General features: G+C 32.6%; 8 protein-coding genes, 2 long non-coding RNA genes and 2 pseudogenes across 14 annotated transcripts; 5 read left to right on the forward strand and 7 right to left on the reverse strand.

Annotated features, from left to right (window-relative positions):
- Positions 1-7,993: 7,993 nt before the first annotated feature.
- On the forward strand, positions 7,994-13,635 carry LOC112732614 (aquaporin NIP6-1-like; annotated as a pseudogene).
- An 82-nt stretch (positions 13,636-13,717) lies between these two features.
- Positions 13,718-14,851, reverse strand: LOC112737126 (uncharacterized). Its single transcript, XM_025786898.2, has 2 exons — positions 14,561-14,851; positions 13,718-14,446 (listed from the first exon to the last, which is right to left on the reverse strand). The coding sequence occupies exon 2, from the start codon at positions 14,376-14,378 to the stop codon at positions 13,995-13,997; it is 384 nt and encodes a 127-aa protein (XP_025642683.1). The 5' UTR covers positions 14,379-14,446; positions 14,561-14,851; the 3' UTR covers positions 13,718-13,994.
- Positions 14,852-16,108: 1,257 nt separating this feature from the next.
- Positions 16,109-26,523, reverse strand: LOC112737127 (uncharacterized). 3 transcript variants are annotated; one of them, XM_025786900.3, is made up of 11 exons: positions 26,184-26,521; positions 24,476-26,057; positions 22,766-24,133; positions 22,271-22,578; positions 19,984-21,656; positions 19,338-19,773; positions 19,046-19,211; positions 18,599-18,702; positions 18,242-18,333; positions 18,071-18,167; positions 16,109-16,705 (listed from the first exon to the last, which is right to left on the reverse strand). In XM_025786900.3, the coding sequence occupies exons 1-10, from the start codon at positions 26,414-26,416 to the stop codon at positions 18,091-18,093; spliced, it is 6,039 nt and encodes a 2,012-aa protein (XP_025642685.1). In that variant the 5' UTR covers positions 26,417-26,521; the 3' UTR covers positions 16,109-16,705; positions 18,071-18,090. The 3 variants fall into 3 exon arrangements, 2 of the variants coding, with proteins under 2 accessions (XP_025642685.1, XP_025642687.1); XM_025786902.3 differs by having other exon boundaries at positions 24,476-26,062; positions 26,184-26,476; XR_003168878.3 differs by lacking the exons at positions 16,109-16,705; positions 18,071-18,167; positions 18,242-18,333; positions 18,599-18,702; positions 19,046-19,211 and having other exon boundaries at positions 19,444-19,773; positions 19,984-20,125; positions 20,226-21,656; positions 26,184-26,523.
- Positions 26,524-39,032: 12,509 nt separating this feature from the next.
- On the forward strand, positions 39,033-41,712 carry LOC112737131 (uncharacterized). Its single transcript, XM_025786907.3, has 6 exons — positions 39,033-39,543; positions 40,018-40,217; positions 40,399-40,539; positions 40,639-40,719; positions 41,163-41,287; positions 41,387-41,712. The coding sequence occupies exons 1-6, from the start codon at positions 39,321-39,323 to the stop codon at positions 41,433-41,435; spliced, it is 819 nt and encodes a 272-aa protein (XP_025642692.1). The 5' UTR covers positions 39,033-39,320; the 3' UTR covers positions 41,436-41,712.
- A 92-nt stretch (positions 41,713-41,804) lies between these two features.
- Positions 41,805-45,142, reverse strand: LOC112737129 (type III polyketide synthase B). 2 transcript variants are annotated; one of them, XM_025786903.3, is made up of 2 exons: positions 43,333-43,632; positions 41,805-42,956 (listed from the first exon to the last, which is right to left on the reverse strand). In XM_025786903.3, the coding sequence occupies exons 1-2, from the start codon at positions 43,511-43,513 to the stop codon at positions 41,962-41,964; spliced, it is 1,176 nt and encodes a 391-aa protein (XP_025642688.1). In that variant the 5' UTR covers positions 43,514-43,632; the 3' UTR covers positions 41,805-41,961. The 2 variants fall into 2 exon arrangements, with proteins under 2 accessions (XP_025642688.1, XP_025642689.1); XM_025786904.3 differs by lacking the exon at positions 43,333-43,632 and adding an exon at positions 44,999-45,142 and having other exon boundaries at positions 41,820-42,956.
- Positions 45,143-48,538: 3,396 nt separating this feature from the next.
- Positions 48,539-49,411, forward strand: LOC112737130 (uncharacterized protein At4g19900). The gene has a single exon (XM_025786905.2). The coding sequence runs from the start codon at positions 48,539-48,541 to the stop codon at positions 49,409-49,411; it is 873 nt and encodes a 290-aa protein (XP_025642690.1).
- Positions 49,412-50,859: 1,448 nt separating this feature from the next.
- LOC140177842 (uncharacterized) lies at positions 50,860-52,730 on the reverse strand. Its single transcript, XR_011869336.1, has 2 exons — positions 52,333-52,730; positions 50,860-51,560 (listed from the first exon to the last, which is right to left on the reverse strand). It is a non-coding gene; the product is annotated as an uncharacterized lncRNA (long non-coding RNA).
- Positions 51,331-55,853, forward strand: LOC112737133 (uncharacterized). Its single transcript, XR_003168880.3, has 2 exons — positions 51,331-51,540; positions 54,855-55,853. It is a non-coding gene; the product is annotated as an uncharacterized lncRNA (long non-coding RNA).
- A 1,181-nt stretch (positions 55,854-57,034) lies between these two features.
- LOC140177433 (uncharacterized) lies at positions 57,035-63,772 on the reverse strand. Its single transcript, XM_072210536.1, has 5 exons — positions 62,294-63,772; positions 62,029-62,188; positions 60,915-61,164; positions 59,164-60,815; positions 57,035-57,120 (listed from the first exon to the last, which is right to left on the reverse strand). Exons 1-5 carry the CDS (start codon positions 63,770-63,772, stop codon positions 57,035-57,037), a joined length of 3,627 nt encoding a protein of 1,208 aa, XP_072066637.1.
- Positions 63,773-73,568: 9,796 nt separating this feature from the next.
- LOC140177843 (uncharacterized) lies at positions 73,569-81,632 on the reverse strand. 2 transcript variants are annotated; one of them, XR_011869337.1, is made up of 4 exons: positions 80,873-81,632; positions 78,799-78,934; positions 75,881-76,430; positions 73,569-74,273 (listed from the first exon to the last, which is right to left on the reverse strand). XR_011869337.1 is itself a non-coding variant. In XM_072211174.1 (3 exons), the coding sequence occupies exons 1-3, from the start codon at positions 81,102-81,104 to the stop codon at positions 74,249-74,251; spliced, it is 393 nt and encodes a 130-aa protein (XP_072067275.1). In that variant the 5' UTR covers positions 81,105-81,632; the 3' UTR covers positions 73,569-74,248. The 2 variants fall into 2 exon arrangements, 1 of the variants encoding a protein (XP_072067275.1); XM_072211174.1 differs by lacking the exon at positions 75,881-76,430.
- On the forward strand, positions 79,184-80,137 carry LOC112732616 (aquaporin TIP4-2-like; annotated as a pseudogene).
- A 3,952-nt stretch (positions 81,633-85,584) lies between the features above and the next one.
- LOC112732617 (pterocarpan synthase 1-like) lies at positions 85,585-86,028 on the reverse strand. The gene has a single exon (XM_025781379.1). It carries the CDS (start codon positions 86,026-86,028, stop codon positions 85,585-85,587), a length of 444 nt encoding a protein of 147 aa, XP_025637164.1.
- Between the last annotated feature and the right edge of the window lie 20,985 nt (positions 86,029-107,013).

The following is a 107,013-nucleotide window of genomic DNA, read 5'->3' on the forward strand; positions in this document are numbered from 1 at the left end:
GGTATAATTAAAAACATCCTTTAATTAGATATACGTAGTAATATAGGTTGCCTTCATTTCAATGCATGTTTGTCTCTTTCTTTTTTCACACCAATTATAATATGTTAAAAAATATAAGTCTTATTGATTATGATAAAAATATTTTTTAAAAATATTAATTATAATAAATGTTAAATAAGATAAATTCTTATCGGTTTTGTTTTTCTTACTAGTATTACCGATTTAATAAATGTCGTTCATAATAAGAGAGTTGAGCTACTTAACAAATTAATTTAAGACTATAAATAGTATAAATAAGTTTAGATTATTTATTAGAAAGTGATCGCTACTTTTATAAAATAATTCGCTGGAAATTAACAACACGATATAATTTTATTTCTATAATTGATAGAGCTCTACTATCCTATAACTATCATATAGATATTCAAAAAAGTTCATAATAAAAAGATGGATCATAATCATCGCAACATCAAATATCTACCAAATATCCAAATTGGTGTACCTAGAAACTGAAATAGTGGCAATTATTAATTATAACGAGAAAACATATTATAGATTAATCTTCATTTTTTATTTAACTTGACTCTTGAAAATAAAAAATTTCGTATATTATTTCTTATATAGCTAATTGATAAATAAACGAACTCTCTCTCTCTATATGCATGAATTAATTCTTGTAAGATAATCTATTTATTCTACCTAACTACTTTAATTTTAGTATTTATTTAGTTTTTCATAAGAGTAATTAATCAACAATTTAATTGTTTTCGATGATTTAAAATCTAGTGTTGTTATTGCTAACTGTTGACATATAATAAAGAACCAGCATATTTAATGTATAGGCATTTTAAATTGAAATGACTTTTATTCTATGATAAGAATTCTAAAGTCTAAAATTATTGTCATTAATTAAATTTTGGTACTAGTAAAGTGAAATTCAAAATTATTTTATATAAGATAAATGATAAAAATAAAATGAAAATTTTATATTTATTTGATAATAAATTAAATATAAGATAGAATAATTTATGAAACATTCAATTTATTATCATTTTTCTTCATATAATGTTTAGAAGAAAAAGATATTATGATAAAAAAAAATATAATTGTAAAAAATTAATTAAAACAATGAAAAAAAATAAAAAAGTAGTTATGTCTTTTAGTAATGTTTAATTAAGTATTTCAAAATATAATATATCGGCTTATATATCACTTACTTAAATAAAATTATGTCTCTTTTGTCCTTATCTGAATATCCGTATTTATAAACAAAAGTGAATATCTGTGCTTATAAACAAAAGCACTTTTATTTAAAAGATAAAGTGTTTACCGTTTTAATTAATTTTTTACTATATTTTATGTGGAAAGATGAGAGTAAAATAATAAGCTTTTTTCACTTATGAATAGTACGAGAAAGTATAATTAACCCATTAAACACTGTGTACTAAACAAGTGACGAAATGCATTTATTAGTGACCATTAAAGTCGGTTGAAAGTTAGCTGTATGGTTGAATATTCATAACACATTCAATGAAAGGTAATGCCATTTGCTTTGGGAGGAAACTGCTACACATGTACTTTAACAATGTCTTTTTCTTTCTTTGTATAATATGTAGTCAGAAACAGGATCTGTTTATACACCGTAATAATAAAATAGTGTACGATATTGATTTTTACTTTTTTTTTTTTTTTTATCTTATCCTAGTACCACAATTATTTCCTCCAAATTCCTAGTACCACAATTATTTCCTCCAAATTTTTCTTTTATCCTATCAAATTGGTATAAAAACATCATTTACTTAGATATAGATAGTAATATAAGTTGCCTTCATTTTAATATTTGTCTTCTTCTTTTTTCATGTGAACTGATCAATTATAATATGTTAAAAAATATAAATTTTATTGATTATGATAAAAATATTTTTTAAAAATAAAAAGTACTTTTTATAATATAAAAAATAAAAATATTAATTCATCATGTATAATTTATACTTTTTTTTTTAAATCTAGTTAAATTTTTTATTGTAGATTTAATGCATTCGTTTTTTTTTCTTTTCATATTCTTTATATATATATATATATATCACCAAAAAATATTATTTATATGTATCATATTTACATGGCCCTTAGATAAAGTAAAGTAACCATATATATATCTCCTACTGTATAATTTTGTTTCCAAATTTGCCACCATAATTGTTCTATATGTAAAGCTAGGACATAATATATTTGGTAAAAAATTGACCGCTTAAGCACAATAAAATAAACAACGAATTGATAATACACACGTGATAGTGATGAATAATAATGCATGCAAGTGCAACTATTGAATTGGGTCTCTACATTTGATCTGTCATCAACATGTAGATTTGATACTTTATACCCACCAAAAATAGACAACATAACGTGAGAAATCGTACGGAACAATGCTGAATCATGTGTGTCATGGTGTACACATGAACCAAGTACGCTATTCTACACGGTACAGTAAAGAATAATCAGTTTAAACCGTTGGATTGAATATTTACTGTGCTTTAGGAACGTTGATCGTGAAATGGCGGCGCATGCATCGTTGACGACCGATCAAAATATATAAATTACATAAGCTTTGTCACTTGCTATAACAATCAAGTTAGAATTTTATTTTTATTATTTTAATTATTAGAAGTAATTTAATCATTTTATTTATTTTTATTTTAAATTAAATAAAATACTAAAATATAATATCATTTTATATATCTTATACTAAATATAATACAAAAATTTAATTAAATTTTTAAGTTTCAGTTCCTGTCTTTCAATTTCAACATTTCTTTAGGTTTTAAATGAATGAGTGGTGACTATTTAGAACTATGCAAATGCAATCCAGAGAGTGAGAGAAAGTCCTATGAGTCATAATTACTAATTATACAAATATAAAAGGTATCAGAGAACCAGATGAAAAGAAGAACGAAGTAGAAGAAGATGTTAGAGTGTTGCGAGAGTCATAGAGAATTCCAAAATTTGAGAGAGAGAGAGTTCTAGAAATTACGGTTACAGAAGTGAAGCCTAAACTGAGCTGTGATCTGCTATTTATACATAGTGAGGGCTGTAACAAACTGATGCCAGCTCACTATATTCCTAGCTACATTCCTAACTGATTTACAGCTCAGATAACAAAATTCAGATAACAGAATTAGTGCCAAGCCACTAACTACTAACTCCCTATACGCTACTCCTAACATCCTCCCTTAACCTGAGGGGTGCTGCTTCCCTGGTATAGTCTCATTGAAATCCTCCCTTGAACTTACAGGAGGTCTTGGTGTGTCTGTGGCAACCCGAAGCTTTGGCCTGAGACTGTGGAAAGCTGCCTGCGACAGTGGCTTAGTCAGTATATCCGCAAGCTGGTCTTGTGAGGGTATGTGAACTACATGAGCTAGTTGCTGCACTACTCTGTTTCGTACAAAGTGAAGATCTATCTCAAAATGTTTTGATCGACTGTGGAGAACTGGATTTCGGGTCATCAGTACTGTGCTTTGGTTGTCACAGAACATTGTGGGTGCTGGGCCAGGTGGTAAGCGCATCTCTAATAGTAACTTTTGCAGCCAAATTGTGTCTATCATAGCATCAGCTAATGCCTGAAATTCAGCCTCTGTGCTGGACCTTGAGACTGTTCGCTGCTTCCTACTTGATCAGGTAACTAAATTCGTGCCAAGGAAAACACAGTATCCTGATACCGACTTGCGATCATCAGTGTCTGTGGCCCAGTCAGAATCACTGAAAGCCATGATTCTTAAGGTGTCGCTCTTGTGGATCTGTAACCTAGGTCAATTGTCCCGGCCAGGTAGCGAAGAATCCGCTTAACTGCTTTTCAGTGCATATCTGATGGAGCATGCATGTATTGGGACACCTTGCTGACAGAATAAGCAATCTCAGGTCTGGTAATGGTAGCATACTGAAGCCCCCCTACCACAGATCTGTATAATGAGGGATTTTCGAAGGGAGATCCCATGCTTGCTGTGAGCTTGGGATTGCTGAGCATAGGAGTCGGCACTGGTTTGGCATCTGGCATGTTGGCTCTTCCTAGAAGCTCTTTGATGTATTTGGACTATTTGAGAAGAAGGGAATCCGGCGAGTCCCTGACCACTTCAACCCCGAGAAAGAAGCTCATTTCTCCTAGATCTTTGAGGGTGAATACCGCATGCAGCTGTTGAATTAAGCTTTCAATTTCAGTGGCGCTGGTGCCCGTGACGAGAATGTCATCTACATAGGCCAGGAGATAAGTGGTGGACATCGAGCAGGAACGCACAAAGAGACATGGATCCGAGGTTGTACTGGTGAACCCAAAGTTGAATAAGGTGCTGCTGAGCTTGAGGTACCAGGCTCGTGGGGCTTGTTTCAGCCCATAGAGTGCCTTCTCTAGTTTACATACCACACTAGACCCGTGCTCATAGCCTTCTGGCTGCGCCATATAGACCGTCTCATGCAAGTCCCCATTGAGGAACACATTGTTAAAGTCAAACTGTCGGACCTTCCAGCCCTTTGTCATGGCAACTGCGAGAACTGTCCTTATGGTAGCAGGTTTAGCTACTCGGCTGAACACCTGATCATAGTCCAATCCTTCTCTCTGATGAAAATCCTTTGCAACCAACCTGGCCTTGTACTTTTGCACCTTTCCATCAGCCTGCCGTTTGACCCGAAACACCCATTTGCACCCAATTGTTTTTATGTCAGCAGTCTCAGGGACCAATCGCCAGGTATTATTCTTCATCAACGCACCAAATTCCTCATCCATAGCAGCCTTCCAGTGTGGTGAGGATAGTGCTTGAGCAACCGTGGCAGGTTCAGTCTCAGTGAGGTCCAGTAAAGAACCCTGGAGTTGAAGATGATACACTTTTGGCTTGAAGATACCTGCGCGTGACCTAGTGATCATGAGGTGCGTCCGAGTGGGTGCTGACTGATCATTTGTCTCAGTTAACCCTGCATCAGAACAAGAGGGAAACACAGCAGTAGAAGAGCAAATATCTGTATTATTAGATAATGAACAAGAATCAACATCAGTAGTATTGGTTGTGTGCTCTAAGGTGGGAGAGTTGGAAGGGGGAGTTGGTGAGGGTGCACTAGCTGCTGGGTTGGAACAGGGTGGGTGTGAAGGAAGGGGAATGGTGCTGGGTTGAGGCTGCTGCGCTGTGAGCTGAAGGGCAGGGGCTGTTGGGTGTGGAGCAGGTCTAAAGAACTGGGTCGATGTGGTGTGGGGCTGATGTGGTACAGCACAGGTAGGGATTTGGTCATTGGTAAAGTTTGAAAATAGGACAGGGAAGGGGAATTCAGTCTCATCAAATATCACATGTCTAGAGATCAGGATTTTACCGGCTTGGGTTAGACACTTGTATCCTTTGTGGAAGGGTGAGTAGCCAAGGAATAGGCACTTTGAGGTCTTAAAGGCAAACTTGTGGGGCTGATAGTGTCTTAGCTGGGGATAGCAGGAGCAGCCAAAGGTCTTAAGAGCTGTATAGTCAGGTAGTTGCTTGTTTATAAGCTCATATGGTGATTTTTGGTGAGTAACAGGTGAGGGCAGTCGGTTTATGATGTGAGTGGCTGTAAGAAAGGCTTCATCCCAAAATTTTAGCGGCATTGAGGCTTGGGATAGGAGAGTGAGACCCATCTCTGTTATATGTCTATGTTTCCGTTCAGCGCTCCCGTTTTGCTCATGAGTATAGGGACAACTCATTCTATGTGCAATACCATGTTGCATTAGTGTCTTTGTGAAGGCATGAGAGGTGTACTCCTTTCCATTATCTGTCTGTAGTGTTTTGATTTTACAACCTGTTTTATTTTCAAAGAGCAATTTATATTGCAAAATGCTTGATGTGCTTGAGCCTTGTTATGCAAAAGATAAATGCATGAGTACTTTGTTGCTGCATCAATGAAAACAATATAATATCTGTATCCTGAACTGCCGATCATGGGGATGGTCCCCAAATATCTGAGAATACTAGTTCTAGAGGCTGAGAGTAAGTTGTTGTTGAATCAGAAAAAGGTAAATTGTGGTGTTTTCCATGATAGCATGCACTACAGAGATTTTTTATGATTGAAAGAGGACCATTTTTATTGAATTCATTACTAGCAATATTACACAATTTCATTACTTTGTGTACAATGTGTGTGGCTGGATGTCCTAACTTTCTATGTCAAACATAAAAAAATTCAGACACTGGTTTTACTCTAGAAGTACCCTCAACTGGTCCTAAGTTGCTTGCAGGCTTTTCAGTCATAATATTCACATTAGTTGGACAGACTTCAGTGGTGTAAGTAGCATGAGTCTTGTCAGCAGAAACAGCATCAGTTTTCATGAATTTTTTCATTCCTGATTCTGACTCTGAAGTAGAGTTGTGTATGGTGTTGTAGTTGGTAGAGGCTAAATGATTGAGTTTATGTGCAGTAGGCTTATTGATGTGGTTCGTGGTACTAGGTTTTGGTGTAGGATTATTTTGAGTGGCTTTGGCCATGACTCCAATATCATCAGATTGATATAACCCTTGCCTAAGAGAGCCTTTGAGAAGCGTCTCCCTAGTCTCCTGGGATTTCACAAAGCAGTCAAATGGCCAGAATTCAAAGAAGACTTGGTTGTCAAAGGCAAATTTGGCTACACTAATGAGATTTTTGGAGATTGAAGGAACATGAAGTAGATTGAGCAGTTTAAAGTAGGAATGAGAATTTGAGGCTGAAATTAGAGCAGTTTTACCAATACTAGAGATGTTCATACCTTGGCCATTACCTGTGAATACTTGATTTGTGCCCTCATACTCTGAGCCTGTGATCAGATTGTTTCCATCGAAGGTCAGGTGGTGAGAAGCCCCCGTATCTAGGTACCAGGCCTTGTCTGTTAATGGAGTGGAAGGTGGTGCTACAGCTAGTAGTGCCGTAGCCTGCGGCGGTGGCTGGGGTTGATGAAATGCAGTTGAAGGAGGTGCCGGATGTGTGACTGTGGCTGCAGCATTTGGATTTTGATAGTTTTTATTGAAGCGATGATAGCACTCCCACATCGTGTGACCAGGCCGTCCACAGAGCTGGCACACCACTCTGTTATGTTGAAAACCAGATCTACCACCTCTATAGGACCCTCTACCTCTGAATCTTCCTCTGGATTGAAAGGGTTGACCTCTACCTTGATTGTAGCTATTGGTGTAGGATTGTGAGTTGTTGTATTGGCTGTTGTACGACATAGGTGACTGATCTTTATGCTGATAGTGTTGAGATCTTACTTGTGAGTGACTTTCTCCTCCTTGAGTTAGGTTGACCTGGATTGTGCCAAGTTCTATTTTCTTGAACCTCTCGACTAGTTCTTCTTGTCTTAGGAGTTGAGCTTCAACTTCGCTTTCAGTGACACTTTCAGCTCTAGCTGAGATCATCATGATAAACGTGCTATAGTCTTCGTTGAGTCCCTGAGTCATTGCATCCACAAATTCTTCATTGGAAAGTGGTGATCCTAGGGTAGAGAGAGCGTTTGTGATTTTCTTGAGTCTAGACATATATTCGGTTGCAGATCCTTGTAGTTTCACTGTTTTGAGTTGTGCCTTTAGTTGTTTCACCTTCGACTTCAACCTTTTTGCAAAATACTCCTCTAGGTTATTCCAGATTTCACACGCATACTCACAGTTTGTTACCTGACTCAAAAAGGTTGGATCAATCGATGCAAAGAACCACAAAATCAGAAATTGATCGTCTTGCTCCCATTCCAGAAATTCTTGCGTTTCATTATCTGCAATTCTGTCTTCTTCAGAGGCGTATCGGCATGGAATTTTCTTCTGGTTCAGGTGAACCTTGAGACCTTTGGATTTGATGAACGCAAGGGCTTGGCGCTTCCATGGAGCGAAATTATTCTCATCTAGCTTCAAGGCTACAGTGTTGATAGATGTGCGAACTGCGTTGTTTGTTGTTGTTGCGGAGGCTGCTGCGGAAGTGACGGTGACACTGGTGTCAGCCATGGATCAGAACCGGATGCTCTGATACCATGAAAGGTATCAGAGAACTAGATGAAAAGAAGAACGAAGTAGAAGAAGATGTTAGAGTGTTGTGAGAGTCATAGAGAATTCCAGAATTTGAGAGAGAGAGAGTTCTAGAAATTACGGTTACAGAAGTGAAGCCTAAACTGAGCTGTGATCTGCTATTTATACATAGTGAGGGTTGTAACAAACTGATGCCAGCTCACCATATTCCTAGCTACATTCCTAACTGATTTACAGTTCAGATAACAGAATTCAAATAACAGAATTGGTGCCAAGCTACTAACTACTAACTGCCTATACGCTACTCCTAACAAAGTAATATGACCAAAGGCACACACTCGCATTTAATGGTAGATATGGCTCAAAAAGCCATGATTGATGTTTTAATGTCTAAAACCCGACAAATATTATTCTTAGAGTAAAAGTTTATTCCTTTTTTATTTAAATGAGTAATATAATATTTTATTCATGTTCCTAAGCTATTTATAATTTGAAAATAAGAAGCAAATACTTTTCTTTTTCTACTCTGATTTTTAGTCCCATTTCAATATTTTTAAATACCTTTTTTTTATATTTTAAAATAACATATATGCATATAAATTTTAAACAAATTAAATTAAAAGAATAAAATGATCTTTATTATTTATTTTATTTCTTTTATATATTCACTTTTTATACTTATTCTTACTCTTTATTAAAGTTAATAATAAAAAGATTAATTAATTAATATTTTTCAATTCAAAACAAAAGAATTTTAAAATGAAATAGAAGGAAAATAAAAAAATATATAAAAAAAACATAACTCTTTATGAAAAAATAAAAAATATATATATATATATATATATATAAAAACATATATAAAATACGAAGACTTAAGTCTATATATATATAGTTATCAGAACCGAACTGATAATTAATCCGGTCATATGATTAAGTCACTAGGTCATTGATTCAACCGATGGGTCATTGATTTATCCGGTTGACTCGATTATAATTAAATAAAAATATAAAATTATAAAAATAAAATTAAAATTAAAAGTTAAATATATGTTTTCAAAAAATATATTAATGACAATCAAATATCAATTCTTAGATATAATTTATAGTATAAAAACAGATAATAAATTAGTCACTAGTACAAAATAATTTCTTAATTTAAATGAATAGGAAAAAATAAAAAATAACACAATCAATATCAATATGTTTGTATATTATGTGTTATTACTTGTGTTAGTATCTATGTCAATCTATATTTAAAAAAATAAAAATAAATAAAAATTTATTCTAAGTTTATTATATATTTAATTTTTTTCACATACATTAATAAAAATCAAGGTGGCATAGTGGAAAGAGGAGGTGTCATAGTCCAGTTCTGATAACTATATAAGCATACCACCTCCCTCCTCTCCATACATTCACAGCGCTCTTCATACATTCACAGCCCTCACTACCTCCCTCCTCTCCATACATTTACAGCGCTAACCACCTCCCTCCTTTCATAATAAAGAATTGCAAGTGTTTGCCATTTTTTCCTTTTGCCAAAAAGGTAATACGCACCTACTAAGCCACATCTCTAATTATCTCCCAACTCCTTTTATTACTAATTTTTCTTGTAACTGTTTCTTCACTTAACTAATTTCAAATTTGTATGATTAGATAGCAGCAGAGTTCGTTGGCACATTTATGCTGATGTTCGCCGGAACAGCGGCGGCAATAACGAACAAGAAGACCAATGGATTGAAAAGTCTATTGGGCTGCGCTGTCGTCACCGGCCTTTGGGTGACGGTGATCATCCTGTGCACCGGACACATATCCGGTGCTCATCTGAACCCCGCTGTCACCATAGCATTTGCTGCCTTAAAGCACTTCCCTTGGAAGAAGGTAAGAACTCAGTGATCTATCTATATATGGAATGCATGTGAATGTTATATGGCATGCATGCAGGTGCCAATGTATATTGGAGCACAGATATTGGCATCAGTGTGTGTGCCGCATTTGCACTGAAGGGAGTGTATCATCGATTCATGGGGGGTGGAGTGACGGTTTCTTCAGGAGAATATGGCCAAGCTTTTGCTTTACAATTCATCATCATCTTCAATCTCATGTTTGTTGTCACTGCTTTCGCCACTGACACTATATGTTATATTATGTTTATAATATTTAATGTGCTAATTGCCAATAATTTCTTGCTTAATTAAGTAATAATATTAATGAAGTTGTTCATGGTGATAAATGTTGGACAGTTCGCGAGAATGGCGGTGGGAGCCACTGTAACGTTCAACATCCTCATAGCTGGGTATGTCTTTCTATTAAAGTAAATTTGTTCTTTAAGATGGACTTGACTAAATTCTTTATAAGGGGCTATATAATTTTCATGTCTCAATATATATGGTTCCCATTATCAATAATAATAATAATAATAATAATAATAATAATAATAATAATAATAATAATAATAATAATAATAATAATAATAATAATAATAATAATAATAATAATAATAATAATAATAATAATAATACGTTGAGATAAGAAGGAAAAATATGTCTTTATAAGTACTGAAAATGAAAGACATGATCTTTCTATTATTCATTCCTTCACGTTATGGATATTCTCACCATATGATCTTGGTTTAGAAGAATTTTTGTTGGATTGATTAATTATTACGTGTATATATATATGTCCTACTAGACCAATTTGTAATCACAAATAATTGCACAAATGTAATAAATAAATAAAAAGATAGACTAAGAAAAATACTAAATACTTATGGTCATGGTTCTATGTATTGTTTTTTTAAACTAATTAATAAGGTGATATTATTTAATTATTCTTTTTAAATCTTGATATATATAATTCTCTTAAAAAATAATACATGTTGATTGTTAAGAAAATGTTTAAGTCAAAATAATATTTATTATACAAAAAAAAGTTATGCACGTAGTAATTAAGATTGATGAAAATCTAATTTTTAATAAAATACTATATCTATACACACAAAAACGTAAAAAAATTTCATTATCTAAATAGTTAAACATAAATTAATTATTATAACAATATTATTAATTACAGGCCAGCATAAGGGGGATCAATGAACCCAGTAAGAATATTAGGTCTAGCAATTGCAGCAAACAATTACAAAGCAATTTGAATTTATTTGACAGCTCAAATTCTTGGTGCACTTGGTGGTGCCGGTACTTATTGTGTTATAAAGTTTCCTAATGATGATGAAAACTCTGAACTCTAAGCTCTTTCAAGTTCTATTACATTATATTACTTGAACTGCTTTTTTTTTTTCGTTTTTTTCGTTATATATATATGAATCACTTTTATTAATATATTGAGATAATTATATTGGTGAACTTTAATATTAGAGTATTCTATTTATACTTTTTTATTTATTTTTTTTTATTTATTTATTTCACAATAATATGAAAGATTTTTATATATGTGAGTGTACTTTATTGATACATTAATATGTCAATAATTATCTAATGTCCAAATAATGAATTAAATATATGAAAGGCTGTGATATAAATAAAAATTCTTGTTGTGAGGATGGTAACATGTACCCCTGTTGCTCCGTTAACCCAAGGAAGGTTCGAAATGTTGTTTCTGACCTCTGGTGGCATGGTTGTGTTTTAGCTAGTTATAGAATGGAAAAGGCTTGAGCATTAATTGCTTAGATTGTGTGGATTGGGCCAAAATAATGGAGTTCTTTTTTAACATTGGTGTGTAACCTTTTTTTTGTCCAACAAGAGAAACTTTAAGATTCATTGAATTGGATAATATATGTTCTCTTGGTACATCAATTAGGTAGTATTTACATTTACATTACACCCTGCTGAGAACAAAAACCAACTCAGGGTTGTTCCAGCAGGTGAACAATGAAAAATTCCAAAGGGATTACAGGGAGGCATAAATAAGCCCGTTCTCATTCGTTAGCCTTTCTGCTACCATCAACACTACTTGATGAGCTGTCCTGAACACTATGAGACGATGAACACCTACCTAATGAACTCCCTTCTGACCTCAATGGCTTGCTGCATTTCCTTTTTCCGGACGATAAATCCTGCAAAACCCGAAATTCAAGCACAAAACACCACTTGAATACAGTACTTGTTCAATAACAGCCATTAGTTAATAGTTACCATATTGAGAAAACAACGCTAACCTGATCTGCAGAAGATCCAGGAGTCTTCAACTCAAGGTCTGTGGTGACATCATTTGAAGCCTCACTTTTTTCTGCTTTGCTCTCCCTATCCCTGGGTGGTTTGTTTCTGGTGTCATGTTTACTTGACAAATGGGACCGAGTATCTGGATGAGGCGGTGGAGATACATACTGGGCAGATTGTTTCAGGTAATGAATGCATCAAATCTTAAAGTTTCTCTTGTTGGAGAAAAGAGATTGGCAGGTCTTGTTGCTGTAGGAGGAAATTTACCACTGGTTAATCCCAATAGCAAGAGAATGAGACTCCATCTATTTCAAAACGTTTAAGGGAATAATTTATATAATTGTAAAATGGTGACCTATGGTCATAAAAAGGACCAACTGAACAAGCAAAGGAATGGTGGGTCATAAAGCCAAAGACACACTTGTTCAGACCTCTTGCAGGGTTGTGAGCTCTTAGTTATACAAAAAATTATGAATATATAATAAGCCTAATTTTGGATGATATATATATATATTATAATAAGGTAAATCAAGATAGGCCTAAGTATTGGTGGTTGTGCTTGTGTGTTACCCTTTCTAATTCACTATTCAAAATTTCTTGGGAGTATAAAGCCTCAATCTTGAAGTTAACTGAAGAGTCCCTTTTTTGACCTCCAAGTATGTGATTGTTCTCATCCTTCTCATCCTTGGAAGATGCAACCATTGTACAAAGCAAAACCCTGTTGGTAGGACACAACAGAAGTTACAATCAAAGAATATATGCCAAATCCAACCATCAGAAGCAAACTAAAAGTCCAATCACCTCTTATAATATAAACCTCAGATTACATGCACTGGTGTGCTTATGAGTGAGTGACAAAAAAGAAAAAAATGGGGTGGTTCTACACAAAGAAGAAAAAGCACAAGAGTGTAGAATGGAAGCAGGAAGGCACTGTTTCTTTTTCTCCAACTCTCCATTTGCTCATGCTACTTGGCATTGTCATTAGCTTGTTATGGCTTTCCCATTTCAGGGATTTCATTTTCAACCAGTAGAATAACAAGCTGCAATGTCTCCTTTGAATGCAGCCATTTTGCACATGATGTTGCTTTTGTTGATTTATTATCGTAAATGGTTTGAAGTTTGAACCACTCACTCTTGACCCCAGAAAATTCTTATGTTACTATACTACACAAACTAGAATTCTAGCTTTGGATTCAACTTTTGTTGGGAATTTTCTCTTGTTTACATGCAGTTTTCATATATGCTACTGAGTTAATTTATTCCATGAACTTGTGGAAGGTTGGAAAATGAACTCCATGTAAAAGAACATTGTTTGTATGAAGGGAGGTTTAACTACCTAACAAGTCAATGCTTTGTTCTTGCTTTTTGTTCCTGTAATCTTGTTGGATCAATAAGTTCAAGTGAGAAGTTTTGCAAATTCATAGAATGACTGAAGTAAGTCTCACTCTATGATCTCAGATTATTTTATTGCATCCTTTTATCACTTTAAAGTTTTTTCAACTTAAAAGAAGTAAACCCATGTTACTATGTTAGGAAGGACAAACAATATGAATATTTTGGGAATTGAAAACTCTAATTTTCTTTATCACCAATCACTCAGTGTTCTTCATAATAATTTCCAATAACTTCAGACTGAACTAGTGAAGAATATACATACAAAAGCACCTTCTACACTATTCATATAACAAAACAATATACAATCTCCTAAAATAACAAGCATCTAAAGTAGGAGTTCCAAATCAAACTAACCAACCAACCAAGATAGTTGGTTCAAGTAATATATGTATGCTTGATTCCCCTTGAATTGTCTTTAAGTGGTTTGGACTTAAAATCAAACAAACCAGTTATCACGAAAGATGGATTGATATTGCATCAATATAAGCAACACAACAATCAAGGCAGCCACACCCCATGGCGAGCTCCCCTCCGAGGATCCCTGGGTGGTTCTCCGGCGTCTGTCCCAACCGGAGAACCACTCAGTGTTTTCCATTGATGACAACCAACGAACTATGAGTATAAGCACAACTGGAGTGGCAAATAGTAACCACCCCAATTGCACTTGAGCACTTTCAACTACTTCTTCATATGAAAAGTACCATGAAACTCCAAGGAAGATTAGGATCAGTGCTAGGATCATCAGAACAGGATATGGCAGGGGACTCAGAGTGAACCCATCAAAAACAGAGGATCCTCTGTTTCTATCACCATAAGCCATTGAAATTTTTATGACCCTTTTGAGTATATTACAATTCAGAACTTGAAAAAGTTAACAGCTTGCAAAATCTGCATCAAATATTAGAGGATGTTAGCAGTTGATGGCACTTATTTATTTATTTAACATCTTTTACCAGCAGAAGAACCAAATATATGAGTTTTGTGATTTGGTAGGTTACTTACTTTTTGAGCTGAATTTGTGCTCTATGATACTCCAATCTTCACTGTCTGATCTTTGGAGCCAGAAATGCTATTTGTGTTTGTCTTTAGCAGAAAACTTAGTTGGTACTTCATATAAATATTAGGAAGGAAATTAGTATTCTAAATAAAGTTATTAACTTTTGTTGTACAAATAATATTACTCCTAAGTTCTTAGGAGTATGGAACTAAATGATTATTTTATTCAATACATGGGAGATTGTAAAGAGGTACAGCATGCAAAACAACGGTGATAAGGTTGATGTGGGTATGGTACTAACCATATATTAAATAAATCAGTGTTACTGATTTATTGAATTGATTTTGACTTGGTCGGTTTGAAATTTGAATATCAATGTTTTTAATTATGAGAGTTGCCCCTGCCTCTAGCTGAAATGAAGACACGTTTCAAGTCACATGAAATTGACATGGACAAAAATGACAATAGCATGTATTAAGAGGTTAGTTGAATAGTTCACTTGGTTAAGATATTTACTTTTTTGTGGGGGTCACAGCATCCCATGAAATCATCACTTTCTTTTTTCCTTCCCTCTTTTTCTTTAGTGGAGATCCCTTCTATGCCACGTTAATTTTTTATAGTATTAATAAGAAAGTAAAGAAAAGAAAGGTGGGATAAATTAAGCAGTTACATTGATTTCAGAAGTTCAACCTGTTTAAATCACTCTTAATTTTTCACTACCCAAGGTGACTTTACTTATTAACTTTTTAAAACCAAAATTTAAAAAATCGAACCGAACCGATAAAATTAAATATTCAAAATTTAAAAAATTGGTAAAATAACATATTTATATATAAAATATATATTTAAAAAAATAATTTTGTGTTGTATTTTTTTAAATCAGTTAACAGTTAAAAATTAAATTAGTTCGACTAATTTATCAATTCTTATCAATCTTTTCAATTTTTAGTCGATTTGAAAACAACCACTCTTTATCTGAATTAGATCAATTTAGTAAATCTTATTAAACCGACTAGTTCGATCCGATTCTCAGAATCATGTTTAAAACATGATAAAACAGCACTAGAACAATGTTACTTTCTTCTTTGACCTAATTTTGATCTCTGTCAAATGTCTTCAGTTAAATGCTTATATGGCTCTAGAATGACTCAAATGGCTACAACAGAAGATAATGGAGCTAGTGTGGGGACAAATGAGCCACTTGTTAGATTATAAGTCATGTTAACTCTTATGAACCAATGCTTTTCTCCTTTTCATCTTCATGTGCATGTCTACACAAAATATAACAACACTAAAGATGTGCTATCCTCATCACATTAACCTTCCAACATTTTGAAACAAGACAGCACACCATTTTGATCACATGGCTCTCCACATCAACCTCTTTGTGTTGCTCTCACTGTTGCAATTTTGTTATGATTGACTCTACATAAAAATATCTGAGATCATATGGAGAACTTCACTCCCTTCAAATTATTGCATGATCTCCATAACTCTTTCAACTCATCAAATCATCACTACCAAAATGCTAAATGAATCAAGAAAGTTCAATCTTGTAAAATAGAATCATTTATATTAGTATACTACAATGTTACTTGACCCAATACCATATAACAATTAACAACACAATAAATAAGGAAAATTTTACAGTTGCTATATTATCTGTGGTGAATGGTGATAGATAACATTGAACTTTTGTTCTTAGTTTTTCCTATGAAGCAATGAAACATTCTCATAAATGACACACTGTGCAATATCTTATACAGTGCCATGGAACATAGAACCACAAGAACACATCATCTTCTGATCTTGATTCATACCCTCACCAAGCTGCAAGTTCTTGTATAAACACTAATAGTAACAGTAGCAGGGATGCTTACATCCACAGTAGTAATGTGGCTTGGCATAAACCTTCCTCCTAGGAGTTCCCATTAGTGACACCAAAATTAGGATCAGTACTGCAAGTATTGCTGCGACGACCGGTGACCAATTTATTGGTTCTACAACAACCACCTCTGGTTCCCTTGTGAAGAGCCATGGTATGCACAGAAGAATCAAGGCCACCACCAACATCAGCACAACATTTGAGGTGTGAGAATCATAAGGCCTGGGTTTACAGTAATAGTAACCCATTAAGGGGCTTTGATGATCTGAGAAAATTGGAAAAGGTTTATGGAAGATAATAAGAGAATCACAATGATCAAGTCAACAAAGAACACTACACAATAGAAAGGAAAAGAGGCTCTGCCGACTGAGTTTTAATAGAACAAATGGGAATCTCAACAACAAACTTATCATACACAAAAATTATTGCTCACCACACAACTTTATATATTGGGCTATTATCATATGCCTTGTAAATGACGATATTATCATCACTTAATGCACCAAACTGTGGGCTCAATTATGGCATGTGTCAACATCAAAAGAAAAAAAAAAGCATGGCATTTAAGATGTGTCTTAAAAGGGTCTAGAACTTGATACAATAAAATTTCAATTCACCGTTAAATAACATATAGAAATTTCAACACCATATTTTCCACCGTAATTTCAATTCATCATATCTTGCAGGCATTTGGAATGAATCAATTGTGTTTCACCCCACAACTAATCCATTTCCAACACTTGTTTTGAAGCATAGAAAAACAAGTGCAACTAAGAATAACTCATCTTGTATTTGACACTAACCCAAAGGTCATAAATCACTAACTACACACTCCACAGTCCGACCTTATCATTTATTTTTTGACTCATGATTGCTTATTTTTTTCGTTCCTTTTATGGTAGGTAAAATGTCTAATTTTCCTGTATACTTTATATTGGAATAGCAAGAAAATAATTCTAACTTTTGGGGTTCTTTGCTTTCAGTGAATTGACAAAATAAGCATCAAGACAAGTTTGGATATTAAAAGCCAAAGATATTTAGCTAGGTGTCCCCTACATATAATGTTACACGTAAGCTCCCTCTAAACAACAGAACAACAAAGAAGTACATATACAACCAAAGTAAGTCGATTTCAATACATTTAAATTGTTAATGCTTTCAGTAGAATGATTGCATAAGCACAGAATTTAGAGCATTTATTTTAAGGCTTTAAGCTACCTTCATACTAATAATAAAATGAGAAAAAACAAAGGCAAAAAAAATTGCAAGTATGACATATATAAATATATAATGGCCCATATACTAAAACAACTTTTACATTTGAATTGAAGTCAATGGTACAGTTCCTTTAGGTAATATTATAACAATGACAATGCAACTGTCTATAAAAGAATGGCCTATTGATTGGAAAAAAAGGCCTCTACTGTATGTTAGGTATTGAAGATCGGTTTTGCAACATGTTCAATTAATAATAATAATAATAATAATAATAATAATAATAATAATAATAAGTGGAGCACACTTGGCTTTCCATGAATATCAACCTCACATAACTGTCATAGTAAGTAATCAATCTTAGTGGAAAGAGTTTCAACGTGGAACAACAGAATGAGCTGGCACAAAAATTTACCACCAAAGGAATTTCCCAAGTTAAACTTTTCCCTCATATTTGAAATTGAGTTTGTAATCATGTTGTAGACTTGCTAGGGTATTTCTGCAAGGTCCCTCTGCAAATGGGAAAAAGAAATTAGAATCCTTCTTTAATTCATATCCTCAAATTTGTTCGTTCTGGAGTACTTACCCCCAAAAATAGTATGAAGATATTGAAGATCATCAACTGAACAAATATCTATCAAAGCATAGATACCGGGTCTTAGAGCTTCATCAATTTCTCTGCAAATAATGATCCAATCACCCACATTAGCTAATGTAATGGTTATGAACAGTGGCTGCAGTCATGAAAATCAGCTCCTCAACCTACTAATTATCATCTCTTGATACTTTCTAACTGTTTTTATTTTGATATGGATGAAGTTTAACGTAAGTAAAAAAAAAAAAATAGAAAGGGGGAATTAGTTGTGATAGGAATTGTAATATTGCAAGTAGTAAATCTGATATTTTAAAAAAATGGACAAACGAATGAAAACTTCTATACAACCTTCTGATGCCACCTCTTTTTGGACCATAACCTGTGTAAACCCATATATAGTTGGATAAGAACAGAGAACATTGCCGGCCGAATATATCTTTTTGCTGTCTTATCTGCATCATGATTATAAAAACAAAATGGGTAAGCAAAAGGAGAATAACAAGTATAAAGTTTAAAATAATGGAAATAAACAAAATGTTATGTTAATGTCCAAAGTTTATTATTTCTATATTCCTTTCCTTCTGCAACCAAAAATAATATAATTTCATTCAAATTAGTAGTTTAGTTAGATTTCTCATATCATGATCAATGTGAAGCTACAAAGGAAATCAAACAATTTCAGAATCAGAAAAGACCACTAAATTCACAGTCATCTTCTTAATGAACTAGTTCAATGTATTGAAACACACGACATGTTAATTATTAAGCAGGCGACACTAATTTGATGCCACGCACCTCTTCAAATACCCTTCGCAGAAAACAAGCACATTTCACTCCCTCATCAATTTCCCATGAAAAGCAACCTTTGTTTACTGTTGATTCATTATCCACTACTGTCTCCAAACAATTAAGAAGAACAGCAACAGAAGCTTCAAGATGGGCAACACACTGCTTGCACTCACTGGAAAGATTATTAAATAAATGAATAAATAATCAGATGGATATGAGTGATTTCCATTGGAAAATTTGCCATCTCTATCCGTGTTCCACTTTGGTCACAGAATTAAAAATAAATAATGAGACATACCTCAGGCGATGCCTAATTGTGGTACACAATAGCTGACAACAGGCAACAAATAGGTGAATCGTAAACTGCCGATCTACATGAGAGAAGTTCACTCCCTCTACTTGCTGAGGAATTTGGTCTTCCAAAATCACTGAGGAATCTGGTTGACCGGAAGCTTTAGAAATTTTGAGCTGATTGAAATCCTGAAAGATTACACCTGGAATATGTAACAAGTGACCTACATGCCACACATCCATGGGAAATACAGCATGTTTCCTTGAAACTGTAACGAGCACTTCAACACACATAAGTATGGCTGGACCTGGATCCAGGTTGCTGGCAACTGTTCCAGATGTCGCATAAAAAATAAGCGGGCTCTTCAAATGCACAATAATGTTGAAAAGAGCAGGTACTAAGCCCTGACAGTGTCTTTTAATCAGCTTCAAGCCTTTCCGACCTTGAAAGGGGAAAAAATGTCAGACCATGATGATAATTATGCAAGCACAGAATATGCTGAATAGCAATAAATACAAAGTATAATCAGTGTCAATGTGATAAACCCAGTATTCGATACCTGAAGTTTTACTTTTACTGAAGGATAATTCAAAACACTAATTACAGAATGAAATTAAAATTTTACTTTGCCCTCACTGGATGTTTTTATTACCTGAAACAAATTCAAGAATCATATCAAAGAAATCAATTCCAGCTGCAACAAGTGACGAACATTTTCCACCATTTTTACTGGTTTCTAAGTCATAGATCATGGAACATTCTTCTCGTACTCCAACCAGAGCTCTCTCAATGTCCTGTATAGTAGATAAAAGATGCAACTCTGATGGGCTCATAATATATGATTTGAATGATGTGCGAAGCCTAGTTTTAAATTCATCCAAGTAAAAGCAGTACATTTCACTAGAAGAATATGCTTCAGATGATGCTTTATGAAGTGTCTTGGTGCTTGACTGTCTTTCATGAAACGTTAGCGTTGCCCTTTTTCCTTGCAGCAATATGGTCTTCCCAATTGCCCTCATAAGAATCTGTACCAATTTTGTACGAACATTTCTAGATGAGGTTGGTTCCATGAAGGAGAAAAAACTGGCTAATTCTCTCAGATAGCTCAGAACACCATCTAACAATAGAAAAGCCGATTCTTGTGGAACTTCGACCATCTCAGTAAATTCTAACAACAGGACTTGTGAAATTTCAATGAAAGTAGGTACAAAACTTGAAAGCAAAGAAGAATTGCCTTCCATCACATTTAGCCTCAAAAGAAATGAGGAGGCAATTAAAAGTTGCCTAAGTAAAAATGCTACTTCAGGATGACTACCTTTTAGAAAGCTTTGTAACAAAGGCTTATTCAAAACACTGGCAACATAGCTTTTACTTTCTGAGTTCAACATCTTTCCAATATCACTAACAATATTAGAGACATTATCAATTGCTGATGAAGTGGAACAAGTCGTGCCTTTAGATTCATCTTGTGTACCAGATAAGTTATCAGCCTTGGAAACTGAGCTTTCAAGTGAACAATGTTTTGTACCCAACAAAAATTTGTTGACTGGTTTCTCAAAACTTTTGTCACAAAAACTTTCTGGGAGTTGATTATTGTGGACAAGCAATTTGCTTACAAGAAAATCAACAAGCTCCACAAGATCTTTCCACAACAATATTTTAGGTTCACTACTACTTGCATCTGTTTGGCCCATGCCAGATGTGAGTCCCCCAAAAATTCCAATATAGCAAGAAATTCCAGAAGACAATCTATTTATATCCGCATAAGGAAGATTCATTCGCTCATTGGCCCAAGTAACATCCTTCTGCAAAACAACCAAGCTTTGTGTCTGCTCTTTCAAATTCTTACAAATAAGGGTTAAGCATTTCAATGCCTCAAGCTTGGCGGAATCTAGATGCTGAGAAGATGGAAGCAAAGAATCATTTTCATTGCTAGAATCATTGGAGATCTCTTCACAAAGATCCCCAGCTTCTTTATCAATGGAAACTCCATGAATAATTTGATATTTTATTATCCCCGCCAATATGTACGATGTGTGATCCATTAAAGAACAGATCAGAGATTTAAATAGAATAGAATTTTCTGCTGAGAAGGCTTCTTTAATTCCAACAATCACAGATAATGACTTTGAAAGCCACAAAACAGGAAATGAACCTTCAGAAATAATTGAGTCTGTTGACGATTGGATAGTGTCTGTCTTCTCACAAAATCCCATTATTACATGCCTTAAGGCCTTCCTGCAAACTACAAATAATCTCAAATACTTACAAAAATAATCCTGGTGCCCTGAGCTCCAAAAATATACTAAGGCACTGACAAGAAGCCTGCATAGTTAAGTAGAGAGGAACAGAATTAAACAAATAAACAATATAAAAATGTTTCACAATTTATTCACTGGAGAACACCCTGCAGCAAGCAACTAAAAGAACATGTATAAGACATCTATATCACAGTCATCGTACCTATTTGGATTTCTTTTTCTTCAGTAGGGAGCAGAAACACAAACAAATTTGAAAACTTGTGTGTAAAAAAGAGAAGAGAGTTTTGGAAAAATAACAGTTCCCTTGCATATGGTTGCACTACTTTTACATTAATATTTCTAGTTTTGAAATGCTATCTGTATAGGATCAAGTGATCAAAGTGAAAAGGGCTATAACATCATATTCATTTAATACACTATTTATGTCTTTAAGGCTAGGAGTTTCCATTTACAATACTGAGAAAAGTATTTTTTTTTTCTCTCTTTTTTTCCTTTTTTCTTTGGCATTTTGTTCCCCTTTAGTTTCCATGTATTGGACTGTTGGACGATATCTGTCTGTCAGCCCTACTCATACTTTTTCTCATTTCTTTACATTCTACAGCACAATTTTTTCTTTTATTTGCATGTCCACACACAAAGCACACAATAAGGAAGCAACCAACAGAGAGATGAGTGTACCTTTCAAGGTTGAAAACACAAGTCACAAGGCATGAAAATGAACTTGCATTTATATACGGCATTGAACACAATAGATTGAGCAAATGGTGGCAAACTGTGAAACTTTTGTTGGTAATAGATTTGGTCTTTTCTTCTATGCTGATATCTTCATCACGAACCACAGCCGACTTGTCAATAGCACTCAAATACTCAAGCCAATTAGGTGATCTCTGAAGATTGAGATCAGTATTTGCAAAATTACTAAATAACGGCTGTACAGCTTTCTCTAAGGCATGGCAAAATATTGAAGCCAGATTCCTGTGGATAAACTAAAAAGGAAGTAGGAAATGAATACCTAGAAATGTAAATGTTGCTAAGGAATTAAAACAGGAAAACAAATCAGTTTAGATAAAGCAGGACTGAGCTGAAATAAACACTTCCACGGATTAATAGGAACTATTTACTAGTTTACTTGTGTGCATTTGTGTGAGTTGAAGTATAACCAAATCATCTTACTTTCTGTTCATATAAAAGTGAATCACTTAGAAGTTGGGACGATATTTGTGAGAAAAGATCTCTTGCATGCCTGGCTCCTGAAAACTGCTTGTTACACTCATTGATCTTTTGCAGTGCTGACTCCTGCAAACTGCTTCTTTCACAGCGAAGAGAAGTATGAAGTAAATGTGATAAGAACTTTTTCAAATGCTTCTTGGAAGCATGATTGCCCCATATATCAACATTTTTGCAAAGACTCAACCAAATGGCTGTTGGCAATGAATTTTTGTTGGCAACATAAACTCCTCGATTCCATCTGTTGCTTTGTGTACCCAGGAAAATTACATCCTCACAAGCTACATCATCAGATTCAAAGACTGGGGATTGATATACACATGATAAGTTTTCCATCATAAGATCAGTAAGTCCAGCTGCCTCTTCCTTCAATGCTGTGATTCGGGATCTGTAACGTTTCTTCCGCAAATACTTGAGCAGTTCAATATTCCTATCCAAATCAACAAGCCTCTGAAGAATCATTGATTGAAATACATATGTAAGAGGACAAGAATCATCTGAACCATACTTGTGATATATGTCTGAAATATATTGCAAAACAACAAGGAGGGAAGCAGAAGGCTGAGCAATCCAAGTAAAATAGCCAGTGTCTATCTCATCAATCCTCTCCATCAACTCAAAGGCGGAATATGCTGTGACATCCCCCACCTCAGCAGAAACTTTCTTTGATAAACCAGGTGGCATAAGGCTAATTGCCTGCCTAAGTAAGATTCGGCAGGACACAAACAACTGAAAGAAGAACACAAGGGCCCATTGGCTGAACCTACCAAACTTCTTCAAAATCTTTCCCTTTCCAACCACCCCATCAACAGTTCCTCCCAAGACAGATGAAAGGAAATTGCAGATGGAATCTCCTTGCTGTCCAACAAGAGTACTCAAGTGTGAACGCAATGTTGACACTAATTCTTTTACAGCCACTCCAACAAGATTGCTGTTACCCTCAGTAACCATCACTGAATCAAGCACTAAACAATACAAACTGGACAGGCCTCCACCCAAAAGTTTCACTTGCAGATTAAAAATTTGCAATTTTTCAGCATCAACCAATGGAGAGAAATCCTTCATCCAATTAAGTGATTCTGATATATCTTCTGTTATCTGTCTAATACATCCAGTCACTTGCCCTTCTGGAATAGCTTCAACAGCCTTATAAACTGCATGGACAAACTTCTGTGAAGATAACAGCTTCTCAACTGATTCATAATGAACTTCATTAGACAGAATTGTCAACCTAGAAGAACATTCCTCAGTATTACCCTCACCAGATATAATAAGCCTTATTGCTTTGCACAATGTTACAATTGCAATTCTCACCTACATCATGTCAAATATGTAAACACAAGCCTGAAGTCCATCTAAGGGAAACAATAGAAGCAGACAAAGCAAGACATAAGCTGATTAAAACCTTGAATATATCATTTTTTAAGAGACTTCTCCTCATTTAAACCAGCTATTCCCACCCCCTCTACCAGAAGAATAACCTTAGAATTAGACACACACAAAGTAAAATACATGAACTTATGTAGTTGCTTTTGAATAATGAAAACCACCAACCAAGAGGGCAGCATAACCCATGCAAAGCCTAAAAATTGTGAGCTACTGTACTGAGGGAAAAAAAATTTATGATTGGGCAGCAATCAGAGTTATGACACAGACCTGGCGTAGTTGACTGTAGAGGTTAATTATTTGGCAACCCAGAGCAGGTATACTCGAAGATAATGAACATTGGTCAAAGACATTCACCATGTTGCAATTGATGGAAGAGTATGACAACATAATGCACCATAAATTCACCAACTCTTCTCCAACAACCTCATATTCAATCTCCAGAAGATATCCCATAGAAACTATTATCTCATTAGCTGATAAAGTATATATTTCCATCTCCTTCCTGTTGGTTGTATCATAGTTTGACAGGCTGAGAATGTTAGTGGAAGTATTCATCAGGGAATTAAATATAATCTTGAAGAAATTAAGACAGGCTCCTCCAGAAGTGTCCTCTGTTCTCACATACACCTTCTCTTGCATAAAACTAGCAAGCAAATTACTGATAGATTTGAGTACACCATGAAGATCCACCAACTGGAGTTTCCTATCAACTTCACTTTTGAGACAAGTATTGATCTCAAGCAAAAACGGCTCCATGATTAGTACAAAAAAGTTAAGAAGTGAATTTTGAGTGTCCGCACCAATGTTATTTGAGCTGCTATTTTCTCCAGGTACGGGTTGCCTTGAATTATTCATTTTCTCCATTGTCTTGTTCACTTCATACATCACTGAAGTTCCTTTGAATTTTCTTGCCGAATTAACAAATGAGTGAAATAACAAACCTACACTACCCATTGCCATAGCATTCTTTCTGGTTATAATTTTGTTTAGTACATCAAATAAATGTCTAGGATAACTCTGAATAGCTGGTTTTGAATCATTTGATGCATCATCACATGAAGCAACATAGTTTTGTAAACCGTGTAAGCTTAAAAATTCATCCACAAGCACCGGGTGAAATAGTCCATGGGAAAGAACTTCTTCCACCACCTTCATTGCTCTTTCCGTCCAAATGGGACTCCTTCCATTAACCCGAAGATGCAACTCACCGGAAACATGCAACAGCAGCTCGAGGAGTTCATCCACAAACTCACGAAATCTACTTTGCCTAACTGGATGGACCTTCAAAAACTTGGAGAATGGCTGAAGCACCAACCACAGAAACCGTAGTGCAAAATCACCCATATTGCTTCCATCAAGGTTCTTGTCATACATTCGCAATAAAAGCTCAAGCACTGCCTTCCCTGTCGAAATCCACAAGCCCAAATTTTCATTTGACAACCCTCCATGGGATGAAAACACCAACGAAACACAATCAAGAGCAGCATCATAAAGCTTCAACCTTTCATCGGATATTAAAGTTTCTCCTGAACAATCAGACAACTCCTCAAGGAGTGAGAGAGCATTTCTGGCAATAAGCTCTACTGGCCGCAGGAGATTCTTTGACATGTTCAAAGTTACATGAAACTTCAAAGACTCCTGCAAGCAGAACTTGAATATCTCCCAACAACGGATGTCAATATAAGCATCAAACCCATCAGCATGAGGCTTCTTATCTGAAGGAAACAACAGTGATTGTATCCAATCATTGAGGAAACATAGTAGTCTTGGTAGTTTTATGGTTTCAGAGTCATCACCATCACCATCACCAACTCTTGAATTCACAAAATTGAACGCTGATTCTACCTTACTGCACTAACACACACACACACACACTCATTAATTAAAAAGAGAAAAAGGCCTCAGTATCCATTCGAAAACGTGTGTCATAATAAAATAGAAAAAGCAATAACAAAAGCGAGAAGGAGAGAATAACCTGCGAAGGTGAAGGCTTTTGTCTTGAATGCAGTTTATGAATTGGAGATTTTTCCATGGAGGCGCAAACTCCACGGGTTTGGCTGAAGAATCAGTCCGGGGAAGTTTGGGAGGTTTTTGGAGTTCGTCGTCGTTGTTGTTGTTGGTGGTGGTGGTGATGGCGGCAGTGGCGGCAACGGTGGTGTGTTTTCGCTTTCTATTTCGCATTTTTGGATTTGCTTTGCGTTCGCCCATAATGAGGATTGGGAAAAGTTTAAAGCTTTGTGCTTGAGCTTGAAGTTGAAGGTGCTTCAGTTGGGTTCATAGCATAAACCCTATGTTCTTCCTTTTAGAAACTTTTGGGGTTTAACCCCTTTTTTTTCCCTTGAATTATTAAAAATAATTTATTTATATATCTTTTATTAAAAAAATTACCTCATAATTTTGGTAAAAAATATATACAGTTGTCTTTTTTATAAAATTAATAATTAAAAATTATTAAACGATGATTTAGACAAGGGTCCATCTAGTGTACAGATGCATTTTGGTACAGATTTACAGATTTTTGTTTTTATTTTGTTTAAAAGCGTATCACTAAAAGTGTTGCTTAAAGATAAAGTGTTACCCTTAATCGTTAACTTGGTTCTGATACCAATTTTTAACTCTTTTATGTTTACAATGTGTATAGATTTGAAGATGTTGAAAAATTTTTAACTCTTTGAAGATGTTGAAAAATTTTTAACTCTTTTATGTTTATAATGTGTATAGATTTGAAGATGTTGAAAATTTCTATTATTACTAGTATTTATAATTCTGATTTTATTTTTATAGTTTTTTAATCTTGTTTTAGTTTATAATATTCTTTTTTGCATGGATTATTGTTTATAAAATCTTTTATCTGTTTGTCTTTTTCTTTAATATATTTTTTCAAATCTTCAAAAACGTCTTTTATTTCTACACTTTTCGTTGTTTCTAAATATCTTTTTAATTTTTCAACCTCATTCTCCATTTTTTCTTTTAACAGCTTTAATTCTTTTAAGTCATAATATGGTTTTCCAGGCATTTATAAATTTTTTAAGTTTAACTCCAACTTGTTTATATTTATTCTTATTTCTATCCTTTTTATTATAAGGTCATCAATTTCGATCTGAAGATTATTTAATTCCTTTTTATACTCCTTTATTTTACTTTTTAATTTTTTCGCTCTTTTTCTTTTTATTTTATTTTCTGGTCTTTCAATTTTTGTATGCTTCATTATTTATTTTAGAATTTCTGCAAATTTTATCATTGCTTCATCACTTTTTTCTAGAGATTCTATTAATATTTCTAACTCTTCAACTTCTCTTTTTAACTTGTCATGGATTATTTTTAGAGCTTTAAATGCTCTTTGATTTATTTCAGATAACTGCAAATAATTCAAACGATTTTCTCTTTCAAAGAGCTCTTGTTTCTTATCTTGATAAGTTACATATATTTCTTCTTTATTTATTATCATAATTTAGTATTTAGGGTTTCATTTAATTTTTCGACCTTTTTTGTTAATTCTTTTATTTCAGAATCTTCTTCTTTAATCTTTAACTTAGATAAACTTAAGGGACTATTAATTTTAGATTCTCTTATTTGAAAATTTGATGAAACCAATTTTCCTGATGGTTCTTTTAGTAATAGAACTGAGTTTTCAATAGCTTTATATTTTGGTATTTCTGTTTTTACAATTTTCTGAAATAATTCATCGACATAAATTCTTTCTCTGTTTTTAAATATTATACTATGATGGCTATTTGTTAAAGCATAATTTATTGCATATGTAATTGAAAATGGTTCATCATCTTGTTCCATTAGATTCTTTCTATGAAATTTATAAGCCAAACTTACAGATCTTCCAAGATTTTCAGTTGATAAAGGTATAGCATATCCAAGATGGGCATTAAATTTAACATTTACGTTTGCTAAATTTCCATGAACAATTCCAATTATTTGATCTATTGGGTCATCAGTAATTCTTTTGTCACAGATTGCTAAACTTATTGGTGAATTAATTCCTTTCATATATGTAGATTTAATTAAGACTTGTATAGTACTAATATGAATCCATCCAATTTTAGATCTTTTTTGTTGATCCTTAATTTTCTCAATCTGTTTACTCAATTCTTCATTATTTATCAAAGCTATTTCAAGTTCTCCATTGGCAGATTTTATTTTTATAGGAGCTTCAAGTTGAATTTTTCCATAGTATATTATATTTTTTCTGTTAAAAACTTCTTTTAAAAGATTTTGTTTATTAAAATTTTCATTTGATTTGAGATTTAATTCTGTTTTTAGAACAGACTGCTTTTCATTATCTAATAAAGCAGTTAATCTATAATAATCAGATTCTTCTGTTAATTCTAAACTTTCTAAATAATTCACAATTGAAAGACTAGAATGAAGATGTACCTTTCTGGAGAAAAACTTCCTTTATTCAGTATATTTTACATAAGGGGTTTTTATCTCCAGAGGGGAGATTGTAGATACTAACTCCAGAGGGGAGTTTAGAACTATTTTTTCCTAAGAGGATTCTTCCTCAAACTATAGAATCGCCTCGGCAGCTTCCTCCTTGCTCTCCTAGCATATGAGTACTCTTAGCCTCCTGCTTCCTATTGTCTGATGCCTTTACAATTGCCTAAGCAGCCTATTTATAATAGTTGGATTTGATGGACAATTCACATCCTTACCCTTCTTATGACGTCATTGCTTACGTCATTGTTTGTTCTCTTTCACCAGCTACATTGTTGGTGCTCTATGACCTAAGTGCTTACGTCACTATGCAATAATGTTGAGAGATGCTTCAGATGTGCTGTCCTCTTCTTTTATCATGTGACCGTCAGATGTATTGTCTTCTTCCTTCATCATGTGAGTTGATTCCGTTTCATTATTGCTTTCTTCAGATAACTCTGAGGCACATAGCTGGCACTTGTGGTCTTCTCTGTCTTTTATCAAATAGCAGAGATTCCTCTTTATCCCTTCAGGGAGCTTTTCTAAAAGTCCAAATAAGTTGTAGAATGCTGATTCAAATTCTACCAAGAGTCTCATCTCTCTTTCTTCAATTTCATTTCTTTTACTGGACACAAGTAGAGTATTTCTACTTTTATAATTAATCCTTGTGTGAGATTCCTTCGTTATTTTTTGAGTTCTTTCAAAGACCCTTGCTAATGTGCTGGCTAGCCTTCCTTCATGACTGTAAATTGTTAAATCTTGAATTTGATCAATTGGTTGAAAATTTCCTGGGAAGACGGACATGAATATTACTTGGTGTGCTGGAACCAAGCATTCTTCTTCTTCATTAAAAATAGGTTGACTGTTTGTAAATTTTAGGGATATATCCCTTGGATTTATATTGTCAATCATATTTTTAAATCTCTTTACTGCATCAACGAATCCTGCAGGAAACTCACTAATAATTTTTAGATCATTAAAAATTAAGATTGTATCAATTAACCCATACTGGAAAAACTGATAGGTGTCAGATGGGGAAGTATCTGGAAATATAACCAGCTTTGTTAGCTGTTCTTTGGCAACAGGATAATATCCCAAAATTGTCCTTTTTTCTTCAGTCCAATTCAGAACTATGTTAAGGGTTTCTCTGAGATTAGATCTACAGACCCTTTTCTTTTCCTTGATTTCAGCCCTTGTAGGAATGTTTCTTATTATCCCTGTTCTTTGGGTTTGAATTGGAGCTTTATCTGCTCTTTTTAGGGTTTGTTCTGGATGGAGAGCTTCATATTCCTTGAAGGATTTCTTTGCCTCTTCCAGTGTTAGGAACCCTCCTTTATGAATTATCTTTGACTAGTGTGTGAATGGTGCTGCTTGTTCCCAGGCATCATATACTCCTTTCATGGGGCCATTATAAATTACATAATATTTTTTATCTTGGGTGGATTTTTTAATGATTTCAGCAATTGTTTTATTTTCTGAAATTTTTTCTTCACCTGATTTGTCCACCATGCTTAGCTGGCTGAACTCTGATGTTTCTGCTTGTTATGTTGATTTCATTGCTTCGATGGCCTTCTTGAGGGATTGGATCTGTGTCCTTATTTGCTGACAATGCTTGCATTTTTCGAGCTCTTGCTCATATTTTTGAATTTCTTGATCTAATGCGTTGTAGACGAACTCCATTCTCTTATTAATGTATCTGCAATAACATTTTTGTCACCCTTAATATATTCAATTTTTATTGGATATTGTAACAAAAATAATTGCCATCTTACCAATCGTCCATGATTATAATCAACTTTTAAATTATATCGTATGAAACCTGTTAGGTAGCTTGAATCTGTCCTTAATGTAAATTCTCTTGGTAGTAAATCAATTTTCCATTTCTTAAGAGATTTAATTGCTGCTAGAGTTTCCTTTTCATGAGTGGTATATCTCTGTTCTGTTGGAGTAAAAGTCCCTGAAATATACCTGCAAAGTAATTCCTTTAGGGAATCTTTAGAATCTAGTGATTTTTTTCCTTGTTCCAAACTTTTTATAGCTTTCTTAGTTTTTAGACATCCTGACCAGGTTATGTCTGAAGCATCTGTTTCTACTATTAAGTAGTCATTTTCTTCTGGAATATAAAGTTCTGGAAGTTTTTCACATAATTCTTTAATCCTTTGAATTTGCATACTATCTTTTTCATCCCATTTCCATTCTTTTTTAGTACTTATTTTTTGGAAATAAGCTTTTAGTGTATTCTGTTATATTCTTTAAAAATCCTTGATCAGAAATATAATTTATACATCCTAAAAATCTTTGTAATTGTTTTCTATCTTCTATTTTATTAGGAAATAAATTTACCTTTTCTATGACATTTGGTTGAAGTTTTAGCTTTCCTTGAGTAGATAGAATTAATCCAAGAAACTCTATTTCTTGTTTTGCTATTCTTGCTTTCTTTTTGCTAAGAACTAATCATTTTTCTTTACATCTTTCTAAAACTATTAATAATTTTTGAAGATGATCTTCTCTTTCCTGTTTTGTAAAAATTAGTATATCATCAATATACACTAAAACAAATTCATTTAACTCTTTTAGATTTTCTTCCATAAATCTTTGGTAAATACCTGGGGCTTGTTTTAATCCGAATGGTAATACATTCCATTCATAGAGTAACACACTTGTTGATTCTTTTGTTGTGCAAGTAAAAGCAGTTAATTTCTTTGTTTCTTCGTCTAAACGAAGCTGCCAATATCCTGATTTTGCATCAAGAGATGAAAACCAAGTTGCTCCTTTGATTTTTTCTAAAATAGAATCTTTTCTTGGAAGTTTATGAGCATCACCAATAGTTGCTTCATTCATCTTCTTATAGTTAATAACCATTCTTCGTTTTTCCCTTTTAATTTCATTATTGTTTTTGACATAAAAGGCTGGAGCCGCACGAGGACTTTTACTTAATCTTATAATTCATTTTTCCAAAAGATCTCTACATTCTAATGAAAACTCTTCTCTATCTCTTGCGGAATAAGGAATTTTATTTGGAACATTTATCTCTTTTGTAGGATCTTTTAATTTAATACTTACTAATTCGTTATTTGTATTTTTAACATCTAAAGAATTTTCAGCACAAATTTCATCCAAAAGTTCTTCTATCTTTATTTCAAGACTATTTTTTGGGATATTTATCTGAAAGTATAAATTTAAATAACATGTCTCTAATATAGAAAATATTTTAAATTTTAAGATCTTATCTATAGTGGTAGTTGGTATTTTTATACGTTTTGATTTTTGATTTATTGAAGAATCATATGGTGCTTTTAAAACTATATATGTTAATTCTTGAATGAATGGATGATATAGCTTTAAAAAATTATTTCCTATGATAAAATCTATTCCAGAGTCTAACATATATATAGATGGAACAATGAACCTATAATTTTGAATAAAAATTTCAACCATCTCTGCTTTTTGGTTAATTTTATGTATTGATTTGTCAGCTATTCTAACTCTTAATGGTTTCTTTAATTTTTTCCAATCAAGTTTTATGTTTGAACTAGCAAAGCATTGCGTTGCTCCAGAATCTATGAAAGCATTTATAAACTTTTCTGTTATTTTTATAGTAATAAATGTAGCATTATTACTCAGTCTCTGAGTCTGTTTCCGAGACATATTCAAAAATATAGTCTAAGTTATCATCAGATTCTTCTAATGGTTCCATGAAACAGGACTTAGCAATTTCTATTTGTTTAGTAAGATCCTTTTTATCCTTCTTTTTCGGACATTCATTTGCATAGTGTCCTTCTTCTTGGCAATACCAACACTTACAATTTTCTTTTTTATTCGGGCAATAATCACTTTTTTGTCTTTTGTTTTTATTGTTATTTCTTTTTCTAAAATACCTCTTTTTTCTCCAGTTTGGATAGTATTTTCTTTTTCTAAATTGATATTTTCTTTTTCTTTGAAAATTTTTATTAAGACCATATTTTTGAGGTATCTCTTCATTATCCTGACAGCAAATTCTAATTATATTTGCAAATCTTTTTTGAGTTGCTTCTTGCATACAACGTTCTTTTATTTCCTCTCTTATTGCAGAGGTTCCTCCACCAAAATTATTTTCAATTGTTCCTCTATTTATTTCTCTTATAAATCTTCCCATAATAAATTCATTAGCAGGATATGGAAGTTTTGTTATATACATACTAAGATAATGATTTTTATCTTCTTCTTTTATTTTGTAATAATGTATTCTATATTCACATATATAAGACTCCACATTACATAGATCATATATCTGAATGTTAGCTAAATGATTTTTTGCTTCTTGATATTCTTTATTATAGACTTCTTGTTTATGATCTATAATATTTTTTCCAAAAAATTCTTTATATAGAATCATCATTATATATAATATCTTATCATAAGCTATTGTTTTTGTTGCTAATTCTTCTATTATTTGGTTTTCTATTGATATCATATAATCTCTTATAGCTCCTTTAGTATGAAACCCTATGTAATTCCAAATATCTCTTCCAGATAATTCATTAAGTTTTGGATTAGTAAAGGCTTCTAACAAGAAGGAATTCAACCAGTTTTCGAAAATTTCTTTTTCATTCTTTTTACAGTCTAAATCGAGCATTCTTTCTCCTTCCATTTCCTGGATTTTAGGAACGTATTTTGATGGTGTTTTTGTATATTTTGAATCTTTATTTATAAATCCTTTTTTAAAAGCATAATTATCAAAACCTGTTTCCCATTTAAATTGAGATTGATTATCCCTAGATGTTCCAGCTTCATTTTTTACTTGTATTGGAATTGCTGGTTCTTCGTCACTTGAATAATCTAGGATGTGTTCTTCATTTTCTATATTTTCAGAATTTACTAATTCTTCTTCTATCTGAAATCCCTATTCCATAATATTATTTTCTTGAGCTATTTTTAATTGTTTAAAAAGCATTGTAACTTCTTCTAATTTTTCTTCAATATTCATAATTTTAGTGGTGGTTTTACTTTTAAATCTGTTATGTTGATTATATTTTGAAATTTTTCTTCTTTGGGATTTTCTTTTTCCTTATTTCTTTGAAATTTTATAGATACTAATATTTCTTCAAGCATATCTACTATAGAATTTAATTGTGGGTTAAAAGTATGATAAAGATGTGGGGAATCATTTCCATGGTAACATTTCTTAGAAATTCCGTGTGAAAAATAAGTTTTTTCAGGTTTTTGAAGTCCTTCAATAAAACTTATAGTAAAATAAAGATTTTGAGAAAAATCATTTTGTATTGATTTTAAGAATTCGGTGTCATTACAGTTAACATTAGTTAAAATCATTAATTTTTGATCTATTAATTTTGATAACTTAATTATTTCTTCTCTTAAATCTTCTAATTTACTTTTTTCCATTAGAGCTACAGTTTTAAGTGAAAAGTGTGGCTTTAGAAAGTGTGATTTAAGTAAACAAATATTTAAATCTGTACAAATTTAGATCTGTACCATATAATTTTTTTTTAGACAAAATTTGTTAAATGATCTAAAATTCTCAAATATTAATTTTCAGAGCACAAATTAATTAAACCTTTTAAAATTTAATTAACTATAGTACATGCCATGTAAGAAACTTGCAAAAAAAAAATGGTGTTGTCCAAGCATGGAGCAAGAGTCAGGGAAGTAGGGTTGGAAGTTAGTCAAGCTAGCTCATAAGCTAGTTCGAACTCGATTCGTTAATAATTCGATAAGCTAAGTTCGTGAGCTAGTGAGCCAAGCTTGAGCTTGGAATTGAACTCATAAATTAAATGAGCCAAGTTTGAGCTTAGACAAGCTCAGTTCATTAACTCGTAAACTGACTCGATTATATATATATAATTATTAATACACATATCCTATATGCATTTAATCTATATTTTTAATATTATATATATATATATATATATGATCTTAATTATTTAAAATTTTATATTTACTTTTTACATATAATTTTGATGTAGGACATAAATAAAAAATTTATAATTTATTGATAGATAACAATATATAAAATTGAATTTTTTTAAATATTTTTTAAAATATATAAGTTATAATTTATTGATATAGAATTATAGATTATGTATTTATGTTCTATTATTTGAACCAGTTCGTGAGTTTTTTGTGAGCTGAGCTTGAGCTTAAGAAATAGGCTTAATTGTTAATTAATCGAACCGTGAGTCAAGCTCAATTTTTGTGAGTCAAATTTGAACTTGATCTAACTCAACTCAGTTCGGCTCACTTCCAGCCCTATAGAAAAGGCTTGTCTTCGAAATTCTTATCAACTTTATGTGAGCAATCAAAGTATCCATGTATAGATCAAAATCAAAATTCAGTTATGCAAGATATTATTCTTCAATATTATGGTAACTTTTTTGCTCAGTGCTTTACGAGAAATTATTCTTAACGAGTGAAAATCTAACTTGACTTCTAAACATTTTTATAAACATAATTTTTGAAGAAAAAAAAAAGACACTTTTAACTTCTGACGTTATTCTTCTTTCAGTTTTCATGGTCAGTTTATAACAAAAAATGCATAATTGTCAAGTTAAAGTGATGAGTTACTAGTAGAGTTGGTAAATGGATCTAAATCTGTCGGCGGTTTGCGTAATCCGTCAAAAAAAAATAGATCGAATTAAAAAATTGGGACCGCCAAATAACAAAAGCACGCTTAACTCGCATCGCTTAAACTGCAGGTTTTGGCGGGACGGAACAAGTTTTTCCGCCGGGCTTAGTTTTTTTTAGTGAAAGGGTATTTTTGTAATTTTTTTGCCAAAACCTAACTTTTTTCAACCTAACTTACAAGAGTATGAAGATAAAAATTGAGTGTTTTGGATTATGTTTATATTAATTTGAAAAAAATATTTATAATTATATTTTGGATTATGTTTATTTTGCTTTGGATAGAATATTTATACTTATGTTTTGGATGAAAACTTGGTTAGGCAGAGTGGGGTGGGATTTTAGGACCGCCTCACTAGGTGGGGTAGGACGGGACAGCAGGCTTCCCCTCTTGCCACTCCTATGAGTTAGCGTGTGTTTGGCAAGCGCATTAAAATGGAAAAAACACATTTAAACTTTTTTAAGTTTTAATTTTTTGTTTGGCAAACTTTTTTATTCATAAAAGTAGAAGTGATTTTGCCTTTAAAATCAAGTTTACAAGAAGCAACAATTTTTAGCTTTTGCATTTTATTAATGGATTTTTAGCCATTAATACTAAACTTTTATTTACCTTTCACCAACTTTATTCTTTATGCATATTATTGTATTATTGTATTATTTATAGAATTCTTTTTATTTCTATTTATATAAACTCTCTCTTTTTATTATTTATTATTTTTATTTTTTTGTTAACTATTTATTTAACATTATACACTTTTATAATTATAATTTTTGTGTATTATTTTTTTATTATCTTTTTTATAATATAATTTATTGATCCCATTAGGTAAAGCAAATTAAACAAAAAATTAATCGTAAATAATAATAGTAAAAATGATAGCATACTAAAAAAATAATAAAAATACTAAAAATATACTATATAAAAATATCATAAAAATATTTTTGATTTATTTCAATCACTACTAAAATAAATATTTAATTTTTTTATTATTTTTAATACTCTCTAAAATTTATTTTTTTTAGTTTTAATTAAAAATATATTTTACCAATTTTTATGTTATTTTTATTTTAGTAAGTAAATATTAATTTTATTATAAAATTAATTAATAAGATCTATTCAAATATTTAAATTAAAATGATAAGATAATATATATATTATTTAAGTTGATGTCTATTTTAGTAATTTTTTATTTAAAAATAATTTTGAGTAGTATAATTCAAACAACATTTATTTAACTATAATCCATTTTGATATAAAGATTGCCAAATATAAATCACCTTAACACAAATTTATTTTTCATCCAAATCAAATTCGTAAAATCAATTGTATATAAATTTTCATTATAATCTGTAATCCAAACATACACTTATAATAAAAAAATCTCATTGTTAGAGAATAGAATTGGTTAGGAGACTAAATTTATTTCTCTTCACCATTATCTTTATTACTTTCTATTTTTCTCTTGCAACCTCTCTAATTTTTTTTTCTCCTGGTTAAAATTCTTTAAACATTTTAAGAAATATATTAATTTATTTAAAATTATTAATTATCAATTTCACTTAAAAATATTTGTATGCAAGAGATTATTATTCAATATTATGGCAACCCTTTTGCTTAGTGCATTACCAAAAATTATTCTTTAACTTTGTAGTTTGGCTAAATCTAAAGTGTAAGGAAGGAAATGTTTTGTTCCATCACAAGCGTGGTGTCTAAAACAACATCTGCATGCTACAACTGTCTTCAATATCAATTCACCTTGGTATCACAATTTTTTTTTTTTTAATTTTGCTTTGTCTTCAACTCTTCATCAAAGTTGAGCAAAAAGAGGTTTGCTAGAAATTTGTAATAATAATATTTGGTAAAGCAAATAAAAGTTTTTTCTTTATTTTTTTTTGAATCAACATAAGCTCAACACACTAATGTGGAGCAACAAAAGAAACAACAAGAATTTCGTAAAAACATAAAATTCCTATAACTTTCCCCACCGCCATCAACCACCAAAAGAGACACTCTCAGTCCATTCGTTGTAGCTCTGTATTGTCTTACTTAGTACAAAGTCCACCACTGTTTCCTGATGCTGAAAAATTCTAGCATTGCGTTCCACCCATATGTTCCAAATAACTGCAAAGAATCCCGGCAACCATTTCTTCTGCTCTTGTTTCCGCTTATGCCGACCAGTCCACCTCTCAAACATTTCCCTTACAGTTCCAGGCATAGACCAAACCTCCCCAAAAGACCCCACCCACCTGCACCATACCTGCCATGTGAACTCACAGAGAAGAAACAGATGCTCCACCGACTCTATCTCCTTCTTACATAGTACACAGAGAGTATCACTGAGTCTTAGAGCTCCTAGTCTACTCAGTCTCTCTTTAGTATTCACTCTACCAATGAGCACAAACCACCCAAACAACTCAATTCTTGGTGGTACCATCCCGCGCCATACTGTATTTGTGAAACTGTAACTCGTTATCTCATCTGACAGAGTCTCCGATTGTAGGACCTTCAACACCGACTTAGTAGAGAAAACCCCTTTACTATCAAACTTCCAAACCAAAGTGTCTTCTTTACCATCTGACAGCTTCACTGGCCTTAGCCGCTCATGAAGTTGATGGATCAGTTCCAGCTCCCATTGGAACAAATCTCTCCGCCACTGGAAGTTCCAGATCCACTCTAGTCCATCCCAAAATCCACAATCCCCTAGCATCGATCCTTGCTGATTCGACACAGAGAATAATCTTGGAAAAGCCACCTTCAAGGGGCCCCCTTGCAGCCAGTTATCCTCCCAAAACAGGATATTCCTCCCGTTCCCTACCTCCATCGCCAGACCTGTAAGCATTTTGTCTTTTATCCTCTGCTCTTTTAAATTAAGATTGCATATGTCTTTCCAGGGCCCTCCTTTAACTGGTAACTTTTGGCTTGCTAGCATGATATCAGGCTTCAGGTTGTTGCAGGAGCAGACAATCCTTTTCCATAAGGGACACTCCTCTTTCGAAAATCTCCACCACCATTTAAATAAGTTTTTTCTTTATTTTTTTCTTTTACTTGGTATAGAAGTTGTTCTTAATAAGCTCATACTATAATAATATTATTTAATAAAATTATTATAGTCAACATACCATTAGAAAGCCAATAAGTAATAGTTCAAATAACATAATCTTCCCATACTCAATTAAGAGATTGCGGGTTCGAGTCTCCTATTTTTGGTAAAAAAAAAATACCATTAAAAAAAGATGAATATAGTTTTGTCATTAAATTTGTGTAAAAATAATATAAAATATACCACTTTTTGTAAAGTATAATTATTGCAATATTCTGTAATATTTTTCTTTACCATATTTTAATTGACAGTTATAAAATTTTCAAACACTAAATTAATTCTATAAAGTAATTTAATCTAATTCAAATTCTCAAGGTTTTTTTTCATTGAACCTCACTTTAATTCTTTCAAGCATTGCTTTAAGAACTAAATTATTTTTCTTAAAAATTTCTATAAACGGTAAAAGAAAGGGTGTAATTAACAAGAATTTTTTATACAAAAACATTCATGAAACTTATTATTAAATTACCTACACAGCTATACTATATTTTACAAAAAAAAAAAAGGAAAAGCACAATTTATTTCTCCTGCAATTACCATTTATAATTTTAAAGGTACGATTTGACTGTTTTTTGCTGAGTAAATATATAATTTGAATTTTAAAATAATTAAATACTGATAAAAAAAAACTAATTTTTCTTTTAATTATTAAATAGAGATAATGTAATTCAAACAAAGAGGGTTTCTTATTTTTCAATAATAATAATAAAAAAAAACACAGTAGTTAATGTTTGTACACGGAAGTTGTGATTGTTTGCAGTTTCGGCGAGAAGTAGCAGCAGTAGCTGAAACCTCTAATAAGTATTAATAAATTACGCATTAACATTACTTCTCTCACCTTCTCCAATCACTCAATCCCTCGTTTCAATTCCCACTTTCCCACTTCTCAAAAGCCAACACACCAATCGATCGAACTTCATTCACTTCGCACAAATTGTGAACAAAGAGTTTAGCTTTTTTCAGTAATGAGGGGTCAGAGAATGTCGATCCACTCCATGACCACGTGGCTCAAGCGGCAGCCACCAAAGGTGAAGGCTTTCCTCGCCGTGATTTCCGGCATGGCGGCGCTTGTTCTGCTCCGCTTCATCGTCCACGACCACGACAACCTATTCGTCGCCGCCGAGGCTGTTCACTCCCTGGGCATCTCTGTTCTCATCTATAAGCTCATCAAGGAGAAGACCTGCGCCGGTCGGTAACTCACTAACCCTAATTCTTCTTGTTTATTGATTCGGAAAGTGGAAACTCTCGCTAATCGCTTAATTTGATTGTTAATTTGGATTTTGTTGTTTTGATTGATTGGATTTTTTTACCTTCTCTGGGGTTTTGTGAACTCGGTAGGCTTAAAAATGTTATCTTTTTAGCTATTTGAGCTCGTAATTTGCTTAAGACTTTGTTGAAATGCTAGGGTATAAGATATTGAAAAGGAAAAGTCAATTTTTTTTGGGATTAGTTGCACTGGATTTTGATTTTGATTTTATACCAAGACCATACTAGGTTCCGAAATCAGAATGAAACTTGTTGCACTATACATGACATTGTTTGGCTGATTTGATTTCTTCTATATATATGAAAGTGTATTGACTTGAGTTATTGGATTAAAAGAGTGACATGTCTGTTCTATTGTTGTTCTGTTGTGCTAATGGTTTTTGAAATGATGTGCAGGATTGTCACTCAAGTCCCAGGAATTAACAGCTATCTTTTTAGCTGTTAGGCTGTACTGTAGTTTTGTCATGGAATATGATATACACACACTACTCGATTTCGCTACTTTCGTAACTACAATGTGGGTCATATACATGATTCGGTTCAAACTGAAGGCTAGTTACATGGAAGAGAAGGATAACTTTGCGATATACTATGTGGTAAGCTTTCCTTATTTATCACTAAAAAAAATTAGAAGTCCAGTCCCTTCTAGATATCCGTTTTTCACGTTTATCAGGACTTATAGGTGATGTGGTTGAAGTGTGAGGTTGGGGTGTTCTGTACAGATTGGCCTTCTATTAGATTCAATTTGACTTGTTCTAATTTTGAAATTGAATGCAGGTGATACCCTGTGCTGTGTTGGCCTTGCTTATTCATCCATCAACTTCTCATCATTTATTGAACAGGATTTTCTGGGCATTCTGTGTATATCTGGAAGCAGTTTCGGTATTACCTCAACTGCGGGTCATGCAGAACACCAAAGTATTATTACTTAACTCCAAGAATTGCCATTCTAAATTTTATGTTTGGGATCTGATCTGGTTATTTTCCTTTCTAACCTTTTTTAATTTTAACCTCCAGATTGTTGAGCCATTCACTGCTCATTATGTATTTGCGCTGGGCGTTGCAAGATTCCTTAGCTGTGCTCATTGGGTTCTTCAGGTATGATATGTTCTTAAAAATTACTAGCTATATTAGTCAAGAATTTGATTCATTTGCAAATTTGGTTATGGCTTGTTTCCTGGCATATCATGTTGATACCTATCACTGTGATGGTTAATGTCTTTTTTCCACTAGAATGGCAATGTCCTTGACCAAGGGTGTAAATTAACATTATTATAAGTTTATCTCTTTCGTTTTCAATGGTACAATCCTGACGTCATTCCTCTGAAGATTTGTTAGAGAGCTTGTGCTTTGCTGTATGTGATTTTCCTGTCAAATTTTTCTTTGCTGAGTTTATAAATTTAAGTTACATCAATTTTGATAGATAGCAAGTTAGACAATAGAGTATTGCTGCCATTATTAGCACATTTCTTACTGATATAGTTCACAGGATACTGTCTGCCGGGTGCCTACTCATACTAACATTCTATTTCTTGTAACAGGTATTAGATACCCGTGGACATTTGTTGGTTGCCTTGGGGTATGGTTTATGGCCACCGATGGTTCTTATATCAGAAATTGTCCAGACCTTCATCCTAGCAGATTTCTGTTACTACTATGTCAAAAGGTTGGTTTAGCATATTGTACAGTTCTTTATCTGGCAGCTTTGGCATAGAATCTTGAGGTCCTTCTAGCATGACTTCTTATAATATTTATTTTGTTGCAGTGTTTTTGGAGGTCAGCTTGTTCTTCGTCTTCCCTCTGGAGTGGTGTGAGTGAAGGATCTGTTTCAATGGATACACTTTAACTTAATCAGGCAATATGGTGGGTTACCCTTGTTAGAGTACACTGTGTGTTTACACACTTATTTGGTTCCTTGGTGGAAGCTGGTTCTGTAAAATTTGGAGATGAAAGAAAACTAATTATTTATGCTTAATGTACGGTTATTTATAGTTGAAAAGTCGTTTATACATGGAGTCTCCATTTTGATTAAGCTGGATTTTTGTTGTCACCATTTCAAATGCCAAAGTTATAAACAAAGTCTTACGTGGAGCTCTGCCTACTTAACGGATCTAGAAGTTACACAATTGTGAATGTTGCCCTCTAGCACGATGATAAACTTGTGATTCATAATATAAAATTCCTTGATAAGGGTTTTGTTGAAACGAATTTATTAGATTTTTTTTTTTTTTCATTTTATCATTAAAGCATTGAACTTGTATTGGATAGTGATATATCAGTATCACACAACACACCTCTATGACAACAATAACAACATTGCATCACATGTTGTTTCAAAGGTTAATTACACAGGTTCCTTGCTAGAATCCCTTCAAAAGTGATCCCAGGTCCAAAAGCAAGCAACATGCCCCATTCAGGATCATCTCCACCATCCTTTCTAATCTTAATGGCCTCTTCTAGCATGTATTCCAGCACATACACAATGGTGTTGCTGCTAGCATTTCCATAATCCATCAAAGCCTTTCTACTTGCATTCAACTTCTCTGGCAGCAAGTCGAGCCTCTTCTCTATGCGGTTCAAGATTGCAGGGCCACCTGGATGCACTGCCCAGAACAGCTTATTATACTCCTTGTTCTGGAATCCAGCAACACTCATTAACTTGTCACAGAAATCTTCCACATTGTCCTCAATTATTTGAGGAAGTTCTCTTGCTAACTTGAAGCTTATCCCCTCCTCAGTCAATCTTCCATCAATTTTCTTCTCAGTGTCTGGCAGAAACTCTTGAATTGCTGTGTTAAGCTCAAAGAGAGGCTTCTCAGTACCCTCTATTGGGTCTGAGCCAATTATCATTGCACCAGCGCCATCACCAAAGAGAGCCACCCCAACAAGATCATAGGGTCTATCTGCACTTGGTGGTTTGAACCCAATGATTGTAGTCTCAGAAGTAGCTAGAAGCACTCTGCTACCAGGGTTGTTCTCGGCTATGTCTTTTGCAACACGTAGGCCGGCCACACCCCCTGAGCACCCCACGAAATAGAGCAAGACTCGTTGAGTCGCAGGGCTGAGTCCTAGTCCTCTGGCTAGATAAAGGTCACCACCTGGTAGTCTAGCTTCACTTGATGAGACATAAACCAAGTGTGTTATGTCAGATAAGGATCTACCCCAGTTCTTGATGCAAACCTGGGAGGCTTCAATTGCCATTTGTGTCACTGCCTTGTTACATATCTCTAGCCTTTGCTTCACCGTTGGAAGGCCTTCAAGCGCAAGTTCTGGGTACTTCCTTAGTATCTCCTCAGACATGACCACATACCTTGTTTTCACTGTTGTTGTCTTGCCTGTGTATATACACCATTATAAAGCCAATGTGACATTAGTACCAAAAGTGACATTGCATTGCAGTATTATTTACATAGGAATCGCAATTGTCTCTAAGTAAATACATATAATAAAAGTGCGTTCAGTTACTATCCCATGACAAAAGTAACAGAAATGTTGAGAACAAATTTTAATATTATTCATATACTTCCAAAATATAGGGGTTAAAGATATATTTTTAGGATTATTTTAAGCTAATTTGTGCACACAAGAAGAGATAAAAGAAATACTTCTGAACCATTTCACTATTTTTGTACTCTCTGTCCTAAACGGGAACTAAATGCTACCTAATAGAAAAGGATAGAGGATAATCTATATATATATATGCGCGCTTACAAAGTCTGCTTAGCTTCTGTTTGAGCTCAAGATTGTCACAGTTAGTGTCCCTAAAATATCCATCAACCAAGTATTCTTGCATGACAAGTTGGTGTGGGAATGCCTTGCCAAGAGCTAATATGGAAGCCTTCCCAGGGTTGACTTGCTTTGTGACACCTCTCATGATACCTTCATCTCCCATAATTTCTTTCGTTGATAAATCAGATGAATGCAATTAATTTCCTTGGCTGTGAATGTTATGCAGGACTTGTCATATCATATTTATATAATAATATCCAATACTTTAATGACCATGACAAGTTTGTAATGGGTAGGACATGTAGTATAAGAGCTTTACTATAGACATATAAAATTTGGATTAGTTGAAAAGCAAGTCTTTCATGGAGATTGTGTTACTGGTTTGTGGTTGTTGGGAAGAGGTTGGGATTAGATTTTCAGCTCTAATTACATCTAATTTGAAATAGGCACTCTAATTAGGCACCCTCAAAAGCAAAAAGACTTGCACTTTTATTGTAAAAACAACTTTGCCACTACAACACCCGTCTCGGCAAGTCAATGACTAACATATCGCGGATCTAAATTTCATTTAAAAGTTTGTTATTGACTAATGAGTTGTTATATGCACAAGGCTATTCACTTTTTATTTTTTGGTTGCCTACAAACTAATTCGTTGCAGATCTGAACTCTATTTAAGGATCTGCCACTAGCTAATGGATAGTTGCATGCACAAGTCGAAATTCGAATCTCCTGACACTTGCTTAAGTTTAAGCGGACGAATGAGTTGACTACTCGACCAACCCAAGTTGGTTAAACAAGGCAATTCACTTATTCGTAGGTGATTTGTTCAAGTTGGGCCTAGAGCCCAAACCATTGACTTGGGCCCACCGTAGAAATACTGCAAGCAAGACCTTCTTTTACCATGACCCAAATAAATAAGATCATCTTTCAGAAATCAATTTCAATTGGCCAAACACAATATTGTTAAAATGAATTATGAAACTGCTGGAGCTGCATACAACTTTACTACCCCCGACATCCTAAACCAACAAACCCCACCACCACCGACACCATCATCGTCGTTTTCTCCGAAGAATCCATCCCTTCCACCATTTGGTCAACTACGACACCCTCCTCTCCGATTCCGTCATCGACGCCCTTGCCATCGTCGACGAAGAGTCCCCTCTCGGTGACACATCCGACGATGATGACACTGCTGACGCCGGCGAAGAACCCTCCCTCATCCAACTTAATGTTTCCAGCTACTTCTACTATGTCGGTACATTTACTGTTGCGATGATTATGATCCATCTTTTCATTATGAACTTTTTTGGATACCTATACGATTCAGTTATAGGATAGCAGAGCTCTATCAATTATAGAAATAAAATTACGAAGTTCTGCTAATTTCTAGCTACTTATTCTATAGAAGTTGCGATCACTTTTCAAAGAATCTAAACTTGTTTATACTATTTATAGTCTTAAATTAATTTGTTAGGTAACTAAAGCCTCTTAAATTAATTTAACATATCCTTTCTCCCTACTTCTATTATAAAAACCCCCACACAGCATCCCGTGAACTCCACACCATAACACACAAAGTTCACAAACCCACACACACTACTTAAATTGAAGCTCTTTAATTTAAACACAGAATGGAGTCCCTTACCACACTCCTTCTAAGCCTAATTCTCTCCACTTAGAGAATCAACCCGCAGTTTGGATTGGATTTACAGCTTTCCTTGCTGACACCCTACGTCCAATTGCTTGATATCCCACACACTTGGACCGCTTGTATCTGGCTCTGTGGATCAATGAGTAAGATGTTCGTCTAGCCAATAATAAGATACCATATATCAAGCAACTGAACGTACGGCATCAGTAAGAAAAGCTGTAAAACAGGAACTAACATCCCATTATAGGTCACTATGGTACACTATTGAATACCTTGTTGTTGTTGTTATTATATATATAAAAAACATATTAACATATGTATTTGTTCATCTTAGCTTCTAGTCATTATTAAAAAAAAAAAACAGGAAAAAAAAGAAAAAAGAAAACAATGAAAGAGATTGATGGAGCTGCGTTTTTTTTTGGTAGTTCATACTTCGTTTTTGTACCATATTTTCTGTCCCAACAAACATAACTCTTTATTTTTTAGTTTAAAAGCCCTTTTTTGTGTCTGCAACAATTGTTTTGGGCTATCAACATGCTTTTTTTAAAGGATTTTTGTCAGTTTTTTTTAATAAAAAATTATACTGACATTTTATTTATTTTCTTCTTCTTGTTTCAGACATGGATGGCAGCGCTGACCGAGCTAGCTTTCAACTGCCTTTTAATGTTTATGCTAACAACCTCAATAATGGGCTGCTTGGACTCAAATGAAGTTGATCCCAAACTGTTAGTCCCTGTTGTAATATTCTTTCTATTATTTTTGTTCCTAATAAACACAATTCCATTCATCGGAATTCACATGAGTTCCACTGTCACATTAATAGCATTATTAAAAAATGTTATTACTATTAACACGTGCACTAATGTATATCATTGCACAGTGTATTGATTCAATAATTGGTTTCATTATACTAAAATATGTAATAAATCCAAAATTACCAGAAAAATATTCATTTGAAAGCTGTGCAATTGGTGATGATCGTAATAAAAAACTAGGATCAAAGTCACTAGCTGCATTTGTTATAGAATTTTCATGCACATCTTTGGTGCTGTTTGCTTTGGGATTTGACAAGAAAAAATTTAAAGAAATTAAGGTTATCAATGGTGTCTGCTGTGACTGCTGGAGCATTAGCATTGACAACGCATGTTTCTATAATTGTTACTGGTTACCTAGGCTATGCAGGTGTTGGGTTTAACCCAACAAGGTGTTTGGGCCCAGCTTTGCAAAGAAGTGGATTATTGGGGAATGAACTTTAGGTGTTTTTGGTTGGATCTTTCTTGGCCTTCAGAATATATTACGAATTGTACAAATAATTGTATGCTAAGAGAGATTGTCAGAGTGTTTGTATGAACAAAAAAAAGTATATATATATTTCCTTTGTTTATTTATCTACAGAAAGAGTTCAATGTGTAATTGTTATATTCTGTTAAATAGCTGGTGAAAGCTGATTGATTCCAACTTATTCAAAAGCCATGTAATGTAGTTCTGTTCTTATATTGTAAATTTGAATGCCATTTCTTGTTTTTTATGGTGCATACAGTTCTTTTTATTATAGGGATATGTAATCAATAAAGAAAAAATAGTGACATTGATATAAGTTTTACCCCCCAAATATTTTATAAAGAAATTGTTACCATTGTAACAAATGTAGAAAAGAAGTTGAGTTAGTGTTCACTCCTCTTGTAAGTCATTTCACAATGCTCCGATTCTTAATTCAAGTATTCTTACAAGCACTTTTTTTTCTTTTTTTTTTTCCATTATATATATCTCTTTCTTTTTTTTTAAACGTCATCAATCTTTATTCTTTTACTTTTATTTATTTATATCTTGATTTTATATTATAATTATAAATAATATTTCTTAAGTTTAAAATTAGAAAGACAAGCTAATAATTTTAAATTATAATAATTTTATTAAACAAAATCCAATTATGAAATAATAAATAATATTAACAAATGATTTCATACTGTTTTAGTAATTTTAATATTTTATAATATATTATTTTTCAACTAAATTATAAAATAGATAAATTAATTCCACGTGATTTATTCCATGAGTAGCGTTTATTAAAATAAGTCTAATCTTTTGATTTTCTATGTCATTGTCAAAATATGTTGTAGAATAGAATAAGTGATATCATAAAATTAAATAAAAAAAAGCTTTTGTTAAATTTTAAGTTTATCATTTTATATTTTTTTTATTGATTTTTAATATTTTTTAAAAAAATTTAATTTATAAATTAAAAACAAAAATATCTACTTACTGTAATTTTAGATGTTATTATGTTAATTATAATTTCTATTTTTTTATAATTGATTCAATTCTATAATTATGAAGTTATAATGATTGTAAGATCAAAAAAATTAATACTTTTAATTTGAACATAAATACTTTTACATAATATTAGAGATATAATTGATGTTATTTTTTTTATGAATTTAAGTTTTGAAAAAAGTAGTTTCATGACACATAATTTATATCTTAATTATATGTTTGACTCCCATAAAACTTTTTTTCAAGATCGCTTGTTCAAAGTAAAAATTCCAATTGCATCCAAATTTTGGTAGTGTTAGATCACATTAACTGATTTAACTGTATAATAATATGCTTCAATTGCAAGAATATTCATAGTGCACAAAAATAAAAAAGAGAGTATGTAACGTATCTTTTAGTTTTAAGTAATTTTTCTAGTTAACAAAATTATTTCTTGGCCTAATGTATCTCCTTCAATTAAATAATGAAAAAGAAATCATAATACACAATTACAGTTTACAAGAATTTTTGAAAAATAATCCCTCAGACACGTGTATAAGAACTTTACTATAGACATATAAAATTTGGATTAGTTGGAAAGCAAATCCTTCATGGAGATTGTGTTACTGGTTTGTGGTTGTTGGGAAGAGGTTGCGATTAGATTTTCAACTCTAATTACATCTAATTTGAAATAGGCACTCTAATTAGGCTCTATCAAAAGCAAAAAAACTTGCACTTTCATTGTAAAAACAACTTTGCCATTACAACACCTGTCTAAGACAATGACTAATATCTGGTCGAACTAAGTTCTATTTAAAAGTTTGTTATTGATTAATGAGTTGTTGTATATACAAGATGGTTCACTTTTTTTTTTGTTCACAAACTAATATATCACAAATTTAAACTCCATTTAAAAGTCTGCTGCTGGTCATAGTTGCATGCACAAGTTAGGATTCGAATTTCCGATGCTTATTTAAGCGGAGGAGTGAGATAACTACTCGATCAACCCACATTGGTTAAACAAGGCGATTCCCAGGTGATTTGTTCAAGTTGGGCCTAGAGCCCAAACCATTGACTTGGGTTTTCCTAAATGGACCCACCGTAGAAATACTCCAAGCAAGACCTTCTTTTACCATGACTTACTAAATGAGCCCACCATAGCAATACTCTATGACCCAAATTTAAAAAAAAAATATCAACTGCTGTATACAACTTTACCCCAAAAATACAAACTACTGCATACAAAACAGAAATATTTGTCCCCAATCACCGAAAAAAAAAATGTTTCGAAATCTCCGATTCCGGCTCCGATCACAGCGGCGCCCTCGCTATGGGTTGCTGCTATGTGCCGTCGTTTCAACCCTCTTCCTCTTCTCTTTCCACCACACATCCCAAACCAACAACCCCCACCACCACCGCCACCATCATCACCGTCACCACCATCATCGTCGTTTTCTTCGAAGAATCCATCCCTTCCACCATTTGGTCAACTACGACACCCTCCTCTCCGATTCCGTCATCGACGCCGCATCTTCCAGCGAGGACGCCATCGACGCCCTTGACATCGTCGACGAACAATCCCCTCTCGGTGGCACATCCGACGATGACGACACTGCTGACGTTGGCGAAGAACCCTCCCTCATCCAACTTAATGTTTCCGGCTACTTCTTCTACCATGTCGGTGGCGCCATTAGAAAGGCCTTCACCAAGAGTTCCCCGGGGGATTGGGAAGATGGGTCTCGCCAAGTTGGAATCTTTTTGGGGTCTCCGGTAATGGGTAATGAAGATCGGAGCAAGGCCACGTTTGGCTCTGATGATATTCCGGTTGATGAACGTGTTCGGAGGAAGGTTGTTGAGGTAAAGGGTGTGGAAGACGCTCTTCTTTTGAAACTGGGAAGAAAGGATTCGCCTTTGAGGGAAGGTTGGGGTGATTGGTTTGATAAAAAGGGTGACTTTTTGAGGAAGGATAAGATGCTTAGGTCAAATTTAGAAGGGTTGAATCCCCTTCATAATCCTTTTCTTCAGGACCCTGATGGTGTTGGTGTAACTGGTTTGACCAAAGGTGATAAGATTTTGCATAAGGCATTGATGAATGAACTTAAGCAGCAACCCTTTCGTGGAGAAAAGTTGTCAGGAAGCTCACAACATGATTGAATGTTCATCTTTATGATGAATGTGTTGTTGTTGAATTAGGTGCTCTATGTCAATGCAGGATTGTGTTTTGAGGTACATATTATGCAGGAGATTGTTTTTTTTAATATGCTTTCTCTTCACAAGCTGCTGCAATAGCATATAGTGGTGGATAGGTTTGTAAATTGTTGTATTTAATTACTTTCAAGTTCCTTGGATACAAAATAGTGTCATATGTTACTAATTACTAACAATTAGGACTAGTATAAGGCATGTAAAATTGTAGTGTGTTCTTCTTTATTGAATTGAATTTAATTTTGTTAATATGCATTCTGGTTTGTGTTTATCCTACTAATTGTTTTTGGAAGGAATTTACTGATTATTAAAGGAATTGATGGGCTTCTTCAGTGTCACACACCCAAAAAAGGGGGAAAAAAACTAATTAATTGCTGAGATGAATTCTTGCAAAGCTTATCTGCTTAATAGCATTTTGCCTTAACATAATGCTTTTTGATGGACTAAAGACAAGATTCATCAGAAATTTAGTCAGTTTTTTTGTTAGAGGCTGAAAATTATATTCAAGAAGTTGATTAATGGATTGCAAGATACAAATCAATTATCAATGTCACATCAAAAACTTAAAAATATTTTTTTTATTGTATATTATATATATTCATAAAAAGTAATATTTTCTATTTTAACAATTCTAATATTATATTTTATTAATTATTAGAATATATTTTATATGTACAAGATTATATAATAAAGATTTTGAAAATAAATAAAAATTATACAAATTTTAAAGAACAAAATGTTTTCCATCTTCAAACTTGAAGAGAATATACAATAAAGATGGTACAAATTTTAAAGAAGAAAAGGTTTTTCCTCTTCAAACCTATTATTTGGGATAACACTCCTAGAGACACTCTCCTTCTGACTTTTTTTTTTTTTTTAATTAAATAGATTGGACAACCTCCAAATCATAACACACTCACACAGCCACACTACACACAATAATATACTAATATGTAATGCAGGCCTAAAAACTTCCAACGAAAAAAACTCAAACTACTCCACAATAATCTACTTTTTAATAAAGCTGGACCCAAACACTTTACTGGTTATCTCTAACATTTGCATAGTCAAATTGCCAAGAATAAAATATAGATGCATACACTGCTATTGCAAATAGCCCAGCAATTACAATGCACACTATTGGTAACGCTGATTCTTTTGACCATTTCTTGTCAAATCTAAAGGTGACAGCAGCAAACAGCATAAAAAATATCGGTAAAAATTCCACTAAGAATGTAAATAGTGGCTTTGGTTTTGGTTCTTTAACATCACTAATTGCACATCCTTCAGGTGAATATTTTTGTTTCAACATTGGATCTATGGCATATTTTAGCATAATAAATTCAATTATTGAACCAATAAACTGTGCAATAACATAAATTAGTGCACGTGTCAAGGTTATAACACCCTTTAGTGCTGCGATATATGTGACAACGGAACTCATGTAACCGTCAGAAAATGAAATTATGACTACTAAAAAAAATATGATATAATAAATATTACAACGGGTACTAACAATATTGAATCCTTTCCGTTGGAGTCCAAACATGAAATGATTGAAACTGTTGATAATAACGCAAGTTGCAACCAATTCAGTCATTGCCGCCTTCTATGTTTGAAACAAGAAGAAGAAAATGAAATAAAACATCGTCCTTTGCATGAAGATACTTCATATTCATATATAATTTCGATATTTAATATAAAGTGATTAGTCATGTGAAGATATTTTTGTGTAAAAATAATTAAATAGTTTAACATGTTTGAACGAAAACTTGATTACCCAGTGAACCGGTTGGTTTATTTTTAATCCGGACCGAGTTATGCTTAAAACTTTTTCTATTTAAAAAACTGGAAACCGGCGTCGTTTTGAAGGAGGCATCCCTAATGCCCTAACCCTGGAGCCCTCAACGTGTCTCTTTCTCTTCACTCTCTCACGGCTGGTGTTGTCGCACTCAGGCGCCGTCGTCTCCGGTCTCACTCACTCACTCACTGTCTCGCACTCAAGCTAGTCAGTCGCCGGCGGCAGCTGGTGGTCGTTGTCGTCTTCTTGCTTCGGCCGTCAGTTGGTCCCTGGGCAGGTGAGTTCCAACAAATTGCCCTGTTTTTCGTTGTTATAAATCATCACTACACCTTGAATTTGTTGCTGAAAATAATCACCGAGCTAATTTTTCTTTTCTTTTGAAAATCATCACTGATCATTAATGGTGGTTGAATTTGTTGCTGATTTTGAACCTTGAATTTGTTGTCGTCTTACTTAAATAATCTTAGTTATCATTTTTATATGAAGATTCACCTCAGGATAATTCAACTCGAGAATTTCTCTAAGTTCGTGGAATTTAATAACGATAATGAGAATGAAAGAAAGAAATGGCTGTGTGTGAACTAAAGATGAAAACATGTGGATGTTAATGTGTAATTTGGAAGAAAGAAAATCAATCAATCAAGAAAGAATTTGAAAAGAGAATTTAAGAGAGGCAGACTTAAATTTCATCTCTCATAATCCATCATTTTTCTAAGTACTATTTAAATTATTTCTACTTATAACTGCCGTATGAGATTATCTCTATGGAAAAGAATTCATGGGCACCCACGAAAACAAAAACAAGAAACTTGTACCACGTTACTTGAGAAACAGCCATGTGATCTTAATTTAAGAGATGTGAAGGAGTTGCAGTATTGTAATGAAGGATCTTACTCTTTTAAAAGGGTTTAAATGCTGAAAGATACACACATGCTTCTCTCAAGTGACGAAATGCATTCACTAGAGACCTTTAAAGTAGGTTGACACTCAGCTGTATGGTTGAGAGTTCATAACACATTCAATGAAAGATAATGCCATTTGCTTTGCAAGGAAACTGCTATACATGTACCTTAATAATGTCTTTTCTTTCTCTGCGTAATGCAGTCAGAAACAGGGTCCCTTGAACCATGTGAACCATGTGCTGTTCTTAAGTAGTTCATTGTCGGTGAGCCTAGCTTAGAAGATATACAATACCCCAACATATAATAAGCTTAGCTTATATGAATCTCAATCATATCATACACTTACTCACCTTCATAGCTTCTTATTAGTGTCACTGGAACTCTGAGATTATTGCAGTTCATATCATAAATTTACTCACCACATGCTTCACGTTCTTTGTCTACTCTACCACAATTATTCCCTCCAAATCCCACTCTACCTATATTAGTATGAAAACGTCCTTTGATTAGATATAAGTAGCAATATAGGTAGCCTTCATTACAATGATTGTCTCCTTCTTTTTCCACTTGAACTGGTGAACTGGAATACTTTTTATAATAGAAAAATAAATAAATAAATAAATACATCATGTGTAATGCATTCTTTTCTGAAAAAATTAGTTAAAATCTTTATTCCAGGCCTAATGCATACGTTTCTTTTTCTTAAAGCTTACAACATGAAACAATTTGGTGGACCTCATAAAAAGCTTAAAGCTTGGCATGTTACATTTTGCCTTTGGAACCTTAATTTGAGCATCTTATGGGTTGTGGTTTCTTTTTCTTTTCATATTCTTTATATATATAGTCACCAAAAAATATTCTTTATATATATCACATTCATATGGTTCTTAGATCAAGTAGAGTGACCCTATATATATCTCCCACTATATAATTTTGTTTCCAATTTTACCACCATAATTATTCTATATATAAAACTAGGACATCATATATGTGGTAAAAAATTGACAGTTGAAGCACAATAATTTGATCAATTGTACAATAATGGGAGCAGCGAATTGATAACAATAGTGAGAATAATAATAATGCATGCAACTATTGAATTGTGTCTCTACATTTGATCAGTCACGAACATGTACATTTGATGTTTTATACCCACCAAAAATAGACAACATAACAGAATATGATGGCATGTGAAATAGCCCAAGGTCGTATTCAATATTTAGGTCTTCAATAATGCAAAGAGAATCAATATTCACCAGTAAATAATATATGGAGAGAGAGCGCATTAATTATTTTTCAGTTGACACTAATTAAATCACAAGATTCAATTTCAAAAATTATATTGAGTATGTCAATTGACCATTATAATATTATGGTAGTATTTAATTATCATTATACTAAAAGTTGCGAGACAAATTCACTTAAATACTAACATGGATCGCATTATTTTAAAGTAGAGATCTTAGTGAATCATTTTTAAATCAAATTAACTTGTCCATCAGTTTTAAAACCAAAAAGAAAAATTACATCTAACTATTATCACGTGCTTTAATTTGAGCTTATGTTTAATAAATGTCGTAGCAGGAGTCTTTAGATACTTAACAAATTAATTTAAGACTATAAATAGCATAAACAAATTTAGATTCTTTGGAAAGTGATCACCACTTCTATAGAATGATTTGCTAGAAATTAGCAAAGGTAAAATGTCATCGCAAGCAAATTCAACGTTTTCAAAAGCCACTCGGTCTTAATCATATGGCAAGCAATGTTTTTGATAAAAAAATTTACGTTGCCAAAATAGTGTTTACACTTTACATTATTTAAAAAGAAAATAGCTAAAGTGTATAAACATAAAACTTAAGAGATAAAAAATAGTTAAAATTATGAAATCAAATTCAAGATAAATAACGTATTTGTATTTTAAGTTAATCAAAAATTTATTTATCTATCAATAAAAAAGTTAAAAATTTATTTATCTTTTTTATTTGTTTTTATATAACCCAAATAACTATAAGATTATTCACGGTATTTATGTAGTTTATAAAGTTAATTTAAAGATAATTTTTTAGGGAAAAAAGTTGGTTTACTTAGAAGATCAGCCAAAAAGATTGATTTTAATTCAAATAAAGTAAATTAATTCAATTTTATTTCCTACACTTCACAATAATTTTAAATATTATTTCAGTTAAATATGCATGAGACATTTTTGTTGTTACCCCTAGCAAATACTAAATTTATAATTAACATAATAACATACATCTAAAATTACAATAAATAGATATTTTTGTTTTTAATTTCTAAATTAAATTTTTTTAATTTTAAAATTGATAAAGAAAATATAAAATAATAAACTTAAAATATAACAAAAAAAAATATTTAATTTTATGATATCACTTATTCTATTGTGCAACACATTTTGACAATCACATAGAAAATTAAAAGATTTATGTGAAACTGCAGTAAGAAGTCTGAAATTTATGTGAAAGATTCTCTCTCCATTACATGCAATGCAACTACATAACATACCCTTTCTCCCTCCCTCTTCTATTAAAAACCTTCTCCTCAACTTCACACACACTACTTGAATTGAATTGAAGCTCTTTTAAACACACAATGGAGCCCCTTTTCTCCACCAAACACAACAACAATCCTTCTAAAAAGTATACCTTCGTTCTCTAAATTATTGCAGTTCAAGGTCCATGCCGGGCACTCCTCGCTGACCTGGAGACCAACAGAAAACGCGGACGTCCAACGCTGGCTTCTCGTTCTTCATGGTGTGTGTGAAGTTGAGGGGAAGGTGTGTAATAGAAGAGGGAGGGAGAAAGGGTATGTTATGTAGTTGCATTGCATGTAATGGAGAGAGAATCTTTCACATAAATTTCAGACTTCTTACTGCAGTTTCACATAAATCTTTTAGTTTTCTATGTGATTGTCAAAAGATAATTTAATAGTATAAATTTAAATCATGCTGTAAGCCATTATGATAGATCAGAATCCAAATTTAAACTATTATATTACCTTAATGCATGATAATGACTTAAAATGTATATCTCCAAAAACCAAGTTTCTAGTCAAATAGAATGTTAAATTCTTCTACAAACAAAATTATTCAAAGCTTTAAATTTGTGCAATATATGCAGAGAGATTTAGAAACTGCCATAAGAAATCTGAAATTTATGTGAAAGATTCTCTCTCCATTACATGCATGCAACTACATAACATACCCTTTCTTTATGTGAAAGAATCCCTCAACTGGACACACACTAGTTGAATTGAAGCTCTTTCAAACACACAATGGAGTACCTTTCCAGTTTCCTCCACCGAATACAACTACAATCTTTCTATCTAATTCTCTCCACTTAGAGAACCAGTCTCCACTACCACCAAAGCCACGTCCTCTATCGCCGCCGGTGTTCAGTTCGGATGGGTTTACAGCTCATCTTGCTGACACGCTACGTCCAGCTGCTTATAGTATCCCACACACTTGGACCGCTCCAATAAGTGGGATGCTCGTCCAGCATATCGTAGAGTACCATAGTGACCGCTGCACGTAGGGCTGCCTTTCAAAAGCTTTTTTTTATTTAATTTTATCATAGTCATTCTATTGTTTGTAAGAAGAGAACTAAGAATCGGAGCATTGTGAAATGATCCCAAACTCAAATAGAAGCAAATCATATTTCTGTGTTCTTATGTTCCTTTCAACTAATTCATGCGTATATATATAGGCAAAAGATGAAACTCTTTTGGATTGAAAACTAAAATAACTGTACAAATAATGAAATTTGATTTTAAATTTTGAATTTAATTTATTGGTTGTGTTATTTGGCTCCCACACTATTATTTTGTTTCACATGATTTTAGTTTTTCTTTCCAATCCATAAACATCATTATTAAATGTGGTTAAACATCACTATGTTGTTAACGTGTTTCTTTTACCACGTAAGAAAAAGTAAATAAAGACTAAAGAGAGGAACATGCAACATCATCTTCATGCTATGCGATCTAATAAAGCATGAAATTGGCTGTATTTTCCAACAAATCAAATGGAGACAAACATTGAAATGAAGGCTACCTATATTGACACCTATATCTAATCAAAGGCCCTTTTTATGATAGAAATACATTACTAAATGTATATTATTGATTTATGGGAAGACTGAGTTGTAAATATTAAGCACTTCGATAGATGAAATTTGAAGTTGTTGTAACACGCTATATATGCCATGTTTCAACTTTAAAGTTGGTCCAATCTATTTTGATTGGGTATAATTTAAGAATATACAAAGTTGAGCTTTGCCAGCAACAATCTCGATTCAATAATTGAATTGCATCAAGATTGATTAAAAAAATACGCATTACCTCAAGTCCTCAACCTATAGGAAATTAAAAGTAGTTTACGAATGCTTATAAATTCATAAATAAGATGCGTAGACAATGTACATAAAACGTGTATGGTCCAATGCCACAACAAAAATTACCAAATATGATACCAATCTGTTTTGGATGCTAATGACAATACTGGCAACTGCTACAACAAAAGCAAATCTAGGTGGTCCAAATCTCAATTCAATAATGGTGCTTGAGCTGTCAATTTTTTTTTCTGTAATGTAGTCAGAAGCAGGGTCCCTTGATGTTCTTAATTTCATTATCGGTGAGCCTATTTTAGAAGATATACAATACCCAACATAATGAACATATAATAAACTTAGCTTATATGAATCTCAATTATATCATAAACTTACTCACCTTTTAAATAATTTTTTTTTTAATTTCAGCAAAAAATCCCGAGTTCACCCGTTCACGTGGAAAAAAGAAGGAGACAGACATTGAAATGAAGAGTACCTATATTGCTACTATACCTAGCTAGATCTAATCAAAGAACGTTGAAGCATGTGGTGATGGGCCTAAGGGTAATGCAGAAGAACCACCTTCATTTATCATTTCACGCTTTCTGACTGCAAATCAGAAAACAAAACATACAATTTTATCAATTGTTATCCAATTCCTTCTTCAACATTTTTTAGCTAATAAATAGAAGGAAAAAAAATACAAAAATTGACACTAATCATATTACTTAATCAAATTAAAATTAGTAGACACTAATTAAATCACAAAATTCAATAAAAATAAACATTCAAAACCTAAAAATGATAACTAAAATTATTTTAAAAAAAATCAAAATCTAACGAATCGAAATATCTAAAATTTTTTGAAAAAAAACATTCAAACACTAAAAAAATTATCTAACACTACTAGAATATAAATACACATTGAAAATAAATTAAACCATATATATATATATATATATATAAATACATTGGTGACTGATTTTAAAAACTAATTTTAGTTCATAAATAGCATTTCTAATGAATAATATACATTTAGTAATGTATTTCTATCATGATAAATACATACTATGTATTTTACTTAAGTACATTCAACTTACAGGTTACTGTTGAGTGTTGAGGTAAGAAAAATTGATCCAAAAGACACGAGTTGAGATTCCAATTATCACTACTTTTTATTTTTGTTGTAGAAATAATATTTTTTGAAATACATAATAATTAAAAAAAATTCTAAGCACAACATACATGTTGGATAAAAAAACACTCTTCTCTGCATCTTATTTGACTGCTGCTTTGTTCTCTATTTTTTCTTTTACGAAGATGATACATAAAACTAAAAATATCCACCAACTACTATAGATGAAATATGTATTATGATAGTAATGTTTATCCACCAACTCTGCATCATAGAACAATATAATATTATTGTAATGTTTATATTTATCTTTTTTATACTATAGATGAAATATGTATTATGATTTAAAGATCTAAATACTCTCTAAAATACACATGTCCGTAAATAAAATTTTTAGTTAATTTATGGTCTAATTACTCTGTTGGTCCTTATAATTTCGTAAAATTTTTAATTAGGTCCCTACACTTTTTTTCTTTTTAATTGGGTTCTTGCACCAATTTTTTTTTTCAATTAAGTTCCTCTTAGTAGTAATTGACTTAATTTTATAGGGATCTAACTAAAAAAAAGAATTGGTACAGGGACCTAAATAAAAAGAAAAAAAAATGTAGGGACCCAATTAAAAAAAATTTGGTGCAAGGATTCAATTAAAAAAAAATATAAAGACCTAATTGAAAATTTTACGAAACTATATGGACCAAAAGAGTAATTAAACCTTAATTTATTTATTAATAAAACCCATAATTTTTATCATTTTATGATAAAATATGGTCAGTATCTCCCTTTTTCTTTTAGCTGGAAAGTAAACATTGTCCTCGGGCAGGTAAATTCCAACAAATGATCCTGTTTTTTGTTGCTGTAAATTATCTTTTCACCTTGAATTTGTTACTAATTATCGGTGATAATTAAATTTGTTGTTGTCTTACTAAAATAATAATTTAGCTAAATTTTTTATTATTGTATTGGAGCTAAAGATTTTATTGCTAAAAATTATCATAGTGAATTTAAAAAAAGGAGACTTAAATTTTACTTTTCATAATCTTTCGTAATTCTTTTAACTACTATTTAAATTATTTCTACTTATAACTAATTACTCTATTCATTATGTTAGGACCAAATTATACATGTTACATACATAAATTTTAATAATAAATGATAATAATTTATAAGGGTTTAAATGCCTTTATTCTCAAGATGAAAAGGCTGTAAAATGATACCAAGCTTAAAATTCAAGTGAATTACAAAAATGATAATTATAAGAAAAGAAGAAGGTTGGTGATGTACTCTCAGGTCATTGAAATTCAAAGTAATGGAAGAAGAATTGATAAGAAGTGAAAAGAGAGAATGATTGATTAAAAGAACCACACAGGAGTACTGAGTACCAATTACAATATATATAGCAAAAGGAAAAATAAATTACTAACTAATAGTGCTATAATTATGTCTAACAAATTAACCAACTTGACAGCTATACAAAAAACAAACTCTATTATGTTACATCCCCCGCAAGCTGGTATTACGTGGTTTGTGCAAATCAAGTAATCCCAGCTTGGAAAGCAAATGAGAGAATGGTCCTGGAGGAAGGGATTTAGTGAATAGATCAGCCGGTTGTTCACTGGAGACAACGTGCCTAAGATTAGAAACCCCTTCTTTGAACTTGTTTCGAGCCACATGACAATCAACCTCAACATGCTTGGTTCTTTCATGAAAGACAGGATTTGAAGCAATATAGATAGCAGATTTATTATCACAGAAGATATCAACCGGAAGAGGAGGAAGAATGTTGAATTCTTTTAGTAGTTTGAGTAACCAAACGAGTTCACAAGTGCCATTAGCAAGGGCGCGATATTCTGCTTCTGAGGACGACCTTGAAACTGTAGCCTGCTTCTTACTCTTCCAAGAAATAAGAGTTTGGTCAAGGAAGAAACAATAACCACTGATGGATTTTCGGGTGTCTTTACAAGCCCCCCAATCAGAATCAGTGTAACCAGATAGTGTGAAAGAATTGTTGACAGAGAAAAATAAGCCAGTTGCTGGTGATTGTTTTAGATACCGGATGATCCTATAGGCAGCCTTCAAGTGGGCATCAGTTGGTGAATCCATGAACTGAGATAGGCATCCAACAGAGTAGCTGAGATCTGGTCTTGTGTTAGTAAGGTACAGAAGTCTGCCCACCAATCTACGATAGATGGTTGCATCAGGAAGAGGGGAGCCTGAAGCCTTAGACAGAGAAGTAGTGTACTCCATAGGAGTAGATGCTGGTTTTGCACCAAGCAAACCGCAGTCTGTGATCAAATCCAATGCATACTTTCTTTGATACAGTGCAATACCAGCATTGCTTCGTGCTACCTCCATCCCAATAAAGAACTTAAGAAGGCCAAGGTCTTTAATTTTGAATTTATCATCCAAAAACATTTTGACAGCTTGAATTTCACTCAAATCATCTCCAGCTAACACAAGATCATCAACATAAACAAGAATAGCTGTGAAACTTGTACCTGTGGATTTGGTAAAAAGCGAGTGATCATTTTCAGATGGAGTAAACCCCAGATCAGCAAGTGCAGCAGACAACTTGATGTTCCATTGGCGACTAGCTTGTTTCAAACCGTACAAAGATTTTGTCAACTTGCAGACTAAGTTTGGATCGGAACACTGCAACCCCTTTGGAAGTTTCATATAAACGTCCTCATGTAGGTCTCCATGGAGAAAAGCTGTATTCACATCAAGTTGATGAAGATGCCAATTCTTTGCTGCTGCAACGGTAAGAAGAACACACACAGTGCTCATTTTCACAACGGGACTAAAGGTGTCAATGTAATCAACTCCAGGAATTTGAGTGAAACCTTGGGCAACAAGACGTGCCTTATGCCTCTCGATAGTGCCATCTGGGTTGAATTTTGTGCGAAAAATCCACTTACAACCAACTGCATTCTTTCCAGGAGGAAGAGAAGTGATGATCCAGGTTTTGTTTTGCTCAAGAGCAGTGAGTTCTGCCTCAATAGCCTTCCTCCAACAATCATGCATAACAGCCTCAGAATAGTGTTTGGGGTCCGGGTTATTTATGAGAGCAAAAGTGAAGGCCTGGTGCTTGGGAGTGAACAATGAATATGACAAATGGTGAGAAAGGGGATACTTACATGTTGAAGGTAATTGGGCCGCATTGATTGGATCTCTATGTGATGAAATATGGAAACAATGAAAATCTTTAAGATAAGAGGGTGTTTTTCTTTCTCGTTCAGACCTTCTCAAAACTGGTGCAGCAGATTATGACTCAATATGAATGGATGAATGTTCCAATGGTGCCAATGCAGATGCTGATTCTAAGGTGGCGGGTGATGCAGAATCTGTTATATCATGAAGAGATGCCATGGGTGATGTAGAAGTGGCAGATGAATCAGGTGTAGTGTGTATGGTGTGAGGTGCAATTATGCCATGAGTATGCTCATATGAAGAAGTATGTGCAGAGTTATTATAAAAGAATGCAAAAGGGTCAAAATTGGATGATTCAATTGAAGGCTGATCTATAGAAAAATCAGTGCTTGGTATTTGTTTGAATGGAAAATAGTGTTCATAAAATTCAGTGTTTCTTGATATAAAAATTTCTTTGGATTTTAAATCAAATAAAATGGACCCTTTTGTTCCTGATTGATAACCAAGAAAAACACATTTTCTAGCTCTAGGATCTAATTTTCTTCTATTAGTACTCAAAGTGGTAGCAAAAACAAGACAACCAAACACCTTGAGATGAGTCAAATCTGGTTTATTCTTGAAAAGTGCCTCATAAGGCGTTTGATGATTCAAGAAGGTGCTTGGTAGTCTATTTATTAAATGTACTGAATGTTGCATAGCATAGTGCCAAAAACATTTTGGCATATTAGAATGAAACAAAAGTGCTCTTGCAATATTCAGTATATGTTGATGCTTCCTCTCAACAATTCCATTTTGTTGAGGAGTTTCAACACAAGATGTTTGATGTAATATTCCTTTTGAGTTATAGAAGGAGTTCATTTTAAATTCCATCCCATTATCTGTTCTAATTTGTTTCACAACTTTATGAAATTGAGTTTGCACCATTTGAACAAAATTTTCTATTAACACTCTAGTTTCGGATTTTAGTTTCATGCAATAAATCCAAGTAAACCTCGTTTTATCTTCTACAATTGTAAGAAAATATTTATGGCCAGCAGTAGATAAAAGTGAGAGTGGTCCCCAAATATCTATATGTAACAAATCAAAAATATTTTCTGATTGTGTATTACTAATGGGAAAAGACAATTTCTTTTGTCTAGCCAAGTGGCAAGAATCACAAACATGAGATGATGAAATGCATTCAATAAATGGAAATGTATTTTTCATGATTGACATTCTTTTAGATGGTAAATGACCTAGTCTAGCATGCCATAGAGTTCCTAAATCTTGCTGCACTGTGACATTTACAGAATGTGTGTTAACTTCTGGTGTAGTTAGTTTCCAAGGTTGAGCATCCATCACATAAAGATCACCAATGACTTTAGCTTGCCCAATCATCTTCAATGATGGGAGTACCTGTATCTCACAAAAAGAATCAGTAAATTTTAATTCACAATGTAATGACTTTGTGAGTTTAGACACTGAAATCAAATTATATTTAAAGTGAGGTATGAATAAAACATTGGTAAGAATCAAATGTTTAGAGAGTTGCACAGTGCCACAAATATTTGTTGTAGTGGTAGAACCATCAGGTAGATTTACTAAAACTGGTCTCATATAATGAAAAGTTTTGAAAGACTCTTGAATATAGGATGCATGATCAGTAGTTCCACTGTCAAGTATCCAAGAAGTTTTAGTAAAATTTGATGATACACTCAAGCAATGCCTACCTTTTGGTTGAGTAAGGGTGGCCGAAGAAGTAATGTGGTTTACACTATTTGAAGTTGGCATGCGTGGTTGTTGAAGGAGTACTAGTAAGGTTTCCTTCTGATCTGGAGTCAACACAAGTACTGTATCATCGCTCCTTTTATCCTGGTTAAAATCAGCAATCTCAGCACCAGAATTCTCAACTATCTCGTCAGTGCTAAGTTGATTGGCCACTCGCTGCTTTTGGTGAGTAGGAAAGCCATTTTTCTTATAGCATGTCTCTGCTAAATGACCAATTCGATTACAGTAGCTACAAAACTTTGAAGTGTAGCCTCGACTATAAAATTTTTGATTTCCTCCTCTGCCGGAATTTCGTCCACGGCCTCTGCCTCTTCCAGAAAATGAACCGCCTCCAGTTGAGTTTTGCACCTCTAAAGAGTTAGTCACTATGTTGCTATTTGACAGGTCACAATTCAATTCTTGCTCTTGTTGGGTTAACATAGATAGTACTGTGTTGATTTCAGGTAACGGCTTTATTAACATGATTTGTGATTTAACATTTGAATATTGCTCATTCAATCCTTTTAAGAATTTGACAACATATTCCTCAGAAGCATAGTCTCGAACAATTTGTAATCCACATAAACATCCATTAACACAAGCAACACAACTAGGAATAGCACGTAAATTTTCTAATTCTTCCCAAATAGCTTTCAACATAGCAAAGTAAGAGGTAACAGTAAGATCACCTTGTTTGAGTGCATAAAATTCTTCTTTTAACGTACCAACTTGAAAGACATCTCCCTGTGAGTAACGACGTTTTAAATCATTCCACAAGTTTGGAGCTGAGCTAATCCGCATCACGCTCTTAGCGATTTCAGGGCTGAGAGAGAGGTTGATCCAGGAGAGGAGAAAATTGTTACACCTATCCCATGCTTCAAAATTAGGATCACCTTCACCTGGTTTTAGAATGGATCCATCGAGGAATTTCACCTTGTTCTTCGATCTGAGTGCTCTCCACATATCGTGCGACCACTGATAATAATTTTGAGGTGTCAACTTAAGTGGAATTAGGGCCAAACCAGGACTTTCTCCTGGATGAAGAAAATAATGGCTAATCGGATCAGAAATTGCAGAAGAGGAACTAAATCTGCCAAGATGTGCCTGGAATTGAGAGAATTGACGCATGAAAGCGGTGAAATTCTCAAAATCTGCAGCGGAATTTGATGAAGGGCTTGCATTCGGATTAGCTAAATTATCTGCCATAGTTGGATCTTCTCGCTCTGATACCATGTAAAATGATACCAAGCTTAAAATTCAAGTGAATTACAAAAATGATAATTATAAGAAAAGAAGAAGGTTGGTGATGTACTCTCAGGCATTGAAATTCAAAGTAATGGAAGAAGAATTGATAAGAAGTGAAAAGAGAGAATGATTGATTAAAAGAACCACACAGGAGTACTGAGTACCAATTACAATATATATAGCAAAAGGGAAAATAAATTACTAACTAATAGTGCTATAATTATGTCTAACAAATTAACCAACTTGACAGCTATACAAAAAACAAACTCTATTATGTTACATCTGAACTTAAATTAAAAACATACAATAAAGGATATTAATATTTAGTTTGTGTTCTTCTGTGTTCCTTTCAACTAATTTATAATATATAGTAAGAAGAAAAGAAGAAGTTAGTTCGATATATACTAAAAGTGGTGAGAAAAAAATTTGCCTAAAATTCACCTAAATCTTATTCAATGCAGTAAAGAATCTTGTGATTTAATTAGTGTCCATTAATTTTAATTTGATTAAGTAATATGATTAGTGTCCATTTTTTTTTCCTTCTATCTATTAGCTTAAAAATGTTGAACAAGTGATAAAATGGTATGTTTTGTTTTCTGATTTACCGTCAGATAGAGAGCGTGAAATGAACATAATTATTAAGGTGGTTCTTCTGCATCACGCACCCTTAGACCTATCACCACATGCTTCCACTCTTTGTTTACACTACCCTACCATAATTATTTCCTCCAAATCCCACTCTACCTATATTGGTACAAAAACGTCCTTTGATTAGATATAGATAGCAATATAGGTACCCTTCATTTCAATGTTTGTGGGAAATATATATGGGGTCACTGTACTTAATCTAAGAGCCATGTGAATGTCAAAACATGTGGTGATGAGCCTCCTCGGTGTTAGTTAGATGAACACATTGATGCAGAAGAACTACCTTCATTTCACGCTTTCTGACTGCAAATAGATAGAAGAAAAAAATAATCGACACAAATTATATTACTTAGTCAAATTGAAATTCGTAGACACTAATTAAATCACAAAATTCAATAAAAATAAACATCTAAAACTTAAGAAAAAAGAGATAACTAAAATTATTTAAAAAAAATAAAAACTAACAAATTGGGATATTTAAAATTATTTGAAAAAGAACATTCAACACTACAAAAAGAAATATTTAACACAATTAAAAAATATATCCAAGACTTAAAAAAAAATCCAAAATATATAAGAGTAAGGAGAAAGTAGTTGTAGCAGTAGCAGTGACGAAAGAAAAAATGAACTTGTGTGTGAACTAAGGATGAAATACATGTGAATATAAAATGTGTAATTTAGAAGAAAAAATAAAAAAAGAATTTGAAAAGAGAATTTAAGAGAGAGACTTAAATTTCATTTCTTATAATCTATTATAATTCTTCTAACTATTATTTAAATTATTTCTAATTATAGTTAATTATTCTACTAATTATGGACCAAATTATACATGTTTTTATACATAAACTTTAATAATAAAACTCAAACTTGTAAAAATTTATTAGTAGAATCATAAATTTGATCGATTTTAAATTTAAACTTATAAACTCAAAAGTTTTTATAACTTTTGTATGAGATTATCTCTATGGAAAAATTTTATAGATATAATAAAAGATAGTTATTTGTATAATTTTTAAAATTATCTTTATTAATTTATGTTACAAAAATTAAAATTTTATATTTATATTATCAACTATTTTAATAAGTATAAATCAATTGTATTTTTTATTGAATAGGATTAAAACATAAATATTAAAACAAAATAACATTGAATAACTACTTTAGTTTCAATCAATTTAAAAGTAAACGTTACAAAGACCAAACACAAGTTATAATTTTATCTAACATTATTATAGTTATTTGTGTATTTTATAGTACTATTAAAGTAAATACAAAAATGTGTTGAATGATAAAGCATAAAGTTGATTGCAATCGTCTAAAATTAAGAATGAGCAATAGTATTTCTTTTTATGTAAAACAAACTATATAAAAGTAATTTCATCTCTTTGAACTATAGTATAAACTTTTCATTGATTTTAATTTTTGAAACAATCTAGCATATCCATCTTTCATCATAAATTATTTTTGAGGAAGACTAGGGGCAGCAATTTTAGTGTTTTGTAACCATCAATTGGCCATCAATAGTATTTTTAATGGTGTGAAATTATATCTAATGGTGAGAGATCACTCACTTTTGTTTCGATGGTTAAGTGCTGGCCAGAAAACACAAAAGTTGCTGCCCCTAGACTTTTCCTTTATTTTTAAAAGATGCAATTGTAGAAACAAATGAAAGCAACTTATTTTATGTGTCTCTTAAAAAAAATAAAAATACTTTAATCTACAATTTAAGATCCAACACATGTGATGTTTATAATAAAGAAAAATGTCTTATAAATTTTAGCCTTTTCATCTTGAGAGTAGAAGGCATTTGAATCCTTATAAAAGATTAGGGTACTAAATTAAAGGTCTTATCGATTATGGTAAAAAATATTTTCCAAAAATAAAGATGACATTTTTTATAATAGAAAAAAAAACATTATGAGTAATACATACTCTTAAAAAAATTAGCTAAAATCTTCATTTTCTTTTATTTATTTTTTTAAAGGAGGAAGCTGAAAGCTTTCAGAGAAATTTACAAACTATATATCAAAAGGTGTTTCTCTTGCACTTTCACAGAGATAACTTACTGTCTTTTGACATGCTTATGTTGCATAGAATGGAGTCCTTTTATATAGTAAGTGGATCATGATGCATGTGTTTAGTGCTTTCAAAACTTTTAGCTAAATCCAAACCAATAATATATCTATCTAAATAGGCACATGTATGTTAAGGGAAGTTTTGTGGTGCTGATTCTCTTTATCAACATGGTATGCTTACAAGTCGTGTAAGCATAAGCAGGCAACACGTGTATTGAAATATGTAAAAACGGTGTTGAGGGAATGGCACTGAGGATTGATGCGTCTTTTTTGTTCTTGTTTTTCGTAAAATGAAAGATGTATAATTAGTTGTTAATGGAATTACTTAAGAAAAATAATAAGTGGGCTGCATAAATTAATGGAACAATATGGTTTCAATAGAAGATAATATTGGACTCCAAAAATCAGCATACATATATATGTGGTCCTAATTGGAGGAACAAGGGAATGTAAAATTTTTTTGTGACAAAAAAAGGAAAAAGAGGTACCAAAAGTGAAATTAATTGAGTCGATCAAAACCGAAAAAAAAATTTAATTAAAACGATGGCTTAATGTTCCGTCATAGTATTACCACACTCCTCTAAATCGTATACGGTATACTATTTAAAATTGTATTTCCTATAATATAAACCTTGAACAACAAATACCATATAGCAAACTATAATATATACCTATACATCAAATATGCTGGTTCTCTATTATATGGTCATTAGTGCACGAATTATAGTAATAACATCTTTTAAAAGTGCCTATTTAAATATATCATTGGTTTGGATTTAGCTAAAAATTTTGGAAGCACTAAACACATAAAGTAAGTTATTTCTTTTGAAAGTGCAAGGGAAACACCTTTTTATAGTTTGTAAATTTTTCTGAAAGCTTTCAGTTTCCTCCTTTAAAAAAATAAATTAAAAAAAATGAAGATTTTAACTAATTTTTAAAAGAGTATGTATTACTCATAATGTATTTTTTTTCTATTACAAAAAAGGTAATCTTTATTTTTGAAAAATATTTTTTATCATAATCAATAAAACCTATAATTTAGTATCGTAATTTTTCACAAGGGTTCAAATGCTTTCTACTCTCAAAATGGAAAGACTAAAAATCTATAAGATATTTTTTCTTATTATAAGCATTACATGTGTTGGATCCTAATTTGTAGATTAAAGTATTTTTAATTTTTTTTAGAGACACATGAAATAAGTTGGTTATTCATTTGTTTTTACAATTGCATCTTCTAAAAATAATTTATGAAAGATGGGTATGCTAGATTGTTTTAAAAAATAAAAACCAATGAAAAGTTTATACTATAGTTCAAAGACATGAAGTTACTTTTATATAATTTGTTTTACTGAAAAAGAAATATTATTGGTAATTCTTAATTTTAGAATATCACATCAATCAACTTTATGCTTAACAATTCAATACTTTTTGTATTTACTTTAATAGTACTATAAAATACACAAATAATAACTATAATAATGTTAGATAAAATTATAACTTATGTTTGGTCTTTGCAAGATTTACTTTTAAATTGATTCAAGTTAAGGTAGTTATTCAATGTTGTTTTATTTTATTTTAATAATTATGTTTTTATCATATTCAATAAAAAATACAATTTATTTATACTTATTAAATTAGTTGATAATATAAATATAAAAGATTTTAATTTTGGAAACATAAATTAGTAAAGATAATTTTAAAGAATATACAAATGACTATTTTTTATTGTACAAAACTTCTTGTCTCTATTAATGTGCATAAAATTTTCCAATAGACGTAATTTAATACAGAAGTTATAAAAACTTTCGAGTTTACAAGTTTAGATTCTAAATCGATGAAATTTATAATTCTACAAATAAACTTTTACAAGTTTGAGTTTTATTATTGAAGTTTATGTATAAAACATGTATAATTTGGTCCATAATTAGTAGAGTAATTAACTATAATTAGAAATAATTTTCTGAGACAAATAATGCAATGGACAAATTTAAATTGAGGAGCTTTCAAGGACTAAATAAGATTCAAGATATTTCGGGAGAAGATTTGGCTTAGAAACTCCCAGTTCCAACTCCAACCGTAGTAAAGACATCCGCTACTATTAGATTCAGTGTCCACAAAATTTAATAGGTTCTTTACGTAAGGGACCCAATGATTATTTCAAAGAAAAAATCCAGTGACCATCTCCAATCCTCTAAATCGGGTTTTGATCTAATTTCTTCCAATTTTAACAAATTCTTTGCCAAGCATTTGACGGTAAAAAGACACTTATATTATATGATATATAATGTGACCCCTTCTCAATTCTCTCATTTTTATTTCTTTCTTTCTCATCAATTCAGTTACCCTAATAAAAATTCTCACCACCCTCACTACCCAATAGTACTGACACCATTCAATTCAATTACATCACAATAAGTCACAATTTTTTCCCTCTTTTTCTTTTCCATTTAAATTTTAATAATTTTACCTCATTTTTTCTTTCTTTTTTGGTACTTTTATTCCTTCCTCTTTGAATAAAATAAAAGAAAGAAAGAAACAAAGAATCACTCACGCTATAGCTATACCTAGCTAGCCTTGATCAATGTAGTACTAATAATAGGGTGAGAGACTTGTATTGGGTAGGGTTTTCTTTCCACGTTTTTTTATTATTATTTTTATTCAAACATTGATAAGCTGTTCCTTTTCATTATTCTGAGTATCACAAGTGGTCTTGTTGAAGATGGAGATATTGAAGGTGACAGTGGCTGAAGTAATTTCCATATTCTTCTTCACGTTTAGTTGGTGATACACTTGCCTTAGTCTTCTATCCCCCTTTTCAGTGCTTCTTGGTGAGCTACATTTTTATGTAATAAATCAATGAGATTATATAATTAATTAATTAATTTCAATCTTTGATAAGAAGAAAAAATATATATTGGCATGCATATTTAAAAAAAAAAATTTAATATCAGCAATTTTTAGTATTTTTAATTATTATTCCAACATTATAAAATTTTTTACTTATGAACAGTACAAGAAAGCCTTAATCTATTATAATTTCTTTCAACTCAGTATATAAGATATTATTATTATTATTATTATTATTATTATTATTATTATTATATAGTAAATAACTAATGCTGGTTTCTTTTTATATTATATATATTTTCTATGAACATACCAAAGGATATTCAATGCTAATTGTACTAGATTAGAGTAAAATGAGAGACAAATATTTAATATTATAAGATTTTGAGTATGTAGCATGTTACTATAAAATCCTACATTTCCGTACAATCTTTTTATCATTATATTTTGACTAAAAGATAATAATATAATGACATATTATTTATTTATTTATTGTGTACTCATCATTCTATTAAATAGATCATGTATGTTGTGCTTAGAATTTTTTTTAATTATTATGTGTTTCAAAAAATATTATTTCCACAACAAAAATAAAAAGTAGTGATAATTGAAATCCCAACTTGTGTCTTTTGGATCAGTTACCTCAACAATCAGCAGTAACCTGTAAGTTGAATGTACTTAAATAAAATACGTAGTATGTATCATAATAGAAATACGTAGTATGTCATTACTAATCGGATGACTGAGTTGCAAATATTAAGCACTTGGTGGATGAAATTTAAGAATATAAAAGGTTGAGCTTTCCCAGCAAATATCTCAATTCAATAATTGAACTTGCATCATGATTGATTAAAAAGAACGCATTACCTCAATTCCTCAACTTATAGAAAATTAAAAGTAGTTTTCGAATGCTTATAAATTCATAAATAAGATTCGTAGGCAATATAATGTACATGAAACGTGTATATGGTCCAATGCCACAACAAAGATTCCCGACAATACTAGCAACAAGGGGCTACAACTATGGTACGTACCTACGTTAACCGTGGCTACAGGTGGCTAGTAATTGACCATCTAATAAAAATGTGAGCCTAGCTAGCTTAGAAGATATACAATACCCAACATATAATCAGCTTAGCTTATATGAATCTCAATCATATCATACACTTACTCACCTTAATAGCTTCTTATTAGTCTCACTGGAACTGTGAAATTATTGTCGTTCATATCATAAATTTATTCATAACATGTTTACCCTACCCTACCACAATTATTCTCTCCGAATTCCACTCTACCTATATTGGTATCAAACGTCCTTTGATTAGATATCCGTAGTAATATAAGTAGCCTTCATTTCAATGTTTGTCTCCTTCTCGCACTCCTTTTCTCTTTCTCCATGTGAATTGGCCGAACTTTTTCTTTTTAATATTGTATCACTAGAGGTGAAATCCTTCGTCATGAACCAAATTGTGTGTTAAACACAACTATGGCCATTTACAAAACGTTAATGACGTTTTGTGTTTCTTCAATTAAAATAATATTTTTCTAACAAAACGTCAGTGACGTTTTCTGTTTTAATAATTAAAATAATATTTTTTATTACAAAACGTCAGTGAAGTTTTGTTCTTTGATGATTAAAAAAAAAATTTATTGCAAAACGTCAGTGACGTTTTGTGCTACTACCACAACCCTGTAGAACACCAAAATCATCAAATATTTTTGTATTTCACATTAAAATTATTCATATATAAAAATTTTAGCCGAATTGGCCATTATAATATGTTGGAAAATATAGCTATTTGATCAATTTCATGCTTTATTAAATCGCATAGCATGAAGATGATGTTGCATGTTCTTCTCTTTAGTCTTTATTTACTTTTTCTTACGTAGAAAAAGAAACACATTAACAACAGAATGATGTTTACCACTTTACTCACATTTAATAATGATGTTTATGGCTAGGAAAGAAAAACCAAAATCATGTGGAACAAAATAAAGCGTGTGAGAGCCAAATAATACAACCAATAACTATAGTCCATCATATCCTGATTTATTCACACATTGTCATACTTTATCAATTTTTCAATTCTTTAGGATAATGAATAACTAATGACAACAAGATTAATATTGCTTCTAAACCACTTACTTAGATCTCGTCAACAAGATTAATGAGTTGCTCTAATATTAACTTTGGTGATTTATGTTTAAAGAAAATGAGAGACGTTAATAGATTATTTTTAAGTCAACTCTTCTTGTACGAGATTAGAATAAAATGAGAGACACATGTTTAATATTTCAAAGCTGGGACTGGAACATCATATATGTGATAAAAAATTGATTCCTCAAGCACAATAATTTGATCATTTTTACAATAATGTGAACAGCGAATTGATAACACACGTGATAGTTATAATAATAATAATGCATGCAACTATTGAATTGTGTCTTTACATTTGATCAGTCACCAACATATAAATTTGATGTTTTATATCCACCAAAACTAGACAACATGACAAAGAATATGATGACATGTGACTTAGGCCAAGGTTGTATTTAAATATTTAGGTCTGCAAAGATCATCAATATTCACTAATAAATAATATATAAAGAGCGCATTAATTATTTTTCAGTTCACACTAATTAAATTATAAAATTTAATTTCGAAAATTATATTGACTATATCAATTGGCCATTATAATACGGTAATATTAAAAAACCAAAAAAAAAATAATTTATATAAATTTTAGCTAATTTTTTTTATTATCAAACATTTTTGTTATTATGGTGATATTTAATTATCACTATACTAAAAGTTGTGAGACAATAATTTACCTAAAATTCACTTAAATACTAACATGAGTCGCATTATTTTAAAATAGGGATTTTAATCATTTTTAAATCAAATTGACTTGTCCACCAGTTTTAGAACCAAAAATAAAAATTATATTTAACTATTGTCACGTATTTCAACTTGAGCTTATAATTATATTTAATAAATGTCATTCATAGTATGAGCCTTTAGCTACTTAATAAATTTATTTAAGACTATAAATAGTATAAACAAGTTTAGATTCTTTGAAAAGTAATCACCACTTCTATAAAATAATTCGTTAGAAATTAACAAAACATGATAATTTTATTTTTACAATTGATCTGATAGAGCTCTGCTATCTTATAAATATATCATATAGGTATCCAACAAAGTTTATAATAAAAAGATGGATCATCATAATCATCGCAACAGCAAATGTCTACGAAATATTTAAATTTGTGTACCTAGAAATTGAAATAGTGGCAATTATTAATTATAACAAAAAAAACATTTTATAAAATTTTTGGTAATATTAGAGAGATAAAAAAGTCAGAATTTATTTTATTTAGTATTCATTAATTGTGACAACAATAAATACACTATGCAATGATATACTGTATTACTGTCTCTTATCTTTAAGGGACCAATTAATATTTTTTATACTAAAATATGTAATAAATCCAAAATTACAAAAAAAATATTCATTTGAAAGCTGTGCAATTGGTAATGATCATAATATAAAAGTAGGATCAAAGCCACTAGTTGCATTTTTTATAGAATTTTCATTCACATCTTTGGTGCTGTTTACTTTGGGATTTGACAAGAAAAAGTTAGAGAAATTAGGATTACCAAGGGTGTCTGCTGTGACTGCTGGAGTATTGGCATTGACAACGTTTGTCTCTATAATTGTTACTGGATACTTAGGCTATGCTGGTGTTGGGTTTAATCCAACAAGGTGTTTGGGCCGCTTTGCTAATAAATGGATTATTGAGGAATGAACTTTTAGGTGCTTTTGGTTGGGTCTTTCTTCCCTTCATAATATATCATGAATTGTACAAATAATTGTATGCTAAGTGAGAGTGTGAGTGTGTTTGTATGAACAACAAAAACAAAAAAATTGTATGCTTTGTTTATTTATCTACAGAAAGAGTTCAATGTGTAATTGTTATATTCTGTTAAACAGCCGCGGATTGATTCTAACTTATTTGAAAGTCATATAATGCATTTCTGTTCTTACATTGTAAATTTGAATGCCATCTCCATTTTGTTATGTTCCATGTAATGTATTTTTGCTCTTACATTGTAAATTTGAATGTCATCTCCATTTTTTAATGCTGCATACAGATCCTTACATTATAGGGATATGTAATCAATAGAAAAAAAATTATTAAAAGTATTAATATTTTTATCTTTCAATCATTATAACTTCATAATTATAGAATTGTAATAAATTATAATTAACATAATAACATCTAAAATTACAATAAATAGATATTTTTGCTTTTAATTTCTAAATTATTTTTTTAAATATTAAAAATCGATAAGAAAAAATAAAATGATAAACTTAAAATTTAACAAAAGCTTTTTTTTTTTAATTTTATGATATCATTTATTCTATTGTGCAACACATTTTGACAATGACATAAAAATTAAAACATTAGACTTATTTTAATAAACAATTCTCATGGAATAAATCATGTGAAATTAGTTTATCTATTTTATAATTTAGTTGAAAAATAATGTATTATAAAATATTAAAATTATTAAAATAATAAGAAATCATTTGTTAATATTATTTATTATTTCATAATTGGTTTTCATTTAATAAAATCATTATAATTTAAAATTATTAGCTTTTCCAAATATTTTATAAAAAAATTGTCATTGTCATTGTCAAAATGTGTTGCACAATAGAATAAGTGATATCATAAAATTAAAAAAAAATGATAGACAATTAAAACAATTGTTAAGGGGAACCAATCTGAGAGAATATGGATGCCATTTCAGCTTCATAACTTGGACCATTAACAAACTCAAGAAGAGCTTCACCATCAAAGCATAGAATTACAATTGAATCTCTCTTCAAACCAGCAGCCATACCAAACACCTATGAAACAAAAACCCCATTGGAGCATTAAAACAAACATCTCATATGCATTAATCCTGATTCATATGGTACATTGCTTTTACACGTCACAATAATATCCTTAGAATCATATTGCTATATGTTGTGACTAATGTATCTATCTTATCCTGATTTACACAAACTAAATGTGAAACAAAAATCAGAGATATATTTGATAAAAAGACAAACTAAATGTGTCATGCATATTTAACTGAAATAATATTTAAAATTATTGTGAAGTGTACAAAATAAAATTGAATTAATTTACTTTATTTGGATTAAAATTAAATTTTTTGGCTGTTATTTTAAGTAAACTAACTTTTTTCCCTCAAAAATATCTTCAAATTAACTTTATAAACTACATAAATACCATGAATAATCTTATAGTTATTTGCATTATATAAAAAAAATAAAAAAGACAAATAAATCTCTAACTTTTTCATTTAAAGATGAATAAATTTCTGTCTAACTTAAAATACAAATACCTCATTCACTTGAATTTGATTTCATAGTTTTTACTATTTCTTGTCCCTTGTAAAGTTTTATGCTTATGCACTTTAGCTTTTTTTTAAAAAAAAAATAATGTAAAGTGTAAACACTATTCTGGCAAGGTAAATTTCTTTATAAAAAACATTGCTTGCCATATGATTAAGACCGGGTGGCTTTTGAAAATGTTGAATTTGATTTTGTATTTTTATATATAAGATTGCGACATTTTTTAAAGTGACAATTTTTGTTATATTTTTGGTAAAAAATAAACGAGAATGTATAAATTCATAAATCTTGTATGTAAAATCTATTCAGGGAGACAGTTCAATTATACCAAGCAGTTTTAAAAATGATAGACAATACTATTGTGTAGAATAATCTAATCAACAAGTAATAAAGCCACATGAATTGATTTCTAGTTAAGGAACTTTAAAAAGAGGCAGGTTATAAGTAACAAGATCTGTTAGCAAAATATGGGTCAAAAGAAGAATCTAAACACTACTTTCTTGAAGATCATCAACAACCTAGTTTAAAATAGTAATCAATACATTTTTATGTTATTTTTTTAAGTACAAAAAAAAAATCATTGACACTAGAACAGTTTATTAAGGTGAGTAAGTTTATGATATGATTGAGATTCACATAAGCTAAGCTTATTATATTCTAAGCTAGGCTCACCCACGATGAACTTAAGAACATCACTTTATTTCTGACTACATTACACAGAAAGAAAAAGAGATTATCCCTCGCAAAACAAAAGTTGTTATGAACACTCAACTATACATCACATGGTTTCTGAATAAAGAAAAAGAGAAAAGGAGTGCAAGAAGATGACTTTTAAGAACATCACATGGTTGAAGGGACCCTGTTTCAGACTACATGACATCGAAAGGAGCCAACCTACAGTGCTACCTATATACCAATTTAGTAAAGGAAGAAAGTGGAGAGAAACCTATATCACATTGATTCTGACTACATTACACGGAGAAGGAAAAACAGAATATCAACGTACGTGTGTAGCAGTTTCCTCGCTTACTCAATCATATATCACATTTGATAAGAGAACAAAGAAAAGAAATTAAATAGGATCCGTCACTTACTCAAGTAATTCAGCATCTCAACCAACCTTCTTTTTGAGTATTTTCCCACTGAGAAAAGAAGAGAGAAATATTGATTCATCTCAACCATCTCGTAAATGGCTGCTGTTGGAGTAATTTGGCACAAATTTCTTGTCCTAATCGGTGCCCACGACTTCCTCTCAATAAAGGTTGAGCTTTCCTAGCAACAATCTCAATTTAATAATTGAACTTGCATCATGATTGATTAAAAAGAACGCATTACCTCAAGTCCTCAACCTATAGGAAATTAAAAGTAGTTTACGAATGCTTATAAATTCATAAATAAGATGGAAAATTGGTCTTAGCCTTGGCGCCGTACGCACGCGCTGCAGTTTCGAAAGTTCCGAGCCAGGGTCATGGATCTGGGCGGCGTCCATGGCCGTTTCCTAACAGATCTCTTTGGCGTGACTGCTTAACAAATTTATTGCGATTAAGGTGGTCATAATCCAAATCAAAACCATCTCTCTTCCAACTGTCAAACTCTCATAGGTTCTATCATATCTAGCCTCTATAGACGGCACCCTACTAGCAACTGCTACAACAAAAACAAATCTCAAATCAATAATGGTGCTTGAGCTGTCAATTTTTTACCACATATATGATGTCCTAGCTTTAAAATATTAAACATGTGTCTCTCATTTTTTACGAATTCAATGAAAGGTAATGCCATTTGCTTTGAGAGGAAAACTGCTACACATGTACCTTAATAATGTCTTTTTCTTTTTCTGTGTAATGTAGTCAGAAACAATGTGATGTTCTTAAATTCATCGTCGGTGATCTAGCTTAGAAGATATACAATACCCAACATATAATAAGCTTAGCTTATATGAATCTTAATCATATCATAAACTTACTCACCTTAATATATAGCTTCTTATTAGTGTCACTGGAACTGTGAAATTATTGCCGTTCATATCATAAGCTTACTCATCACATGCTTCCAGTTTCTTTCTTTACCCTACTCTACTACAATTATTCCCTCCAAATTCTACTGTATCAATATTGGTATCAAAACGTCCTTTGATTAGATATCGGTAGCAATATAGGTAGCATTCATTTTAATGTTTGTCTCCTTCTCGCACTCCTTTTTTCTTTCTCTATCTCTTTCTCCATGTGAATTGGCTATTATAATATGTTAGAAAATATAGCTATTAGATCAATTTCATGCTTTATTAAATCGTATAGCATGAAGATCATGTTGCATGTTGCTCTCTTTAGTCTTAACACATTAACAAGAGAGTAATGTTTACCACTTTACCCACATTTAATAATAATGTTTATGGCTAGGAAAGAAAAACCAAAATCATGTTGAACAAAATGAATCGTGTGGGAGCCAAGTAATACAACCAATAACTGTAGCCCATCATATCCTATTCTATCCCCACATTGTCATACTTTATCCATCTTTCAATTCTTTAGGATAATGAATAATTAATGACAACAAGATTAATATTGCTTCTATACCACTTACTTAGATCTCATCAACAAGATTAATAAGTTGCTCTAATATTAACTTTGGTGATTTATTTTTAAAGAAAATGAGAGATGTTAATAGATTATTTTTAAATCAACTCTACTTATACGAGATTAGAATAAAATGAGAGACACATGTTTAATATTTCAAAGCTAGGACATCATATATGTGATAAAAATTGATTGCTCAAGGACAATAATTTGATCATTTCTACAATAATGTGAACAGCGAATTAACACACATGCACGTGATAGTGATAATAATAATAATGCATGCAACTATTGAATTGTGTCTCTATATTTGATCAGTCACCAACAAGTAGATTTGATACTTTATATTCACCAAAACTAGACAACATAACAAAGAATATGATGACATGTGACTTAGGCCAAGGTTGTATTCAAATATTTAGGTCTTCAATAATGCAAAGATCATCAATATTTACCAGTAAATAATATATAAAGAGCGTATTAATTATTTTTTAATTCACACTAATTAAATCATAAAATTTAATTTCGAAAACTATATTAACTATGTCAATTGGCCATTATAATACGATAATATTAAAAAGACAAAAAAAAAACAAAATTTATATAAATTTTAGCTAATTGTTTTTTATTACTAAACATTTTTGTTATTATGGTGATATTTAATTATCACTATACTAAAAGTTGTGAGACAAAAATTTACTTAAATACTAACATGAGTCGCATTATTTTAAAGTAGAGATATTAATCATTTTTAAATCAAATTGACTTGTCCACCAGTTTTAGAACCAAAAATAAAAATTACATTTAACTATTGTGTAGAATAAACTAGTCAACGAGTAATAAAGCCACATGAATTGATTTCTAGTTAACGAACTTTAAAAAGAGGCAGGTTATAAGTAACAAGATCTGTTAGCAAAATATGGGTCAAAAGAAAAAACTAAACACTCCTTTTTTGAAGATCATCAAAAACCTTGTTCAAAATAGTAATCAGTAATCAATACATTTTTATGTTATTCTTTTCAGTACAAAAAAAATTATTGACAGTAGTGTGTATATATATGCCCTACTGCTGAAGCTTTAGATAGTGTATTCTCTCTGTTCTTTCTTTGGTGTTTCTCTCTCTTGTTCAAAATTCAGTTCTAAAAACATCTTTAGAATGGAACAGAACAAAGAAACACAGACATATCAATCTCGATTCATGGATTCATTCCATAAGATTCTTGGAGGCAGAGAATTCTTCTCAAAGGAGGTAATCTCATACTTAAGTTATATAAACTCGATCAAATTTATGATTCTACGAATAAACTTTTATTATTTAAGTTTTTTAAAATCTTACTTATATTGATCGAAAGAGTCTCAAAATGTTTTGAAATAAAAATAGAAGATTAGACAAATAAATAAACAGTAGTTTTTATTTTTAAATTTAAAAAAGTTACCTTTGCATGGCAAGATATCTTCTACCGTTCTTCTCTTCCATCTCCAACGGTGAATCTCCACCAGTTGGCTTTCCGGCATCACCATCTTGCTGCCGTGCTGCTAACTCTTCGCTGACAGCAGCAACATTTAGTGCACCTGAAACCAACATTTAGCAGCAAAAATTTCAAGGGAAAAAAAAGGAAAGAAAAGAAAAAAGAAAAAGGTGAAAAGAAAAAAAGATAAATCTGGAGATAAAAAAGTTCAAAAGATCTTTTTTTGTCTGCAACAATTGCTTTGGGTTGTCAACATGCTCTGTTTTTTTTTTTCCCGATAAGAAAGGGATTTTGTCAGTTTTTTTTATAAAAAATTATGCTATCTCTAACATCTTAATTTATTTTCTTCTTGTTTCAGACCTGGAAGCTAACTCTCATCGAGTTAGCTGCTACCGCCGTACTCATGTTTGGGCTAACATGCTCAATTATAATTGTCGAGTCGAAGAAAGTAGCTCCTGTTGTCTTAGTGCCAGTTGCAGTTTTTATTTTATTATATCATTTTGGCTCCTACTAGTAACGGTTTCATTGTCCGGAAGACACCTTAGTCCAACAATAACATTAATTTCTCTATTAAAAAATGTTATTACCATAACACGTGCACTAATGTATGCCATTGCACAGTGTATTGGTTCTATAATTGGATTCATTATGATAAAATATATAATGGATCCAAAATTACAAAAAACATATTCGTTAAGAGGATGTGTTATTAGTGATGATCATCATAAAGGACTAGGATCAAAGCCTCTACTTGCACTACTTATAGAATTTTTTTGTACATTTATTGTGCTGTTAGTTGGTGTTACTCTTAAGGTCAAATAAATTAGGGTTACGAATCGGGTGTATGTTGACTGCTGGATCAGTGACATTTGTAGTGTTTGTGTCAACAAATATTACTGGACACTCAGGCTATGCAGGTGTTGGGCTTAACCCAGCAAGGTGTTTGGGTCCAGTTTTGCTAAGGGGTGGGTCACTGTGGAATGAACATTGGATCTTTTGGGTTGGCCCTTTCTTAGCATGCATAGTATATGGACTACTTATCCATTTGCCAAGCAACAGTGCGAGGTCCGAAGACAGTAGCATCGATGTGGCAAATGATGAAGTTTAAAGATGTACTGTGGCTGAGGCATGTCATCCAGTGGCAAAAGTATTTGCCTCCAACTAAAGTCACATAGGTTCGAATCCTAGCAGTGGCAGCTAGGTTAGTGTGTGTGAGTGGGTGTGTGAGTTTGTTTGTAATGACCCAAAAAAAAAAAAAAGATGTACTGATGTACATGAAGAAAAAAAAATGAAAGAAAGTGTTGAAGAGAAGAGGACCGTGTGTCTGACAAGGAAGCCATGGGAGCACTGTGTTCAAGTTCCACCGAGTAAAAGAGGGGATCTGGATTTGGGGCGGGTGGGTTGTTGGGTTTGGGTAGGGTTGAAGGGCTTAGCCCAAGACCAAAAAAAAATTTCTAAAAAAAAGATGTAAAACACTTTTCTGGACGGATCGGGTCTTTGTAGGACTAAGCCCATGACCCAAAAAAAAAGTTGTAAGAACCAGAACGATGAATAAACCGGTCAAATGAATGATTTAATGGTTTAATAGTTTAATCAGAATTAGAAAACTTGTTTAATTAAATATACAATAAAATTATATTTAGACTAAATAAAACAGATTCCAGCCAAATATCTGCAATGAGTTTTTGTTAAAAATAAAGTAATGATTGTCATGACATGCTGAATAACTTTGTCGAAACTAAAACAGATATCATACATGGCCCTCGAGCAGAGACTCCTCAAGAGAAGCTATGATGATCAGAATTGCAGCAAAGCCACCCAATACAAAACAGATGAATTTTGCGATGATAGATATGATAAGTGAAGGAAATTGCTTGATATATTCAGACGCATGCAAGACATTGCCCAAATAAAATCATATATTCAAACTTTAAAACGCAAAACAAAATCGTGAGTTGAAATAAAATCATATATTCAAACTTTAAAACTCAAAACACAGCAACAAAAAAAAAAAAACAAGTAGAAGAGCAGAAACCAGTACCTGGCAGACAGATCGACGGAGTAGCGGCGGTGAACGGGAAGGAGAGGTGGATCTCAGATCTGGCCTCCGTGATAACGCTGGATCTCAGATCGGGGGACGCCGACGCCGATGCCGACGCAAGTACCCAACAACGGTGGAGAATGAGTGCACGAAGCAGAGCAGAGACGCAATCTGCAGCGAAGTAGGCAAACGGCGGAGAAGTAAAGGAAGGAGCAGATAACGCTGGATCCATAGTTGGAGGCGTGAATCAGAGTAAAGGAAGGAGAAGTAGGCAAACGGCGGAGAAGGCAGCGAATGGTGGAGGAAGAGGCACAGAGCACTAGAGCAGTGAGAGAATGAGAGTTGAGAGAGGGGAACGGTGCAGAGAGTGAGTTGAGTCATGAGTTAGTGGCTTCGTTGGGTTAGGTTAGATTAGTGGGTGGGTTAGGTTCCGGGCACAAAACGACGCGTTTTAGAGCATGTTAAAAAATCGGAGCTTAAAAATGCTAATGAAAAATAAATACTCGGTCCACAATGATTTTGAAGGGAAGTTTGTATTGAAATCTGTAAAAACTAGTACATAAAATCTAATTACTCAAATATATTTACCCAGGTTATGTTCATATCAAAGTAAAGAAATTGAGAGACAAACATGTTAATGTTACCTAAGCCCGTTCACCTTTTTTATATCTGCAACCTACAGTTTCCCAAAGCAAATTAAAATGTTCAAAATTTTAGAGAGAAAGAAGCAAACAAAAAAAATTCAACAATTATTTTAAATACTATTTGCAGGATGCCAAAAGATTGTTTCAGAGTTTTGCAGATAATAATATTGGTCAAATTTATATTCTTAAAGTCTAATTAAATCTAATAAATGATTAAAGCATATGATAAGTGATTGGTATATGGTACTACAAAACTTTAATCACATATCTAAGAGTTTATTGCGTGAATAATGTCTCATATGATATACAATAAAACAGTTACATACATGACATGCATGAAGGCTGATTTATAAGTGCCATTTTCATCACGAAATTCCTAAAAAGATAATCTAGTACCTCAACACCATACTTGATTGCAATGCCAGCTAACGTGTCCATTTTGGAGATAGAATGTTGGATGCATCCAAGTGCAATAGGAGGTGATGCACGAGAAGACATCATTTTGGGTACCTTTTTACCATATCCACATGCAAATTGATCATGATGATACCCATTAGTCTCTTTCCACATAAACATTTCCATTTTGAAAATCACTTGAAAAAGAAGATAACGAAAAAATATAAAATAAAATTGGGCTGCAAAGGGCATCTGTTTTATATAAAAAGGAATCAGACTGGGTGCACAGGTTGAGACTTTGAGGGATGAAAAATGTGGTTGGTTGTAGGAACAAAGTCCCTCAACTAAGCATGGATTTTGGGACGAGCTAGTTCGAGAAACAAAAATTGATGCTGTTTTTGGGGAACTTTGCTAGGTTCTCTTTCTTATCAAACAAATAAATACTTTTCTCAAAAAACAATTTAATAAATATAATTATTCTTGTATTCGTAATTGATAAGTTGGAGGAAAAGATATTAATGGTTTCTAAGTTATAACGGTGATCGTTCTTTTCAATATAAAACAACCCACTGGAATTGTGGTCTTTGAAAACATTGGATCATGTTTACTGGAACATATTTAAGGTGTTTCTAGTCTTAGCCGATAAATAGTAAAGCAAATAATTTTACAACAATATCAATTGACAAAAGAACTTTGATTTCTCAATTATATATATAACTAACATTATTTTAAAATTGATTAATTCTTATTATCTAATTATTGCACAAAAGTTACATAAACATTTATTAATAAAACTAGGCGTTAAACTTTATGTAACCATGTTGTCATAGCGCGCTTCATTTTTGAAAGTTATGATGCTACTTATTTTGTTTGATTTTTTCTTTTTTTATTCCATCTCTTTCTTTATCACTATCATTATTATGTTCGTCTTTTTTTTTTAATATATATTTAAAAAATTAGAGCATAGAAATCTTGATGCATAATAAAAAAAATTTGATGCACAACAAAAAATTTTAAAAAACCACATACCCAGAACATTGACACTCAACTAACAAAATACGCATAACACAAATATTTGGTGTATAATGTAAAAAATTTTAGTATATAGTACAAAAATTTTAAAAAACTATATATCCAAAATATTAACATCCAAACAACAAAATACATACAATATAAAAATTTTGGTACACAGAACATAAATTTTTTTCGCAAAGCACACAAATTTTTGATGCACAATACAAATTTTTGAAAGACTACGTGTCCAAAACATTAATTCATTCAACTAACAAATTACACTCGTAACCAAAATTTGTGCGAAAAAATTTTTTTACTGAGTAAAAATTTGTGCTATTACAAAACTTTCTAAGTTATATCAATAAATTTGTGTTTTATACAAAAATGTATGTGCTACGTGCACAAATTTCTTTGCTATGTCCATAACTTTTTGTGCTTTACAATAGAAAATTTTGTGCTAAGGAAACACAGAAAAAGAAAAATGGTGACCCATATGCAAATTTTGTTTTCTTGAAGTTGTACTAACTTGGTTGAATTTGATTGATTATAGAAAGACTTATACATGTCACATCGTCGCATATTTATTATGTTTCGTTTACTGCATTGCGTAAATTTAATATATTTAATAAAGAACGTTATTTAATTAAAATTTTGTATTCCAGTTTCAATCCAATATTTTGCCCATTTTATATCTCTCTACAATTATTTAGATATATCCATAACATCAAGGTCCAATTTTTAAAGCCTAACATTTTAAAGGAGTCCTGTTTATGGTTGATAATAGAATTGGCATAACTAAGTTTCAGCCAAATAAACTACCTGGAAAAAGTGTCTTAACTGGAGAAGAGTTAAAACCGGTTTTTGTTACTCTAACTATATATGAACTTAACTGCTTCAAACAAAATTTATATATAACCCAAACAAAATTTTATATGAGGCCACTAGAATGGTTAATGAAAATTTTCTGGTGGCAACTTTCTAATCATTAATTAATTCATAACTTTCAGAACACGAAAACTGAATATCACCATTTCCCTTAATCAAGTTCTTCATGGCCTTCATCTTCATCAACTTCAGAACCATTGCCATCTTGATCTTCACTACCTTTTGAATCATCTTCATCTTCATTGTCCTGCATCTCATTATCTTCATAATCATGTTTTCCTTTGTCACCAGGTTTCCCTAACAGGGAAGAAGAAATGAGATAAGGAGGTATTTTCAAAAGGAAAAGGCATTAAGAGACAAGATGCAAACTAGTAGAGAATTTAAAACGAAGATACATATAAAAGAAGGACTAAGGAACGATTAAGGAATAGGAAAGAAAAGAAAATGAATGAATTTGCGAGTTTCCGAGGAAGTACAGATAACAAGGATATGCAATTGCAAGATGATATACCTACCATATTCACTGAAAAGGACTTCTCCTGAACGAAGTCCCTTTTCAACTTTAACTAGTTGAAGAGTCATCCTGGGACCAATTTCTTGAAGCTTTCGAAGCACGGTTAACCCTACCAACATCGCTAGACAAAGTTACAGTTGCAGCTTCTTCCTCTGCCTCACTTTCTGATCCATAGCCAGCTCTTAAAAATCAAAGTGGATGTGAGAATCAATAGAATGAAAAGGAAAAACAAAAAAAGCATTCTTATTTTTTGTGCATAATACAATTCATATGAAAATTAAGAGCAAGTTAAATAGGATCTATTCAATACAAATCTTACTCCTAAAAAATATCATATTTACCAGTTTGAAGAAGGAAATAATGAGTGGAAATGTTAGAAATGGATTATATCCATTCTCCAAATGGGAAAACGAAGGTTTAAGTAGATAAGCAAGGGACTTCCTTTGTCACGAAATCACTCACATCTTGAAGATTCCTTAGATCTGGCACCTGATGGTTCTGCACAAATTTTCTTATTCTGCGTGAAACACCTACTGGTTGTAATCTTATCGAATAATGTCGAAAATCAATTTGCTTAGTGTCTTTGTTGTAATTAAGCAACACAATCCTTTGGCTGGAAGAGAGCTTAACCTAGAACAGCATATGTCACAAATTAAAAGAAGAACTTGAGCGTCAAGTAAGTTAATGATGCATATGTATCAATAAATATATTCTGAAACATGTTAGTTATAAGCTTTAGAAGTAGATCTCCACTCACAAATACAGAAAGTACAATCTGACAAGAAAGTACAATCACGAACAGTTACGACAATAACCAGAGAAGAGACATCACAACAGATTTCTATTTGGTATAATAACAATGTCATCAAGAGGTCTTTACTATCCCATCAGCCTCCAACTTTCTTGAAGATCATCAACAACCTAGTTTAAAATAGTAATCAATACATTTTTATGTTATTTTTTTAAGTACAAAAAAAAAATCATTGACACTAGAACAGTTTATTAAGGTGAGTAAGTTTATGATATGATTGAGATTCATATAAGCTAAGCTTATTATAGGTTGGGTATTGTATATCTTCTAAGCTAGCTAGGAGGAACTTAAGAACATCACATGGCATGGTTTCTGACTACATTACACAGAAAAAAAAAGAAAAAGAGAAAATGAGTGCGAGAAGATGGTGGAGACAAACATCGAAATGAGCCTACCTATATTGCTACCTATATACGTTTTCATCGAAATCCTTCGTTACAAAATTGCATCAAATTAAGATCAAATGGCTGTTCCGACCAAGCAAGCTTAGCGTGCTGCCATTGTATTTGCCTTCAGAGAAATCCAAGTTCATCACCATCAGCAACCCCATGTCGTTCTGCGAAGCAGAGGCGTAGATTCCCTGGGCTTTTCCCACGAGCTTCGAGCTGGGCTCGGGCCCCGCTGTCAAGGGGTCGTCGATCATGACCACGGCTCCGAAGAGGGTGGGGGAATGTTTTGTCACTTGGGCCTCGGCCACCCTTATGGCGGTGGGCTTTGGGCCGCTGACAATGTCGTGGAAGTAGAAGTGGAGGTGGCTGAGCTTCTCTTTGCGGAGGGCCAGAGATGTCGGAGAAATGCTTCGATAGAAGCGTGGTTGTTTGGCTGTTACATAGGACGAGAAGAGGAAGAAGAGGACCGTGAGTGTGGAGAAGAAGGTTAAGGCTTTGGTCATGGTTGTTAATTGTTATTAGAGAAGTTCTGTGATTGCATTGGTTTTGGTGGATAAAGTTGGTATAAATTTAATCAATAAATAAAATATTGACCCATAATAAAAAAAAATTAAATCTAAAATTAAAATGATTCTTTTTTTTATAATTTTTTATAATTATTTTTATTAAAATAATTTTTTATAATTTTTTTGTAATTATAAAAATAATTTTAAAAAATATTAAAATAATTTTTTATAATTATTTTTAAAATTATTTTTACTAAAATAATTTTTTTATAATTCTTTTTATTATTTTTTTTAATAATTTTTAAAAATAATACTAAAATTATTTTTTAATTATTTTTATTATTATTTTTTATCAAAATAAATTTTTTTATATTTATTTTTTTTTGTAATTTTGAAAACTAAAACCAAAATAATATTCTTTCTCTTATAATTTTTATGATTATTTTTAAACTAACACCAAGAGGGAGAATATCATTTTGGTGTTACTTTTTCAAAATTATAAAAAAAATAATTATAAAAAATTATTTTTTAGAAATAAAAATAATTAAAAAAATAATTTTGGTGTTATTTTTAGAAATTATTAAAAATAATAATAATAAAAATAAATAAAAAATAAAAATAATTATAAAAAATTATTTTAGTAAAAATAATCATAAAAAAATACAAGAGAGTCATTTTTATTTTAAATTTAATTTTCTTGTCATATGTCAATATTTTATTTGTTGGTCAAACTTATACCACTTTTAACTACCAAAATTAATTTCACTATAGAAATTTTCTTGTTAATAATAATAATAATAATAATAATAATAATAATAATAATAATAATAATAATAATAATAATGACTTTGCTAGGTAAGCAATGGTTTTTGTGAATAATGTAAACAATTAACTCTAAAATTGACCCAATTAACTCTAAAATTGACCCAATAAAATAAAAACACACTACACTCTAAATTACTCACTTAAATCTTAATAATAATAGCTTTTTCCTAATAATAATGGGTGTGACTTGTGATTTGTGTGTTGTGGGAAGATAAGGTAAAGGGTTGCATGTATTTATAGTGATTTATATGTACCGTACAGTTCTACCGTGACAATGTGAACATTGTGATTTCCTTGTAAATGGAGATCGAAACTTTATTGACTCACTTCTTTTTGTTTCCAGAATTTTTTTCTCTTTTTTTTTTCGTTTATTTTTGTAGTAAATAGATACCAGTGAACACGTTTATGGAGGAGACGTGAATGGAAGAAGGAAGTTGCATGAGAAAGAGATAGAGAGTTGGAAAATCAACGAGTGAAGGAGGGAATCTTTGTCTCTTTAGGGATAATTGAAAACGATGTCGTATTAGTTCAACTATTGGTTTCGACTATTGGTTACTGAAATTTTTTTTCACATTTAGTTTGCTATTTGTTGATATCAATTTTGGATTTGACAAAAAAAATTTAAAAACATTAGAATTACCAATAGTGTGCGATTATGGCTGAGATATTAGTATTGGTTGTGTTTGTATCTATATTTTTTACTAGAAAATATGTAACTAACTTAACTAACTTGATTATGTGTAGTAGCCGACTTTTCAAAAAAACAAAACACTTCATTTTAAAATTTAAAAACGCGCCTCCTTGCAACTTCTCTTACGCCTCTCCATCCAAATTGTGAAAACCCCTAGCAACTCATCGTCCCGAGACGCTGCTCTCTCCTCATATATGACAATAAATAAAGATCGTACAAATTTTAAAGAATAAAATATTTCTCATCTTTAAATTTGAAGATCATTTGGGACAACACTCCAAGAGACACTCCTACTATGTTCTAAAACCACACTTTCCTTCGGCTAATTAATAGATATTCCGTAATATGTTATACAGGCCAAAAAAAGGTCCAACCCCAAAAACTCAATGCATGTTTTACAATAAATTTTTCAGTAAAGCTGGGTCCAAACACTTTGATGGGTTAAGTTCAACACTTGTATAGTCTGGTTGCCCAACAACAAATATAGACACAAACACAACCAATGCCAATGTCCCAACAATTACAGTACACACCATTGATAACCCTAATGTTTTTGACCTTTTTTGTCAAATTCTAAGGTGATACCAATAAACAGCATAAAAAATGTGCATGAAAATTCTACTAGCAATGCAACTAGTGGCTTAGATTCTAGTCTTTTATTGTCAATATCACCAATTACACATCTTCCTAGTGAATACTTTTATTCTAAAATTGGATCCATCACACATTTTAGTATGATAAAATTAATAATTGAACTAATACACTGTACACTAATATAAATTAGTGCACGTGTAAAGGGTGTTGTTAGTATAACGTGTGCATTAATATATGCCATTGCACAATGCACCGGTTCAATAATCGGTTTTATTTTGCTAAATTAAAATGTGCCCTGGATCCAAAATTGAAACACATTTCATTAAAAGGATGTATAATTGGTGATGTTGATAATGATTAGTATCAAAGCCACAAGCTGCATTGTTAGTGGAATTTTTATCCATATTTTTTATGCTATTTATTGATATTATCTTGAGATTTGATAAGAAAAGGTCAAAGGAGTTAGGAGTACTTATGGTGTGTTTTATGATTGCTGGGACAATGGTATTGGCAGCGTTTCTATCTATATTTTTTATTGGGTAACCGGGCTTTGTAGTTATTGGACTTAGTCCAACAAAGTGTTTGGGCCTAGCTTTGTTAAGAGATGGGTTATTGTGGAATAGACATTTAGATTTTTGGGTTGCACATATCTTGGCCTGCACAATATATTATGGGTTGTCTATTAATTTTTTAAACAAGAGTGTATTGGGAATATAATAAGAGTGCCTCTAGGAGTACTGTCTCAAATGATCTTTCAATTTGAAGATGGACATGGGTCCAAACCCAATAGAAAATTATACAAGAGATAAGGAAAATTGTTAAGAGATTTACACATAAACATAATAAGTAGCTGAGGCATGTGATATAATGACAAAGGTGTTTATCTCAAACTAAGTCACACGTGGTTCGAATCCTAGCAGTAATAGCTGGATAGCTGGATTAGTGTGTGTGAATAAGTGTAAAGTATATTTTTTGTTTTTGAAATTTGACAAAAATTTAAAAATATTCTTAAGTTTTATTTTGTTTTAATTTTGTCTAAAAAATTTTCGATTTATATCAAATATACTATCGACAATTTTTTTTTTTTTTTTTGTCTCTCTAATACGCGAAGAAACCCTAGCAGAGAAAGAGTACGTACTCCGTACTCAGAGAGAATGAGAGAAGGAGAGAGCGGGAACGAGTGTTTGAGGGCGAAACACAGTGAGCATGGCGGCCATGCCGTCGGAAGAGATAAGGGGGAGAGTGTGGGTGGGGGTGCATCCGGTGTCAAGGAGGGTTTTTCACGAGGGGGTTTTTCAAATCCTACAAAGATCTCCTTTAGAGATAAAGTCATTGGTCCAGAGAAATCGAAGGCGTTTGCACTTGCAGGATCTCTATCTGGGGATAGTATAGCCACGGTGGTGGGCAAGCAGGGCGATTCCCAACCTCCATGTGTAAACTTCACTGAAGAAGCCAAGCTTTGTTTGGCAGAGCCTTATCGAGAAGCTTTAGTGATTAAGGTTCTTGATAAAAATTATAGTTACACAGCTCTTTCACACAAGCTTCGGATGGTTTGGCGCATCAAAGGTGGCTTTGATCTGCTTGATGTGGGGTTTGGGTACTTCATGGTAAAATTCGATGCATGTGAAGATCGTGAGAAGGTCATGCTTGGTGGTCCGTGGTTGATTGAGGGGCACTATGTTGCTGTAAAACCGTGGGATATAGATTTTCGGCCATGTGAGCAATCCTTCGGGTCTACGCTTGTATGGGTTCGGATTTCGGGGCTCCCAATCTGGTGCTATCAGGAACAGGCCATGATGCGTATTGCTTCTGCAATAGGAGTTCCCATCAAAGTGGACTTAGCCACTAAATTGGCTGAGAGAGGACGATATGCCCGAGTATGTGTTCAAATAAATTTAGGACTGCCAGTGATCAAGCATATCATTGTGGAAGGCGTAACTCATGTAGTGGAGTATGAAAGTTTAAATTTAATTTGTAACTCTTGTGCACGTTATGGTCACGATATGGCACAGTGCTTGGGTAGAGACTCTAGGGAAGGAAAGAGTGTTGATTCCGATGCCACCAAGTCACGGGACGGTACAAAGGCAGTGCCACATCTTGAGACCAAAAGTCACAATTTAAATGAAGTAGAACCTAATGTGGTAGGTGGCGTTACTGGCGAGAATCCTGCATCGAATTTGCAAGAATATTTGGAGGCTAATAATTTGGAAAGAAATAATGTTGAGGAGGCTTGCATGCATGATGAACCAGGCTGGGAGCAAGTTGTGAGGAAAGGTAAAACCAAGCTGGGTCAGAAGCAATCTAACAAGGTCCAAAGAGGCATTCAATCCAGAATCGATTCGGGTAGAGTAATCAGGCCCACCATTCACTTCTCTCACACGAATGGATCAAGCTCCTATCGTGCTAGGGTCGGGTCACGAGTCAAGGTCGGACACAGTGCTTCCCGTGTTGGTGAGACGTCGATCTCCTCAACCCGACACACCCCAGTGCCTTGCGGGTCCTCTCTCCGGAAACGACCAAGGCCGGGGTCCCTACAGAGCTCGCCAGTTGAGAAGAATGGAGGCACGGTGGTGGAAGCATCGTCATGTCTTCCTGCAACCGTGAAGGAGGGTGTTACCGTGGCGGTTCCATTGGAGAAGGAAGGCGCATTGCCAGCTGTTACTGCGTCGGTAGGCGGGATTAAGGAGATATTCCAGGGAGATCCGGCAAACCTGAAGGTCACGGGAGTCACTTCCGCTGGGCAAGCCTCGGTTTGAGGTTGGTGAAGCACTTTGATTTCCTTGTTTTATATTTTTATATTTTATATTATGGATAGTTTAAATATAATAGCTTGGAATATTAGGGGTGCTTCTAATAAGTTAGCCCGGGTGAATTGTAAAGAGCTGGTTAGGAAATTTAAACCTGTAATTTTTATTGTGGTTGAAACTCACTGTCCTTTTCAACACTTGAAAATGTTCTGGGAAAGACTTGGTTATCACCCTATTGGTATAGTGGAGGCGTCAGGACACAAGGGGGGTATTTGGTTCCTTTCTGCAATACAGGGTGTTCACTGCAAATGGGTTGATGCTTTCGATCAGTGTGTTACAGTTGAGGTTCAGGTAAATAATGTGATTTGGAGGTGCAGTGGTATCTATGGTAGTCCTCAATTTAATACCAGAGTTTTGCTATGGGATTATCTTGTTACTCAATCTTCGTCTTTCTGCGGGCCATGGATTGTTCTTGGTGATTTTAATGAAGTACTATTCTCTCATGAATCTAAGGGTTGCCTCTTCTCGAGTCATCATGCAGATCGGCTTGCTGCCTCTCTAGGGGATAGTAATCTGTTTGACTTGAAGACTATTGGAAGACAATTTTCTTGGTACAGAAGGGTTAAAAATGGTATTGAAGTGGCGAAAAAACTTGACCGGGTTTGTATCAATAGTGGCTGGCTATCTCTATTTCCAGAGGCTTACGCAGAAATTTTAAATAGGCTTCAATCTGATCATTGTCCTATCCTAGTACGCTGTACAGGTCGTCCCCAACCGAAAAAGAATAGACCTTTTCGGTTTATCGCAGCTTGGGCAACTCATCCGGGGTACAGAAATATTGTGAACCAGTCATGGCAGGCTGGCTACAGAGAGATGCACGGCAAGCTTTCAGAAGTGCAGAAGAACTCTTTGGAGTTTAATTCTAAAGTGTTCGGCAATATTTTCATTAGGAAATGCAAATTGGAGAGACAGATTAATTTCCTTCAGAAGCGACTTGAAGTAATGGAAGATTTGTCTATGCGGCAAAAAGAAAAACAGCTGATTGAGGAATTTAATAACACGCTTGTGCAGGAGGAACTTCTATGGTTTCAAAAATCCAGAGAGCAGTGGGTAAAATTTGGGGATAGAAATACCAAGTTCTTTCATGTCCAGACTCTTGTGCGGAGAAAGCATAATAAGATTCATGGTCTCTTTCTTCAAGATGGGGTGTGGGAAACGGACCCGGATGTCCTTAGAAGGGAAGCTGAATCCTTCTATAAACGCCTATTCTGCCAGTTGGAGGATGTAGACTTAGGTTGTCTTGGTGATGTGCCACTGCCTTCCCTGAATGATGAAGCCTGTTGTAGCCTCACAGCGCCAGTTACTCTGGAAGAAGTTAAGTCGGCTGTTTTCAGTATGCATTCTTTTAAGGCGCCGGGCCCTGATGGGTTTCAGGCTTTCTTCTTTAAAGAATACTGGAAGATTGTTGGTTTTGATGTTTGGACTATGGTTCGTCATGCGTTCTCTGGTTTGGATATGGATCCAAGGATGATGGAAACTCTTGTGGTTCTTATTCCGAAGGTAGAAAACCCGGTTTCCATGAAGGATTTCCGACCAATTAGTCTCTGTAATGTGGTTTACAAAGTTATAACGAAGGTCCTGGTCAATAGACTTCGTCCCCATCTCAAAGAGATTATTGGGCCCCTTCAAGGAGGGTTTATCCCGGGGAGAGGAACCCCTGACAACATCATTGTAGCACAAGAGGTTCTCCATTTCATGAAGAAGACAAAGTCAAAGAAAGGCACCCTGGCCTTTAAGATTGATTTGGAGAAAGCGTACGATAGAGTGGATTGGGGATTTCTGAAACAAACCCTGGTGAGTTTTGGCTTTCCTCCTCCGACAGTCAATCTGATTATGCGTTGTGTCACTGCTTCCTCACTGTCTATCCTCTGGAATGGGGATAGATTAAATAGCTTTACTCCGAGCAGGGGTCTTAGGCAAGGAGATCCTATATCACCGTATCTGTTTGTGTTGTGTATGGAGAGATTGTCCTGTTCTATTAATCAGCAAGTTGATAAGGGCGTGTGGAAGCCAGTTGCGGTTTCTAGAGGGGGTCCAAGAATTTCTCATTTGATGTTTGCCGATGATTTGCTTCTTTTCTGTAAAGCTGAAAAACAGCAAGTTCAAACTGTAATGGTAGCTTTGGAAAATTTCTGCAGAGCCTCTGGGATGAAGGTTAATGTGGAAAAATCTAAAGCGCTATGCTCCAAGAATGTTTCAGCGACAAGAAAAGAGATTTTCACTGGAGTCTCCTCCATCAGATTCGTTCAGAACTTGGGCAAGTATTTAGGGGTGAACCTTAATCACTCTCGGGTGACACGCGCAACTTTCAACGATGTTTTGGACAAGATTCGGGGAAGGCTAGCCAGCTGGAAAGGAAGATTGCTTAATAAGGCAGGCAGACTCTGTTTGCTCAACTCGGTAGTGACTGCGATTCCTACTTATCGCATGCAAGTATCTCTCTTCCCTAAAGGGGTAACTAATAAGATAGAATCCATGATGCGAAACTTTCTATGGAAGGGTCAAGCTGATGGTAGAGGCCTGAATCTAGTTAACTGGAAAGTGTTGGTCACTCCTAAGAAGTTTGGAGGTCTGGGAATTAGAGATCCCTTTTGTGCCAATATTGCTCTTCTTGGAAAATTAGTTTGGCAACTTTTTCACCATCCCAACAAGCTATGGGTTCAACTGTTGACGGAGAAATACCATTCTTCTAAGGATGATTGTTTTAGTCGGTCTCGAGGAAGTGGATCTTATGTTTGGAAGAGTATATGTCGAGCTTGGGATATCCTAAAGGAAGGTTTTAGTTGGTGCATTGGGGATTTGGAACAGAACTTTTGGTTTTCTAAATGGAGAAGAGAGGGGCGACTGTGTCAGGAGATGGATTATGTTCACATTTCTGATTCGGATCTCAGGATCTTGGACCTTTGGTCATCTGGACAGTGGAACCTTGAGAATATCTATTCTCCTCTGAATCAGTCTCTGCAGAGCAACATTAATTCTTACAACCCAGATGTTCAAGCTGGTTCAGAGGTCGGTTGGTGTTGGACTGGTGCGGCCTCAAAGGTTTATGATGCTCATAGTGGTTATTTATGGCTCAGTAAGAAGATGTTTAGTTGGGAGGATAAGGGTAATTGGCTTTGGCTTTGGCGTCAACATGTTCCGGAAAAGCACAAATTTTTGGCCTGGCTATGTCTTCGGGAGGCTCTTCCTACTGCTGCATTTCGTTTTAGAAGGGGCATTTCGCACACGGATAGCTGTCCACGATGTTTCTCAAGTCAGGAGTCGGTTTTACATTGTATTCGGGATTGTCCAAAAGCCCAACTTGTTTGGCAAGCTTTAGGGATCTCCGATCAACCAGTGGATTTGATGAGTTGGTTCTTACATAATAGCAAACAGCGCCCCTTTAGATTCTTTTCTGGTCTCTGGTGGATTTGGTGTTCGAGAAACAACGAGATCTTTCATCCTCACGAGCATTGGACCACAGATAAGGTGATTGGTATGGCTTTGTCCTTAGAAAAGGAGCTCCGAAATATTTTTGAGTTGCAACGACTATCTATCCCCTCAACCATTAGTGGCTCTTGGATTCCCCCCTCAGTGGGTACCTTTAAGATTAATTGTGATGCTAGCTATCCTGGCAGTGGTGCTCGAGTTGGTTTTGCTTGTGTTAGCAGAGATTGGAAGGGAAGGTGGCAACGAGGCTGTCTGGGAACAATTGAGAGTCGTAGCATTTTGCAAGGAGAGTTGTTTGCTATTTGGAGAGGCTTTCTTTTAGCATGGGACTCGGGACAAAGAGACATTATATGTGAGACAGACTGTGTGGAGGCTTTTACTATTGTCAATAATTTACAAGATTGCTCTGGGTTTACTGATCCTTTGGTGTTAAAAATCCGAGATATCATGTCTTGGAAATGGCGTGCTGATCTTCGGTTGATCTTGAGAGATGCAAATACAGTAGCAGACATCATGGCAAAGACTGCAATGAGGACTATTTCTCCCCAAGTGGAGCTTCCATTGCCTTGGAAGGAGTTTGAGAGTAGTATTCAGCGGGACTGCCTTTCTTAAGCAGTTTCTTGTTTTTTTTTTCTTTCTTAGTTTTTGTTTATTTTTCTTTTAAGTCACCAAAAAAAAATATACTATCGACAACTAAATTTTTAAAAAATTTAAGACCAATTTAACAATAATACATAAAAATTAGACTTGATTTGTTTATGTTGAGTGTTGTTCTTATGAAATTGTTGTTGAACCGATTTTAAATTTTTTGAAAAATTTGTCGTCAAATGTATATTTGATGCAAATCGAAATTTTTTAAAACAAAATTAAAATAAAATATAACTTAAAAATATTTTTAAAACTTTTGTCAAACTTCAAAAACAAAAAATATACTTTACCAAAAAAAAAAAAAGAACATTGTGTAAAAAGTTGGAATCAATTGTCTAAGACTCTAAGGAGGTTATTTGTTCAAACTACTACAAGCAAATAGAAGTTATTTGTTATTTTAAGCAAATTGCACCTTTATAATATACTTATCTATTGAATTTGAATCTTTACTTATTGTTACTTTAGTCTATTAGATTTTGTTTCAACTCAGTACATGAGATATTATTATTATTATTATTATTATTATTATTATTATTATTATTATTATTATTATTATTATTATTATTATTATTATTATTATTATTATTATTATTATTATTATTATTATAAAGCCAGAGTTTTACTCCTGTTGTAGTAAATTGAAATCGTTGAACTTTGGGGTGGATTCAACATACAAAATCTTCATTAGCAACCTTGACAATATAACGGCCTACTATCGCGATTGCTATCAACATGCAGATTTTGAAATCCTGACTATTTAGAAGGTATTAATAAATCCCCTTCATTTTGAATTAATTTGATCAACTTTTTTTATGCTAAACAATGCGTGTGGATATATTCGTTAGAGATTGCTTTCTTTGTTATGGCTGATCATATAAATCTGAATTCATGGTTAAAGTTTGTATGTGAATAATATTCTACATTGACTATTTTAGCATCTAAGTTTGTATGTGGCTAATCATATATTACATTTACTTTGCACACATGTTTTCCAATGTGAAATTATATTTTTAGACAAAGAAGCTCATGCATTTGTAACCTATAACAAATTTTCATACTATTGTGAATTTACAAATTTTCACTTATTTGCATCATCTTTCTTTGTTTCTTCATAGGATATTTGATGTAATGCCAGTATAAATGTTGCATTAAGGTGTAGCGTTTGATACTTATTTAGATATTTATACTAGTTTTGCTATATATGTAGATTATGGGGAATAGCGATCTATAAGAAGGATAGTATATGTTGTGATAAGATCACATTAGATACCCATTAATATGGACGGTTGAATTCTATTTCCGATAAGAATTAAGTTGAAAAAGCAAACTTCATTGGCTTATAAATAGAGAAGTCATTTGAGGGATACAAGACACAAGCAACTAATAATAAAATCAATTCTTTTTTTATGTTGCAATCAAATACTCTTCTCTTTATATTTCTACTACAATTCTTTCTCTTCTTTTATTTTATTAGTATTCTAAATTCTCTTTTCTATTACTCTTTACATATAATATTAATAGCAATATTAATCATCTTTATTATATTGAGATAGTAACAATAAACATATGCAATTCTCTCTCTCTTTATTTTTAATACTTCTTTCTATCTATGTATATATATACACATTACAACATATAATATTATTATATATATATAAATTATTATTGAGCTAATTATTTTAATACTAGAGTCTTCTATTTATACATCTTTACATATATATATATATATATCTTTTATTTCATAACACGTTATCAGCACGAGACTCTGATCAAATTTTTAGGAAAACTAAGGTAACAAATTTTCATTATGTCAAAGCTCTCTCATCTTGAATTCAATGCTCTTGATATATCTGGAAACAATTATTTATCATGGATACTAGATGCTGAAATCCATCTTGATTCAATGGATCTTGGAGATACCATTAAGGCTGAAAATAATGCATCCCAGAAGGATAAAGCTAAAGCCATGATTTTTCTTCGTCGTCATCTTGACGAAGGATTGAAAAATGAATATCTTACATTAAAAGATCTTGCAGATCTTTGGAAAGACCTTGAAGAAAGGTATAATCATCAGAAAACGGTGATACTTCCTCAAGCCCGATATGAATGGACGCATTTGCGTTTACAAGATTTTAAATCTATAAATGAATATAATTCTGCAATGTTTCGAATCACCTCACGAATGAAATTGTGTGGGGAAAAAATAACTGATCATGATATGTTGGAGAAAACTTTCTCAACCTTCCATGCTTCGAATGTGCTCCTGCAGCAGCAGTATCGAGAGAAAGGGTTTAAAAAATATTCTGAGTTAATTTCTTGCCTTCTTGTTGCCGAACGCAACAATGAGTTGTGATTGAAAAATCATGAAGCGCGCCCAGCTGGCGCCGCCCCATTTCCTGAAATAAATGCGGCAAATCGTTACCCAGAAGAGGTAAATGGCAAGCTTTTAATAACAAGAAAAATTATGGAAGGAAAAAGAATTATGTTCAAAAGAGAGGATCTCACCAGAAGTGGGATAGAGAAAGAAATATCAGGCAGAGTAAATCAACAGAGGATAAGTGTTTCCGTTGTGGTGGAAAGGGCCATTGGTCTCGTACCCCAAGGCACCTAGTTGATCTTTACCAGGCATCTTTGAAAAAGGACGATAAGGGAAAAGAGTCGAATTTCGTTTCAAATGATGCAGAAAATTCCACCACTCATTATGATGTATCTGATTTCTTTGAGGACCCTGAAGAAAATATTGGCCATTTGATCAATGATGGAATAGTTTAATATGTGAAATTGTGAAGTATCTATGTAAATAAATAATGTAAAGAATTTATTGTTAAGTTTTATTCTCTATGTATTTAAGTTTCAAATGTGATGTACATAAATAATGAAATATTAATGTTTATGAATTTTGAAATTATTAAATGTGTCAAATTTTAAAATAAAATTTTAGTATATGACATTATTTTATGTACGGTATTTCTTAGAAAAATAATTCTGATCAAGTATTCAATTTATCTGTGCATACTACTCATTTTATTATTATTTGTTTTTGAAGAGAATAGCAAGGATATGTAATGAAGATGTATGCCTTGCGGATAGTGCAAGTTCGCACACTATTCTCAAAAGTGATATATATTTTACCCATCCTGTGCCAAAAGAGGAATATGTTAATACTATTATTGGCTCAGGCAATGTGATTGAAGGCTCCGGAAGAGCTATAATTTTGTTTCCTGGAGGAACAAAATTTATAATAAATAATGCACTATTATCTACCAAGTCTCTGAGGAACTTGTTGAGTTTCAAAGATATTCGCCGAAATGGATATCATGTTGAGACGATGAATGAGGGAAATCATGAGTATTTATGTATCACAACTCATGATTCAAATAAGAAAGTTATATTAGAAAAATTACCCTCACTTTCATCTGGGTTGTATTATACCAAGATTAGTGCAATTGAATCACATGCCACCGTAAACCAGAAGTTTATTAGCCCAAATGAGTTCATAACTTGGTACGACCGATTGGGTCATCCGGGAAAAACCATGATGAGAAGAATTATTGAAAACTCTCATGGACATTCACTAAAGAACCAGAAGATTCTTAAAACTAGTGAATTTTGTTGTGCTGCATGTTCTCAAGGAAAGTTAATTTTAAGGCCATCACCAGTAAAGATTGGATTTGAGTCTTCTGAATTCCTGGAAAGGATTCAAGGTGATATATGTGGACCTATTCATCCACCATGTGAATCTTTTAGATATTTTATGGTCCTAATAGACGCATCTTCGAGATGGTCACATGTGTGCTTATTATCTTCTCGCAACCTGGCGTTTGCGAGATTATTGGCTCAAATTATTCGATTAAAAGCACAATTTCCAGAAAATCCAATCAAAGCAATTCGTCTTGATAATGCTGGTGAATTTACTTCCCAAGCTTTTGATGCTTATTGTATGGCTAATGGAATAAGTGTTGAACATCCAGTAGCTTATGTTCACACGCAAAATGGGTTAGCAGAATCACTTATTAAGCGCCTCCAATTAATTGCTAGACCCTTGCTTATGAGAACAAATCTTCCAACCTCGATTTGGGGCATGCTATTTTACATGCCGCAACACTTATTCGTTTGAGGCCAACGAGTTATCATCAATTCTCTCCTATGCAATTAGCCTTTGGCCAGCAGTCAAATGTTTCCCATTTAAGAATATTTGGGTGTGCGATATATGTTCCCATTGCACCACCTAATCGCACCAAAATGGGACCCCAAAGAAAATTGGGAATATATGTTGGATATGATTCTCCCTCTATAGTGAGGTATCTTGAGATACAAACTGGAGATGTATTTAAAGTCCGGTTTGCGGATTGTCATTTTGATGAATCAAAATTTCCAACATTAGGGGGAGAGAATAAGCTTCCTGAAAAGGAGCTTAACTGGAATGCATCATCATTGATGCATTTAGATCCTCGATCAGGGCAATGTGAACTGGAAGTTCAAAAGATTATACATTTGCAAAGAATAGCGAATGATTTGCCTGATGCATTTTTCGATACAAAGAGGATAACTAAATCTTATATACCAGCGAAAAATGCCCCAATTCGAATTGATGTCCCAGTAGGACAAGTAGCCACTGAAGCAAATTCACGCCAGAAGCGTGGCAGGCCTGTCGGTTCCAAAGACAAAAATCCTCGAAAGAGAAAAGAGGTAAATAATATTCCTGTTGAAAAAGACATAGTAGAGACACCTGCAGTTGTCCAAAATTCTGATATAACGCCAGAAGACGTTCAGGTACCTGAAAATTGTGAAAATGACGAGATCTCGATAAATTATGTCTTTATAGGAGAGAAATGGGACCGAAATAAGACAATTGTCAATGAAATATTTGCATATAATGTGGCATTAGATATCATGCATGAAAGTAAGGATCTTGAGCCAAGATCAGTTGAAGAATGTCGACAAAGAAATGATTGGCCAAAATGGGAAGCAGCCATGAAGGCTGAATTAAACTCACTTGCAAAACGTGAAGTCTTTGGACCTGTAGTCCGTACACCTGCAGATGTAAAACCTGTTGGATACAAATGGGTATTTGTGAGAAAACGAAATGAGAAAAATGAAGTTGTGCGCTATAAAGCCCGACTTGTGGCACAAGGCTTTTCACAAAGGCCCGGTATAGATTATGAAGAAACGTATTCCCCTGTAGTGGATGCGATAACATTGCGTTATGTGGTCAGTTTATCTGCATATCATAAACTGCATATGCATTTAATGGATGTAGTAACAGCCTACTTATACGGCTCATTAGATCGGGATATCTATATGAAAGTCCCTGAAGGACTAAAGATATCTAAACCATCTAGTGAATATTCGCAAGGGTTATACTCAGTCAAATTGCAAAGATCTTTATATGGTCTAAAGCAATCTGGACGAATGTGGTATAATCGTCTTACTGAGTATCTGGCCAAAAACGGATTCAAGAATGATGATATATACCCGTATGTTTTCATAAAGAAAACTGCTTCTGGATTCATTATAATTGCTGTGTACGTTGATGATTTAAATATCATTGGGACTCCTGAAGAGATTCCAACAATTATAAAAACTCTAAAAGAAGAGTTTGAGATGAAAGATCTTGGAAGAACTAAATTTTGTTTCGGCCTGCAGATCGAGCATATAAAAAGTGGGATTTTTATTCATCAAACAACATACACAGAAAAGATCTTGAAGAGATTTTATATGGATAAGTCACATCCTTTAAGTACCCCAATGATCGTAAGATCTTTGGATGTGAAAAAGGATCAATTCCGTCCTAAAGAAGAAAATGAAGATATCATTGGTCCTGAAGTACCATATCTTAGTGTCATTGGAGCACTAATGTATCTTGCTAATAATATGCGACCTGACATATCATTTGCTGTGAATTTACTAGCAAGATATAGTTCCTCTCCAACCAGAAGACATTGGAGTGGAATCAAACAAATTTTTCGATATCTTCATGAAACGGTTGATATGAGATTGTTTTATCCCTATGGATCCAAGTCACAACTAGTTGGCTATGCAGATGCCGGATACCTGTCTGATCCACATAAAGGGAGATCTCAAACAGGATACATGTTCACATATGGTGGTACAGCTATATCATGGAGATCCACGAAATAGACGATAGCAGCAACGTCCTCTAATCATGCTGAAATACTAGCGATTCATGAAGCTAGTCGCGAGTGTTTTTGGCTGAGGAGTCTGATTCAATATATTCTGTCATCATGTGGACTGATTGATCATAAGTTAGCTCCAACTGTCCTGTTTGAAGATAATACAGCATGCATTGCTCAACTTAAGGGTGGATACATCAAAGGTGATAGAATAAAGCATATTTCTCCAAAATTCTTCTTCACTCATGACCTTCAAAATCAAGGGACAATTGATGTCCAACAGATCCGTTCAAGTGACAATCTGGCAGATTTATTCACAAAGTCACTCCCAAAATCCTCCTTTGAAAGACTGGTACATGAGATTGGGATGCGCCGACTTCGAGACATTAAATAATGTCAGCAAGAGGGGGAGACTGTACTCTTTTTTCCTTGGTCAAGTTTTTTTCCCATTGGGTTTTTCTTGACAAGGTTTTTAATGAGGCAGTCCCCATCACAAAGGATATTGTACTCTTTTTCCTTCACTAAGATTTTTCCCACAGGGTTTTCCTTTAGTAAGGTTTTAACGAGGCAATAATCTTAAATGGGCATCTAAGGGGAGTGTTGTAATAAGATCACATTAGATGCCCATTAATATGGGCGGTTGAATTCCATTTCCAATAAGAATTAAGTTGAAAAAACAAACATCGTTGGCTTATAAATAGAGAAGCCATCTGAGGGATACAAGACACAAGCAACTAATAATAAAATCAATTCTCTCTTTATGTTGCAATCAAATACTCTTCTCTTTATATTTCTACTACAATTCTTTCTCTTCTTTTATTTTATTAGTATTCTAAATTCTCTTTTCTATTACTCTTTACATATAATATTAATAGCAATATTAATCATCTTTATTATATTGAGATAGTAACAATAAACATATGCAATTCTCTCTCTCTTTATTTTTAATACTTCTTTCTATATATATATATATATATATATATATATATATATATATATATATATATATATATATATATATATATATATATATATATATATATATATATATATATATATATACACACATTACAACATATAATATTATTATATATATATAAATTATTATTGAACTAATTATTTTAATACTAGAGTCTTCTATTTATACATCTTTACATATATATATATATATATATATATCTTTTATTTCATAACAGTATATGCTTATTCCTGTCATTTTTTGTAGTGTAAAAATTATAAATTTCAAAGATATTATGAAATTTGGTGGTTCTGTTTTAACCAATCCATTTGCTATAAGGTAGGTACTCACGTACATATTTATATAATATATAAAAAATATATATTTTTCATTAAAAAAACCTATAAATATATTATTTTTTTCTTTCTCGATATTTCACTATTTCGTCACTCTAAATCCGTATCAAGAGTATTTTTGTTGCTATAAACGCTCCTTATAAAATAATTTTTACAGTGCTTTTATTTTGATATCTAAATTACCTAATTTTGTTTTTAAAAATAAAAAATTAAATATTTAAAATTTATTAAATATTATTTATTTATATTTTAAATAAATTAAACATAATATTAAAGACACCCTCACATTTACAATAATGAAAATGGAAAGCCTTGTCTATTTTATTAGAATTTGTGTCGAATCGGGAACAAATTATTTATCAAGGTGTAATAATCTACTTTAAATTAAAAAAAAACAAAAATAAATTTAATATCATAATCTGAAATTGGGTTTAAAATAAAATTTTTTAGATACTAAAGAATATATTTATAAGATAGCAGCCTCTATTAAATATAGAAATAAAATGACACTTTACTAATTTCAAACTAATTATTCTATAAAAGTGTAGATATTTTTTAAATAATCTAAACTTGTTTATGTTATTTATAATTTTAAATTAAGAAAAATATTCACGTGATGACATCTTTATACGAAGATGATATTATAAACCCTTAGATAATTAATCAAATATATTTAGTCAAACATATCAACTTATCCAATGGTCCATAATACTATCTTCATATGAAGATGTTATAATAGGCAAGGTTGTCAAACTCGCGAGTCTAAGTAAACTCGTGGAGCTGACCTAGACTTAACTCGTAGACTCGTACAAGTTTACCTGTTATAAATTATTTATAAAAAAAATATATATATCATGTATAATATATATATATTTACTCAAATATAGGCATTCAAACTTAACAAATTTAACATCAAAACAAATAATAAATTGACATAATACTACAATTATAACAAGTACTCTAGACCATACATTCAAATCATTCACAAATATGCATCTAGTTCAACATAAAACACACAATCACACAATCAAAGCTTCATATAACACAATCGAAAAACAAAAGAAAATAACAAAGCAACAATTAAATGTTCTAATAAAGTAAAAGTCTAAAACGAAAATCCTCCAATATCTTCATCTTCCATGGCATCAACATCATCATCTTCACCATCTTCATCCGAAACATCATTTGTTTCAGACATTTTGTATTTTTGTCCCTAAATCAACAAATCAACAAACCAAATAATTAATTTAGCAAAGTTATCCTGAGTTTCACATTTCAATAAACTAAACTAAACTAAACTAAACTAATATTTCAGATTTCAATAAACTAAACTAAACTAACATTTCAGATTTCCTAAATTTAGATTTTAGCAATCAATAAACTAAACTAAACTAAGCTAAACTAACATTTCAGATTTTCTAAATTCAGATTTCAGTTTTCAATAATCTAAACTAAACTAACATTTCAGAGTTTCAGTATTTCAGTTTTCAGATATTCAGATTCATTAACAAAAAAGCATCTAAGTAACTAACAATGTAACTGTCTAAGTATCTAACACCAGAGCTTATTCAGTAATTCATATTTCATCATTCATTAACAAATATGTAACTATCAGATATTCAGATTCATTAATCCATATTTCGTCATTCATCACACCAAAATTCAAACTTAAAAAAATTTAAAAAGTTAATTCCAAAATCAAAATGGCAAAAATCATACCATTATACCAAAATTATTTAAATTTGTTCAACTACCAAAATTACAGATTAGACTCACACTAACAAGTAACAACTACCAAATGCATCAATTGATTCAATTCAGTAACTAATTTATTTTTAAACATACCTGAAGGCTGAGATGGCAGAATGAAGTAGGCTCAGCTGAGTAGCTGACACTGGCGTTGGCGCGTTGCTGTGCTGTGCTCCACAACGACCGACGAAAGCGTGGCTGACATTGGTGTTGCTGTGTTGTGCTGACGGCTGTACTCCACGAATCTGCGTTCTTCGATGCAGATCAGGGAGCGAGAGAGTGAGACTGTGAGAGTGTGTCGAGCTGAATGAGAGAGCAAGAGTGAGAGAACAGTGGTTTGGGGAACGGCGAACGGTGAACGGCAGCAAGGGATCGGGGACGGACGGCGGCGAGGGATGGACCGTTGACGACGAAACGCGAAGAAGATAGCTTAGAGAAGAGAAGAGAGTGAGTGCGAGCAAAGGGGATTTAGGGTTAGCTGGGTTAGTGGGTTGCTCCGTTGCTACCTTTCTTTTTTTTTTTTTTTTGGCCCAAAACGGCGCCGTTTTGGCAAAAAGCCAAACCATATCAAACTCGCTGACTCGTGAATAAACTCACAAGTTTGACCGAGTTTATCCGAGTCTATCCGAGTCTACCCGAGTCTACCGAAAAACAAGTTTGTGTCCGAGTTAACTCGATTCCACTACCTAAACTCGTAAACTCGTACGAGTTTACGAGTTAACTCACGATTTTGACAACAATGATCATAGGAGTCTCCACCTTAAATTAATTTTTTAAGTAGCCAAATACTCTTAAATTAATTTAACATACTCTTTTTTCCTTTCAGTTTCCTCCGCCAAACACAACCACAATCCTTTTAAGCCTAATTCTCTCCACTTAGAATAACAACATGCTTCAAGGTCCATGTCGGGCACTCCTCGCCAACCTGGAGACCAACAGAAAATGCGGACGGCCAAAGATGGCTTCTCGTTCTTCATGACAGTAGAAAACGTCCTAGGATACACCGCCGGTTTCTATAGCAGTCTCCATCACATCTTCCCGTTCACAAAAACGAAAGCATGCGATGTATACTGTGCACATCTCAAAAGCTGCTTCTTCCTCTCAATGGCGATGTTGCTAACTCTAGCCACGATGGCGGCATCATTATACGTCAAAGAGAAACCATTCTTGCCAGAGAAATCAACGACGGCGGACGCCAAAAACGAAGACAAATCACACGGCATGGATAAGCCATTATGGTAATTTAATAGTATAAATTTAGCATATCTTCCACCTTCCTAATATTAATTCTAAATACTTGTTTCATCAATAAAATGGCATATGCTTGTTGATTAATAAAATTACGTTGGTTTCAAGTTTTATACGTTTAGCTGTTTTTCTTTTCAACTTTACAATTTAACCCTCTCCTCATCGTTTACACTATTCTTACACATTCGTTTTGTAACATATAATACACACACTGACACAAACATTTACCTTATAGTTTAAATTTGATCGCCTTAATATTGTTATATATCTAACTTGAACATATAACTACTACCTCCAATTCAAGTGTTGATAAAAGTAATTTTAAAAAATCTAACAAAAAGATGACAAAACAATTAATTGTTTAGTACTTTTGTTTCTTATATAACTAGATGACATCATATAAAATTGTCGCTTAAATATTTCTGTTAGTTTTAGTTTTAACAGAAAACTAAAATTGAGTCATTTGATAATCGTTCTTCTTTTTTTCTTTTATCAATAATTTTGAGAGTGTATGTATTTATCGTTTTTAAAATTATTTTCATTATAATATAATTTTTTAAGGTATAAATTTAGTACCATTTTATTTTATCAAGTCATCATTTTCAGAAAAACAGAAACTCGGTAAGTTATACACTAAAATAATTTAATAGTATAAATTTAAATCATGCTCTAAGCCATTATGATAGATCAGAATCTAAATTTAAACTATTTTAATGTATGATAATGACTTGAAATGTATATCTCAAAAAACAAGTTTCTAGTCAAATAGAATGTTAAATTATTCTACAAACAAAATTATTCAAAGCTTTAAATTTATACAATATATGCAGAGAGATTTAGAAACTGCGGTAAGCGACAGATATTTGAATAATGCACAAAATACAAGATACAATAAAATGTATATTTATTTATTATGAGATAACAAAAACTAAATAATACAATAATGACATGCTTATTTTGTTATGGGTAAAGTATACTTTTTGTCCCTGAAGTTTACTAAAAGTTTTAAAATTACCCCTAAGTTTCAATTTGTTTCAATTTTATCCCAAAAGTTTTCGATTTGCATCAATTTTATCCCTGAACGTTAACAGCGTTGAAATCACTAACAGACGTTAGTGACGTGGCAATAAAGGAGTTCTATGTGGCAACTATGTGTGTGAGTCATTTCTAAAACGTTTTTTAAAATAATTTTTAATTTTTTGTTTAAAAATTTATATTACAAAAATGATATGGCTAAAAATCACAACCTCAAACCCTAAAATTAACTTCTTCATTTACGTCTTCCTCTTCATCTTCTTCACTGTGTGTAAGAATAAGAAACCCTAACCAATGGCTTCCCAAGGCTCGGTATCATCACAAAAAAGCAGTCGGAGACGACGAACGCTTATATGCAACTGTGGTGAACCCCCTGTACTGAGATGGTCGAAGACAGCAGAAAATCCCGGCCGGAGATTTTGGGGCTGTGTATACTTTGATGTTAGTTTTGAGTGCTTTTTATTTTGATGTCTTCATGAGTTTCTTCAAGTTTTTTTTTTGTTTATGT

This window comes from Arachis hypogaea, chromosome 13 (genome assembly GCF_003086295.3).
Source record: "Arachis hypogaea cultivar Tifrunner chromosome 13, arahy.Tifrunner.gnm2.J5K5, whole genome shotgun sequence".
Taxonomy (NCBI): domain Eukaryota; kingdom Viridiplantae; phylum Streptophyta; class Magnoliopsida; order Fabales; family Fabaceae; genus Arachis; species Arachis hypogaea.

Coding starts and splice junctions, on each gene's coding strand:
- LOC112737126 (XM_025786898.2), bottom strand. CDS start 14,378: ATGGCTTATGGTGATAGAAACAGAGGATCCTCTGTTTTTGATGGGTTC.
- LOC112737127 (XM_025786900.3), bottom strand. CDS start 26,416: ATGGGCGAACGCAAAGCAAATCCAAAAATGCGAAATAGAAAGCGAAAA. Junction 18,334..18,598: donor AAAAGAGGTGGCATCAGAAG/GTTGTATAGAAG, acceptor CATTATTTGCAG/AGAAATTGATGAAGCTCTAA. Junction 18,168..18,241: donor TCTTCATACTATTTTTGGGG/GTAAGTACTCCA, acceptor TCCCATTTGCAG/AGGGACCTTGCAGAAATACC.
- LOC112737131 (XM_025786907.3), top strand. CDS start 39,321: ATGAGGGGTCAGAGAATGTCGATCCACTCCATGACCACGTGGCTCAAG. Junction 40,218..40,398: donor ACTTTGCGATATACTATGTG/GTAAGCTTTCCT, acceptor AATTGAATGCAG/GTGATACCCTGTGCTGTGTT. Junction 40,540..40,638: donor GGGTCATGCAGAACACCAAA/GTATTATTACTT, acceptor TTTAACCTCCAG/ATTGTTGAGCCATTCACTGC.
- LOC112737129 (XM_025786903.3), bottom strand. CDS start 43,513: ATGGGAGATGAAGGTATCATGAGAGGTGTCACAAAGCAAGTCAACCCT. Junction 42,957..43,332: donor ACAGAAGCTAAGCAGACTTT/GTAAGCGCGCAT, acceptor GTATATACACAG/GCAAGACAACAACAGTGAAA.
- LOC112737130 (XM_025786905.2), top strand. CDS start 48,539: ATGTTTCGAAATCTCCGATTCCGGCTCCGATCACAGCGGCGCCCTCGC.
- LOC140177433 (XM_072210536.1), bottom strand. CDS start 63,772: ATGGTATCAGAGCGAGAAGATCCAACTATGGCAGATAATTTAGCTAAT. Junction 62,189..62,293: donor AACATTTGATTCTTACCAAT/GTTTTATTCATA, acceptor TGTGAGATACAG/GTACTCCCATCATTGAAGAT. Junction 60,816..60,914: donor CATTCATCCATTCATATTGA/GTCATAATCTGC, acceptor TTCATCACATAG/AGATCCAATCAATGCGGCCC.
- LOC140177843 (XM_072211174.1), bottom strand. CDS start 81,104: ATGGATCCAGCGTTATCTGCTCCTTCCTTTACTTCTCCGCCGTTTGCC. Junction 78,935..80,872: donor TCCGTCGATCTGTCTGCCAG/GTACTGGTTTCT, acceptor TGTTGGTTTCAG/GTGCACTAAATGTTGCTGCT. Junction 74,274..78,798: donor AGATATCTTGCCATGCAAAG/GTAACTTTTTTA, acceptor TTTGTTTCATAG/GTGTTTGGTATGGCTGCTGG.
- LOC112732617 (XM_025781379.1), bottom strand. CDS start 86,028: ATGACCAAAGCCTTAACCTTCTTCTCCACACTCACGGTCCTCTTCTTC.